Source organism: Physeter macrocephalus, chromosome 4 (genome assembly GCF_002837175.3).
Source record: "Physeter macrocephalus isolate SW-GA chromosome 4, ASM283717v5, whole genome shotgun sequence".
In the NCBI taxonomy this organism is placed as follows: domain Eukaryota; kingdom Metazoa; phylum Chordata; class Mammalia; order Artiodactyla; family Physeteridae; genus Physeter; species Physeter macrocephalus.
The window spans coordinates 39,943,998-40,063,120 of record NC_041217.1 but is presented as its reverse complement, the minus strand read 5'-3'; the positions used below and the strand labels follow the sequence as shown (position 1 = coordinate 40,063,120).

Here is a 119,123-nt window from a genome sequence, read left to right as displayed (position 1 = left end):
ATTTGTTTCTTTTCCCTTGCTGCTTTTAATATTTTTTCTTTGTATTTAATTTTTGATAGTTTGATTAATATGTGTCTTAGCATGTTTCTCCTTGGATTTATCCTGTATGGGACTCTCTGTGCTTCATGGACTTGATTGACTGTTTCCTTTCCCGTGTTTGGGAAGTTTTCAACTATAATCTCTTCAAATATTTTCTCAGTCCCTTTTTTTCTTCTTCGTCTTCTGGGACCCCTGTAATTCGAATGTTGGTGTATTTAGTGTTGTCCCAGAGGTCCCTGAGACTGTCATCAATTCTTTTCATTCTTTTTTCTTTATTCTGCTCTGCAGTAGTTATTTCCACTATTTTATCTTCCAGGTCACTTATGCATTCTTCTGCCTCAGTTATTCTGCTACTGATTCCTTCTAGAGAATTTTTAAATTCATTTATTGTGTTGTTCATTGTTGTTTGTTTGCTCTTTATTCTTCTAGGTCCTTGTTAAACATTTCTTGTATTTTCTCCATTTTATTTCCAAGTTTTTGGATCATCTTTACTATCATTACTCTGAATTCTTTTTCAGGTAGACTGCCTAATTCCTCTTCATTTGGTTGGTCTGGTGGGTTTTTACCTTGCTCCTTCATCTGCTGCATATTTCTCTGTCTTCTCATTTTGTTTAACTTACTGTGTTTGGGGTGTCCTTCTTGCAGGCTGCAGGTTCGTAGTTCCCGTTGTTTTTGGTATCTGCCCCCAGTGGGTGAGGTTGGTTCAGTGCCTTGTATAGGCTTCCTGGTGGAGGGGACTTGTGCCTGTGTTTTGGTGGGTGGGGCTGGATCTTGTCTCTCAGGTGGGCAGGGCCGTGTCTGGTGGTGTGTTTTGGGGTGTCTGTGAACTTCTTATGATTTTAGGCAGCCTTTCTGCTAATGGGTGGGGTTGTGTTCCTGTCTTACTAGTTGTTTGGCATGGGGCATCCAGCCCTGGAGCTTGCTAGCCATTGGGTGGAACTGGGCCTTAGAATTGAGACGGAGATCTCTGGGAGAGCTTTCGCTGATTGATATTACATGGGGCCGGGAGGTCTCTGGTGGTCCAGTGTCCTGAACTCAGCTTTCCTACCTCAGAGGCTCAGACCTGACACCAGGCTGGAGCACCAAGAGCCTGTCAACCACACAGCTCAGAAGAAAAGGGAGGAAAAAAAAAAGAAAAAAAATTAAAAAGAAAAATTATTAACATAAAATAATAATAATAGTTTTAAAAGAAAAGAAGAGAGCAACCAAACCAATAAACAAATCCACCAATGATAACATGTGCTAAAAACTAAACTAAGATAAACATAAATATCAGAAACAAATCAGTCGCAGACAGCAAACCCCAAGTCTACAGTTGCTCCTAAAGTCCACCGCCTCAGTTTTGGGAACATTCATTGTCTCTTCAGGTATTCCACAGATGCAGGGTACATCAAGTTGATTGTGGGGTTTAATCCACTGCTCCTGAGGCTGCACAGAGAAATTTCCCTTTCTCTTCTTTGTTCACACAGTTCCCAGGGTTCAGCTTTGGTTTGGGCCCCATCTCTGCGTATAGGTCGCCCTCAGGCATCTTTTGGGAAGTCTGAGGTCTTCTGTCAGCGTTCAGTAGGTGTTCTGTAGGAGTTGTTCCACATGGAGATGTATTTTTGATGTATTTGTGGGCAGGAAGTTGATCTCCACGTCTTACTCCTCTGCCATCTTGAAGGTCCCCCCAACTCTAGTAATCTTTGACGCTTTGTTTGCTTTTGTGGTGTGACAAGATGTTCTAGGCTCATCTTATATATTTGCTGCTTCAGACCCTTCTCCAAGGAAGCCTGATTTCTTTGGGGGGGATGGTGTATAGAGTTCATAATCTGATTGCTAGGGGTACTCATTCCTTCCAGGATGATCCATGTTTCTAGGCCTTGCTAGGCAGTGTGTGTGTGTGTGTGTGTGTGTGTGTGTGTGTGTGTATGTATGGTTGGATGTAACATAAAACATATGGAGTTCATCCTGATACTCCCAGTTCACAATCAGGACTACAAAATTTTAACTTGATCTCATCGAGCTTACATTTGTATCTTCTTGCAATAGGAAACTCGTGTTTTTCAGTAATATAAATATTATTACTCATTTGGTTTATCCCACAATACACATACAAAAGTCTCAGAATAACGACAACAATAATAATACCATAGCTTCGTCAATAATATGATTATGAAAACAGTTTAGTATTTTGGGGTGGGGGGAATGGTGCAGTTCTTTTTATTCTTAGGGTATATCCCTCCAAGGACATACAGTCAAATTACTGTGTTTTTTTGTTTGTTGTTTTTTTGTTGTTTTTTTTTTTGCTGTACGTGGGCCTCTGACTGCTGTGGCCTCTCCCGCTGCGGAGCACAGGCTCCGGACGCGCAGCCCAGCGGCCGTGGCTCATGGGTCCAGCCGCTCCGCGGCACGTGGGATCCTCCTGGACCGGGGCACGAACCCGTGGCCCCTGCATCGGCAGGTGGACTCTCAACCACTGTGCCACTAGGGAAGCCCTAAACTACTGTGTTTTAATTTCTCTACGTGTAGTTACGCCAACCATCTGGACATACAGACTCATTTGCTACACTTTCATTTTAGGAATTTCTTTCAAAAATATTGTTCCTTATAATTATGTCAAATATTTACATGTTCCAAAGCAAATCCACAAAACAAGGTATATTCAATATTCAATATCCCTGTTCCCTCCACCTCATTCCTCCCCCTCCCTATAAGTCCTTTAAATCTTATTTTATGCTTTATCCTTTTATTGTCTTTCAGAATATAAGCAAATACATATATATCTTTGCATTCATTCTCCCTTTCTTAAATAAATGGTGGCATATTAAGCACACTTTTTCCTGTCGTGTTTTTTTTCACTTGACAATAATCCTATAGGTCACAACTTGGGCATCATATAAGATATATTTCAAAAATATTCCTAGAACTGAGGCTACTGGGACAAAGAGTAAATGCATACTTATTTTGATAGATATTGCCACATTCCTCTCTACAAAGGTGGATGTGACCATTTTCTGCAGACACGTTTTAATGTTAAAGCAAATGATTAAGTGAGAAGATATGTTATCTGTAGTGAGAAAGGCTAAATGATTGCCCCAAAGGACCAGACCTGGGACTTGAACCCTTGAAATGCCAACTAATAGTCTAGTGGTCTGACCCACTGTCCTGTACCATCTCCCCATTTAACAGATAAAGAAAATGAGTCACATGTAGGGACGTGATCCATGCAAAATGATAAAACAAGCTAGGACCTAAAACCCATGTCTCCTGACACTAAAATTAGATCTCCTTTTAATGGGTAATTTATTTATGGTGAACTTGGTTTGATTATCTGTAGATGGGGAAGAAAAACATAATAGTTCTCCTAAGTAAAAAAATTAATGAGATAATTATGGGTAAATTCTCCCTTGGGTGTAGGAGAGATTCTTTGAGGAATAGCTTAACTCCTTCAGGTGACTAGGGATTCAGCAATTCGATTATGATGTCAGGCCACAATAATGATCTTATGAAGAGAGAGATGATCCCCCCTTCCCAAAGTCCAGCATGCTTAGGCACCTTGCAGAATCTGTCCCATTTCTTGCAGAGTGCTTTGAATTTCTGTGAACAAAGATGCTGTTATGCTATGTAAAACTGTCCAAATGGGTGTGGACAAAGATGTAATTTCCCAGTGAATGAACAAGCTGCAAAGCACAAAGCCTTTTCTTTTCCTTTCCTAAAGTGACCCTGGGGTTCTTCTTTGTGCTTGCTTTGTGACAGGTTGATTGACTTATGTGCAATTTGGGACGCTGGAGTGTTCCTTCCCGCTGCAGACTGGAAGGGAGCCCCCTCTGGTGTTACAGGAAGGAGGCTGAATGAGGCAGAGACGGTGAGTGGGGCTTGGGCCTGGGCCTGGGCCCCGTGTCTCAGGGGTAGGGTGGGAAGAAAGTCTCACCTCCTGCCCCTTCTCTTTGATGAGAGACATTTCAGGCCCCGGAATTTTCTGAGGGGACATCTCCTTCCTTCTCCCCAGAGTTGGCCACAGAGCCAGACCTCAAGGCTCTCCTAGGCCAGGAGGCTGACTTTGGGGAAGCATTTGTTCCTTTTTCTCCAGCAGATGCAGTGAGCCAGCATTAGCCCTGCCATTGTCCCGACTGTTCACTTCAATTGAAAAATTGGGAAACAGCTGTGTTTGTGGCCCTCACTCCCCCTTAGCCTGGCCTCCACAACCTGGGAGCCTCCTGAGTGACAGCCCCAGCATATGGGGGGCAGTCTGAGAACCCCTCCTCTGGGCGGAGCAGTGGGCCCTGGCAGATGGACAGCTGTCCAGGGCACTGTAAACAGCTGAAGCTGACATCACTGAAGCCACACCCTGTGTCCAGGGTCTGCATTGTTCCATTCTGGGGTAAAATTTCCTGCTGCTCCCAGCAACTCCTGTCTTAGACTCAAGGCAGGGCTGGCAGGGGAGTACATGCAAGAAATAAGGGCTACAAATTTGACCAAGGAGTAATTGGCATTGAATCACACGCTAGCAGCCTGGAGCCTTCTGGGCTGGCAGAGTCTGACCTGGAGGACTGAATAGAGAAAGGTTTCCCTGTTCTTGAGTGTGGGCATCTCAGCCTCATTGCTCCAACTCCCTTTTCAGATGGCTTCTGTTCTCCCAGAAAGAATTGGAGATTTGGGCTGGGAGGATGCAGGCAGGGAGGGAGTTGAAAGGTAGGAACAGATACGCTGATGACATGGATTCTGGCTGTCCTTGCTTTGTGACTGTAGGAAAGTTTCGAACCACTCTAGGTTTATACAGTAGGGATAATAATGAACATCTTGTTGTGAAGATTAAACATATAAAGAGCCCTGCACTGTGCCTGGCTTATACTAGATATTCAGTAAATGAAATTATTTGTCATATCAACAGCTGCTCAGATATACTTGTTTTATGAAGGCAGTTTCTGTGTGGGTTCTCTACGACTTGCCTTAGAACAGTGTCAGATTTCAGGGACCACCAGGGAAATCCATCTGACACAGGACTTTTTCACCTAAGTATTGAACTTTAACATACTGGCAGTAGCAGGGGCGGGGGGACACTATTCTTTTGGTTTGTATTTGGAGGACTCTGATTGCAAAAATAGTGTACAGGTTATTATAATGGGCCTGTAAATATATGCAAAACAGCATGGGAACAGATCCCTAGGTTTGTGCCAGAATCAGGGGTTAGTCCAGCTTTGTGGTCACTGTGGCCCCTCTCTTGGCACTTTTTCATGAACCCACCCTACTTTCTATCTCTGTGCCCCCTCCTAAGACCCCTCCACACTCCTCCCTGGGCACACACACTCTGGGTTGCCTAACCAGATCCCTGCCTAAGGAACCTGGGAGCCCCCCCACCTTCTCTGTTGACAGCAGTGTCACTACCCAGCAGCACATCTGACTGGCAGCCAGAGTCACACCCTGCTGCATCCTGCCTGATGCAGAGCAAACCTATTCTAGCTTGCACCTCTGGTCACTTCCAGTCTAATCCACGAGCCCTAAAATTGGAACCTAATATTGGTTCACTATATTTTTACAGTGCGTTCATTTACATTAGTTGTGTCATTTGACTTTCACGACAATTCTGTGATGTGGGCAAGGCTGGCGTCATCATTCGCATTTGATTGATGAGTACAATGAGGCTCAAGAAGTTACTTCTCCAACGTCCACAAAACGAACAGCAACAGAACTCATATTAGAACTCAGATGTCCTGGGGCTTCCCTAGTGGTGCAGTGGTTAAGAATCCGCCTGCCAATGCAGAAGACATGGGTTCGAGCCCTGGTCCGGGAAGATCCCACATGCCGTGGAGCAACTAAGCCCGTGCACCACAACTACTGGGCCTGCGCTCCAGAGCCCACGAGCCACAACTACTGAGCCTATGTGCTACAACTACTGAAGCCTAAGCACCTAGAGCCCGTGCTCCGCAACAACAGAAGCCACCGCAATGAGAAGCCCGCGCACCGCAACGAAGAGTAGCCCCTGCTCGCCGCAACTAGAGAAAGCCCTCACACAGCAACAAAGACCCAGCGCAGCCAAAAATAAATAAAATAAGTAATTTTTTTTTTAAAAAGGAAGAACTCAGATGTCCTGAACTGTGGGCCGTTTTTCTTGCTGGGACGCCACACTGCCTCCTCCAGTCTGAGGCACCCACACTTCAGGAAGTGTCAAAGGATCAGAGGACCTTCAGACACACAGGGAAACTTTTAACAGAAGAAGAAAAGAGTGCACACATGTGGCCACGTGAGGACCACTAAGCTCTGCGGGGGTCTGAGCCGGTTCTTTAAGGTGGTAACAGCCATCCTTGCCAGAATCAGCACTGGAGGACTCCCCAGCCGCCAGCGCTGTGCATTTTCCATTTAATCCTCTTCACATAACCCTGTGAAATAGGGCCCATTGTTACCCACATTTTACTGGTGACAGAAATACAGAAAGGTGGAGGAACCTGCTCAGAGCACCGCAGCTGAGAAAGCGGCAGCACCTGAATTCGAATATCCCAGCAGTTCTCCAGCTCTGGGACCCACACGCTTGACCATTTGGGCCTGGGGTTGCAAGGGTGTTTTCAGGGTGGTTTGGGGCTGCGGAGATGTTTCTGAGCAAGCCTCCGGCCAGGTTCCAGGTAAGAACCTGATTTTGTCTCTCCACTTGGGAAGCCTCAGAGGAACAAGTCCTCTGTCTCTCTGTCCTCCTTCCCTCCGGCTCTTCTCCTTTTGTTCTGGGCCACTGCCATCTGGAGCGGCCCCAGGCATCTGCTCCGCAGCACAGGTCTCCTCCCTCCCTCCTCCTCCTGCAGCCCCAGCGTGAGGCACCTTCCCACACAGACTAATCTCTCCCATCCCGTCTCTCCCCTGCCCCAGTGCTTCAGCCCCTGGGCCTCGCCAGGCACTCAGAGCAGACACCTGCCCTTTGATGCAAGGCAGAAGAACCACCCAGCTACCCCAGGCCTTCAGCTTCTCAAATGGAGTCATCTGGTTAATGGCACGCACACTCCTCAGCCCCTCTGCCTGTTGGTGAGAAGCTGGGCCCTCTCTCTCCAGAAACATTACAACAGGCTGTTGTGGCCAACGTGGGCTCAGGACACACCGCTGTGGGATGACTGGGGAAGGGCCGTGGAACTGCATTAGGAACTGTTTTGCCTCCGCACTCCCTGCCCCAGGACCAATTCCGGGCCCTGAGGCAGCATCCATGCTTAGCCACCTTCTCCTGGGCGCTGAGATCTGCAGGGCTAGGTGTGGAGCCACAGCTGGCGGCAGTGAAAGCTATTCCCCTCAGTAGCATGTGCTATCTACCTCGTTTCTGCTGAGGTGATGCAATCGCTTCTACACCCCTCTAGCCTTCCTTGCTGCCCGACTAAACCCACCTTTTTACTGGAGGCTGGGCTGTTGGGTTTGACACAGCATGTCACCCTGTGAGTTTCCGTTTCTAATGGGAGGATTATAGACTATAGCAAAGGGAGGCCCTTCTACAAGCAGGTGTGTGCGCTCACTCGGGCCATTAACACAAAGCTTTTCCCTACACCGCTGGAGCCAGTGGTGTCTTCGGTGTGAGCTTAATAGCCAGCACTTTGCACCAGACTTCTAGACAAATGGTGCATCTTATAATGCAGGAAACAACCTTCCCCTGTCTGTTCCACCTCCCCTCCTCCATGCGCCTGTGTTTTCACGTCTCCTCCAGCCTGTAGAAGCCTGCCAGGGTGGCAATTGGATCCAGACCAATGTCTGTGTTGGATGTGAATGCAGAGGGCTGGAGAGAGAGGAAGAAGAGATGCTGCACCCTCCTGCTGTCTTAGTCCTTTCCTCCCTGTGCCTCCTTATCATGTCAGACAGGAATCTTAAAAATGCAACCGGGGTTGTGCAATCCTTGGAATATCAGCAGCTAGACCAATATGGACGGCAGGATGGAAGCTTCAGAAGAACTGACCTGGCTCCATTGAGGTTGACTCCAGTCTGGTGCAGTTGATGTCATAGGTCATGGACCACTGGTGGAAGAAGCTGGCATGAACGAGGGCACGATTGGGGCCGTGCAGGGTGGTCTCCAGGAGTTTGAAGCACTTTGGTTAGGAGGCCAGGGTAAAGGCAGGAGAGAGGGCAGCGCAGAGCTGCTTTGGCTGGTCTGGAATCTTGCAGGAACCTCCCTTCTCTCTGGTCCACAGTAGACAACACTTGTGTAGATAACCATATGTTGGCTCTAAGAATGAATAATAACTCCTTGGCCACAGAGCTAACGTATGGTCATTAGCACAGGCATTGTGTACTTTGTACATCTACAAAATAGATCTGTAGGTTCGAAAGTCCAGCTTGTCCAAAGTCATGTAGCAAAGCATTGCACCAGCTGTAACTTGTGGGGAAATGACCAATAGTTTTTGAATGCTTAGTTTGGGCCAGGCCTTGTGTTAGATGCTATACATAAACATTAGCCCATTAATTCATTTAAAATGAATTAAATCAACTCAGTTAATAATCATCACAATAATCTTATAATAAGTAAGTGTATTATCCCGTTCAAAAACAAGAAAACTGAGGCTCTAAGAGAGAGAGTAAACAAATTGCTGAAGACCATGCAGCAGGTAAATGGCTGAGGTGGGATTGAAACTCAGGTGTGTGGCTCACAAGTCCATGCCCCTTCCATGTGCCAGAGGGATTATACTACGTCACTTACTCTTGAAGCTGCGTCTCAGAATCCATGTCTGGTGTGTTTCCCCTGGTCTGCATCTTCTTAGCTAGCCCTGTTCTGCTTTGAGCTGGTGCCCGCTTCTATGAAGATCACAGGAAAAAGGTAGAAGCCACTGCCCTCACCCTCAAGAAACTCACAGTCTGGTTAAGGGGCTGGAGGTCATCTCTCTTTCCCTCATCCCAAGCTTCTTCAATAGTCTTGCCTCCCCTCCCCGCCCCTTTTTTTCCCCCCCCCGCTTGAGCTCATCCTATGGTTTTCAAATGGCTTTAGAACCCTGGTATGTCGAAACTAGGCTTGGAATCCCAATAGAGGGTGGAGTAAGCAGCTTAACCTGAGTGACGTTTGAGCAGATGGGTCCAGATGGTAGCTCCTCAGGTGGACAGAGGCCCGGACTCTAAATGGACACCCCACTCAGGGAGCCTGGGAACGCATTGGTCAGTCACTAGAATGAGGAGCAGGGGTTTGAAAGAAAGGTGGCTAGGGGTTTGTACAGCTATCATCCTTTAGGAAAGCTTCCAAGACAGAGATTGAGGTTTCGGGCTATTCTTTCTGCAGCATTCCCTTTGTACAGCATTTTGCAGTTTACTGTGGAGATAGGGACTAGACAAACAGTGGCTTGTTCTGGGTGGCATCCAGGAACTTAGCCCTAGGTCTTTTTTTAAAAATCAATATTCAATATGTTAAAGTTAGGAATCCCCAAACCTAGTTTTTCTTAAACTTTTCATTTCAACTGACAAATTTTACAGTTCTCTTCATAAATCTCATAAATTTTAACAATCACTCGTTTGATTCCATTAATAAACTTAGTTAAATTCCTTTGGACATTTGAAACTGCATTTATAAGTTTAATCATTCATTTCCCTTTTTGAAGTATCACAGTTTTCTAACAAAGTCTTCCAAGTTCTTATGTAATTAATTTTTTTCTCATTGATATTTTAAATAACAACTTTATTGAGATATACTTCACATACCATACAATTCACCTATATTACATATACAACTCGTTAATCAACTACACTTCAATAAAAAATAAATTTAAAAAAAATATACAATGCACTGATTTTTAATATATTCACTGAGTTGGGCACCAATCACCATAATTAATTTTAGAACATTTTAATTACCTTCCACTTCCACCAAAAAAACCCATACCCATTATCAGTCACTCCTCTCCCCACCCCTGACCCTGGTCTTCCTCTAGCCTTAGGCAATCACTAATCTATTTCCCACTAATGTAGATTTGCCTATTCCAGACATTTCATATAAACGGAATGGTACAATATGTGGTCTTTTGTGTCTGGCTTCTTTTACTTAGCATGATGTTTTCAAGGTTCATCCATGTTGTAGCATGTGTCCATATGTCATTCCTTTTTTATGGCTGAATAATATTCCTTTATATATAGATATACCACATTTTACTTATTCATCATCAGTTGATGGACATTTAGGTTGTTTCAACTTTTTGGCTATGATCAGTTATGCTACTGTGAACATTCATGTTTAAGTTCTGATGTGGACATACATTTTTAGTTCTCTTTGGTATATACCCAGGAGTGGATTGCTGGGTCATGTGGTAATTCTGTGTTTCATGTTTTGAGGAACCCTAGGTCTTCTCATACTAAATCCAAGCCTCCCTTTCAGACCTTCTACCTTCAGTCTCTACCTTCTCTCCCACTCAGGTCCCTCCTTCTTACCCTTCCTAAATATTGGGCTGTACCCTTGGACACATAGGATTATGTCCATAGGATTATGATTACTTCCCCCTCCAGCCTTCCTCAGAGCCATTTCCCTTTACTAACAGGCCCAGGGGAGCCGGCTCTGCTATCGCGGGTGTCTTCTCCCCAACTTGGAGGTGGGTGGAGAGCTTCACAGCCCTCTCTCTTCTCCCTCCAGCTGTGAAGAAGATGTGTGTCTAATTGCTGTGAAACTTTCTCCCTGAAGGTAGAAAACAGGGAGATGAGTGTGAAGTTGGTTCTTAAGTTGTAGAGAGATGGGGGCTCTTCTTCTCCTTCTTGGAGGTGGCAGAATTTCTCCCCCCACCTAGGGTAGATTGTTTCCTGTGTCTTGGAGCTGATGTCTCCAAGGTGGAGGCTGTCTGCATATCCTACATGTTAACTTTTGTTCCCTTTGCAATTTGCTTTACCTGCTAATCTCTATAAGAAAACTGGTCAGAGCTCAGTTAACCCCGAGCAGGGGCAGTGAGTGGAGCCAGAATAAGGGAAATTCACAGATATCCACAAACCTTATTGAAGGCAGCCCCTGCACAGCGTGTCACATCAGCTAACAGGCAGCTATACTGACTACATTTAAAAGTCTTTTCCATTCCATGTATGTTTCCCAGTCCTGCCTCTTGGAGGATGAGCGAATAAGCAATAATAATGAGGAGAAAATGGACAGCCCCAAAGAATTTCAGAAAGCTGGCTTGGCTGGATTATAGCACCAGTGATACCCCTCCCAGTGTGCCCAGCAACTGCCGGCCTCTGCGGTCGGCTGTCCAGGGCTGGGCTGTGGACCCAGCTGCCTGTGTACTTTGGGCTCTCTTGCTATTCCAGGTTAAGATGTGTCAGGCTCCAGTTGGCCTGGGGTCAAAGAAACAGGGTAAGGCAGCAACCCCACGTCTTCCATATATCGGGTTGTATGTACAAGGATGTTCATTGTAGCATTGTGGTGATGGAGAAAAAATAAAGAAAAATAATCTAAAGGTCCACTGTAAGCAGATGGTTAAAAGATTTGTTGTAGATCCACACAAATCAGTTATGAAAAAGTATGCAGCAGATCTCTTATGTCCAAGCTCTGTTGACTTAGTGACTCAACCAGCTCTGCCCCCTCAGTGAGGTGCCTGCGCCTTTCCCCCTAGAAGGGGGGCACTTTCCTGGTGGGCGCAGCCTTCGTGTGGAGCCTGGCTGCCTGGTGGCTTTTGCACACCAAGGTGCCCTGCAAGTGCTTTGTGTCCCAGAGAGCCTGGAGTGAACACGAGAAATTCACTAGATATTTATGGTGGGCACCTCGAGGAAAAGGTCCCTTCCCCCTTTCTTCTTTTCCGACCCCTCCTTCCCTCACCCCCAACTTAATAAATAGCCAAGTGGTTCAGGTTTCAACCTATAGATTAGTTCTGGGTGTTGAGCAGGAAACAGCTGTTTTCAGCCAAATCCTTAATCCTAAACCCAGGTGTCCCCCTCCACCCCCTCCCGGCGGGAATCAGGGCCACCTGATACTGTTGTTCCCCTACCCTGCACTCCTGCTGAGACCCTGTTGGCCTCTGTGAACTTAGCCCAGGCAGGGAGAGGAGGGGCCAGACCTGCTGGTGCCCCTGCCACCAAGCGGAAGCCTATCAATGGTTAAACACACAGCCCCTCACTCCTCCCAGATCTCTCCCCCTGACCATGCAAGGGAGCCAAGCATGAAACACAGCCACCAAGCAGATGGAGACCACCCCCCTCCAACCCTGAGAAGGGAGGAGTGGGGAGGGGGCTTGAGTCCCATAACAAGGTGTCTTTAGTTGTTGGAAAATCCTAGAAGACAACTGGTTCAACCCCACACAGGGAGGAAGCGGGGTCTCCCCTCCTGGGCAGGGGGAGAGGCAGATCTAGAAGCAGGCTGGTGAGTGCTTTCTTAGGCTGTCAAGTCCTTGGGCCCGGGAGGGTTCAGTGTCGTTACAGCCCCATAAAGGGGAGGTGGGAGGATTGCGCGGGCAGAGAGACTTTGTAAAGATGCTGAGACTGCGGTCATTTCGTGGGCGGTGAAGGGGAGATGTGAGATATCAAGCTTCCGTGGGGCTTTCTCAAGAGGAAGGCAGGGAGCTCCCCCTGTGGTTCCCCGTCTTGTCTCGTCCTCTTCCAGAGATCCCTCTATCTTCCTTCTCCCTGCTTGGCGCTCTGTCTCTTTGGGACAGGCTGATGATCACTAATAGGGGGCATTTCCAGTTTCCTAGGAAACCCCTCTGGCCTTCAGATGCCTGTGAGTGGAGGGAGTGAGTGGGCTCGGGTCACCATCTGTTGCATGGTTCCTTCCTTGGCATGAGAGATGGAAGGGAGGAGGGGACCCGAGGTAGGAGGGGAAGCAGGGAGGAGGGTCCTCCACAGTGCCCAGGGCAACCCTCTGCTGAAGGTGACCTCAGAACCAGGGCAGCTAAGTGGAAGCGCTCGGGATGAGGACGCGGGGAGGCTGGGAATGGAGGTGATGGCCGTTCCGGGGTTAGTGCCTGGGGCGGCTGAATCCCAAGATTCTGAGAGTCTGTCTGTGCGTTGGAGAAAGCAGGGTGGCCTGACTGCGATCAGGCAGAAACCCTGAGAGGGAGTGGGGGAGGATTTCGGGCAAAAAGGAGATGAATATGTCTGCTGAGCAGGGACAGGATCTATCTACTTCATAGGATGCTTAATAGATATTATTATTAGGTTATTGCTGTTATTTTTATTACTCAGGCTTATACTGTAACAACAGTTTTTATCATTTGTGATTTAATCAAGGGTTTATAATATACTAATTCATTGATGGGATGCATATCTCTCAGTAATAGGAAATATCTGATAAGATGGCTGTTCACTCGCCCCACGAATATTTATTGTACTGTCTCACTACAAAGGGAGACAAAACATGGACTCTGACCTCAAGAAGTTCAGAGTCTGATGCAGGAGATGGATGTTGGAGCAACTATTCCCACAGGCAGGAGGAAATGACCCCTAGAACAGAGTGTGCTGGAGAGCACAGGGGAAATTGCAGCCCACTTTCAGTGGGAGAGTAGCGTCAGAATCGCGGAGAGGTTGCCACTGAGGGCCTTGCAGAGAGGTAAGGGGATAGCACTTCCAGCCTTTTCAGAGTGTGGCCAAAGGTCCAGAAAGCACCTGGCCGGTCTGGGGAGTGGTGTGAGGTCTGGGCTGGACCTGCGGGAGAGGAGGCTGAGAGGGGCGGGAGTCTGGTCACGGGCTTGCCTGATGCACAGAGTGTAGATTTTGTCTCTTAGGCCAGTTCCTCGACTGTTTTTTCTGCCAAAACAAACGTGATAGAGGACACACACTGGCTCTTTCTCTGTTCTTCAAGAAAGAAAACAGAAAGTGAGGGAAAATGTGATTATTATAGCAGTAACCTGAGCCACTCAGATTTATACTTATGTATAAATCATTTACAACTGTTCTTGGTTTGTACTGGGAACAGATTACTTGAGAAATTCCTTATATCCTAGTCCTGAGTTCCAGCTAAGAGGGCCTGCCTGCCTGTCTACAGGGAACCCCCCGGCCCAGTCTGGAATACTTCCGAGCTCTTTTCAGACCTCACACACACGGCCCTTCCTCACTTACTTTGATGTGCCTCTGTTTCCTCTTTTGTTTCAGCTCCTCTCTCTGATTTCTGAACAGGTTGCTTCTGGGCACCTATAGTAATAAACCCTGCTGCGTGTGTTTGTTTGTTTTTTTTAATCTAATGCAGAATGGCTGAGTTTTGCGTTGGCTCTGTCGGGCTTTTATTATCTCTCTGTTCCCCCACAATATCCTGTGGCAGTGACGTGTGAGTGTATTCCTTAGTTGGTTCTTGTAGTACTATTCTAGTCATTCCATTAGTTTATTCTAAGAGCTAGTTGCTGGCACGTGTGGCCTCTTAGCACTAATCTGTTGGTGTGCCGTATCCCCAGGCAGTAAGTATCCCCAGGCAGTAATTCGGGAGCACAGCCTCAGGCTACCTGCAGAGCTGTTTTGTTCACGACCCTGGGCATTTCTGACTGACCTTGGTTCCAATCTCATGATCTCCCTGAGCCGCAACCACTTCCAGACTTTTCCCCTTTCTTTATTCTTGATGCCAGTTATGTGTCATCCTAATCCAGTTTCCCAACCTAGAAACCTTGATGCCATCTTCCTTCTCGCCATCCACTACCAGTCGGTCATCAGATTCTAACCCTGCTGAGTCTAACCCAGAGACCATCCTCAAATCTCAGGGAGGCCTTGGAGGCCATCAAGCCATTCATCTGTCACACACACAGTCTCTTTCACACATGCCCAGGGGCACCTGTGGAATCTGGAATCTAGGAGAAGGCAGGTGGAGTGACGGGGAGAGGAGAAGTGGTCGAGAAACCTCACCACTGGGCTTTGCTCCCAGAGCAAGGAGGATGATTTAGGGCAGAGAGTGGGCTGCGGCTAAGCCCCAGACCAGCCAGCAGATGGATAGAACGATGGGCAGATCACAGGCCCTCTCTAGGACTTAGGCTTACCTGATAAAGGTCTGTGTGTAGTGGAGTCACGTGAACAGTGAAACAGCTTCCATCTGTACTGTGCTTCACATTCCTATGCATTATTCATGTGATTGTCACAGTGAGCATCTGCCGCAGGCAAAGCGGGAATATTTATTTCCATTTTTGAGATTTTAAAAAAGGCTTAGGGGCTTCGCTCATGGTGCAGTGGTTGAGAGTCCGCCTGCCGATGCAGGGGACACGGGTTCGCGCCCCGGTCCGGGAAGATCCCGCATGCTGCGGAGCGGCTGGGCCCGTGAGCCATGGCCGCTGAGCCTGCGCGTCCGGAGCCCGTGCTCCGCAACGGGAGAGGCCACAACAGTGAGAGGCCCGCGTACCGCAAAAAAAAAAAAAAAAAAAAAAGGGTTAGAAAACAAGTAATTTACAAAAGATAAGTGGCAGGACTGAGATCTTTACCTGGATCTTCCTTTCCATAAATATTTCCTGCCAGGGACCCTGCCAGACACTAGGAGCACAAAAATGATCAGGGCATTGTCTGAGCCTCACGAATTCCACAAAGAGGGGAGAAAGTGTAAGCCAGTGGTGAGCAACCTACAACCCTCAGGTCAATCCCAGCCCACGGCCTGTTTTGTAAATAAAGTTTTATTAGAACATAGCTATGCCCATCCGCTCACTTATTGTCTATGGCAGCCCTCACACTGTAATAGTAAAGTTCAGTACTTGTGACAGAGACCGTCGGTCTTACAAAGCCTAAAATATTTACTCTCTAGACATTTACAGAAAAGGTCTCCAACCCTTACTTTAATCACATAGTTTTGCCAGTGTGCTAAGGGCCTCAGAGAGGCCGGTTTAAGCTACAGTAGAGATGAGATGGACTCTCAGCTCTGCTTGGGGGTGGGGGGCACAGGCTAAGCACAAGGAATTCTTCACTGAGCAGAAGATGTCTGAGCAGTGAGGTCTTGAAGACTGAGTAGGAATTAATCACATGACAAGGAGGGAAGGCCTTTCCAGGCACAGGGGATGGCACAGGTAAAGTATGGAGGTTGTAAACGGTGTGGTATGCTTAGAAAATGGCACAGCATTCAGTAAGGAAGCATTTAGGGTTTGGGTGGGCTTGGAGAGGCCTCCAGGAACCTGATTTCAAAGAGCCTTACATGCTATGCTTGGGGGTTTGGATTTGATCTTATAGACTGGTGGGGAGAAATGGAAAGGTTTGCAGCAGAGCACTGACATGATCAGGTGGGGGTTTAGAAAAATCACTGTAATAGCAGCATGGGGAATGAATTGGAAGGAGACCAATTGGGAGGTTATTGCAGTGGTTCATGAGACATGATATTTATCAGAGGTAAACAGGTGGGAACATGCAGAAGGGAGGGGGAATGAGAGATACCAGGAAGGAGACAGTCCAAGGGCCTTGGTGCCTGGATGTGAGATGTGAGAAGAGGTGGGATTTAAGGGTGATTCCAGGTGTCTAGCTTGATGACTTAGGTGGGTACCGCCAACAAAGACAGGGAATAGAGATGGAGGGTCGGGACCCTGATGGAGACACTGAGGACATCAGGCAGAAGAGGATCCAGCAGTGTGATCCGTGCTGTCGCGGAGGTTAGAAGGCCCAGAGAGAAAACGAGGCCCCGGGGTGGTGTTTCAGAAGCCAAGGAGGAAAGGATGTTAGGAGGGATGGATGGGGTGGTTAACAAGTGTTAGTGCCTCCAAGAGGTCTGGCGAGATAAAGACTGAGAACGCTGGTTTTGGCTATCGGGAGGCCAATGGGAGGTCCAGACAGGAGAGTCCCAGGATGTCGTTGGATGAGGAGTGAATGGGAATAAAATAAGTAAAGGCAGAAGCCATTGACCACTGTTGAAAAAAAAAAAAAAACTTTTATGAGAAGAAATGGAAGGAAAAACTTCAGGTACATATAGGGAGTCTGTGAGATGCAGAGAATGATGTTATGGTTTTGTTATGAGAGACACTCATGAAGATGTTTCTCTGCTAAGGCAGGGAGCAAGTTGAGAAGAGTTTGGAAATTCAGGAGAGAGCAGATAGTTTTGGGGTTTTGTTTCCCCAATTTATTTATTTATTTTAAGATGGGGAAAAAAGCACTGATTATGACACCCTCCTGTGTCCCTCTTCACACACCCCATTAGCACGGGAGGGTTTCGGTGGGGAGGGGTGCTTTATCTCCTTGGTTTCCAGCACAGTACACACTTTGGCTACATTTTAAGGGCCTCAGGAGATGGAAATGACCTGAGTTTTCTTTCTTTCTTTTTTTTTTTAAATATCTTTATTGGAATATAATTGCTTTACATTGTTGTGTTAGTTTCTGCTGTACAACAAAGTGAATCAGCTATATGTTTACATATATCACCACATCCCCTCCATCTTGAGCCTCCCTCCCACCCTCCCTATCGCACCCCTCTAGGTGGTCACAAAGCATCTCCCTGTGCAACGCAGCAGCTTCCCACTAGCCAACCAATTGAGAGCAGAGGGTTGGGGCCGGGTCCAGGCAGAGGCAGGCAGGTAGGTGGAGGGAGGAATGCTTTTGTGTGTGTGTGTGTGTGTGTGTGTGTGTGTGTGGTACGCAGGCCTCTCACTGCTGTGGCCTCTCCCGTTGCAGAGCACAGGCTCCAAACGCGCAGGCTCAGCGGCCATGGCTCACGGGCCCAGCTGCTCCACAGCATGTGAGATCTTCCCGGACCGGGGCACGAACCCGTGTCCCCTGCATCAGCAGGCGGACTCTCAACCACCGCGCCACCAGGGAAGCCCAGGATTGCTTTTTTAATACAGAAAGTGGAGGTCACGGGAAGCTTATGTGTTCAACCAACATACTAGGGGCATTTCTGATTCTGATAGCACTGTCATTTCCAAGTGATAGAAAACTCAACTCCAGCTGGCTTAAAAATTCAAGAGAATTTTTAACATAAACACTCATGTAATTTAAAATCCCCAAGTAGGGCTTGCTTCAGGAAATGCTCAATCAGCGACTCAGTGACGCGCAGGATCAGGTCTTCCTGTGTCTTCTCTCTGCCTTCTGCAGTGTTGGAGTATCCTCACATTATGCTCGGAGAACCCCCTACTCCCACTCCCTGAAGCTCCATCCTCTCCCCTGATCTTGGACTGCCAGCTTCCAAAACTGAGACAGTGAATTTCCAGTCTGTGGTATTTTGTAATGGCAGTGCTAGCTGATGGACACAGGTACAGTGGATGGGAGGAAGAGAGCAAGGATGCTGGATAAACATCCAGTAAATGCCCACTAGGTTCTCTGTGTGCTCGACAGCCTCAAGGAATTCACTGGGGAGACAACAATCTACACCAAGACCTAGCACTCATTACAGCGAGTATATCCCAGAATTCTCTGAGAGCAAGGAGGATGAGGACTGCATCCAGCCTTGGTGGGATAGGGTGTTCCAGGGAAACCAACGAAGGCTTCCCAGAGGTGGTGTCACCTGCCCTGAGCCTGAGACATAACAGAAAGTTGAGTGAAAGAGCAGAAAAAGCAGACTAGGAAAAGAGAGTAATTTATGTAAAGTTAGTGTGAAAATAAATGCCACCCAAATGAGAACAAACAGAGGCTATTTATTTGGAGTGAGCTATAGCAAGGGAGTCAGCCACCATCACTTGCTTTGGCAGAGACTTAAAGGCAGAGAGGGGAGAGGACAGGTTTTTAGTGAAAGAAGGGGAAGGCTTCCTGTATGCTCGGACTGACATGGGCACCTGGAGGCGGGCTAAGTAGAAGCAGGCGTTCTATGTGATTGGTCTGAGAAGCATATTTGTCTTTCCCTGGCTGGTCTTGAGTTGGAAATACTGGTAAAAAATATCTGAAAGCCTGTAGTCACTGCCCGAGTCCTGACCACTCTGGGCTGTCTGCTTCAGAGGCTGTGGGCCAGTCTCCTGCTGTCGTAGATGGTGTGGCCGTCGTCTGTGCGGTCCTCTTTCAGTGGGTGGGTGAGCGAGCAAGGACTATTCATGAAACTAGGACTAATTCAGTATAAGTGGGGGTGAGTGGAGGAGCGGGGGATGAGACTGGGCAGGTATGCAAGGGCCTGATCAGGGAGGGCTTTCGAAGCACGTTTTATTTTAAGAGAGACATAAAGGACAGAAGCAGCTGGGGTGGGGATGGACACAGGTTGACCAGGGGTGTCAGGGATTGTGAGGCTGTCCCGAGAAGGCACCCCAGGCCGCAGTGAAGAAATGCTAGCCACGGGAAGCCAGACGGTTTCCAGTGCAGTGCTGCGGCCCCAACCTGGTGTGCTGTTCCTCACGCCTGCACCTGGCTGTTGCACTCACATGTTTTTGCCACTGGGCGCAGGGTTTCTGCATTTGGGAAGTTAGGCTGTTGCACAGGGGTTTTCAGTTCTTTGTTTCACTAACAGAATCCTTTCTTGAAACAAAACCTTATGCAAAAGCCCAGTGTAAAACAAGGACTGTGAAGCAGCTAGCCACCCACCCTCCCCCTCAGAGAGGGCCTGAGGCACCCCAGCTTCTCTGGACCCATCGTAAACACCCAGCACTAAAAGATTTTTGCAGAATTTTTCAGCTCTGCCCTCACCACCGGGAATACTTTGTGTGATGAAGTTTCTGGGTTTGGAAGCTGAGGGGCTGGCCTTGCCCCAGAGAGTGCAGCGCCTCCTACGAGGTCTCCCTGCTTCCAGTGTTGTCCATCTACATTCCACCCTCCACACAGCACAGTGGTCTTTACAAACAAATCCTATCGGGTCGGTTCACCACTTAGAACCCTACAATAGTTTCCTGACATGCTTAGAATATATTTTAATTCCTTACTTTGGCCTTCAGCCCTCTGGGAGTATACTCTTGTCTCCCTCTCCAACTATGACTTGTTCTGTTCTTCCCCACGTACCCTCCAAGCTCCAGTCACACCGGCTTCTTTCAGTTTCTTGCATGTCCCCATCTGCTTCCTGCCACAGGGCCTTTGCACAGGCAGTTCTCTCTGCCTGGAATGTTTTTCTGACCCATCTTTACAAGGTTGGCTCCTTATTGCTGTTTAGATCTTGGTCAAATGTCACATTTTCACAGAGGCCTTCCTTGACCATTCACTTTCTTTTATCACATTACCATCACTGTAGTCTCTTTTTTCTTTTCTTTAATAGACTTTATTTTTTAGAGCACTTTCAGATTCACAGCAAAATTGAGCAGAAGGTACAGAGATTTCCCATATGCCTCCTTCCCCCACACATGCACAGCCACCCCTGTGTCATCACCATTCCCACCAGAGTGGTACATTTGTTACAACTGATGAACCTACATTGACATGTCGTTATCACCCAAAGTCCATAGTTTGCAATAGGGTTTACTCCTGGTATTGTACATTCTATGAGTTTTGACAAATTATAATGATACCATTAGAGTATCATACAGAGTAGTTTCATTGCCCTAAAACTCCTCTGTGCTCCACCTACTCATCCCTCCAACCCCTGATCTTTTTATTGTCTCCATAGTTTTGCCTTTTCCAGAATGTTCCATAGTTAGAATCATACAGTAGGTAGCTTTTTCAGATTGGCTTCTTTCACTTACTAATAGGCATTTAAGTTTCTTCCGTATCTTTTCAAGGCTTGATAGCTCATTTGCTTTTAGTGCTAAACGTTCCATAGTTAGAATCATACAGTAGGTAGCTTTTTTTCAGATTGGCTTCTTTCACTTACTAATAGGCATTTAAGTTTCTTCCGTATCTTTTCAAGGCTTGATAGCTCATTTGCTTTTAGTGCTAAAAAAATATTCCATTGTCTGGATGGACCAGTTTATTTATCTGTTCACCTACTGAAGGACGACTTGGGTGCTTCCAAGTTTGGCAATTATGGAAAAGGCTACTGTAAACGTTGTGTGCAGGTCAGATTGTATTTCCTTCTTTGCACTTATTGCTGCCTGATTTTGTTGTTGTTGTTGCTGTTCAACATTTATTTCCTGTCTTCCCCACTGAGACGTAGGCTCTGCAAGGGTAGAGAAACCTCAGCTCTTGTCCCTGTATATTCTCTAGACTGGCGCCTGCCACCAGGTCTGGTAAGTGAACGAATGGCCGGCTGACTGCTGGCCAAAAGTCCAAGGCGGGTTGTGCTGCAGGGGCCGTGGTGCTGCCTACTGAGGCGTGTCTCCATGCAGCCTGTCTTTTCTCCCCATCATTTCAGATGTGTTGTGAACACCGGTGCAGCCTGCTCAAAATGGGGCTGCGGGAATGCGGGGAGCTCCTGATGGCAACAGCTTGTGGGAGCTGTGGGCCTCTCATCCATCTGCCAGGGACAGCTTGTGGAATCAACACCAGGGGCCCCCCAATCTGGGGAAAGAAAGCAAACCAGGACCCAGAAAAAAGGAAAAATAGAAAAACACACTGATTGCAGTTGGATAAGTAGTATTGCTCCTTGGAGCTGTTGCCGGTAGTGTCCTGGAGGTAGTTCAAAGCCCAATGGATAACAGTAGCTAACATTTCTTGAGCTTGTGCCCCCATGCTTTGTTAAGTGCTTTATATAGAATTTGGGGTATCAAGTCACAGTGGCAGCCCTCTGGAATAGGTGCTTCTATTATCTGCATTTTTCAGATGAGAAATACAAAGCTCCAAAGTTTCAGTACTTGCCTGTGATCCCCACCTTGTAAGTGGGGAGCGGCTTCAAACCCAGGTGGTTTTGCTGCATGGCCGATGCTCTTGAACTCAACCGAGAGAGGCTGTCATGTCTGCTGTCCCCACCAGTGGCTGATCATGACTCAACTCACGTGCACTTTCCTGGGCCCCATCTTAGATATTTTGAATTCAGATCTCCCACAGGGCTTTGCACATTTAAAGTCCGTGAAGCACCCCCATAACAGAGATAACAGAGGTTCTAAGGGCATTCAAATTAAAAAAATTTTTTTAATCTGCAGGCTTGATTTGACGCCCTACCTAGAAGTTTGAGGGTCCAGGGATTTGTGTATTTAAAGAGTACCCAGGTGATCCTGATAAGTATCCAGTTTCCTTCCTGCGGGGGCACATTGTCAGGGACACACCTGACCAAATGCCATATGGATTCTTTATGAAAAGCAGTGAGCTCAGCACATCACATGCAGAACACTTCATATTCAGGTGACTCTGTTCTCTTTTTTCTTTTCTTTTCTTTCTTCTTCTTTTTTTTTTTTTTTTTTGGCTTTTCTTTTCACACAGTGGATTGGGGTGCGGGCATCTCAGATACGCAAGAATTGAATTAATCATACTCTCTAGTTCATAGTACACCATCAGTCCACACAAGATTTCTCTTTTGGTTTTATTTATTTTTGTTCTTTTCCTCACTCCCCATGCAATAGGCCCCCCTTCAATGTATTTTATAGCCTTACAGTTCACCTCTTACCTGTTCGATTTGTTATAAAAGGATCCTTCAGATACATCATAGTGGTAGCATGTGTGGGTGGTGTGTTTCATTTTTCATGAATGGGTTTGTACGATGGCCGTGGATTATTCTTCCTTGCATCTCAGAGAAGCATCTGCCTCTCTGGAACTTCCTCCCATTTGATCCTTCTTTTGCCCCCCGTGGAGCTAAACAGAAAAATTCCATGCCCTCTTCCGACTTTCCAAGACAGTCACACCACCCCCTCTTCTGCAGCCTCTATCTGCCCTCTCAAGGATATGGGATTTTCCTTATTCCTCCACGGGATGCGCCATAGTTAGATAGCATTTCCCTTGAAGAGCCCTGACAACTCCACCCCCAAGCCCCGCCCCCAGCTGGATGGTATGCTTCTCCTCTCCTAGCGATAACATGCAATTTGTTTATTCATTTATTCTTTGATGGACATTTGGGCTCGTTCCACCTCTCAGCCTTTGTGAATGATGCTGCTATGAAGATGTATGTACATGTACATGAATCCCTGTTTTTAATTCTTTAGGACATATACCTAAGAGCAGAAATACGGGCTCATATGGTAATTCTTGGCTTAATTTTTTGAGGTACTGCCAAACTATACATTTCTTTTTTAAATTGCAACTTTGCTTAGGACCTGTCTTGCATATTGAGAGACAGGGAAGTTGGATGGAAAAACCCTGAGCTAGGAATCAGGAGACCTGGGTTCTTTCCCTAGCTTTGCCACTAACCTGCACAGTGACCTTGAGCACATCACTTCCCCTTTCTGGGCTCTTGTTTCCTCATCTGAGAAGTAAAGGGATTGCATAAAGCTAAATGCTCTTTAAATTATCTTCCTTTTTAAAGATTTTATTGGAAAAATTGGATTCCAGGAGAAGAGAGAGAATTGTCAAACAGCTAAATGTGATTATTTCTCTGTTCTTTTCCTACTGTGTTTTTAAATTGTGAGTTAAAGACACCCCAAATAATTGGACTTTCTTCTTGCCAATGTGTATCTAGTTAATGAATAGCTTCTGGCTTCCCGTTTCCACCAAGATTCCCAGAATAAGATATCCTTCTCTGTCCCATCACTTCCTACCACTTGGCAGCTCCTGAACAAAACATGGCGGTCATGGAGCCAAGACTGGAGCCATCCCCACTGTCCTCCTGGAAGGAAAGCTGAACCTCCCCCCGGTGCTGGTTCCCTCAGCACTAAGGTTTCAGTTGGATAACCTGAGTCTAGTCTTTGGAAATGCAGGAGCCATGGAGAGGCATAAGCAGACTCTTTCTGAGACAGTGTGAGGCTCATCTTAGAGAGGAGAAAGAACCAAAGACCTGCTGTGATGCCTTCCAGCCAGACAGTCCCCCCTTGGGAGATTTTCTACTTTCTTAACTCTCTTACAGCTGGATGGTTCCCTGGCCAGAGAGCAGTGCCTGTGTAGGGAGGGAATTTTGTCCTCCACTGATTGGAAGCCTTCACAGTTTGCTGCCCAGGTCCAAAGCATGTGTTCTCCTGCGCCGCCTGGTGGTTTTGTGGGAAAACAGGTTTAAAACATGTGATCCCAGTGGTTTATTATTTTATTTGCTCATTTTTCATCCATCCATCACATGGTTTTGAGTGCCTGCTATGTTTTAGGCACTATGCTGTATTCCAGGAATAACAAGACGAGGCACCTTCCCTTACAGTCCCTTCCTTTCTATAGGGGGTACAGACTAGTGACTTCTAGAGTGAATACAAAGTGACAAGTGCTATAATAGGGGGTCATGAGTGGTGTTCAGGCGCGCTGACAAGGGGGCACATAAGTCATACTTAGCATAGCCTAATGAGAGAAGGCAGGTGCAAAGAGTGTTCTAGACAAAAGTTAATCTGTGCAGAAGTCAGCACAACAGAGCATTATGCACTGAAAGACCTGGTAGAAGACCCATGTTGGCTGGAGCACAGAACACAAGGGAATGGTGATAAGAAATGACCTTGCAGACGGGGCTGCATCATGCAGGGCTTCTGAGCCATTTCACGGACTTCAGCTTCAACTTTGGAGCAGCAGTGAGCTAGTGAGTTTGGCTAGAGGAGTGGCGTATTTATACTTGCATTTGAGGAGTAAGCACTCTGGTTTTGGATGGAGAATGAACCAGAGAGGCAAGAGGAGAAGTGGGGAGAGACCACTTAGGGAGCTGTTGCAGTAATTGACGTGAAACAGTGGTGCCCAAAACCAAGGAGGAAGCAATGGGAAAGGAAACCAGTAGACGGAGTCCACAAATACACATGAGGTTGGAGGCTGGTATTGGGCCCAGCTTCCAGGAAAGAAATTGCTGAAATCTGAATCAGCATCCTCTAGTTTGCTCACATCCCGGCACAGGGCATGCCTTACACCCTCAGTCTGGAAACCTGGGAGACGGTGGGGTTGTACAGATGATAGAGGCTTTGTATTGCTGCCAAATTGTTTTAAACAATGTGTCCATTTGATAGATGCCTGTTGGTCCAGCAAAGCTGGAGGAATTGTGGGGAAACTGCCTCCCACTGTCCTCTTTGCTTTCTTTGGCCCCATAGTAGGTAGAACAGCAAAATGGACCAGTTTTTACAACTCCGTGTTTCCGAACCTCTGGCAGTTTTATAGCTCAGTATCTGAGCCTCAGCTGTAGGCCATTCTTGCTCTTCTCTCTCAGGACAAGGGGGAAAGGGTTTGTCTCTCAAGGACCTGTTCCAGGCTCCTTGGACAGCCATTTTTAACCCTTATCCCTGTAAGCCCTGGAATGATGTCTTGTGCTTGAGGATGTGAACATCGTGCTGTCATAAATGTTGCTTATTCTACCAACCTCCTGGAGCCTCCTGTCCTGGGCCCTCATCTCAGCACTGCCTTTATCTCTTAAGGAACAACATCAGGGACCACCACCAAATATTTAGCTGCACAAAGTATTTGCAGAAATCATTCATTTACAAAAAGTCTTTGGGGCAACCAAGTTTTCACTTACCAAACTTCTGGTCCACAGTGATGCCCCCTCCCCCTCTCTCTGGGTCAAAGGACAGCACTGTGATCTTGTCTCTGTGCTGCTACCCCAGACACACTCGGCCTTGGGCCCACTCATCACATGTGGTTCACAGAGGCTGTGAGATTGGTGCATTTCCTACTGGCTCAGTGCATGGCACCTTCTAGGTGCTGGACCTAGGGGCCAGTGTTTGTTTTCATGACTGTTCTGTGCTGAGTTGCCCTTCCTTCTAGAATACTGGCCCTCAACAGGGGCTGGTTTTGCCCTCCAGGGGACAGTTGTCAATGTCTAGAGATGTTTTTTGATTGGAGGCAGGAGTGAGCTCTACTGGCATCTAGTGGGTAGAGGCCAGGGATGCTGTTCAACCTCCTACAATACCCAAGACAGTTCCCCACACAAAGAATCGCTGGGTCCCAAAAGTCAATAGTGCAAGGGTAAGAAACCCTGTATTAGAACATAGGTCTATAACCAAGGGGACCCTTGAGTCCTCGAGGCCCTGTAGGATTGCTGGAGCAAACCAGGAGTTCAAGAAAAACTCACCTGTCATCACATTTCTTTCCACAGCTGAGCTCTGTCCGGGAGGCCCAGTTACAGCGGCTGGAGGCTGTGGGCCAGGGAGCAGGGAGCGAGGCCCAGTGCTCAGGATGGCCAGGCAGCAGCCACCGTCCTGGGTCCACACAACCTTCCTCTTCTGCCTGCTCAGCCTCAGCGGGGCCATCGAGATTCCTATGGATCGTGAGTCCTGCGCTGTCCTCTTTTGTTCTCCTGATTTGTGGCAGAGGAATTGGAGGGTAGGGAAGGTCAGGGGAGAGTGCAGACTATTCATAGAAGGTTCGGGACGGGGAAGCAGTGGCTTCTGGATTCAGAGCTGGGTTTCCCTCCGAAGAATCGATGCAGGTGGCCTCATATTTGGGAACCTGAGACCCTGAGTCGCGGCTCCGTCTCTCAGGGCCATGGCTGCGCTGATGGCTTCCTGGAGCCTGTTGAGTGGGACCAGAGCCGGCAGAGTTTGGAAGTCTGAGCGTCCCTGGGGAGTTCTTCTCTCCACACCCCTCCCTCAGCCTTCCGTCGTCTTGACTTACCTATCGAAGTGGAGTTTCCAGGGGCCGAGCGTGGTGGACAGCTCTTATTTGCCTTTCTCATATGTCCAGCTCCTCTTGGCTGAAGTGATGAGGAGGACAGATGGCCTGGGAGGGTTGAGAAGGAGATTACTTTTGCAAAAGACTGTGGCTAAATGAGACATTAGAATAGAGCCCCATTATAATGTCACCGTGGGAGAACCAGGCATGGATTCCTTCTGTTTGTTTTCAACTTTCCCATGGTAAAGTTGAAAAGTAAAATCCATGGCGTCTGTTTACCACGGTGGGGGAATTATTCGGCCATCAGGATCATAAAGTAAAGCATGAAATGCTGATCTAATAGCCATGTCTCCCCCAACCATATCCGGTGTTGCATTCGTAAATGGCCCATTGACTGGCAGCCATGCTCCTTGGCTCTGCATTTAGATGTGTACCACCTTTGCCACAATTCTGACCCTTCTGCCAGAAAGTCTGGGCATCCCAGTGCTATGATGTAGACATACCACCTCTGTCCCCTGTTCCCTGCTTCTAGGAATAGATGGGGCCCACGTGATGCCAGCGTTGACTTGGGCTCTCTCCAGGTGACAGGTGTCTGGGGAGGGGTGAGAGAGTGATATAGCCTCCAAGAAGTCCCCACTGAGCTGTCCAAAACCAGCCCCTGGGGCCTGGAATTAGCACAGCTTAGAGAAGAGTTGCAGGTATCTCTGCTCCCCGCCCCCCACTTCGCCAGTAATAGTTGCTCAGAGGAGTGGGTGCTTCTGGATGGAGAAGGCCAGGAGAGACTCTAAGTTGGACCCCGAGCAAGATGGACAAGGTCCCTACTGCCCTCCCTATGGCCCCAACGTGTGTATGTGTGTACGTGTGTGTGCGCGTGTGCGCTCGCACGCACGTACTTAGGGAGGGAGGGAGGGAGAGGGGAGTTGTAAAGGGGTCTGTTCCCATGGAGACCATCTGCACTGCTGGCTCAAGGATAGTTTCTCATTAACAGTCCCAGGCAGATAGTCTAATAAGAAGCATGATAAGGCCACGTCCTTGGAGGGGAGAGGGGCTGCAGAGGAAATTGCGTTACGAAGGAAGTGGTGAAGGCTCATTTCTCTTCTGCCGCTTCTTCTCACTTACTCACCTGCCACTTTGATCTCTGGGGCTGGTGGGTGAGGGGTTCCTGCAAGGTGAACCTGTAAACAGATGGCTTTGATGTCTGTGTTAGGAATCTGGAGTCCTAAAGCTCAGCCGTGCCCTGGGCAGGACCCCCGCAGTCAGTCTCTCCAGAGCAGCACCTGTGGGCCAGAGAGCTGCCAGGACCCTGAGGAGGGTCTGCAGGACCCCTTCCCATGTGTTCACGGGAACTCAGGTCCCTACTTGCTCAAGGTCACACAGCAAATGGGTGATGGACTCCTGGAAAGAACCCAGGCCTCTTGGATCCCCAGTCTGGCACAACATGCCGCACCCCTACCTCTGGTGATCTGCCCCCTTTTAGCTCCTCTTGGAGCCCCCATTCTTCTCCCTGGAATAGCAGCTGCTGTGTGCTTAATAGGGAGCTAGGAGCTTTCCAGGCATCATCTCCCATGATTGTCACAGCCAATCCATGAAGTAGGTATGATCCTTAGCTGACAGGTTAGAAATCTGAGGAGCAGAGAAACAAAGCTGTTTTCTCCTGCTCATAGTGGCAGGGCCAGTGTTTCTCTGAATGAAGAGGTGAGTCCTTCTGCAGAGCCACTCCCCGTGCCCTGGGCTGTGCACTGCTGCTGCCGCCGCTGGAGCCTGCCTCTCACGTACTGTGCCTCCCTGGTTGCTGCAGGCACAGTGGCCGTGGCGGCGACATCTCCAGACTGAGTCTACAAAAGCTGAATGCAAGACAAGAGCGAGGCAAGCCCTTCAGAGGATACCCAGTTGCCATGGGAAGAAGTCCTCTTCAGCCAGGATTTTCCCTCCCCCTGGGCCCAGGATAGACGCCCCCCAGATTATCTGAGCCCGTCCTTCCATCTCACCCTGGGCTGAGCCCCAGTGGAATGGGCTGGGGAAAGATCAGGCTCTCTCCCCTCCACCCCCAGCTTTATTGAGATATTATTGACATATATGTCAATTTAAGGTGTCCAACTCGATGATTTGATGCACATATACAGTAGGAAAGGGTCACCAGAATAGGGTGAGTTAACACATCCATCTCCTCACATAATTACCTTTTTGTGTGTGTGGTAATAACTTTGAAGATCTCTCATAACAACTTGCAAGTATATAGTACAGTACAGTTAATTGTAGTTGCCATGCTGTACATGAGATCCCCAGAACTTATCCATCTTGTAGCTGAAAGTTTGTGCCCCTTGGCCGGCATCTCCCTACTTCCCCCCCCAACCCCGGCCCCTGGCAACCACCATCCTACTCCCTATTTCTTTCAGTTTGATTTTTTTAGATTCTACACATAAGTGAGAACACACACTATTTGTCTTTCTCTGTCTGACTTATTTTCACTTAGCATAATGACCTCAGGGTCCATCCATGTTGTTGCAAAAGGCAGGAGAGGTATCTGCACCCCCATGTTCATGCAGCATTGCTCACAATAGCCAACGGGAACCACCTCAGATCAGGCACTCGTAACTTTCTCTGTGTGTTGGCTGGAAGGGACTGAGGGGCTCAGGCCAGAGGCTCCCCGGCCCGGTGTGCCGTCCACTCGCTTCCCCTTTGCGAGGGCATCGTCTGTGCCTTGAGGACCAGGGCGCTGCTTCTGCCCTGGGGAGCTTGGGTGCAGCAGGCTTCCTGGAATGGACCCCCTGGGCCAAGGCACAATCCCTCATTGAACACTCGGCCTCCCACTTCCACTGCTCTGCCAGCCGAGTCACATGGAGCCCAACTCTCACCACCCCGAGCAGAACAGCGTGACCTTTGGAAAAAGCAAAGGGTTGCCCCATCCGCCGGAGTGCTTTTGCCAGAAAAGTGAGACTGCTGGCAACTTGCCCCTACGTCTCCCTCCCCACATCAAAGAACTCGGCATTTTTCTCCTAGGAACCCACAGAGGAGGGCGCTGGGGTAGGAGAAACACTTCCTCCTCAGTGTCATCCCGGTATCGAGGCTGCAGGACACCTCAGCAAAGCACACACACACACACACACACACACACACACACACACACTCCATCCTCCAAGGGATGACTGCTTTGGTGGTAGATATCAGAGCCAGGGAAAGAAAAGTGGTTCATGACTAAAGAAACCTTGCAGACTGGGCAGGCATCTGCCTCACCCCCTGCAGAGACCATTGGAAGACTTTTCCTCCCCCTTGGAAGTCAAAAGAGCAAATTGATTCTCCACTTGACATTGTCATCCAGCAACTTCCATAGAAGGAGAAAAGGGCAGGTGGTGTGACATGGGGGGCAGGGGCGTTCCCGGGACTAGATGGGTCGCCTTTGTCCCTAGGCAGGCTGTCCTCGCTGTCTTCTCCCTGTGGTGGCATGTCCTCTGGGTTGATTGTGTCCCTGTAATAAACCCCTTGGTAGCACCATGGTGGCTGCAGATGTCATTACCTCTTTAGGCAAGTAGTTTCTCAGGAGGCCCCCGGCCTGACTTCAGTGTGGGGCTGGGGACAGCGTCCCGAGAGTCTCCCCTCCCCCAAGCTCCGTCCAAAGTGTCAAGGAGAACAGAGTGCCAGGACCCCACCAGACTAGCTCATCTCTCCGGCCAAGGATGGGTTTGCAAAAAGAGCTCTCCACCAGCGGTGGGAGAGCTGATTCTCATTCCTATTCTGCAACAAACTTCCTATGTGATCTTAACTGAGTGACTTCCCTTCCAAGAACCTGAGATTCCCTGGGCAACGTCTAGGGCTGTTTCCGTTGAACTGGCCTTTATATAAAAGAGGCTTGAAGCCCATGTGGGCAAAGCAGATCCTTTGTCAGGCTTTCCATCCAGGGTGAGGCCAGAGCCCTCACATGGATAGGAGGACCCAAGAGACGTGAACTGTGTCTTGAGATGAAGAAACCAGGGGCCTGGGCTGGTTGTCAAAGGAGTGGGTCAGGTGTCAGCCCTGCTGCTCCTGACAATGGTCCCTTCCCCCCACCTCCCCCTCCCTGCCCAGCCCCACTGATTTTCCAGAATTACCTTTCTTGGGCCGTGGCAGGAAAATCATAGATGGGTGAAGATGCTGCAGTGGAGAGCTCCACAGAGCTTGTGTTCAGAAACCACAGATTTCTGCTGTTCCCCTGGACTTTTCTTTTCCTTTTTGTTTCCTGCCAGGGCTGCCCCAGGCACATGGTAAAGCAGATAACATTTCTCTTCAGTGCCCGAACAGGCCACACAACCCTGGCCCAATGAAAGAATTATTGTGAACCTCTCCATAAGCCTTACTCTCAACACTTTCACTTCCTGATAGCATGTGTAGCAGGGCCCTCACCCCTGCTACCCTCCATCTCCCCTCTCTGTCTACCTTCTCTCTCGTGGCTCCTCTTGCATCTCTTAGTCCTGTCTTAACTCTGCCTTCTCCAGGCCACCCCCTCTCTGAGCCCCTAAACTCCTATTGCATATCTCACTGCGGTCAAGTCAGAAAGCTTTGAGGTCACCATGGCTCAGCCTTGCCCCAGGAAGCGATCACTCGGAAAAGGTCAGCTCACAACACTGGCAGTGTCTGACATCCCCACCAGCATGAACTAAGAATGGCATACAGTAATATAATCATGTAATACATATATTGTATAATCGTAAGGGAAAAAGTTATAGCAACTCATGTTCTCTTTTCTGCAGACAAATTTTAGCCAAGCCCTTCTCCCCCCAAAGAGTATACCCTCTAAAACCTCTGAAACCTTGCTGTTCAAAGTGTGGTCCACAGACGACCAGCACCAGCATCACCTGGCTGCTTGTCGTCAAAAATGCAGAAGCTCAGACCCCGCTCAGCCCTACTGAGTCAGAACCTGCATTTTAACCAGACCCCCCTGCAAGGTGATTCTCGTGCTTCTCAAAGTGTGAGAAGCCCAGACCCCAAACCTGCGCACACCTGTACATGAGCACATGCACATCTCAGGTGAGCGCCGGGGAAAATTTGTACCACCCGCCTCTTTACCCTCTTTGTAAAAAGCACAGAAAGGAGTGGTGGGCTCTGCTTCATCCCCAGCGTTTTTCAGAAGCAGAGTTTCCATAGAACAATGTACTTCTGCCATGAGCAGACGACGATAATTCATCCGTCCCTCGAGTTTTCCAAAGGATGGCAAAGGAGGAGACCATGAGGAGAGAAGGTGCTTTCAGGTGTGAAAGAGAAGAAGGTGTAGAGGGAGGAGTGAGACCTGTGGACCTGGCTGGGCCCTCGGGCTTCACCCTGTAGCGGTGGTTCAGATCCACTCCTTCCCTGGCGCCCCCAGCCTCAGCCTCGCACTCTTGGCTAAGGAACCTGCTTTTCTCGGGGGCATCTGGAGATGACAGGCTGCATCTTCGGACCCCAGCCTCTTTTGAGCAACATTGCCACACCTGACGGGAGACATGCCTGGAGGCGTCATCATTTGGTCAGAAGGTGGCCATTCTGCTTGACTGCGCAGTCTGGTCTCCTGGGGGAGGCATCACCTTCTCCGTGAAGCACTTGCCGGGTCCGTCCCCACCCCTGCTTGGCTATTCACGGAGTTCCGCAGCTGGGAGGAGACAGCCCGCACACTGCCCTCCCCGGGCCTGCCTCGCCCTCTCCCTGTATGCTGGGGTGTGAGGCCGCCTGGGCCATCAGTCGCGTCCGACCACAGATAACCGATAACCGTTGTCTTCTTTTCTCCCCCTCACGATGCTAACCCATCGGGAACTAACAGCAAGCATTCAGAATGAGCGTAAGTCCCCTGGGCGCCCATCTGCACTTGTGCCTCTGGGAGTTAGGAGGGCAGCAAGGAGGGGGCGGGGGAAAGGCCGGGGAGGAGATCCCTGGAGAACTCTGGAGTCCGGGACTGGGAGTGAGAGGAGCTGGCTCTTTAGCTGCAGACAGGTAAGTCCCTGGGAGGGCTTCTGGGGACCGAAGCGTCTTTCAGCTCCAGCCTCACCACAGTTTGGCCAACTGTTGATCCTCCAGGGCTCAGAAGGTTCTGGAAATGGCCGCTAGGTTCTGGAAATCGAGCAGCTTCTGGCTCCTTTATTCATTCAACAAACGTTTGTCGAGAACTGTTGTACGCTAGGCATTGTACTAAGCACTGGAGTACCGGCATGAGTAAAACAAAAGCCTGGCCTTCAGTCTCTCACAAAGATATTATGAGATCTTAAAGGGATTCTTCTTATGCTTAGTCCGTGACACACACCCCCTTTCCTGCAGCCCCGTTTAAGGAGCTGGGTCTCTAGAATGGGGCACTCACTGTTCCCCCCCCCGCTTGCCTGCCTGTCTGTGTGGCTCCTGAAGCTCTTCATTTCAGCCGCTCCCCAAGGGCAGGTCCCTGCAGCCCTGACTGCCTACTGTGTGTGCTGTTGCAGTGTCCCAGCCCCCAACCATCACCAAGCAGTCGGTGAAGGACCACATCGTGGATCCCCGTGATAACATCTTGATTGAGTGTGAAGCAAAAGGGAACCCTCCCCCCAGGTGAGTGTTCTGGCAGGTAAATCCAAGCTGGGTGGAGGGAAAGGGGCCTGCGAAGAGGGCATTTAAACCGTCCCCTTCCCCCTGGGTCTGATGATAGTTGAAGCAGCTGAGAAATTAAATGTATCCGTTCAAAAAATGTCCGTTAGGCACCCACAAGGTAGAAGGTACAATTTGGAGAGCCAGGGAATTTAGCTGATGGGGACACTGGGGGCGAGAAGACTTAACCGGCTTAAGTTCACACCGAAAAAGCCAGGACTAGGTATGAAGTTTTCCGACTTTGAGTAAAACATTTTTCCCACTGCCTGTGTTCCCAGCATCCACCCCATGCTTAGGTTCTAGGAAGTTCCTCTTCAAGCTAACTTGAGTCTTTCATCCTGAGCTCGTCTCTGCTTACTTATGTGCACATCAGGACCACATGAGATGTCAGCAGACACGAGCTGCAAGCCTGCTGTGCCAGGCTCTGTGTTAGATGTTCCTCACACCGTCTGTTCAACCGCCTCACTGCCCTTTGGGGAAGGACTCATGTCCTGGTGAAGAGGCAGTAAAATGGAGGCACAGAGATGTGAAGTACCTAATCCCAGGCCTCTGACTGCCCAGGCCAGGTTCGTTTCTACCAAGCGATAAGGACGCGCTACGCGTCCACCATCTTCTAAACAGCATCCACAGGCTGGCGCTTTCAGGAGCCTCATGCTGGATTCAGACCCAGACGTGACAGGCCCCCACGTAGAGTGTGTGTGTCAGCAGGAGAAACGAGGCGAGTGGAGCCTGCCTCAGGTGTGTGGCATTCTGCTTCTGCCTCCCTCCCCGGGTGTGCCTGAGATGGTCTGGCCCAGAGCTGTGAGCCCGGGAGCAAGCAGGGCCTCTCTTGCCCATGACGGGAGAAGCAGGAGTCACCCTGAAAAGTCAGGCAGGGCACTGGTGACCTTGCTTCTGAGGTTTGGTCTTTCTTCCACGGTCCTTTGCAGGGACGATGACTCTGAGACACTGAGCAGCCACTATTGCTCCTGCTTCTTTTACTTATGTCCTGGGCAGCTGCAGACACACGTCCCCCCAGGAGAAGCAGAGGGGTGTTCTAGTCTCTCCGCCCCGGGGCTCAGTTTTAGTAAGGCTGCCCTTTCTTTCAAAATTGCTCCTCCCGAAATGTACAGCCACCGTTTTATAACCTACATCCACTGAGCGGCGGCATAGATAACCTGGGCCATTTCGATGATCAGATAAAGACACAGGAGGAGCAGGGCTGGCTCCCTGATGTGTTCGGGTCCGGGTGGAATAAGAATTTGGGTTTGCATTCCTAGTCGGAGGTTGGGAATGCTTGGGGGTGGAAGTAGCAGCTGACTCTGGATTTTAAAAAATCAAAATTGCTGCCTACTCCTCTAAAGGGCACAATCCCCCAGGGGCTACTTGGTATCTATCACTTAGAGCCATGACTCCCAGCCTGGGTTGGGTAAAACTACTGATGTCAGGGACCTGCCCCAGAGGTTCAGCTGGGTGGGACCCGGGTCCCGGCATTTTATCAGGCATCCTAGCAGGTCCTGCTAACTCGGCCCGGGCTGGGACCCACTGGTCTGGAGGAGCAGTTATGGGCCTGAGTCAGGGTCTAGGGCCCCGAGATTCTGACCTGGAGCTCGGAGCCCGGAGCCCACCCTGCTGCTCTTTGTTGTCCCTGACACCCCCCTCCAACCCACCCCCTTCATTGTCCGCAGCTTCCACTGGACTCGCAACAGTAGGTTCTTCAACATCGCCAAGGACCCCCGGGTGTCGATGAGGAGGAGGTCTGGTACCCTGGTGATCGACTTCCGCAGCGGCGGGCGGCCAGAGGAGTATGAGGGAGAATACCAGTGCTTTGCCCGCAACAAGTTTGGCACGGCCCTGTCCAATAGGATCCGCCTGCAGGTGTCCAGTGAGTGCATGGGGCGGGCCCAGGACGCCCTGCTTCTGGGTCAGTGGAGGGCAGGGCATGGAGGGTCATTCCAGAAGGGTTGCCCCACCCTTGTCCTGCAGGTACCTTGGTGCCCCACGTGTCCTGCTTGCTTGTCTGCCTCTGAGCAGGGGTTCACCTCCCCCAACTCAAAAAAGATTCCTTGGAAATGAAGTTTCCAAACCGGTCGTGAACAACTTCACTGGCCACTCCGGGCACAGGGCGGGGAAGGAGAAGAGCCTTTAAAGATGTGCATCCATTCAGTCAGATGAAATAGGCCTCTCCCGCCTCTCAAGGGCTGCGCCTCGCTTGGACTCACAGGCCCCGTTCCTCTCTCATGCCTCCCTTGTTCTCCCATTTCCTCCTCTCTTTGCCCTCCTTGCGTGCCAGCCTCTAATCCTGCTCCTTGCCCCAGCCCAGCCATCACCCTCATCGCATCCTCCTTTGTCTGTTTCTCCCTAGAATCTCCTCTGTGGCCCAAGGAGAACCTAGACCCTGTCGTTGTTCAAGAAGGTGCTCCCTTGACGCTCCAGTGCAACCCCCCACCCGGACTTCCGTCCCCAGTCATCTTCTGGATGAGCAGCTGTAAGTCTTGGGGGCCTGGTGTTTTATTTCTCTTTTAATCTTAGGGAGTGTTAAATGGGGAGGGGTCTTCCCAAGGCTAGACGACCTTGACTTGTGAGAAGCAGATAGAAGGTGGCCATGTGGCACAGAACACTGGCTCTGCAGAGAGAGGTTGCTAGGGCTCACTTTTTAGCCTTGGTGCTATTAGCTGTGTGATCTTGAGCAAGCTGCTTAACATCTCTGGGCCTCAGTTTCCTCCCCTGGAAGAAATAGGGCTGGTCATCGTACTTATCTAATAGAATTATTGTAAGGATAAATGAGTTAATACATCCAAAGTGCTTAGAACAGGGCCAGACACACAATAAGTGCTCAGTAATACTTGTGAGGATGAAGAAGAGGAAGAGCAAAAGGAAGGGGGCGGAGGAGAAACTGGTTTTCAGTCGGCCCGTTGAAGGCAGGTTGAAACCAAGCCTCCTCTTTCAGTCTTTGGTGCATCTGGCTTTACTCCGATTCACTCTTCTTGTAGGACAGAAGCGGGATTCAGGAATGAAACTTCTGATAAAGGAGTGATGGGGAGACAGGATGTTTGGAGTCGGGGACAGAGTACATCATTCAGAGCTTGTCCTGGCTCAGTTTTGGACAGAGGCTCACTTAACTGCTCTGGACCGATGTTTATTCCCGTGTTTTCAGTCAGATAAAGGGAGGGGACATTATGAAGATGGATAGAAGACTGCTATCTATCTGAGCATCACCCTGGCTTCCTTCCTCCCTCCCTTCCTGAATACCTCCCATCCCCTCCTTCCCCTCCTCCTTCCCTATCTATCCATCCTTTCATCAATCTATAGATACTCCTCCCTATCACCCATCATTCTCTCCATCCCTGAATTCTTTTTTTTTTTTTTTAATATTTTATTTATTCATTTATTTATTTGGCTGCCCCGGCTCTTAGTTGCGGCACGTGGGATCTTCTTTGCCACGTGCGGGATCTTCCTTGCGGCACGCGAACTCTTGGTTGCGGCATGTGGGCTCTAGTTTCCTGACCAGGGATCGAACCTGGGTCCCCTGCACCGGGAGTGTGGAGTCCTAGCCTCTGGACCACCAGGGAAGTCCCCATCTCTGAATTCTTATTAGCCTGCTTCCGAAAGAGGCTGCTTTTTCAGTTGTTTTGCGAGGTGAGGATGGCTTTGTGCTCAATCATTGTCCCTGCCTTGCCTCATCACCGTGAGTATATGTGGGCCACAGGCCGGAGGGTTGGTTTGTTAGCTAACAGTTCAGACCCTCCTCTCATCCCCTGCATCACACCAAGTTGTGTCCATGCTACCTCCTGAGCAAATCTCATGGCCCTCCTCTTTCCATCCTCTCTAGCATCTACCCAGCACAGGCCACCGTCAGCTTTTCCCTGGGTTAGAGTAATCATCCGTACCTGGCCTCCCCTGTCTTTCTAAAAATGTAAAACTGATTCATTCATGCCCAGAGTCCTTCACTGCCTCCTCATCACTTCCCATAAAGTCCAGACTCCTTTCCCTGGCACACAGCTCCTGATATGGTCCCCTCTGACTCTCCAGCCCTTCCCCTACCCCCTGCCTCTCCCCACCCCCACTCCCCTGCTCAGGCTGTGGATTCTTACCTTTAGCACACGCTGTTCCTGCTGCTTAGCAACCACTTAGGTCCTTTCTCTTCTGCCTGGTAAATGTCATGCAGCCTGCAAGTGTCAGCTCAAACCCCAGAATGGACTGGGTGCTCCTTCTCTCAGCTCAACCCCTTCTTATCTGGGGCTTCCCACGCACCACACTGCATTGCATTTATCTGCTGTCTCTTCTGCTAGACCGAAGGTGCTTTGAGGGTACGAACTGTCTTTCTTATTTGTCTCTCAACAGTGCCTAGCACAGTGCCTGACGCCTACAGTAAATCTTTGGTAAATGAATTGAAAAGCTCACCAGCCCATCATTGGAAAGTTGGCATCATTAATCTTTAAGAAATGCTTTAAGAAATGGTGACTTAAAAAAAAAAAAAGAAATGGTGACTTGATAGATAAACAACAAGGTCCTACTGTATAGCACAGGGAACTATATTCAATACCTTATAATAACCTATAACGGAAAAAGAATCTGACAAAGTATTTATATGTATATATATATATATATATACATATAAATAAACTGAATCACTTTGCTGTATACCTGAAAGTAGCACAATATTGTAACATAAATAAATAAATAAAATAGAACCACTTTTCAAGAGAAAAAAAAAAAGAAATGGTGACTTGAGAGACAATCATCAGGGATAAGAAGGAGATACCTATGAGTAGTCAGCCTTATTCAGTATATTTTTATAAATCTAACAGCCTAGAAAGCTGATCATTTGAGTTTACAGATGCAGTGCTTGAAAGAAATGTAGATTATGTTGTCAGCATTCTCGACCACTCCTATGATGTCATTCATTCTAAAAAGCACACATTTTCGTATTTCAACATCTCTAAAATTGGAAGGTGTCCTAAAATTGTTGGTATGCATCATTGATTGGTATACATCTTACAATTATAATGGGTGGTGCTTTTTTCTTTCTTGGGGATGAGTAGACGTTTAAAAAATAAAACAGGTGAACTTGACTCCCAGTTTGGAGAGCATCTGTGAAGGATTGTGTTTCCTCCCTCTGGCCTCGGAGCCAGTCAGATCTCTTGTGGCACGAACAGGAGATAGAAAAGCATGGTCGCGGAGCATATGAGCGTGGTAGGCAGGCAGGTCTGAATCGAAATCCTACTCCCCTCTCACTGCTTTTGTGACCCAGATCATGTTAAATCCTCTGCTTTCTTTTCCTTAAAATGGGAATAAGCCCTGCCTCAGAGCTGAAAGGATTAAATCAAATACTGTCAAGCTCCCGGCCCCCACCTGGCCCTCTGTAGGTGCTCAACTGCCAGAACTATGATGATTTTTATGACGGTTATCGTTACTGCTAACGTCCCACTGTACCTCTGCTTTCTTGTAGCCATGGAGCCCATCACCCAAGACAAACGTGTCTCCCAGGGCCATAACGGAGACCTGTATTTCTCTAATGTGATGCTGCAGGACATGCAGACGGACTACAGCTGCAATGCCCGCTTCCACTTCACCCACACCATCCAGCAGAAGAACCCATTCAACCTCAAAGTCCTTACCAGTAAGTGCAGGCCCCTGCCCGGGGCTGGGAGCTGGGGGCCGGGAGGCAGCAGCCCGCTGAGCCCAAGCGGCCCCTGGCACCTGGGTCTGGGAAGAGCCTTGTCCCCAATCTTGACCTAGAAATCCTTGCAGCTCATTGTGCCTGGGTGGCTTCAGCTGCTCTTCAGCCACGTGTCTTGATTCTGGAGCCTTGAGTTAAACTTGGTCCTACTCCACACCAGCGCTTCTCAAATTTTGGTGGAATCAGAATCACCTGGCAGACTTGGCCCCCGTACCTAAGCCTATAGCCCTCTCCTGCCTGGCAGTCCGGGGCCTCTTTGGTCTACATTAGTTCTCCAGGTGTTTTGGGACACACCACAGTTTGATAAGCACTACTATAAGTGGTCATCCACCATCGCTCTCATGCAGCCAGCTTGATTATTTCTAGTTCTTGTTTGGTTATCTTTATTGCTAGCATAAAGCAATAGTTTGGAATATCCGAATTAGTGAGTACAGCAAAATGAATTGTGTTTGATTCTGTAATAAGTATATGCTGGACCACGTGGAGTCGCTGTGTTTAAAAGTTGCAGGTTTATCTTTTAGTTTTATTTGTTTTCATTTTAATTCCCTGATTCTGTTTGGCTGGTACCAGAGTGAATCTGCATTTCCTGACCCATTTTAGCATTGTGACCCTCCACCAGGAGAGAAAGAAGACAGTCAGGTCGGAGAGACACTTTTTTTGCCAGGTGCCAGCCGGCCTGGAGCTTTGGCTGCAAAGTCCTCAGCCTGCTCAGGACATTGAAAGTGGCTGTGTTGGTTTATACCATGGATTTGTAACTTGCCTTCTGTAGAAAAGCCCCCCAAAGACCTTCGTCTGTCTGACACAGCTATGAGTGTTGTTTTCAATGCCACGGGCAGAGGCAGTTGTGGGGGAGGCCGGGCAGAGGGCCCCACGTGGGTGCTGGCAGTTTCCACAGGTCAAAGGAAAGAGGCTGAGCCCTGGCTCCCCGGAGCGCCCCCCGGAAGTGGGTGGGTGGTTGACGATGCCACCTGGGTGGGTGCAGGAGGCGGGGGAGAGGGGCAGGTGAGCTCGCCCCTTGGTCAGAACAGGTGGGCTCTTCTCTCGCCACCAGTCCCTGCCGGTGATGGGAACCCCTGGTGCTGAGAGTCAGCCCTGCCCCACACTCCGTCTCCACCGCAGCACAGAGGGGGACCCACAAGAAGCAGCGGCCCTCCTGTTCCCCTTCTCCTGTTGTGGGCCTTTTCTTTCTTCCTTTCTCTTCATGTTCTTCCCTTTTCTTTTTCACTTCCTTCTTCACTGTTTCGCCTCCTTCTTTCTTTCTCTCTTCTTTTCCCCTCCCATCTTTCTCTCTTTGAACCCCGTTTCACCCTCCTCTAATTCTCCCCCTCCTGCCTGTACAGCTCCCCACACACTGCTCTGAGTTGCCCGTGCTCTGGTAGCCAACACGATGGCCAGCAACCCAGGGACAAGCCCCCCTTGTTCCTGGCAGGGTCGCCCAGCTCCGATCCACTTGCTACCTGTTCCCTGGTTTTCTTATTCTGGACCCAGGCCCAGAGAGGACCCCTGCAAAGAAAGTTGGGTTGTCTGAGGTGTCGCCTCAGTGCAGGGGCGGTCGCCTGCCAGCTGGCTGAGCTGGGGAGGACAGTGTGGTCTGCCCAGGACCTCAGAGGGGCCTCCGGAGCCAGGACAGAGCAGGCAGCCTTGGGCGGTGGGAGAGACAGGAATATCAAGAGCAAGATGCTCCCTGGATAGCCTTCAGTGCCATCACCTTGAAATCTGCCTGCTGTTTGGGGACTGAGTCAGGTGACCATCCGCAGTCCTGAGCAGAGGCCCCCACTGTTAGACGGGGTAGAAGCAGGGAGATAGAGTTGGGGAAGAGCCTTCCTCAGTAGAATTAAGCAGCTGGAGATTTCAACAACATTTACAAGTTGAACTTTCCAGAAACATCCTTTTCCCTACCAGAGGAGGTAAGGGATGTTTGTTTCTGCTTCATTTCTGGGTCCCCTACTCCACTGAAATCGCTTTCCCCCAAATGCTGAGAAACCCCCTGGGTGATGGGAACAGAACCCTGTCGGCTTCCTGGAGTTCTCCCAAGGGCAGCTTTGGCTGGGAGCAAGTTCTGGGCATCCGAGCCAGCCCAGAATTGGGCACAGTTGCTTAAAATAACTCAGTTGTGCTCTCTCTGCTTTCCTGCCTGGAAAGGACACAAGCTTTTTCTTGTACCTTCAGAACCAGGTCTGGGGGTGGGAGACAAAACAGACAAGTTGGGACAGCTTCAAAGACTGTTCTCACCAGGGGTTTCTTTCACAGTCTGCCCATTGGGGAAGAAATACATCTCATCACAGCCCAGTTTTTATTACCTGCATTAAAGGAAAGAGAGAAAGGGATCTAATACCAAATACTGGGCAATATAAAATCATTTTAAAATTTTGTTTTGGGATGCAGTCAAAGACAAACAGTGAAGTCGGAGTAACAAAGAGATGCCTGTCCCACTTCGTCCACACCACACAGGCACCGGGCGCCTCCTGGGGACGAGAGGCAGCCGTGGCGAGGGAGGAGGGGTGGCCCTGAGGTGGACAGTGGAGCGCTAACCCTGCTTCCTTCTAATGTCTGTCGTCTCAGGGACCTTCTTAAAGGAGTCAGAGAGTCTCCCTAAATCCCTCAGATGTGCTCCAGAATTCACAAACCAAGAGGTCAATCCTGAGCTTGGTCACTTCTGTTTCACCTGGTGGCACTGGGACATGAAGCAAGGGCCCTTTCACCTGTGTGTGCCCTGTCCTCCCCAGGAGGGGAACGTTACCACCCAAGGCCAGTTGCTGGCCCTCCTGCCCCTTTGCCACCCTGTCTCTTCTTTCCACTGCAGATCAGTTCCCACCTTTAGCTCCAGATAAACCCAAGCCAACCTCCCAAACACAGGCTAGGTCTTTTACAACTCGCTCCATTTTAAAGGATGGTTCGGAATAATGAAACTCCTTCTAGCAGGTGTTAAGCAAATTTGGGATGCAGCGCGCAGTGCGGGTCCCAGAAAAGAGCTCGCGTTGCCTCCCTGGCATGAGTTGTAACAGGATTTGATCTGTCTTCAAATATGCAAATGTTCTGGCAGCACCTCTCCCCCCTCAGGCAGTTGGGCTGGGTCCAGGCTTCTCAGGGCCGTCTGCTTGGCTTCCAGTCGGCTGTTCCACTCCCCACCCCCTGTTGGTACCGTCAAAACTTGAACCCAGTAGCTGGAAGGGGACAGTGACAGGAGAATGAAAATCTACTTAAGGATGTTGGCATGATTGTGCCCTACTCCAGAATGTCTTTTTCACTGAGGATGAAATGCCCATAGGTTTTCATTACCTAACAATGGAGCCCACTGATCTTGTTCCTTAAGGAATGGCTTCATCCCAAGCTAGTCTAGAGAGCTCTGAACCTCCATCTTAGTCAGCAGGCCTTTCCCTGTTCTAAGTGTAGAACTCACAGCTCACACTCTCTCCCCTGGCCCAGCCTGCCTTTCTGATCCTAAAATCTGAACCTCGGCCTGGCTGTCCCCACCTCCCTGGACCACTCCTCACCTCCTCAGAAGGAGGCCTTTCTGCCAACAGACACATCTTGGAGACCAGGGCGGTGCCCACCTGGACAGGTTGGGGAGTGTTTGTCGCTGGTCAGCACATGATTGCTGGGCACTGCCAAGGGTCTCTGTGTCCCACTCTGTTGATGGTCTGTTTCTCTCTGTCTTCTCCCCTCATTTACCTCCCACCCCTTGCAAGTTAACTTCTGCTCAGGTAGGGTTTTGCTCTTGCCCCAGGGCTCACTAACACTCCTTTCTCTTCAGCGACCCCAGGAGCTGGCCTGATCCAGAGTCCTGGGAACTGAGGATTTTGGTGGGAAAGAGTTGTTCCAATTGCTACCGGGATACCACTAATTCTTATCTCATTTGTTTGAAAATCTAGTAGGACCAAGCCATTAAAGGTCAAGCCTAATTTCTTTATTAAAAAAGAAACATTATTGCCTTCTTTTGCAGGATTTAACCTTTTCTTCCCTTTCGGGGGCTGTTTTGTGTTGCTTGTTCTTCACCAAGCATATTTCCTTTCCAAATATGCTGTGTGTTTCCTTTGCAAAAGACCACTGGTGCTCCCTGGTTGTTTTGTGGCTTTGCATTTCTGTTGTTCTCTCCCGTTTATGCCTCCATGACCTCTCCGTGGTCCCTGTTTGCTCACCCTCTTTTGTTTATTGCAGACCACCCCTATAATGACTCGTCCTTAAGAAACCACCCTGACATGTACAGTGGTGAGTCGCCGTGGTAACCTTGGGAGTAACCTTGCCGGTCCTAACCCCAGTTTGCCTAACTTGACTGATACCATGCCATTAACTCATGCTGGGTGCCAAGTCTGACAGTTGGCCAGGTCAGGATACCAAGGCGCCATCTCCAGAGCGCTGCTCACGGGGAGGAAGGTGGCCAGCGTGGGAGGGGAGGTGCGATCTCTTCAAATGTGCCAGCCCCCAGTCTGTGTTCTGGACAAGTTGGTCAAGCCAGGGTAGGACTTCAAAAGAGCTTCTTGGAGGGTTCAGTAGAAACTTAGGAATCAGTGGTGGGTGGATGGAGAATACCTGAGGATAGGGAGTTCCCACAGTCAGGAGGAAAGGGGAGGTCTCGTTTCTATCAGTGGTTTGAAGAACACAGAAAGCTTTGTAGTGTGTTGCTTAGCTAGCTCTTAAGTGTCTGGATATGAATTGCCTGCGTTGGGCTCTAGCCTTAGTTACTGGGGGTACCATTTCACAGGTCCCATATCCCTTTAAAATCCATCTGGGAGATAGGAGGAAGAGTCTAGCTCTGAGGTCTCTTTCAAGGTAAGTATAAAAGAAGTTGGACCATCCACTGCCATCTATCACCTGGGTCTCTTCCCTCCTGTGGGAGTGCATGCAAATCCAATGCTCATCCACCCACACATTTGCAAGTCATGGAACAATTTCCATGAGGCATATTTCTAACTCATCACACAACTGGTTGCTCAGGCTGATTAGTAGAGTAATTGGCTGTTTCCACACCTGAGCTACCCCCAGCCATGGCTCAAGAATGTCTTGTTTTCCTTGAGCAGCCAGAGAGGAATCATCATTTGCTGGCTCTGGAGAGGCAGCTGGCTCCCATCATCAGTTATGCCTCGGAAGCTGAGGCTGCAGGTCCCCTGGGGGGTCATTGTGGGCTCCGATAGATAGGAAGGGTCTGTATTGTGATGTGCTAATATAAACAATGATGGGTGTCTGGAGTGGGGAATGGGAAGGAGTGAGAGCCAGCGAGAGTGGCAAAGGCTTTAACTTGGCACCGAGCAACCAGAGCCACGCTGAGATCCTGCCAACGAGATTTACTGCCCGAGGAAGCAGGGGACCTTTGTTGGATTCGGGGCATTGTTTGTTTTCAAAATAATGGGGCCAACCACCATTGTGTCAAGAGCCCCAGAGCATTGGTATGGAATGTGCCTTTTTCTCAGTTGGACTCCGGGTACTCTGTTATGGAAGTATTCTTAAAGCTGGAGTCTGTCAAAGCCAGAAGGTCTCTTAGAGGCCATCTGGTCCAAGCTCCTTGCTTTATATAAGATAAACCACTGAGGGGGACATGCCTATAGAGTTGTTTTAGCAATTATATAAGTTTAAGTGATTCCAGCCATTTAAACCAGTTTGTGACCAGTGGTAGATATTATTGTAACTAAATAAGTAGGAGTTATAAGAATCATCCAGGGCTATGAAACCAAGCAAAACTCGCAAGAGCTCAGAAGAAGCTCATCTCCTCAATCCAAGGTAGAGTGGGGCTGACCAAGTATGACCCCAGCTGGAAAGGGTATAAAGTCAAAGTGAGGTACATGTTGAACAAAGGACAGCTAACTTGAATGCTTCTAGAAAGAAACAGAAAGTGAAAAGAAAGGAAAGAAGATAAGGTCCTTCCTGAGTTCAGGGAGCTGGACAGAGAGACACAGTATGATGAACAGTACCCAGTACACCTCTGAACTGGGCTTTGAAGTATGCCCCTTTTGTAACAGTAGGGCCAGCCCATAGCTATACTTTGTCCTAGTGATCTCTCTAGTGGTTTGGTATCCTCTGAACATATGCCAGATGCCCCCTGACCTGCTAAGTAGCAGGGGGAAGCTGGTCTGAAAATTGTAACTTGCCACTTAGGATTCGTCCAGGAAAGGAGAAAGGAAGATAAGGATGTGTGCTGTGAGGCAGACTGCCTTGAATTAAACCCTGCCTCCAGGACATACCATTGAGTGACCTTGGGCCAGTCATTTAGTGTGTCAGACCTTTAATCTCCTTATCTGCAAAATGGGTGTATTACCTGCCCCAAAGGATTGTTGTGAAGATTAAACGGGATAATGTGCTTATGTTCCTAGTGTGGTGTCAGACACAGCAATGATTAATAAATGTTACCATTATTGGTGTTAAAGGCTTAGTGTTGACTGTATCAAGTACAATTGTTCTTTGCTTCTAAAATTAAGAGGGACATGGAGAACTTGAAGAGAAGCTTAGGGGAGAGAGGCAGGCACAATTATGGGAAGAAAGTACTACGGAGGGAGAAATTTTAGGGCAGGCTGGCTTTTCAGAAAGCTTTTCAGATTCTCAGCTATGCTGAGAACTGGATAAGAAAAAAAGCTCCAACTACAGCATGAGGGATTTGGGTTAGATTTATGGAAGAGATTTCCTGGCAGTAGAAGGTATCAAATTTACTAGACAAAGAGTTTTTCTTGTCTTCTGGGGTTGTTTTGTCAGCCGTTTCTAGAGCCAGAGAGGTGGTGAGATGTCAGGGATCCAGGCCCATGAGTTCTCAGTTCTGAGAATCACAAGCAGCTAAAGGTAGGATCCAGCCGCCCCTAAAAGCTGTTTGTGGATTTCAGATACATCTGATTCATTGAACTCTCTTCTGCTAACACACAGTACTTGACAGAGGGGGAGCAACTCGGGTTTTCAGCAATTTTGACCCGTACTTTTGCAGGAGACAATTGAGGCATTTTTCATTGGCTCTTTAAAGCCAAGGTGGTTGAGGCAGAGGCATCTCCTGACGTCCCCCTGCTGACCAGATTTCCATGGAAACTGATGAGCCTGCTCTTGTACCACAGCTTGTGAGAACAGGAGAGGATGGAATGCCCTTGGCCTAGAGGTCAGATGGGCCTGCATGGGAAGCTCTTCCTGAAGCCTCACAGATGTGAGCTTTAGCATCTGGATTCTGAGATGATCAGCTATTAGGTCCAGCCCTGAAGATTTGGGAGAGTCAGTGAAGCGTCATCAAGCTGGAGAGGCTGGGATCCCCACCTCTGAGAAGGTGGTGGGATCCTATGATGCCCTAAAAACTCTGTCATCTTCCGCCATATAGAGTCTCATAGAGTAATCAGTCGGCTTTGTCTCCACCCCTCCTTCTGGGTCTACGACTCCAGGGAAAGAAATGAGCTACCCTCCCTTTGGAGCAGTGGCTCCCAAAACCACCAGCTGGATTATCCTTTGTAAATTTTCCTGCAAATCCCTTTCACGTAAGACCACATTTTTTCCACGATCTCCCCTCGGGGTCCAGCTTTCTCATCCCTTCATGATACCATGTGTCACCCTGCCTCCTCTTCGAGCTTTCTGTGGCTTTAAGAATCCAGCTGAGATGTCTTTGGAGCCTCTTAATTTCCAGCCCAGCTTCTATTTTTCCAGTTTGGGCCTGACTTTATTTAATAGCCATCGAGGAGAGATAGAATCTCAGCTGAGATGGTAAGAACAATATTTGAGAAAAACATCATGGAAGAGTTTCACCAGAGCAGCTCATTAAGACAAAAATATCTTTCTCCTTTACCTCTTTTGACCTTGAATTTTGGTATTCTTTGGTTTGAGTACGAAAAATCTTCCCAAAGCTGACTGTCAGAAGTAGGAACAAGTAGGGTATCCATCTTTAAAGAGAGAGGCAATATAGAACAGATGCTAGAACACAAGCTTTGACCCCAGATGGTCCACAATCCAAAATATAACTGGCTTGTGACCTTGGCAAGTCTGTTCACTCCGTTGAGCCTCAGTTTCCTCTGTGGAAAATGGGAGTAATAACCCCCAAGTTTGCTGTGAGGATCGAACGTGATGATGGTGATGGAGCTGGAGCCGAGCCCCAGCGCTTGGCCCATAGTAAACGGCCAAGTGGCGGCCCTGATTATTACCTCTGCCTTTAGGATGTTCTTCCCTGTAGTTTTGAACTTTGGCTCATTTCCCAGTAGCTTCTCCTCCTTTGGAACAACTCTGTGGCTGCTAGCCCACATCCTACAAATGAAGTATTGCTGTAACCTTTTTATAGTCACAGCTGCAGTGTGTCAAGGCAGCCACAGCAGGCCTCGGTGTTCATTTCCCCCTTTCCTGTACTTAATGCTTTGCTGGGCATGTGTACTTGCAGGGCTGCACACTGTGGTGTGAATTAAATGTCCACAGGGTCACAAATTGGTTTCTGCAGGTTTTGTTCCCATGCGGAAGGAGTATGCCCACTGAGCTTCCACGTAACCCCACGGTTCCCAGCTCTCCCAGATTCACTAAACCGGCACCAGAGCCTCCTGCCATCAAATCTTCTCCTCATGGTGCCCCTGACCTTGTGTTGTCTGACCGTTTGGGTGATTCCGGGATGATGGGTGGGAGGTAGCTGCTGCTTTGGTATCAGGCTCCTTCGGTACTGAGAGCTGGACGCTCTGAGTTATAGATGGTAACCAATTAACCACATAATGGATTAACCCCTCAGTAGCCACTGTTGTATATGTGTGTGCTGGTGGGGCAGATGAGCATATCTACAGAGAGAGAGAGAGACGTACAGGGGGTAAATTGTTGCCTTCTTTTTTATTCTCTTCTCCTCTTGAATTTATTCACATCCCACAAACACTTACTGAACCCTCGATATGTGCCATATATGGTGCCAGTAGCCTAACTACCTCCACGTTTCATCAGTCCTTTCCTTGACAAAAGGATACAATAGATGGCAACTCGACGAAACGCACTCCCCTGATGGCTGCTGGAGAGAAGCTGGGCGCCCCTAGGACAGGAGCCCCGCTGTTCCAGCCAGCCATTAGCTAGCTCAGTTAAGTCCAGCAATGTCACAGATACAGAGTTCTCCCCTGCCACTCTGTCCTCAGCAGCCAGTAACAATACCTGACTCCTGCCGGGAAGAATGCCTTGCTCTCCCTCCTGGCAGCCCTGCCTCCCCTCCAGCTCTCACCTCTCCAGCTGAGTTGAAGACCCATGAAACCCATGGGTAGGCCCAGCTTATATTTATATTTTTAACTCTTCTTGTTTGCAGTCATACACCTTTTGAGCAGGGCTGACTGCTCCCGTTTCCCTTTGCTTTGTGGTTCCTGGTTGCAAAATCCTTGCTCTTCTCCGTCCCATCTTATCCGCTTCCATAGAACTGTGCTCTGAGGGAGAGGTGAGGCTGAGGTAAGGTGGGGTCCACTGCGCTGGGGTGTCCCCAGACTTGCATGACCCCTTCCACAGGGAAATAGCCACCCTGACAGCGTCGCTCTCTGTGAGCCATCTGGCTTCCAAAAGCTGTGTGCATGTCATTGATTCCAGACCCCGTGGCTGCTCCAGCCTAGTTGAATTGCAGATTGCCTCCTCCATCTTGGCTGCCCCTTGCCTCTCACCCCTCCCCCAGTCTCTCACATCCAATTAACACCCTCCTCCCCAGCCCCCTTCCAGAGTCATTAGTGAAGAAGCAGAATGGTCTTGGCCCCAAGGTGATTTCCTGTCATCTCTGTTCATTAATTCTCTCCATGTCTTTGCTAAACCATTAATAATACTCCCTGCGTCTCTGACTGTTCATCTGAGTCTCTGTGGCTTCATCCCAGCTCCTTGTCTCCAGGGTCCCAAAGAGCAGGTTATCCTGTGGCCCCAAGATGTTCCTTCTCTTTCTTCCACTGCTGCTGAGATGGCCTCCCTGGGGGCCACCGTGCTGGCCTCTGGATCCCAGCACGAGATGCTCGGGGAGTAGACTACTCGCTGCTCAGGCAACTCCTCCCCCGTTCCAGGGCCAGAGAGGCTTACTGAACTGGGAGGGAAGCTGTGCTCCTCTTGGCAGATCCTGTCAGAACGTAGAGCTGCTCACACACATGTGCTGGTGGGGCCGAGGAGCCCTGCGCTTCCTAACACACCTCTCTTAATGATGTCCCGGCCCTTGGGGTGGTCTCAGCGGGGAGGGTCTGGGGCTTGGTGCCTCTGAGGGTTAGGGGGTAAGCAGGAGGGCATGATAACCTTTCTCTCTAGCCCGACAGCTCTGTCCTAGCTAGGTCAGCCCTCTGGGCAATAGGCTCACGAGAGCTTGTTCCGTCCTGTTTCAGCCCGAGGAGTTGCAGAAAGAACACCCAGCTTCATGTATCCCCAGGGCACTGCAAGCAGTCAGATGGTGCTGCGTGGCATGGACCTCCTGCTGGAGTGCATCGCCTCCGGGGTGTACGTACAGTTTGCACCCCGACTTCTGGCCACCCTCCAGGAGGCTGGGCTGGGGGTTTGTGCATGCTCTGTTCTTGCCACATTTTGGGGTGTTGGGGGGGCGGTGTGGCGGTGCAAAAAGAGAGGCGAACAGCTCCTAGTGAGGACGATGCAAATCATAGCCATCTCCATCCCAATGGCCGCCTCTCTTTTTTAGATAGTGAGGAAAGGAGGTGACTAAGCTTCCTGTATGTGTGTTAGACCCTCTTGTGACCTTAGATAAGTCCCTCAGTCGCCCTGTGGCTGAGCATCCCGTCTGCATAGGAGGCATCAGCTCTCAGAGGACATGCATCCTCCTGAGCCCGAGTACACTTTAAGGACACCTGGGTGTCCCGGGCTCCATACAATAATAGCAGAGCCACATTTAGTGATAAGTCCCTGTTTCTCGCCTGGTCCCTCTTAGCCCAACGCCAGACATCGCCTGGTACAAGAAAGGTGGGGACCTCCCATCTGACAAGGCCAAGTTGGAGAACTTTAACAAGGCCCTGCGTATCACCAACGTGTCCGAGGAAGACTCTGGGGAGTATTTCTGCCTGGCCTCCAACAAGATGGGCAGCATCCGGCACACGATCTCGGTGAGAGTAAAGGGTACGTTGTGTGTATTTCTCATTACGATGATTTTGCCAGCCCTACACTCCATGGCCACCCTTCCCTCTCAGGGTGGTTGGGGGGCAGGGTGAGTGGGGAAAACGTCCAACACGCTGATTAGTGGCAATAGTGTCCTGCAGGAATGGTGTCACCCCCGGGTGTGTGTGTGTGTGTGTGTGTGTGTGTGTGTAAAAGGGCAGGGGGAAAGAGGGAGGTGTTAAGGGAGGGAATCTGCCCTGACCATTGCCCAGCTCCTCTGTGCCTGGGGCTCCCTCAGCAGGTGCACTTTCTCCTGTGGCCTATTTGGATCACCCAGAACCTTTCTGTCTTTCGTTTCGCAGTCCTGTTCACGGCGTGTTGTCTTAGGCCTGTGCTGTCTGCGTACTTGTATGTGGTTCTCTTTTAAAAATGGGGAGTCATCATGGCCCAAATTACTTTTCAAAAAATCGCTTCCCTCCCCCCAAAGCATAGATGGGCCCCCTGAGCTGTTGTAGGCAACAGAGCACGTGCCTTTGTGGGTCCCAGCCACGGGTAGGGGACGGGGGATGCACTAGTCACTTCTCAGTCTGAATGGTGGGCTGAATGGATGATCGGGGTGATGAGGTCTGAAACCACAGTGCCAGAACTTTCCTAGTACACGCTCAGGTTGACCTGTGACCTTGGTTTCAGCACCACGCTCGAACCAGGGGCTCTTAACCTTTATTGGGGTTTCAAGATCTTTGGGACTCTGATCCAAAGGACCCTCTTCTCCAAAAAATCCATATCCACATATTCACAAAAATTGCCAGAAAATTGGAAGGGGTGGCCAGCTAAGAGCGTCTGCTCTAACCGAAGCTTAGTGTCTAAAAGAATGAATATCAGGCCTTGCCTAAATGGTCTGATCCTGCAGCAACAACAGCAGGAATCCAGAGGGCCAACCCCTGCTACTTTACCACCCTCCCTGGCTCATGCCCTCGGGTGCACACCACGAGTGCCTGGGGAGCTCTCAACGCATCGGCCGCCCAGTCGTCCCCCGAGGATTCTGACTTAGTAGGTCGAAGATGGGCCCTGGCACCCATGTTTATTAACAGCTCTTCAGGGAGCCCCAGTTTAGAACTCTTGTTCTGCGAACTTGAAATAAATCAGTCAGCATCTGTAGTGCCAGGCTGACCAAAGGCAGCCTAGACTGTCACCCGATCAGGATGAGCCCTGGCAGGCGGCAGGGGCCTGGGGCTGGCACTCGGGGGCTCCTGCCTTCCTAGAGGGGGCCCATTGGTTCCTTCTGGCTGTTCCTGTCACCTGACACCCCTACCTATGCCTGTCCTTGTCTTCCAGCTGCTCCCTACTGGCTGGACGAACCCAAGAACCTTATCCTGGCTCCTGGCGAGGACGGGAGACTGGTGTGTCGAGCCAATGGGAACCCCAAGCCCACCGTCCAGTGGATGGTGAATGGGGAACCTTTGCAATGTGAGTAACGCACCGTTCTCCCGCCTGTGCCTCTGCTCTCTCTCCTGCCAGAGGATCCAGCTCCCCATCCCTGTGGGCCAGCCCTGCTGCAGCAGAAGTGAGGGAGTAGCCCATCTCTTTGGACATCTCAGGAGGCAGGAAACCTGCTTCATTTGTGTTTGAGGGAGAACAGAAGGCCTGTGGTTATGTTCCCATGTTTAGGGGATTTCCGCTCCCTGGGGTTTTTCATAAATTTCTGCTTTCTGCCCTTTGCAGCGACAGAGCCCAGTTCAAGGGCTGGAGACCTCACCCTGTATCTCCTGAGAGTATAGGCCCTGAGTGATGGCTGGGGCTCAGGAGGTAGAGGAGAGCTTGGTAACTCATTTCCATCGTTTACCCAAGTCCCTCTCTCTGCCGAGGGTAAAATAAGAGGCAGGGGTATGCGACAACATGAAAGATATGGTCAGAAATGAGGGAAAACTTCCCTATGAGAGCAGAGGTGCACAGTTCAGTTACTGAGCGCGCACAGACGTCAGGAAGAGTTAGTCCTACCCAGATACCGGAGTGGGTGACTCCAGGGATCCTTCCAGCCAGAGGTCATATTCACTCCAGTTGCATTTACTTTTTTTTTTTTTTTTTTGCGGTACGCGGGCGTCTCACCGTTGTTGCCTCTCCCATTGCGGAGCACAGGCTCCAGACGCGCAGGCTCAGCAGCCGTGGCTCACGGGCCCGGCCGCTCCGCGGCATGTGGGATCTTCCCGGACCGGGGCACGAACCCGTGTCCCCTGCATCAGCCGGCGGACTCTCAACCACTGCGCCACCAGGGAAGCCCCAGTTGCATTTACTTTTTAAGTGTCCTGTCCTTACTTTCTCTAAGGGGTCAGAGGAAATGCAAACAATGTTATCAACCCGATGGGGCAAAAAATAGATGGCGAGACCTCAGAGCCTAACTCACAAGCAACAGCTGATAGAAACAGGTGGAGAGGCAGGGAGACAGGTAGAGGAGAATGCACCTTTCTGGACATTTATTGTGTGCCAGGCACTGTTCATTCCTCTTAGCTCTTTAACCTCAAACATTAAAGGTGAGGAAATGAGGCTCTGATGGTGCAGGGAGTTGCCCGAGGTCACATGGCTAGTGAGTGGGGAAGCTGTGGGCTGCTGTGACAGTGCAATATGCCTCCCCTGTCTAGTACTGAGCATCTAGTTATCCCAGGAAATATCCTGCCTCTGGATACGAGTGACACACGGACACGGCCTGCCCTCTGCGACCTTCTCCTTGTCCTGGTAGCAGTTTGGGGACAAAGCAAACAAAGGCTCTAAACTTCACAGCGCCATTAAATAAATGCAAAGTTCAGGATTTAGAGCTGAGCCTTGGCCCAGGGAAAGGTCCCCCGTCACTCAAGGGAGTGACCGGGAGGAAAGCTGGTCTGTGGGAGTTGCCAGGCAAGGAGACTTAAAGTTGCTGGCATCGGCTTCCTTTGTGCTTTTTTGCTGAGTGGAGACTCCGGAAGGATGATAAGGATGCTGGCCTCGGCTTTGTTCACCTGCTGATTCCCTAGTTCCGGGCTCAGACTTGCTGTCTGTGGGGTGGAGCCCATGGGGCCAGACCCTGGGTTCTTCTCTGCCGACTTCTGTGGTAGGTCTGAGTGATCCTGGATGAGTTCCTAGATCACGCAAACCAAGTCATCTGGCCCAGTCCCGAAATCTTACAGAGGAAAGGCACCTTCTGGTGGTGAAAGATGAGAAAATTAGGGATTCTTTATACTTCTAAAAAAAACTTTTATTTGCACAGCGCATTATCTCATTACCATTCTCTTATCTTAACCTTCCTCAGAGTAGGGGAAAGATGGGAGTAATGCTTCCGCATTTGACAGATGAAGGAAGTGAGGCCCAGAGGAGTTATTGATTTGCCCTGGGTCTTAGAGTGATAACGGGGACAGGTGTGAGACCCCACGGCCACTCCCCAGCCTCTGCTCTCTGCATCCCCAGCCAAACTGCAGCAGGGATTGTCCTCTCAGTGTCGTGCACTCGTCTTGGGAAGATCAGGTAGCTTTTGGCAAATACAGGGACTCATTCAGCTTTCAGCAGGCATCGACTTCCTGATTTAACTTTGTGAATGTCTGCAGAGTGCTCTGCTCAGAGGATGGGAAGGTGGTAGGTCCCATCTAGTTGGATATTGCTTTATCCTTTTCAAAACCCATTTGAGTATATGCACATGGAATTAAAATAATAACAACGATAATAATCAGTATGTGCTGGGCCCTCTGCTAATGACATGCAGAGAATCTCCGGTCATCCTCATAAGAGCCCCACGAGGTGATATGTTATCCCCATTCAGTTGACAAGGAGACTGAAGTGCAGAGCCATTGAATAGCGCCGGCAGGCAGTGTGGTTAGAATTCAAACCCCTCCTGCTTCCAAAGCTTACGCTGTCAACCACAGCTGCCCAGCTGCTGTGTAGGTTTGACCGGGATTCCTATTCCCATTGGATGGATTGAGAAATAAACTCCAGGGGGCTCAGTGATGGACCCAGGCCACACAGCTAGGCAGTGGTGGGCCGGAAGCTGGGTCTGAGCTGGCCCAGTGCTACTGCCTCCACGGCACCCCAGTCCTACCAGGGAGTCCTGGCCAGAGTCCCAAGTGCCCTTTGCCCTGCCCTCCCTCTTTCTCACAAGGAGTGTCTTTTCCGACTGTAGCGGCACCACCCAACCCAAACCGTGAGGTGGCCGGGGACACCATCATCTTCCGGGACACCCAGATCAGCAGCAGGGCCGTGTACCAGTGCAACACCTCCAACGAGCACGGCTACCTGCTGGCCAACGCCTTCGTCAGCGTGCTGGGTGAGTGCACCCCTCCCTCCGCTCGCCTGCCTGGACCTTGCTCACCTCATGGGCACACTTTCTTCTCCGGTGATTGGCCAGGCTGGTGGGGTATGAGGGCGGCAGGAAGGGGGAAGCACGGAGACCCAGAATGACATTTGCAGGGAGGATGGAGGACTTAAAGTCCATAGAGCTGGGTGTGCAGACAGAGTTCATTCCATGCGAAAAGCCAGTCTCAGTCTCCTTCCTCCCCTGATGAGAGGAGGGGCCGTCTCGCCTCCTTGGTGTGTCCATGTTGACTCTCCCTGGGTCTCCATGGTCTCGGTGGGGAACAGTCCTGAATATGTCCGCAGCATTCCCAGAGCAGACAGAGGACAGTGGGCAGGTGCAGCTAGGAGAAGCCTTGGGGCTGTGGAGGGGCAGGTATAGAAGCTGCTGGAAAATTGGGGGGAAACCCTTTGCAAAAGCTGGACTGGAGGTAGGGTAGGTGAAGGACAAATGGATAAGTTTCCTCCTTCCTCACCTAATCCTCAGAGGCTTCTTAAAGGAGGGAGGTTGATGGGGGAAGGTACACTGGTGCTGAGAAAGCTGCTGGGAGGAGAAGGAACAGAGAGATAAGACTGGTCCACAAAGAGGAAGAGGAAGACTCCCCACCCAAGGTCAGTTCTCTGGGAATTGCAGACGTGCCGCCTCGGATGCTGTCACCCCGGAACCAGCTCATGAGGGTGATCCTGTACAACCGGACGCGGCTGGACTGCCCGTTCTTTGGGTCTCCCATCCCCACACTCCGATGGTAAGTTCCAGGAGACCAGGCCTTCCCCACAGGGTCATCTGTCTCGCCTTTCTCATTCCATCTGGCCCATGAGAGGTATTCAGCATAGTCCTGGGAGCCTTAAAGGGTTGAAGCTAGGAGGAGTTGGCAGATCAGCTGGGTCAACCCTCTTACTGTGCAAAGGAAGAAACCGAGGCCCAGAGGCTTGCCAAGGCCACCCAGTGGTCGGAGGCAAGACCCACAAGGCTCGGGGCCCCTCCCGCTCCCCGGGCTGGTCCTTTCTCAGTATATGCTGTGTGTCCCGCTGCTCTGTTGTGAGGTTTAAGAATGGGCAAGGAAGCAACCTGGATGGTGGCAACTACCATGTCTACGAGAACGGCAGTCTGGAAATCAAGATGATCCGCAAAGAGGACCAAGGCATCTACACCTGTGTTGCCACCAACATCCTGGGCAAAGCTGAGAACCAGGTCCGCCTGGAGGTCAAAGGTAAAGGAGAGAGTTGCTAGGTAGAGGGAGGGGTGGGGAAGGCAAGGAAGCCATCTCCTCACAGTTACCCATGTGTGTCACTCACTTTGAAAATGTGCCACACCTAACGTTTAATACCTAGTGGGACCTCCCTCCAGGTCTGTGTGTCCTCTCCGTGGAAGTTTCGTGGCCAGGGCCTCTGGCTGGCCTGGTGTTGCGAGCACCGAGTCGTTACCAGCCTGGTCCAAATAGACTTAGGCAGGGACGCCTGTTACCCACACCAGCTCCCCACTACCACCCCAGAAAATATGTCCTATGTTCCTGAGCCGGAGAGAAAGGATTTGGGGATTGGCTAGTGTTTGGGATCCCCCATACCAGGTGCCCCCTACCATTCATGTAACCGAATCCTATTTCTGCCACTTGCGTGGTCCATCTAACCTGGAGGTCATGCATGTCACACTGTGTGTCCACACGGGCGTGGGGTGGCAGAGACGAGCTCCGGGGGCTTCCCCACAGACCCCACCAGGATCTACCGGATGCCTGAGGACCAGGTCGCCAAAAGGGGCACCACGGTGCAGCTGGAGTGTCGCGTGAAGCACGACCCCTCCCTGAAGCTCACAGTCTCCTGGCTGAAGGATGATGAGCCCCTCTACATCGGGAACAGGTTTCTGCTTGTCCCTCCTCTCTTCCGGCTGCTCCTCTGGGGCGTTTTCTTTTCCCTTGCTCTTGGGCATGCATTGAAGAACACGGGGAACCTGTGTCATGTGTGTCACTGGGGAACTGCTGAGGAGGGCGTGACAGCCTCCGCGACTCCCTTCACATCAGGCGAGACCCCCCTTCCACGGCAGCTCCCCCTCTCCCCGTCAGGGCTCTGCTTCCCTCTCCTCCTCCTCCCTCCCTCTTCTCCTCTCCTTCCCACTCCTCCTGTCTTCACTTCTCTCCCTCTCTCCCCTCACTTCTTCTCTCGTCCTCCTCCCTGTATTTTGATCCTTTCCCTTCCTCCTTTTCACAGCCAGGACTCCCTCCCCATCCTCTCAGTCCTGCCTGCAGTGCTCCTGTTCTCCAGCAGGGGGCAAGCTTGGCTGAGCAGACGCTAGCCCTTGTGGTTAATGGGGCTCCCCGCCCTTAATGCACCTGGGACCGTTTACCAGGCCCAGGCCTGCCCCATCCATCCTTCATCCCAGATTCGGATTTAATTGGAGTGGAGGGAGGGCCCAGGCATAGATAGTGTCTAAAAGTCCCCCCAGGTGTTTGTAATGTGCAGCTAGGGTTAAGAACGGCTGATCCGAGCCTCCCCTCAGGACTCTTTGTCCGTCTCGGGGCAGGCTGAGCATCGGTACCAGCTGTTTCCAGTGATGATCTGGTTTTCTGCAGGGGCGTAGCCTGCGGGTGGGTGCAGGCATTCTGGCCCTCAGCGATGCCCTGCTCTTTGGTGCCCTCCTCCCTCTATGGGAGACAGTGCAGAGGAGCCCGGGGCACCTGGGCTGAGCCTGGGCATCAATCCGGGCTGAAGACAGAGCTGGAAGTACGGGAAGACCTGCCTTTTGGGGGTGGGCCTAACTGTTCCCTAATGTGGGAGGGGAGCACAGCACAGGAAAGGCACAGAGAGCAGACCCAGTGTGGGAACTGAGGACAGTGAATATGGGTCGGGGCCGCTTTGGCTCCACCTACTTTCCTGTCCCCTCCAGCAAGCACCGTAAGTGCTCAAGGTGACAGGAAGACCCTGCCTCTCTCGAAGCACTGAGGTGGAGCCTCACGTCCCCTAGGAGGGGCTGCGGCTGCCCAGCCCAGACTACAGCGCCGCCTCCTCCCTTCTGACCCACCGTCCCCACTTCAGGGAGAAAGCAGCCGGGCAGTGCCCAGCACTCCTGCTGCCTGCCCCCTCCACTGTCACCCTACTCGCCTTCCTCCCAACCCCTCCCCTGTACCTTTGCAGGATGAAGAAGGAAGAGGACTCCCTGACCATCTTTGGCGTGGCCGAGCGGGACCAGGGTAGCTACACGTGCGTTGCCAGCACCGAGCTGGACCAAGACCTGGCCAAGGCCTACCTGACCGTGCTAGGTAACTGCCGCTGCCCACGCTGGCACTGATCCCCACCCCCTACTTCCCGAGGCCAGAGAAGCGGAGGACGGTTCCAAGGGCAGAGCCTGTGGTCAGCGAGCCAGCCAGGCCTGGTGATCCTCCGGCCTTCTGGTTTAAGGGTTAGGAAGCTGCTCCTTTCAGAACAAGCCGTGCTGGATGCCTTACCTCCTGAATGGAATCGTTAACTTGCCCAAATCCTCACCTGAAGGGTGCCTGAAGGAGAGAGGGAATGGACAGGGGGTTCTCATTGTGATCATTTTTACCAACTTTACAGCTAACTCTAAACCACTAAGTCAATTAAAACGATCCATCCTTGAAGCAAGACTGAACTTTGTGTTTGTCCTTCCAACACCCTCTGCTGGCCTTCCTCTCTGCACCCCTTTCCTGATGGGATTTCACAGGGTGCTGTGCATTTCAGATGATCCTGTCTTGTCCTGCCCTCGTGTCCAGGCCAGACTGTAAATACTTAGCCATCCCAGACCTGGGGACGTAGCCTCTCCCGTCCGGGGAAGCAAATCCCCTCCTCATCTCTGCTGTCTCCGGGCCCCCTATTGCCATAACTCTCAGTGCACTCCTGTCCCTCGGCAGTGTCCCTGCATGGTCACAGGGAACAGTGGGCCCAGGCACAGTGCTAGCATTGGGACAGGAAGGACCCAGGGTGTCTACCCCCAGCTGTGGAGGGAGCCCAGGAAGGCCTTTGTGAGGGTGGGGCACTCTCCATGGAAGTGGGGGCGGGGTGAAGCTGTGCAGGGGCAGCTGTTCAAGCCTTGGCTGCCTATTCCCATCCTTCAAGAGCACCTTTATCCCCGGATAACCTGCTAACCTGGATAACCCATCTTACCTTTGCAGCTGATCAGGCCACTCCAACTAACCGTTTGGCTGCCCTGCCCAAAGGTAATTCATACTAATCCCGGGGACCGTCGCCAAGCACTCGAGGTGTCGGGAGGGAGGAGTCTAGGAGGAGGAAGGCACTGCCGGACGGGAGTGCTGTGTACAGGCAAGGGGCGGCCTGCCCCGCTCCCTGCCAAATCTGACTCCTCTCAGGAGGCCCGCGTCACCTACCTTAGCCCATCACAGCCCGACTCCCGGCTTCCTGCTCCTTTCACGGACTGAGCTCCGACGTCCGGCTGTCGCTCCCCGCATCCCCAGTCCCTCACCTCTGGCCACGCCCACCACTCCCTTGGGGTGGCCTGTTCGCTTCCCCCAGCTTAACCTCTGAAGGGTATTCAGTCAGGAAACCCACTTGCTTTGAGTTACCTGTAGGCCCATCTTTTTTGCAGCCTTTCACATCTGCTGTACACCCATTTCCAATCCACACACATTCGTGTGCAACACACATGAATGTGGGCTCCAGTGACTCACCTCCCAGATCCTTCCAGTAACCAGCCAAAATGTGGAAATAGCTGGTTCAAGGAGCCAGGATAGGAGAAAAAAATCACGCCTACCCTCACCAGTCAGTGGCCAGATGGCTTTATCCCCAGGCCAGGAGGGCACTTACACACACTTAGGAAATCCAGTGAGACTGGAGCCCCAAAAAGGTGCTGCCCCCACCCTTGTTAGGGCCTCTGTCCTGCTGTCCATCACTGAAACTTCTAGACTGAGTCCCTGTCTCCTCCCTGGCCTGGTCCTCCATCTTTGTCCCCTCTATTCCCTTAACTGGTCTGCCCTGCTCAGCTCTCCAAACACCCCCCCGGGCTCCTGCCCCCTCAGAGCCTCGGCACACTGAGTAGAAGATAATTATGAGAAAATGAGACAAAATCCCAGACTTCTTCACCAGTTTTCCTAAAGGTTGTGAACATGGGTCTAATGCAAAGGGCAGCATTTCCCAAGTGCTTGCACTCCGAGAACATCCCCAGCAATGGGGTGGGTTGGCCCCAGCTCTCCCTGTGCCCTGCATTCCTTGATATTTTGGGGGTGGTGGTGGTGGAATTTGGGGTTCTCTCTTTGTTCTTCCTTGAACCCTGAGGGAAGGGGGCGGTCCCTGTGCTGACCCTCCGGCACAGGCTGGGGTTGGTTCCTGCGGTGGTGACCTCAGCCTGTCAAGAGTCCTGTCCGTGGGACAGTGTTCAGGGCTGAGGCCAGCACAGGGACGGGCCGGCTCTAACTCGGGAGGCCTGTGTGGTGTCTTCTCCCTCTGCTGCCAGGACGGCCAGACCGACCCCGGGACCTGGAGCTCACCGACCTGGCCGAGAGGAGCGTGAGACTGACCTGGATCCCGGGGGACGATAACAACAGCCCCATCACAGGTCAGCCGGGGCCCTGCGCTACTGTCCAGAAAAGAGGGACGGCAGCCCGGAAGCCAGAGGCCTGGCCCTGGTTTCTGGTCCCACTTCGGCCTCACTTGGCGTGTGCCCTGGCCTGTTGACAGAACGCGTGGAGGCCTTGGTTTCCCTTTCTGGGTTTTGGGAAGAATACCTGTGCCTTTGTCTACCCAAGGGAGATTATAAAGACGAATGGAAACCACGAAGGAGCGCTCTTGAGAAAGAACTCACTAACTCAGCTCCCCAAACAGCCCTGTCTTCCTTGCCCCCTCAGACTACGTTGTCCAGTTTGAAGAGGACCAGTTCCAGCCAGGGGTCTGGCATGACCATTCCAAGTTCCCAGGCAGTGTCAACTCAGCCGTCCTCCAGCTGTCCCCCTATGTCAACTACCAGTTCCGGGTCATTGCCATCAATGAGGTGGGCAGCAGCCATCCCAGCCTCCCGTCTGAGCGCTACCGAACCAGCGGAGCACGTGAGTGCTTGAGGGCTAACGGGAGGTGCTGAAGCCAGGTACCCCAAGTTCAAACTGAGTTCCCCCGGTCCCCGGCCACATGAATTTGGGCAAGTTACTTAACCTCTCCAAGGCTCAGCTTCCTCATCTGTGAAACAGAGAATAATAACACCATCTCCGTCATGGGGCTGCTGTGAGGATTACGTTTGAAAATGGGATTCGGGTTCTTACCGTGATGTGCACATAGCAAGCACACAATAAAAGTTAACTGTCATTTTTATTATTACTAATATTATGAATAATTCCTGATGCTCTGCTTTAAAGGGAAGAGCTATGGCAAAGATTTGCAGTAGAAATATATAATCTGGGGTTGCACCAGGTTTCTTAACACGCTTGGGTAATGAAATGTTTAGATTTCTAAAATCATGCTGGTTCATTGAGGGTGGAGATGCTCCCAAAAAATGTTGAATGCCAGGGTAAACCAGTCTGGTATTAAACATACTTAGTGGATAATCCACAAAGGGGATAATCCACATTGAGTTGGCTGTACTGATCATCTAAAGTGTGGAAAGCCTTATGATAAATGCTGTCTGGTAAGGGATTAAAATTCAAAGGAAATTATCCCTGCTTTGGGGGGTTTAAATCTTAGCTAGGAAGGCACATCATCCGTATGAGAAGGTGGCAGAGCAAGTTCAGTTGCTTATGGGACAGGGTGTGTGGAGAGATGCTGAGAAAAGACAGAGCGTAGAAGGGGCCAGTCAGGTTGGGGGAGAGAGGTTGCTTACCGCGCCCCGGTAATGCACAGACTGGACTTGAACTTTGCATCCATTTGGATTCCAGCCCCTGAGTCCAACCCCTCTGATGTGAAGGGAGAGGGGACCAGAAAGAACAACATGGAGATCACGTGGACGGTAAGAGCCCCTTGCAGCCCATCCATGATGGGCTTCCTTGCCTCGCAGCCTGGGAGCCCTCGCCCTTTACACCCCTGTGACTCCAAGGCCGCAGGGTGGCTCAGACTACCTGTCTGGTGCGGGGGCTGCTCGTCTCTGCATTGAGCATCCAGAAACCAAACAGGAGAATGTCTAAGAGCAACATTTAAGACAGGAGACAGGAGCAGAGATGACCAAGGAACAGAGACTGTCAGTCTGGCAAAATCAGAGAGAGTCCTGCAGGATCAATGGGCTTCTTCAGAAGAGGGAGAAATTTAGATTAGTCTGTAGGAAAGATTTAGCCCAAACACCAGTACCTCGCTTTGGTGCGTTCTGGGGGCCCATCCCTGGAGATTGCTGGGAGTGGGGAGAGACCAGCCTCTGAGTGGCCCTCCAGGGCCAGCCACCTGTAAGTCCAGGATGGACAAGGTGACTCAAAAGACGTCCTCCGGGCCAGGATTGAAAAAGCTCATCTTCATCTCAGCTCACTGACCACATTTTCCAAACCAAAACTGGGATATGTGGCCTCAAAACGACTTTTTTCCAAACCCCTTCCAAGTCTAAGAGATGCACATTCAGCCACCGAAATATCAACATTTTTGTGCTGTTGACATGAGTAATGGAAACAGGGAGATACAGAGTTTGGAATCACGACCATCCCTGTCCTCGGAGAGCCTGGTTTCACAGCAGCCTTGGCAACTGGGCTGAGCCCAGACTTAAGACGCCGGGGCTCATCTTGCAGGACCTTGCAACGGTCGGTTCTTGGTCTACGGCTCTGTATTCCAGGCTCCCGGGGGAGTGCTTCCTGGACCAGGCCCCTAGGGAACAAAAACAGAGTTCTGCACGCTCCCGGCTCCGGCCTTTTGGGAAGGACAGGGCAGACATGCAAGGATTAAGTAGGACTGAAATCTGGAATTGTGAGTTCATTGGCAGCAGGCATGCTGTGGCTGAACCAAACTCACCCCTTTCTGACTTTGGGGTCATTATGTCACTGTCCATATTTTGTTTTCTGGTTGCTCCATCACAGGAAAGAGTCCTGTCGACAATAAAGCTTTCGCTCCCTGTGCACCTGCCGGGGGGGCTGCCTGTGGAATCAGAGGGACTGGGGCTTGGGTGGAGAATCTGCACGCTGCTGGCTTCACAGGACTCCAGGCTCTGGGGGGACTCAGAGTGGGGGCCGTGGTGTCCCCAGCTCTGCCACGGGGGGAGCTGGCCGCTGTTGGGCAGTTGGGGGCAGGGTGCCTGGCACAGAAAGAGTGCGAGCCGTGGGTGGCCCGGGCTCCTCGCCTGCACCCTCTCCACTCCTGCCATCTCTCTCCCTGCTCAGCCGATGAACGCCACCTCCGCCTTTGGCCCCAACCTGCGCTACATCGTCAAGTGGCGGCGGAGAGAGACCCGAGAGACCTGGAACAATGTCACTGTGTGGGGCTCCCGCTATGTGGTGGGGCAGACCCCCGTCTACGTGCCCTATGAGATCCGAGTCCAGGCAGAAAATGACTTTGGGAAGGGCCCTGAACCAGACACTGTCATCGGTTACTCCGGAGAAGATTGTGAGTACCCTCCCCTGTCCCCACCCAGGACCCTGACGGCTGGGCTGCACAGGCCACCCTCACAGACCAGGAACCTCAGGGTGGGTCGGGGGTCTTCCGAGAGCATCCTGGGAGGACAGCCAGTTCCCAGGGAAGAGAAATCCCCTACAGTGACCTAGAGCAGACAGGCCCCAGGTAATGCCGGGAGCGGAGATGGTATCATCCGAACACTAGCTAGTATTCTTGAACGTCGTCACCTAGTCCAGTACTCTCACTTTATCAGCATGAAAACTGAGGCCCTGCAAGGGAAACCCCTGCCGGTATTGCACAATAGCAAATGTCAGGCTTGAAAACAGAACCCAGGCCTTCTGACCTACCTCACTGCCAGGGCTTGCTAGCACCACGGACCGTCCGTCCCAACGGGCCGTAATTAGACGCCTCCACCGGAAGCAGGGCCACAGGCCAGACTCCTCCCTGGGCTCCCCAGGGGGATCCTTGAGGGAGCAAGGTCCACAGAGCCCCAGACTGGAATGCCCCAGACCAGGCACTGCAACATTCCCAGTGTTGCTCTTAGCCCTTGGAATTGAACATAAAAAGAGAAGTTCTTTGGAGGCCGTCACTGGGTAAATCAACACAGTTCTGGACATATATGTAGAAGTATGTGCCTGGCTTTCCAGATGGCGGTAGCCTCTCTGCCCCCAGCACATCAATCCTGTAGGCTTCTGAGCAAGGCAGGAGGGTCGGTGACGCCCCTCCTGGTCAGGGCAATCCATGTCCTGGTGTGTCTGGGTCTGATCCAAGAAGAAATCATGTAGGTGGATGAGGTGACCAGAAGGAAGGGAGTGGGGAGAGTCTTGCGGAGGAGCAGAGCCACAAGGGCCAATGCTGGGGTCAGGAGTAGGGCCAGTGGGGTTCATAACGGTGAGATGGGAGTAAGTGAGGGTTGGGCACTTCCCTGGAAGTGATTATGTATTGGACCCACTTGGGAGATAAGTAGAGGGGATCAGCAGGCCCTCCGTCCGTCCCACTCCTCACCTCCGTGGTGGCAGACACTTCCGGACAGAAGACGGTAGGGGCTACTGGAGGGTAAGTATGGAAAAGGCAGCATCTAGCCATGGACTTCACGGACCACCTCACAGTTTCCATCGCATCCGTGTACCCCTGCGGCAGCTGCTTTAGAGAGGATGGGGCACAACTGCTTTTGCAGCAGAGTAGAGGAAACGGGGGTGAGAACCAGTGGCCCTCCCTTTGCAAGTAGTCACAGGATCAGAATCTTTTCCTGAACTTGGTTAGGGTGTCTTTAGTCTGTAGGTAACGTTTCCTGCAGGGCCCTGGCAGGAAATAAATGCCACTCCAAGGGGACTATTTCTGATGCGAGGACAGGGTTAAGAGGGACAACAGCAAGGTACAGCAAACCAGCTGGAGGGCCAGCAACAGCAGGATGCTGTTATTGCCACTCTGGCCCTGAGGGGCTGGCGGCGGACGAGTCACCATGGCCAGCGAGGGCTGCCCATGGCCGGCGAGGGCTGCCCTCGTGTAGAAGAGGGCACCACTGTCATCCTGCCTCCCCGCAAAGAGGCAGCCAGGGGAATAGATACCGTGTTCCCTCCCCTGCCCTGGGAGTCTCTGTTGGTACCTCCTGTTGGGCAGACCCATCTGGAAGCCTGAGAATAGGGGAGCCCCGCTGACACGGTCCAGAGAGGACAAGCCTCCCGGGACCCGAAGCGGCGTGGGGAATGGGATGGAGGGACAGACAGAGACTCTGTGTGAAGGTTGCACATGATTGCCCTCTAAATGTGTAGGCGGAGCCCTACACCTGTGCTGCTGCCCTTTTGTCCTGAGCCTCCCCACACTGTCCCAAGTCCAGGCTGGTGGAGGAGGCACGGCCCCTGCCCTCAGGGAGTACCCAGTGTCCAGAGTGGGCTGGAGGTGCAGGCCAGCAGAGAACAAGTCGGAGGGGACTCTGGAGTCGGGGGCCCAGCCCCGCCTGCATAACCAGCTCTCTGTCCCAACACATTGCAGATCCCAGGGCTGCACCCACTGATGTTAAAATCCGAGTCCTGAACAGCACAGCCATCAGCCTTCAGTGGAACCGCGTCTACTCCGACACGGTCCAGGGCCAGCTCAGAGAGTACCGAGTGAGGAAGCCAGCTCCAAGCCCTGTCTAACCACCCAGCTCGCTAACCGGGGCGAGGGGGTAGCAGATGCGGGCCATAAGATATTTGGAAGGGGTCCCTTGGGATAACTGTTGGATCCAGAGTTGGTTCAAGAAGATGATGTCTAGGGTTAGCTGTTCAAAAATATACCCAGAAAAAATATATATACACCCAGGTGTGTCCTGCACCGGGTATGCCGAGAGATTCTGCTCAGCAGAAAATCATGTGAAGGGTGTTGGGTTTGGGTTGACCATACGTGGCACATTATGCTTGTAATACCTGTGTGTGGACACATGTATCTTCAGAAGCAGTGTTGAGGTACCGCTGAGCTACACCCCTCCCCTCTCCTAATGGCCCCCGCTGGGCTGCTTGCCTCACCCAGTCTGATTTCATGAAGCCCCAACTAACCGGAAGAGCCACTAGAAGGGTACAAACCCTTCCCTGTTGTCACAGCCAACTCCGATTATCAAGGCCCTTGGCTTCCCCTGGCCACCTCTTCCATCCCTGACGCCTCTCTCTTTGAAAGGGAAGGGAGAGAAAACCCAGGGTATGCAAGGCTCTCCCTGATGAGTAGCTCTTTTTTAAAGTTCCTGGGGAGGCTGTAGCCCCGGGGTAACACAGGCTTAGGGGTCATCGAGAGTTGGCTGATGGACAGTTGGGGGCACACCGAGGGAGTCAGTCTCTTCTCGGGAAATGGATTTGGTAGGTAGGGGAAGGAAGGCAAGGTGATATATACGCTTAAATGAGCTCTTCCCCAGCTTGCACCCTTAACCTACTTGCCTAGAGATTTTTTTGGCTAAAGCTCCCTTTGGGTCCCCCTCTTAAGTCTGGACTTCCTCCTTACCTTGCCCCTGGAGGCCCCGGGTGATGCTCGTGTGACAGCTGACCTGGGGCTTCTCCTCCACTGCTCATCAGACCCCGTGTCTCAGACTCTCTCGACTGTACCTGTGACACTACCGCCTTGCACAGGCCGTCCCATCCCATCCAAGCTCTAGCCACCCCACAGCCTGGTCTCCCATTGGCTTGGACATGTCACTATCCTAAAGATCTTTGAACAGTATTAAAAGGAACCATTTGACTTCAGTGGGTTAAATCAACCCTTTCTTATATTCAGACTTCCGGGGGTAACCTGCTGCTTTTCAACTCCTGCCCGCTGCCAATCTAAACCATACTAAATCTAACTCAAGGTGATGCGGTCTTTGAGCACAGAAAAGAGCTTTCCGTGCCTGGACCCTTGGCTCAAATTTGTGGTTCTGGCACGGACTCCCTGAGCAACCTATTCCCAGCTTGGAAAGAAGTCTCAAGACGGAGCCGCTCAGCTGTAAGTTTGGCTGACTTGCCTGTTCCCCAGAGAGGCGACATGGCTCAGAAAATGATTGAAACCAAAAACTCTTATTTTGTTTGACATCAATTCCCACTCACTAGAGGCTAATGAATGGGGACTGTCAGGACACCCCCAGCCCGCTGTGGGCCGGACGAGGTCATTGGGGATTCGGAGCCTGTGGCCAGCAAAGGGAACACCGGTCACCACGAGCGCCACCACTAACAACTAACCTGGCTCTGCCTGGCCGAACCCTTACCGGCCTGCCTCTGTCCTGAAGGCCTACTACTGGAGGGAGAGCAGCTTGCTGAAGAGCCTGTGGGTGTCTCAGAAGAGGCAGCAAGCCGGCTTCCCCGGCGAACGCCTCCGTGGCGTGGTGTCCCGCCTCTTCCCCTACAGTAACTACAAGCTGGAGATGGTTGTGGTCAATGGGCGAGGCGATGGGCCTCGCAGTGAAACCAAGGAGTTCACCACCCCGGAAGGAGGTAGGTCCGGCCGCAGCTCCCTGGGTAGGGCAGGACGAGGGTGGCGCGGCCAGGTGGCCCTGAACGGCTCCAGCGTGGCTCGGCCTGGACCGCACAAATTGACCTCTGCCTGACCTCAAGGAGGGATGCCCTGCGAGCTGAGCAGCTCCGGCCGTGCTCATGGAGCACCGTCACCAAGGCGGCCGCCCTGACGGGAGATCGTATGTCAAGATGAGACTGTGCTGGCTGCTGACATGATTCCAGACGGGATGTGCACACGGACTCCCGAGGGCACTGCGGGAGCCGGGGCTGCCTGCCTACCACCTCCTGAGGGAGCTCAGGCACCTTGACCCCAAGAGGCACCTGGTTGGTTTACCATACCCGAGGACCTTCACTCTTATTACACCACTGTAGTCAAGAGACTGCCCGGCAGTGGGCGCCCCGGTCCTGGGAGGCAGACACCTGCCGAGGTCCCGGCGCACATCCTGTTCCCGCCAGTCCTCTTGAACCAGCTGGGCAGTGGCTTTGCCCTCTTCTGTTTCTCCTTTCTCCTTTCTTAACTATTATTTTCCCCATTCTTCTTCTCTTCCTCCTTTGTCCTCTCCCCTGTTCTCCCCTCTTGTTTCTTTATTCCTGTCTCCCCTCCTCGTCTGGTTTTCGTTACCAGCCTCTCCCCATTGCCATGCTCTTGGCACCATCCACATGCTCCGTCATGGGTTTCTCTCTCTTCACCCCTGAACCCGGCATTCTCAGCCCAGAGGCCAGGGCCTGATGCTTGGAGCCAGTGGTGAGAATCCTTGTCTGAGGATTGGGAGCTGCAGCCTCTATTACCAAACGGCTCCAACTGGTTCCCTGCCTGGGAATGACTGCCCAACTTGGAGGTTTCTTGACAGGATCAGAGCCTAACGTGTGTTGAATCCAGGGTAGTTGCTAAAGGAGAACTTGACTGACTTCTTCCCCATGTAAACCGAGTCTGAGCCATGCTTGTCCTAGACGTGGGGAAACGCCATCCTGGATGGGGCGATGGGCGCTGGCCACCTTGTAGTTCTCTGGGTTCTGGCTTAACAGTGATCCAGCACGGGGGTTGCCCAGAGGTCAATGCCTTCATACTTGTGCTTTGTTTTTCTGTGTTTTCTTCATCTTGCCCGCCCCTCTTCTCTCCCCCATCTCCCCCACTCTCTCCTCCTTCCCCAAGTACCCAGTGCCCCCAGGCGTTTCCGAGTCCGGCAGCCCAACCTGGAGACAATCAACCTGGAATGGGATCATCCAGAACACCCCAATGGGATCCTGATTGGATATACTCTCAAATACGTGGCCTGTACGTTCTGCCCTTCTTTCTCTTGCATAACCTGAGAATCAGAAACCCCATTCTCAACACTTTTCCTAAGGAATCAAGGTAGAAAGCCTATGGGTACAGAGGTCATTGTGGAGGGTTAGAGGGGCCAGGGAAGAAGTTTCCTGTAGGGTTAGTGGAGGCAAGTGAGACCCAATCCCTGCTCTTCTGACACAGCCCCTCCTGCAGGGAGCTTCCAGTCGGCCCAGTGAGACAAAGGGGACTTCTGGTTTGATGAGGGATTCAACACCTGCCCTCAGGAATCTTTGAGTCTCTAACACCTGCAAGTCTAGAAGTTTCCTTACCTGATGGACCTTCCATCCGATGGGGCAGATAGTACGTGCATGGGAATCCACACGACACTGACACTCGGGGACACCTTAATAAGATGCCATTTATGGTAAGGCAGCTGTATGTAGAGCTGCCATGGAATTTGGAGTGGCTCAGTCAGGAGCCTGGGTCTGGACGACCTCGCCTAAAGAGTTCAGCATCACCAGGCAGGGACAGGAGTGTCATTCATTTGAAAAACTTTAAGTCTTCTAAAGTGGGTGACGTTGTGCCTCAATGCGAAGCTCAAAGGACAGGTATTGTGCTGTTAAGGATTTTAATAGCCAACTGTGTGCTTGTATGTGGTTCTGAATCCATCTCTGGACCTGACCTTCCCCCTTTGAGGTATTTGACAAAGGAGGCCTTTTACAAAGGAGGCATTAACAACGAAAAGCTCTAGTGGTTTTGCCCTAGTTCTGTTTGAAAGGAAAAAAGGAACTTCAAGTTCTGTCTTTGTTGAAAAGGCTTGAGGATTAAAAATTGAATCTTTCAGGATCAGCCACATAACTTTGCATTGAGCTGGCGATAATGAGATCAGTGAAAAAGTGTTACCCTGGTGCGTCCTCAAAGAGCCGGAAAGGAGTTCTTGCAACGCCCTCGGCCTTTGAATCATCTCCCTCCCCTGAGTCCTTAAGATCACGGGCAGGTTCCACGGGTTCCCTTCCCAGCAGAGTCGGGAAGGCTTCGTCCTTCCAGCTGCAGATTATATAACCCATCATGGTCAATGTTGCTAAAGTTCAATTCCACTTACCTGTCTCTCCCCAGTTAATGGAACCAAAGTAGGAAAGCAGATAGTGGAAAACTTCTCTCCCAATCAGACCAAGTTCACGATGCAAAGAGCAGACCCCGTGTCGCGCTACCGCTTTTCCCTCAGTGCCAGGACGCAGGTGGGCTCTGGGGAAGCAGTCACAGAGGAGTCACCAGCACCCCCGAATGAAGGTAGGTGCACTGCGGCAGCCTCGGGGGCGAATGGTCCCAGGGAATTCAGATGCCTAGAGAAACACGCACTGGGCCTCTGGCCGCCCGGCCTCCTGGGATGGAGAGGCTGCAGGCCCTCGAGCCCTCCAGAGGAGGGAGCCACCCTGTGTGCTGAGAGGTAGGTACCGGCGATGTATCTGGAAAGCACATCCTCTTACTGTTGCAGTCAGACCTGGATCCCGACTTGGCCTTGACTTGCTCAGCTACTTAACATCTGTCATCTTTCCTTCTGGTGGGGGAATAGGGAAGAGAGTGTGAAGCGTAGCTGAGTTGAGGGGATGAGAGAAAGCGTGCTGGAGGTAAATGTGCTCACGAACTCCAAAGAGCAGTGAAGACGCTCGCCTAGTGAGGGAGGCAGCAGTACCATGGAGACCGCCCCGTGAGGGCTCTGGGGGTGCCCCTTCTTCTCTCGAGGGTGCGTGGCGCCGAGAAGAGGGGGGAACAGCTGTGACTGAAGCTTTTCGCCGGGACCATGAGTAGAGCAGGAGGTGTAGTCCCTCCTTGCAACCTGAATTGAGGGAGTTGTCAGGCCGAGGAGAGGAAAGGGGGTTTGGAAACAGCCATTTGCCAAACCAGCTCCACAGAGAGCACCTGAGTTCCTCTCCTGGGTTCTGGCATCTAGCAGCGTCGCACCCCGCCCCAGAGCTGCGCCTGCCTGAGAACTCCACTAGAGGGGGCTCCAGGCCCATCTGCACACGTTCTGGCTTCCAGGAACCTCTCGGGCAGGCGAGCCTCTAGAAGCCTCGATATTGGCAGATCCCCTATGACAGCGGGTGGAGGCTCTGCCTCTCCAGAGGTGCCATGGTCTCTTCAAAGGCCATTTCTTGAGCACCCACAACATGAGGTGCCAGACGCTGTACCCAAAACAAGGGATATAAAGCTAATAAGCTCACACAGTCTAGAAGGAGGGACATCCACAGGAATATCTCATTGTCATTCACCATGAGCTGTGTATGTTTAGATGGCAGAAGTGCAGTGGCTGTGCAGGGGAGGGGGCTTGATTCTACAAGGGAAGACTTCAAAGAAGGGGTGATGTGATTAGGAATCCTTGAAGCTGACAACAGGTTATCCTGTCTAGTGCTTTCCCCAGAAGGCTGAGGTCCGGTGGCCTGACCCTGGCCTGATTGGACCTCCTGAGCACCCGTACCCTCAACCCAGGAGAGGAGCAGTGCTTCCAGGCCCCGCTTCCCTGGCCAGCAGGCCAGCACTGAAGCAGAGAGGAGAGGGGGCAGGCAGAATGTAGAGAAAGGCTGACAGTGCTTTGTCTCTACCTCTCTGCTCTTGTAAACCAGGAGGGAGCTACACAATAAGCTCCCCTCCTAGTGCACCCTTCCAATCTCCTGGGGACTTGGGCAATTTATTAGCGCTGGGGGACTTTGGGTAAGTGGTTAATATATGCCTATTACCAAAGGCCAGGCCAGGGATGATGCACTTTCTTGATTACTTAATTCTGTACGGAGATACATAAAGAGAGCCTCTTCTCCCTTCCCATCTCCCCCCGCCCATTACAGAACATCAGATAAACAAAGCCCCGTTGCCCTGCCCCAGTGACCACCCCAGGGAAGGATCTTCAGCTCCAGAGGACAAGAGAACAAAGAGAGACTTTCTTCTCAACCTAGGGGTTTGCGGCAAATTCAGGAATTCCTTTTAGGGCTCTCAGTCCCCAGTTGAGTGTCTTACTTCATACAATACAGCGGGGCAGCAGGACAGCAGGACAGTGGCTCCGGGCTCCAGTCCATCACATGCCCCAGCCTTCCGAGGCTGAGCTGGTGTGGGGAGCGTTCAGCCAAATGCTCTCCCCCTCACCCCCCGCCCCACCCCAGCACTATTCAACGCCTGCCCTTGGGGATGAAGGAGCCATCCTTTTGACAGGCGTTGATGTCCTCCTAAACCACCTGTGCCCTATGCCCTCAATTCCTGGCGTCACTGAGGGTTACCCAGACTCCTTCACCGCAGCCCAGCTAGGAAAGGACACACCCTTCGAGAAAGACCTGGGAACATAGCACTCGAGGTGGACTGTTTCTGCTGCCACCTCTTAGACGTCCTTGAGTAGAGGCAGAAGCGAGTATACTAGAAAGGTTTCCAAGACCCAGGAAAGTTTTCCGTAGGAACGTGCCAGACCCCAGTGGAGTTGAACATGATCCCCGAGCACCAGGTGGCATCCTCAGGGCCATGACCAGCACTTGGCCACACCGTCTGGGTCAGATTTGAGCCAGAACCTTCTCTGTCCTGTGATTGCTTGTCTTGTGGTTTCACCTGTGCTGTTTTCTCTTCCCTCTCGTTCTTTCGCCCTCTCCCTCTCTGGCTATCTTGGGCGCTGTGTTCTGAAGCTGCTCCAACCGCAGGTACCGTACCAACAGCGGAGGTAATGGGCATGGCGTGGGGCAAAATTCAGGTGGAGTCCCGCCCAGCCAGAGCGGAGAAGGAGGGAGAGGCTTGGGGTGAAAGCATGTTCCGGACTCGCCCTTTCAGTGGTTGGGAAGCCAGACTCTCCAGGAGGATGTATGCGGAGGATGGGACCAGAGGAGATCAAACACATTCTCCTCCCTTCGCTAGAGAGGGAGGTTGGCTTCGAAGGGGCCCCACATGCATAGGCTGCAGACCTGTTCTCTGGAGCTGCAGCTTTCTCTGAAGCTGAGTGATTACGTCCCCTGAGCCACCTGGGGCCTTGCCCAGGCTTGACATCTCAGAGCGCAGAGAAAGGGTCCACAGCCTTTGGGTGGCCAGCTGCACCCTAGAAGGAGTGGGGGCAGCTGGCTCCTGTCTCCTGGTCAGGCTGCCATGCCCTGAAAGGGTGGCCTGTGGGTGAGCACGCCGTGCATGCTGGCCGTGCATGCTGCATGGGGCCTGGCACCAGCTCTGCCATCCACCATGGCTTCTAGTCAGTGAGAACGAGTCTGCATGTCCCAGGATGGGGCCAGGTGCCCCAGGACCTGGAGTCTCAGTGGACGCCATGTGCCGATTGCCCACTCACCCCTCAGAAACCCAGCTTCTCGGAGTCTTGGGTGTCAAGAACAGTCTCCACTCTTGGGGTCTGGGAGGTGGACGCACAGTGAGGAGTTGGACAGGCAAGTCTGGAGCAGGAGATGACCTGCTAGCCAAGGTCCTTGTCTCAGGTCCTCATGTTGTGGGCTTGAGGAACATCACCCGCAAAGGCCGGTCCTCAAGCTGGAGGAACTAGGCAGGGGCCCCAGGGTGCCTTCCGCTGCCCTCCTTTGAGGCAGAACCAAGGCTATAGGGCAAGGGTTTGCCAGAGCCTTCTCAGGCCCTAGGCAGCAGGCAGAGCCGAGAGCCAGGTGAGGAACTGGAGGGTTGGCTTAGGAAGAGGACGCCACCTTTTACGCGGTTTGGTTCCCCCTCCACCTTCACTCATTTACCGCCCCCCCCGCCCTGCCCTTTTAGGTTGATTCTGTTTCTGTTGCGCACCCTGCTTCCTTTGTTTGCGTTTGCTCTACCAGTCAGATCTGGGTGGTGCGCTGCCATCATCCTTCCCACCCCCAGGCCTCTCCGTGCCCCGCCCCCAAATAACCCAGGCCTGCAGGGGCCAGTGCCTCCCCACCTCTGCTGGGATGTGAGGCAGAGAGGTGTCCTGGGCCTGGAGACCGGGAGAAAGCCATGCTTGCAGTCTGGGAGTGGCCCTAACTTCCTGATTCAAGTTTGCATAAGGGTTTCCCCTGGGACTATTATAGCAGGTGCTCAGGGCAGCCGAAGCGACTTAGCGGAGATGGAAGGGGAGATGCAGGGAGGGTACCACATGCATCACCTAGAAGCTCTCCGGTCAAGCAGCTTGCAGTCCACCTTCCCCATTCTGGCACCCAGGACCCAAAGCAAGTGGATCTGGTCGCGGGGAGTATGCTTTGCTCAGTGGGCATCCGTTTCAGTCTGTGCTGCCCCTCTCGTGTGTGGCAGGTATGAGGGGGATGGATGTCATTCCAAACACCCCACTTCCTACTTCTCGTTTAGGAAAGATCCAAACTCACCCTGGTGTGCAGAGGGTGCCAGGGCCTCTGTCCGTCGGTCAGATGTGTTTCCTAGGCTCCAGCTTCCGTGTGACATGGTGGTAGAGGCACAACGCGCATCTTGGTAAATGAGCCGTGCTGGTAACATCAGCTGTTCCCAGGCTTAAATGCATAAGAACCTCCTGCACAATCTGCAGGTGCGAAGTGATGGCGCTCAGGTTCTATCACTGGTGACGTGGGCCTGGAGTCCAGCCCACTGCTCCCTTCCCTCTCGTCTTCTCCGAACGTGGACATTTTCCCCCCCAGACTGATCTGTTCCTATCTCACCCGGTAAAGATAATCCCTCTCATGCACCCATATCTGCAGTCTCTTAGGGTTGCTGCCCATCTGTCCTGGCCATCTGTGATTTGGCCAGGGTAGTCCGTGCACCAGGGGGACATTTTTGGACTGAACCCTCCACCTTGGAATGTCTGGAAACTGCTGTCCTTGTCTTTGACTCGGCTCAGATCTGCCGGTGTTCGGTGGGCAGCTCCAGGGCAACGAAAAATGAGTAAGAGACATGTTGTCTTAATTTTCTCCATCTCCTGCGTGGTGTCGCCCAAAACTCTGGTGGAAAACCCTTGGCCGTAGCTGGGGTGCCTTCCAGTGTGCATTAGGTAACCCGTTAGGTTGACACTGCCTTCAGGTGGGGGTCCTGTGCTTGCAGCTCCAGGCCCACTGTGGCTCCCCATTACTCTTGGTCGCCAGGCTGGTGGTCTCCACTGGGCAGTGACCAGGGTGGTTCTGCAGCCCACAGTCCCTGCTGTGGCTGAAGATGACACCCTAGCCCAGCAACGAGTCTGTCCAGCCTGTGTGCCACTCTGACTATAAGCCCCGCTTCTGGGCCTTATTCCCCGTTTATCTGCTACCCCTACCCCGCCCCGGGGGTTGAAATCACCTGAATCCCCTTAGACCTGAGCGCTGGACAGTTTCCCATGGAAAACCTGCCCTCCCCTCCCCCCTATAACAACTCACTCACCTGACTCTTCTGTCCCTTCCCTCAGAGCCTTGCCTTCTTTGCCTCTTGCCCTCCCAGTCTCTCTGGCCCTGTCCAACCCTGGGACAATAGACACAGCTAATGAGTAGGCCAGAGAGGATGCTGATTTACCAGCTGTGACCTCAGCCAGCCAAGGTGCCTTCTCCGCTGTGCCTCCAGTGCTGGGGACCCTCTGGGAGGACGCCTGGGAAGTGCCTCCTTTCCTCCCACTCCCTTCTGGTCCCCTCTCTCGCTAATACCTGATTGTTGCTGCTGAGCTGAAGGATAAGCATCTAGGTAGCCATCATCAAAGAAAACCCTTCCTCCCGTCACGCTTGGCAGATGGAGGGGAGGAGAGTGTGGAAGCATCCTCAGTCATTGCTCATTCTTGTCTCTGCCCAGCAGGGCCCAGGAAGAAACTCGCTCTAGCCTAGCCTCTCTCAGCATCTCTGTTTCCAGGGCTGCTCGCTGGAGCGCCCAGGGAAGCGTGTGGGCCTGGCTGTAGGCCCTGTGTGAGGGTGAGCGTGCGTACCTGCTTGTATGAGGACCAGGGCCCACGTGAGAGTGTGAATAGCTTCCGGGGGCTGGGAAATGCAGCACCACCGCGCACATAGGAAGGGAAGCCCGCGTCTCTGCACTGCACAGAGTGGAATGATTTATCTTTAAAGGCATTTTCAGCTTTTTGATGACGCCTTTTAAATAGAGCAGAGGGGAACCTTGTGAACACTGCACTTGCAAGAAATTATTAGAAAATACATTATTGATAAGGAGCCAAAGCAGAGCAGTCCTATCCAGATGGACAAAAATAGCTTCTCAGCGTTCCTTCCAGCAGCTCAGAACAGCAGGAAAAGCCCATGTGTGTTCCATGGCCATGGGAGCTGCCAGGCATCAGGCCTGAGAGGGAGCTCACCTTTGCCTTGTGGATCTCTCAGGCCCGTGTGTGTGTGTGTGTGTGTGTGTGTGTGTGTGTGTGTGTGTGTGTGTGTGTCTTGGTGGGTGGGATAGGCGAATTCCCTCAGGCTGAGCTCTTATAGCACTGAGCTTCCAGCATCAGGCCTGAGAGGGAGCTCACCTTTGCCTTGTGGATCTCTCAGGCCCGTGTGTGTGTGTGTGTGTGTGTGTGTGTGTGTGTGTGTGTGTGTGTGTGTGTGTGTGTGTGTGTGTGTGTGTGTGTGTGTGTGTGTGTCTTGGTGGGTGGGATAGGCGAATTCCCTCAGGCTGAGCTCTTATAGCACTGAGCTTGCATTCCAGGCCTGGGGCCACCTTGGACTGAAATACATCCTTGAATACTGACTGAGAGGGAGAGTTTTTCCCACCGCACGTTCCCCTCCCCGCCCCCACCCCCATGTCTGTGAGTTGACTCGGGTTTGGGGAATATAGCGCCGTCTGCCTTGACCTTGTCCAGGAATCTCTGGAATGCATGGGGCATAGTCAGCGGCCCAGTGTGGCTTCTGTGGTCAGCACCCTCAGGCCCAGTAATGCCTCTGATCTTACAAATAGGGAAGTGACTGGGATCCCAGGAACAGTCCCTCCTTCTCTATGGGGGACTTGGACTCTATGGAGTCCCGGGGGAATGAAAGGGCTTTTGTTGGTCAGGCTCTTGTTGAGAAGACTTAGGATCTCTCGATGCTTTCTTGAGAAAGGCTTTCTGGCAATTTTCTCTCTGGTTCCCTCCCTGCCCTGGCTCCCTTCTGGAGAGTGGGGATAGTATTTTCCTGATCTTCTGCAGGTTTGAGATAAGGTAGGATATCACTCTTCCTTGAAAGTTAGAGTTACCTACTTATGTCTTAACATCACTGCCTTCTGCCCCATCAGCAGCGATACTAGACAGTAGGCTGTGGTCAGATCACAGGAGCTAGTGGGCAAGGAGGAGAGGCAGCTCTGTCTCTCTCTGATTTGCCCATCATTCTTCTCATACCCTACGCTTTAGCAATACCGGAACTCAAGAGTAATAGGCCAGCCCTTTGTTAGTGTCCACAACCCTTCTGTAGAAGGAAAGACGGTCTATGGAAATGTTGTCATGATAGACTTAGCCCCTTAGGGCTGACCAACGACAAAGGGTAGCTTTGGATGGGAGATGAGGAAGTAAGAGGTAGTGCAGATTTGAACTTCTCTGAAGATTTATGCAAAAGAGCAGCCCAGCCCGTGCCTCACTCGTGTCCTGGGGATTTCTGCATCTACTGTGGGCTGGGAACATGGTGCTGCTGAGAGCAGGCCACACTGTGAGTCTAACAGTGCCCTTTTCCCACATTCTAGTCAAAGGGAAAGGGCTTCGGGGGCGCAGACCCCAGATGTCCTAGAGAGAAAGGCAGTTACTACAAGTCAGGGTGGATTGGGGTAATCTGAGCAGAGAAGAAGGGAGGAGAGGCCAGGGAATGAGCAAGAGCTGAGAGCCTGGGGAGGGGGTGGCGGTGGAGGCAGGAAAGACGAACCAAGGTGCAAGTCTTGCCCACGGAGTGGGGATCGTTCTCTCTCTGTCACTGGGTTTGGGTGGTAGCAGAACTCAAGCAGGCAGGAGAGGGGGTGATTTTGGAGTGAATGGTTGGGCATGGCAGGCTTCCCGGTGCTCCTGCAGGACAGGGCCCCGCAACCTGCCCACCTCCAAGGCCGGGGCTCCAGGCCCGGACCCAAGTGGTGCTGCTTGGTCTGTGCTGGGTGGTGTCTGACCTGGGACTCCACGTCATCCCTGGGGTCTGAGTGGTTTGGTATGTGTCCCGTCTTCATCACCGCCCTTGGCTGTGTGCATGCTGGTGCTTTGAGCCACACAGACCATGAGAAGAAAATGAAACACACAGGCTTCATTCTCTTCCCTTGCCATGGTCCTGTTCTCTTTCACGGCGACCCGTCCGACCCAGTCCGTCCTGCTCGGGGAGGTTTCTGGTCACTAAGCGCCATCTCTTCTGCGGGCTGCCTGCCTTGCACGTGGGGCCGTGTGTCCAGGCTGGGGACGGCCACACCGACCAGACTTGGCTGTTTTACATTTCCCCCTTAGCTCCTCCCACGTCGCCCCCGACCACGGTGGGTGTGACGGGCACGGCGGGCAGTACTGATGCCACTGCCGCTGCTGCCACCACCGAAGCCACAACAGTCCCCACCATCCCAGCTGTCGCACCCTCCACCATCGCCACCACCACCGTCGCCACAACTACTACAGCCACTGCCGCCGCCACCACCACGGAGAGTCCTCCCACCACCACCAGGACTAAGATTCCAGAATCCGGTACTGCCCACATCATCCGTGCTCCCGTCCCCCACCCACAGGCTTCCCCAGATAGGAGGGGGTCTGAGATGGTGCTGGTCAACACCTCCCTTTGTTTCTGCTTTGGAAGCACAGGAGACGGGATTCTCAGTCCGGTGGCCTAGAGGCACAGAGCACCCGCCCCTAGGGTGGCCTCCACTGCTCAGAGCCCCTGTCCTATAACCTCGGATCCCTGTTCTTTAACAGAGGGCCCCCAGGCCCCAGACTGTAGGGCTGCCTCCAACCACATGCTGCGGGATCAGCTGAGGGCCGAGCACTCCAGAAGGGGGAGAGTGGGGAAGGAAAGGGCCTGACACTGGCCAACCAGCCTGAGAAGGCTTCCTGTCTCCGCCATGATGCCCCAGCCTTGCAGCAGAGGGCTGAGGAGTGGCGAGTGGCCAGCCACGCCAGGCAGCTCTGTCCCCAGAACCCTGCGCCTCCCTTGCACCTCTCCCCGAAAGGCGCACTTACAGACTCTTCTAGTCAGAGCTTCCAGGAAATGGTATTACCAAGGAGTCCTGTAATGCCAGAGAGTGCTCTGTGGCTCTCCGCACTCATATTCCCCACGCCCCCAGATATACACACGGAGGGAAAATCGCAGCCTCTCTAGGGGCCCGTGGTAAGAATCGATCCCAGGGCTGGCCTGCTGAGCCCAGAGAATGTGCTGTTCCTGCATCACGCAGCCAGGCCAGGAAGCTCTGTTCTTCCAGCATGAGGAGTCCCCCTCGGGAATCCAGCAGTACTTCTAAGAACTGACATCAAATACTCTTTATTACCACGGAGGGAAGGGCCTCTAGCTTGTGGAGCCCACAGGCCAGCTGTAAAGTCAGCACGAAGCATCCAGAACCCTCCTCCAGCAGCTGTAGAATTGTAGGCCCCCTCTGTTTCCTGGGCAAGTCCCTTCGCCTTCCGAGGCCTCGCTGTCACCCATCCCACCCCTCTTCTCTCAGCACTTGAATGAGGATAGAGGCTTAATGCATGTGTGAGTATCTTCTTCAATCCAATTACATGGAGTTGTGTGAGCCATAAGGGGAGACACGTGATACGTAGCTGACATTATGCTCCTCAGACCTTGAAAACACTGATTTGCTTTAAAGCTGCAATAACGAGAATTTAAACAGCATGCTCTGTAGGGAAAAGTTGGCTGAGAGAAACCTGCTAGGCTCTGAGAAGCTGCCACTGGCAGTTTGGTGATGGGTGTTCTTTGGGTCCACAGTGAGGCTTCTTTTGCATTCAGGTGGGCCTCCGTGCCCCACTTTAATGCTCCGAGTTCACAGAAGAGATGTACCAACAATGAAGACAGGGAGTGGGTCATGCTCCTTCTGGAAGGATTGGCCTCGCTGCCACAGAGGACTAGCCTGTGGACTCTCACATCCCAACTGCTAACTGAGCCTGAGATGCTGCGGGGGCCTGGCCACACTCTGACCTTATCCTTAGAGCTCAGGGGCTCCCCTCAACATCCTCATCTCCCTCAACACAGCAGAGTGGCTCTGTTGTCCAGGATTTTCAAAATGAAAGTTCATCTTTATCGTGTCTTACAACTTAGGACAAAATGTTTCCTAAGTTTACTTCTTTGGGTGGTGAAATGGGACTTTTTCTTTGTCCTTAACTTGTCTTTTTCAGATTTCAAGGGATACGCCTTAAGTTTCACATCCCAGGAGCTGACAGGACAATCCATGCTTCCCCTCACTTCTTCCTCCTGTTTTTATAGTAATTGATAGCTTTCCTTCTTGGCGTCTTTCTTTGAGCTTTTCTGTTCTTTAGTGATCGTCATCTTGGTCTCTCTAGATGGCAGTGCGTTCTTCCAGCTCCCACCTCTAAATCATTTTGGTTTCCCATTGCTTGACCTTATCTAATAGTGCCCCAATCTCCATTACCTTTAGGACAGTCAGATTTGAGCCAGGGTTGTATTGGTGGTCAGACTGTCTAAACCCAAATTCTTTAGCTATTTCCAGGGCCCAGGGCTGAGGAGGAAAAATCTCAAGTCCTCAGATCATAACTGATCATAATTCATTCCCACTAGAAAGAGCCATGAGATTCTAAGGAGCTGGGATTTGGGCTGAGTTAAAGCAGCCAATACAGCAGAAACCTTTGGCAGATCAGTAAAGAAGGCTGCCTTCTGCCTTCCCCACAGAGAATGCCTCGTGCCATCAATGGAATCTCTTTCTAAAATGAATCATATTCACCTGGGGCAACTGACAACTGACAAGGTTGTAGTAGAGAAGGTGCTTCTTTGAAGTGGAGACCAGGAGATCTTTTATCACTTCCCCAGCCCTGCAGACTCAGTCACATGTCAAATAGATAATGAATAAATGCATCACCAATGTACTCTATTCATTTCTTTTTGACAGGTGAGTCGGTGACAGTGCCCCCTTGCATGCTAATAAAATATAGAGGAGCCACACTTGTAAAGTCTTTGAAATATAAGGCTTCATGCTAGTATTCCACTATTAAATCTTTGCTGGGAAATGGGGTAATCAGACCACTGGGTTGCTTGAAAAATGATTACGTTTGAAGATTAGTGCCATTCTCCTGTCCACAGGCTGTGGTTTCAGACAGGGTGATGGCTTTGATAAAGTAGCTCCCAGCTCATAGGAACTAGATAATTAATGTCTTCTGTGTTACATAGAGATCAGGCCTCAAAGATACAGTGCTGAGAAGGCAACAGAGCAGGATTCTTCTGGTATCTGGACCACTGAACGCTGGGTGTCAAGAAGGAGTTATCTTCTCTGGTCCCCTCTAGCCCATGAAAGGGAGAGGAAGGATTCGTACTGTCTCTGCTTGGGGCCCTGGGGTTTTAGGCCCCAAGTCCCCTTAGAGAATCTGAGGCCATTTTTCAATAATTCAGCATCCTGTTGACCAAGAATGACCCCAGGGGCTCCTCAGACCAGAGTCACCCTTGTAGGTTGCCATTCTCCACCTCCAGTTTCAGGATCCCATTAAGGCTTTCCCCTGTTTGGTCCTGTCCTTTCTGCAGATCTCATCATGACTCTCGAGTGGCTTTTCAAGATACCCTCTCTCCTTCCCGTAGAATGTCTATAGTTGAGGGGAAAGAGGCTGGCACACCTCTCCCGCCACGTCTGCATCCTAGCTAATGAGGCTTTTCACTGGCCCCTTTCGCTGCACTGTTCAAATCCACGACAAGGGACCTAAAAAGGGAATAAACCCAGGTTAGGGCCTCCAATGGCCTGGATCAAACCCACTCTTTCATTCCTACTCCCACCTACGTGGACGCATAGTTTCCGGCTCTCCCTCACATACGGGTCCTCCTGACTGTACTTGCTCATACCTAGCCTGGCTACCAAGGCTGCAGCTTGGAGCTCTGTCGGGCCCTGTGCACAGCCACTTCCTACTCTACCCTTTCCTAGCTGCCCGTGTGTGTGTGTGTGTGTGTGTGTGTGTGTGTGTGTGTGTGTGTGTGTGTCTACACTGCTGCCTCCCTCCTCACCACTAACTCCTCTTCTAACCCCCCCACCAGCCCCCGATGAGCAATCCATCTGGAACGTCACAGTGCTCCCCAACAGTAAATGGGCCAACATCACCTGGAAGCACAATTTCGGGCCCGGAACTGACTTTGTGGTTGAGTACATCGACAGTAAGCATTCTGTGCGGGTGGCGGAGATGCCATTCAAAAGATCCCACGTGCTCCCCCAGGCTCAGGGAGGCCTTCCAGCCGCTTCATTGTGGCTTAATGAAGTCGACATGTGCTCAGGCGGCAGCGAGGTAGGAAGAGCAGACTCGAGGAGGAGGAAGGGGTTTCTGCGGCCGTTAGTGAAGGTCCAGGGGTGCCTTGCGGTGGGGGCGGCCTGGGTGAGGGGCCCTTCGTCCATTTCCTGCCCAGGATGAGGGTTCTGGTGGCCCCCAGATGAGCCAGATCTCACCTTTGCTTGGATCTCCTTAATTCAGGATCCAGATTCTCAGCTGTCTCCCCTAGACAGGCTGGGCCAGTCCAGACATGGGGTTCAACTGTGCTTTGCTCACAGAGGGACACTAGCTGCTCACAGGTCAGAGACACCATCCAGGGTCACTCGTCTCAGCTGGTGGCTTGAGCTGAGCTGTTCATTCTTTACTGGATCTTGGGAGCAAGCGTCCAGATTTGTGAGGCTGTAAAGTGTGGTCAGGCTATCTGCCTTCTCTGAGTGAAGGCCCCTGTTCCTGAGGGCTCAGACCCACCGTGCTGGCCTCTTTGGCTTGTGCTGGAAATCCACCCGAAGCTCTTTGAGGGAGAACAAAGCCAACTCTTAGTTCTCTGCGGTTGGAGAGATAGTCACATCCACAGAATCCAGAATTCCTAGTTTGGTCCGTACTTTTTCAGACACCCAGGCACTCGCTTCTCCTGATGTGTGAATTCACCACGCAGCGAGGAATGAGAGGGGAAACCAGGAGTGAGAGCTGAGAAGCAGAGGCCGTCTCACCTCCGGTTACCGTGAGGGATGCTGACTGGCTCTCTGACCCTCTCCAGGATAACGGAGCGCTGGCTGACACCCTGAGAGCTTAAGGAAGCAGGTCATGATGCGCTAAGTGCTTAAGACTGGGGTGAGGACAGAAAACTTTAGGAGAGGGAACAGTGTCCTAGGCTGCAGGGCCACTGTGTAGGCGAGTCAGCATGTGGGCAAGCTGGTGGAGCTGCCCGGTGACCTCCAGGTCTGCAAGACAGCCTGGCCCCTTCCCCCACCCTCCATGCTTCTACCTTTGACAGGTGCCCAGGAGCCTAAGCACTGCCTCTCCAGTTCCTCGTGCCCAGCCTTAGGCTGACTGAGGTTTCTGTTCCCCAGGCAACCATACGAAAAAAACTGTCCCTGTTAAGGCCCAGGCCCAGCCCATACAGCTGACAGACCTCTATCCCGGTATGACATACACGTTGCGAGTTTATTCCCGGGACAACGAGGGCATCAGCAGTACCGTCATCACCTTTATGACCAGTACAGGTGAGAGGGGATCTGGCCTGGCCGTCCCCTACAAGCATGGGGCATGTTGTTCTCATTGTCGGCTTCCTGCTTGTCTCTTCTCCTCGGAAAGAAGACTCATCCTTCCATTCCTCACCTTGCATGACGTGGCTCGGCTCTTCTTATCTGTCAGTCTGCAGCTCCCAGGAAGACAAAACGAGCCGAAAGTGCATGCCGGTAGATAGGAAACCATGCTTCTGACCCTGTGGGGATGAGTGGGACGTCAGAGGGGAACGGAGGCGCTGTAGAATGAGGGCCGGGGAGACCACCTGGCCTCCACTGTGCTTGAACCACAAGGGCTTGGTGTATTTGCAGACATGGTCCCTGTGTGTGGGTCTGGGGGCAGTGTGTCCTGGAGGCACAGGGGCTTCTCGCACGTGGGGTTAGGCGATAGGCCATCCCAGGGTCTTGACCCCAGAATCCTCCCAGGAACCAAACCAAGGATCAGCATGTATGTCACTGCCCTGCCACAGCCATCTGTTGTTTAAAAATTCGAAAGCGTGTTACACAAGTTGTTTTGGTTTAATTTTGCCCCGAGTTTGTCGTGGCTTAAAAGTAGTTGACCTTTGGTCGTACTGGGGAGGGGAAGAAGCTTTCTAATCCTAAAAGAGCTCTGGATCTATCAGGGCTGTGGATAGAGAAGCTTCTTCACTTGTACCAACTGGGGCTCAGTAAAGGGTACAAGGTTCACAAATCTCTCTGTTGGTCAGGGAGGCTGGCAGTCTGGAGACCGTGAGGACACTTGCTTGTCTGTCTGTGTGTCTCTTTAAAATCAGCCAGGCAGACTAGCCAAGTGGCCAGTTTGCTAAGCCCTGGGGTAAGGATGAGTGTGGGGGAAGAGACTGAGAGAGGAAAGCACCACTCCCTTCCTCAAGGCACATCCTAATCAGATGCAGGTTACTAGGCACAGGATAAAGGAAAAAACACACAATGGTTTATATGAACTTCTGAATGTGGACTTAAGTATGTATTGCTCTCCCTGTGCCTGGCTTGACGAGGCTGATCTTGGTAGCTTGCATCTTGAGAGTCACTGCCCATGTGTATAAGGGCCTCACTCCACCCCTTCTATCTAGCCTGGTGCCTCCTGGTCTGGGTGTCCCGGCCTCCTCCCTGTGTCTCTGCCTGTCCTGTGTTCCCGTGCCATCGAGACTCGGGGAGTCTGAGAGTCCGGCTGCCTGCTTGAGGCTAACCAGGCCAACTCAGGCAGGATGTCTGTGAGAAGCCAGGTCATCCTGGGAGCCAGGCCAGGGGAATGGACAGTTGACCAAGCAGAGCAGGTGGCTGGACTCTGTCTGACCCAGTCGGGGTCCCAAGCTGTTGCTCACCAGTGGGTGCGTTTGATTTTGCTCATTACAAACGAGTCCAGCACAGAGGCAGAAAGCAACGATGAGATTTGAGGATAGCGTTCCATCCTAGGGATTGTAGCAAAAGCCAGCTCAGCCTGCTTTCAGACTTTGACTTCTCTCAGAGCTGAGCCCTGGGACTGTGGGTGAGGGTTAGGGAGAAAGAGCCAGAGCAAAAAGGACCAGCCCTTGCCCTGGGGTATGTCCCAATCTGCTTTGAGATATGAAACTTGAAATACAGAAAAATAATAATAATGATTGATAATACACTTCTGAATATTGACTCAGGTGTTCATTTCTCTTGTCCTGTGGTTGCTATGGAGAAACTGATCCCATAACTTGCTTTCAGAGTGATTGAGGCCTTCAGCACTTGCATGTTTTCCCAGTTCCTCCCAGTGCAAGCTGGAGAGGGCAGGTATGACCCTCACCCTGAGTACATACTGCTCACTTACCTCACTGGCTGGCTGGAAATGACTATGTGCAAACCACACAGAGAAGGAAAATATTTCCACTTTCTGAAGTTCATGTGTGGCTGTGAGTGTGTGTTCAGATCCTTTGAAAACACACAAAGGAGTGGCTGGACTCCAGAGTCAAGTTCACACAATCTCCCAGGTCCCTGTGTCTCATCAACATAAGTTTGTGATCATCTCTGGGCCCAACCACTAGTCATTTAGGCAGCCACAGGCCATCACTGTAGTCTGTAGACTCCAACATGCTACAGTGGTTCAGGAAGGAAATGGAAGAAAACCACAAGGAATGCTAACAAGCTCCCTGACTCTCACCAGAAAGATCCCACATGGCAAGTTAATCACCTTCTTGAAGCTTTTGAAGCCAAAGAGACCCGAGGGACCACAAACACATAACCCTGGACTCCAGGAGGCCTGCCAGCTCTCACATCCTGGGGCGGGTGGGATGGGGGGCTGACGGGGGCCAGCGAGACAGACAGCAAACTGCCTTAGACCTCAGGAACTCCAGGAGGAGGGACATTAGGGGACCTACTTGTATTTGGCCTCTTTCTGCTGTGTTTGGGAGAAACCCAGGATGGAGCGAGGTGAAGATGGAAAGGTGTAAAATGATGCTTAAGCGAGAGCAGGCAAGCTAAACTGCATTTGAAGAAAGCCCATCCCTGTTATACTTGTTCATCTGCCCTATTTCTGGAATATAATTTTTTTGCTGACTTCGAGTGACTGGGCTGTCTCCAATGGCCAAACCAATTTCCTCCTGATTAGAGTTAGGAGTTATGGGAACTGTCTGCCTTGCAGATGAATTGCCCATTTCTGAGCAGGATTGTAGGGTGTGGTGTGGAAGGCACACAAAATATGGCCTCTAGGCCAGAGTAAGAGTTATTAGGACCTGTGTGTACCCAATGAACGGGTGCTGTTCTGGCTTCCGTTAGCTACAGCGAAGGTGGTGAGTGTAAATATACGCTGGTCTTGGGATGTTGCTATTACTGTGTCCATTAGGAATCTGGAAACTTGTTGAATGGATCGATTAAGAGTGGTGTTAGCAGACAAATGTAACTGCCCTGAAGCCTTGCAAAAACGCCTTATTCCTCTCAGAGTCTGTGTGTGGGGTCACATTGTGAGTGAGATCATGTCCTAAATTTCTTTTGGTTCTTGAGAAACTAAGTCATTTTGATGGGGTCTGGTTGAGCCCACCTTACCCCAGATCCCACTGGGTTTTTGGTTTCTTTGTCAGTTTTTGTGTATCATTGACACTGATTAGTTTTAGGCGTACAACATAATGATTTGATCTATGTATATACTGCAAAATGATTATCACTCTAGGTTTAGTTAACATCCATCACCAAACATAGTTACAAAATCTACTTGGTTTTGAACAGCCTTCTGTGTCCAAACTTCACAGAAATTTCTTTGATCTTTTCAGTGAGGACTGAAGGTAACATTTGAACTTTACACGGTGCTGTCAGGAATGGAAAGCTACATTTAATTTGTAAATTGCCCATATGGCCACTTTCCCTGGAATTGTGACTTTCTCTCCCAAGAGAAAGGAGTCTCATGGGAGACGGCTATCAGCAAGATGGTGGAGCAAACAGGTCACTGCAGACTTTCAGACCAACTTCTCTGCAAAAGGTGGTGACCACCATCCAAACACAAGTTGAAGTGACTCCTTCATCTCAGTGCCCAGGTGGCACATGGTCAAGCCAATACCCATGTGACCCTCCAGCTGGTATCAGGAAAAAATGAAAGAGATACCCCAGGTTAACCATAGTATATTAGGATTAAATTGGTCATTAATCAATAAGTAGTCAATGACTGCTTGTTAGGTGGCCAGCATCATGCTAAGTATGAGGGGGCCCAAGGAATCCACTTTCCTCAAGCCTTAACAGTATTATTGGACATCAGAACGCAGGAAACAGAGCAATTAAATGTTACATCGTGCAGAGTAAATAGGGGTGAAGAGGGAGTTCAGAGATTGGTGTGAGCTGGAGGAATGGGAGATTCAGGAAGGAGGGGGTACAATGTGGAAAGGTGGAGGGCAAGAAGGGGGGCAGTCCAGGCTCTCTGGGGCAGGATGGGGAGGATGCAGGGAGGGGCAGACCAGAGCACCTGGCATGATGGAAGTGTTCTGGGAACATGATAACATGACGTGTCGTTGTATCCTTGGGACCTGATGGACACTGGGGTGAGGGGACTCCTTTAGAATGGGGCAGTGACGTGCATATGAGAGACATTTCGGAAGGAGTAAAATGATAGCCCTTAGAGATGAGTCGTGAAGCCACTGGCAGAAGCAGCGGGGCAGGAAGCGGGCAGAGGGGACCACCCAAGGAGATGTCAGGAGCAAGCCCTGGGCTTACAGTGTGGAACCAGCTGGAAGGACAATGAGAGATGAAAAAAGGATCACCAGTTGGAAAGGCAGGACTGGAGGGCAGGTGAGAGTACGAGTCAAGGGTGTCGAGGTGAGTCTGGGAAAGATGCCCTCAGTGATGGTGGATGAGTACTGAGTACAGAGGGGCTCGAGGTTAGCGTCTTGGGGACAGAGAAAGGAGTTGGCAGGAACTGGAGATGATGGAGGATTAAAGAGTTTACCTATAAGAGGATAGTGCATGCACTAGAGCCAAAAAGTCTGCCAGGTTCCTCAAGGGTTTTTTGTTTTAAGATACAAGGAGCTTCAACGTGCTTAACAGCAGAAGGGAGGAGACAGCACAGAGGAAGAAATTGAAAATGCTAGAGTTTTCAGAGATCCTTACAGGATTGAGCCACCAAGGAGGTGAGGCATTGGGTCCCTTCAGAGGGGAGAGAGGAGAGCCCTACTGGACACAGAAGGAAGGGACAGTCATGGAGGCTGTGAGGTTTCAGTGGTCTCCAGAGCGGAGCAGGTGAGCTCGACACCGAGACACTGACTCAGAGAGAGGGTCACATGGGGGCAGCGAGAGGGGGAGGGGGAGCAGTTGGGAGGGGCAGTGAGAAAGGAGTGGAAGGGTGGCCAAGCTGCAGAGAAGGTCCAGTTGAAGTATGACTTAGTGAGTCTGTGAGGGGCCTGGGTCTTCATCTTCCTCCAGCAAAGCTCAGGGCAAGCACAAAAAGATGCAGTAATTGCCAAGGGGACCCACAGCTGGCGATTGAGTCGCGTGCTGGAATGGGTGATGCAGAAGGGAGGGCAGCGTGGAGTTTGAGGGAAGCAGAGACCCCATCAGACCAAGAGGATGAGTGGACTGAGCGAAGGGAAGGAAGTCAGGAAGCAGATGTGAATCAAGTGCCTCGATGTTCCAGGCTGTGTCCCAGAACTGGGGACACGACAGTAACCCTGACAGTCCCTCCTTCTAGGAGCTTACTTTCCGGGTGGAGAGATGAGAGTGGAGTAGTGAAGAGCACAGACTCAAGCTGTGACGGCCAGGGGTCACAGCTCAGCTCTACCACTTACCAGCTCTGGGCCCCTAAGCAAATCACTAACCTCAGTGCCTCAGTTTCCCCACCTGTGAAATAGGGGTAATAGTAAAAATCCACCTTATGGGGTTGTTGTGAGGATTAAATTAGATAATCATGGGAAAGCACTTGGAGTCATGCCAGCCCATAGGAAGTGCTTATAGGTGTAAACCGTTAGTAGTAGTAAGATAGCAAATGGTTATAAGTGCTATGAAGAGGATAAATTCGAGCCCTCAGATAGAGAGTGGCTGGGTGGGGCAGAGGGCTTTTGCCTTAGCTGGGAAGTTCCAGGAAGGCCTTTCTGAAGAGATGAGCTTTGCTGAGGCAGCCATCTGAAAAAAAGAGCAGCAGATGCAAAGGCCCTGAGGCAGGAGTGGGAGTGGCCAGTGTGGCTGGAGTGTCCAGGGTGGTGGGAGATTGGACTGATGGAGCCCAGCAGCTCAGGATAAGGAATGGACGGTTTTTCCTAACAGTAATGAGAAGCATTGGAGGTTGAAGCGAGGAAGTGATCTGATCCTGCATGGGGTTTAGGAAGACCTCTCTGACCCTGTGCAGGAAATGGCCTTCGGAAGCAGGAGTGGAAGCAGGGATGGGACTTGCCCCACAGCGTACCTGGATCAGGGTAGTCACAGCCATGTTCCCATGGGACTCAGCTGCTTTCCATCCCGGGCTGCCTGGGCAGCCAGAGCACAGAGAGCGTGGAAGGTCTTGTTCATCAGTCTTCATTGTTTATTGAGACCCATCTTGGTGCAATGCCCTTGGCTAGATGCTGAGAACGCTATAAAGACAGTTTCTCTGCCCAAGAAGAGCAAAGGGTGGACTGCACCCAGATACGTGCCCCACAAAATGGTGTGTGATGCAGACCCTAGAGTACGGCACGGGCCCAGGGTCCATCCTCTGTGCCTGGGCTTTTCTCCGAGGAGGCCCTGAGCTTCGGCTCTGGCTGCGTGGCTCTCAGCACTCCTGATGTTGTCTGGCTCTCCCAGAGGCCACTCCACTCGCTCTGCTGGCCCCAGGGTTACCCAGGGTCTGTTCTGCCCCTGTGATCCTTCCTGTCCTCCACGTCGTGGTTTCCATGGAAGGCTGCTTCTTTTGTTCTCCAGTCCATAGAAAGGAAGAGGGCAAGTGACTCCTACCCACCCCACCCCTTCTGATCTCTAACCTTAGCCGTTGGTCCTCCAGGACACCATCAGATCTGCTTCTGGTCTCCAGGCCCGCCCATCTGCCCCTCGCGTCATGAAGGTGCCTGCCCACTTTGAGACAGGTCTCCACATGTCCAGGCAGGGACAGCGAGGGGCCCACCGTCACAGGGGTCTCCACGTATGGAAGTGGTCTGGAAGCGGCAGCGTGGGGTGTGCTGAAGGCACAGCCCTGGCCCTAACCTCGCCACCGGCCCATCTGGGCTACCCACACAGGGACTGTCTTTGCTGACAGGGAGCCCACAGTGCAGCTGGGGAGACACGAGGAAGCACAGGGCATCCTGGAACTGTACCCCACCTGCGACCCACTGCCGGGAAGCCCGATTGGCTCCAGGGCCGCACTGGTGGGACAGGCCGCTGCTCTGTGCCTGTGCAGGCCTGCGAAGGCCTTCTTCCAGGGGTTTTGCCATGTGACCACTGGCCTTGCTCCCTGACGGGTGGCGTGCGGGCTCAGCCCTGTGGCTCATTCGTGGGAAGTCATAGTCAATCCCTGGCCTTCCCTCATTCCCCACCAGGCTGTGCCCAGCCATCGGGTTTGCAAGAATGCCATGCCTCAGCCTTAGGAGACTTCCCTTCCTAAAGGGCCTGTTCAGCCTTCCGCTGCTGATTCTGCACCCTGTACCCCTTTCCTGTGCCTCTTTTCTGACCTTTTGACCTTGACTTTTAAATTATTTTCTCTTTGTCCCTGTAGTAGGGTTGGGTAGTTTGGGCCAGAGAGCTGCTGGGTGGTACCGTTAGGCTGCAGGAGGGACCTGGACATGAAATAACTGAAGTTCTCCCCTCCCTTCCCCCTCCTCCCCTCCTCCCCCCCGTGAATCATTCACCACGTGTTTGCTTCTGCCCCGCCCCCGCCCCCCACCAGCCTACACCAACAACCAGGCGGACATCGCCACCCAGGGCTGGTTCATTGGGCTCATGTGTGCCGTCGCCCTCCTGGTACTGATCCTGCTCATCGTCTGTTTCATCAAGAGGAGTCGAGGCGGCAAGTACCCAGGTGAGATGTGTCAAAGGAGTGGGCTTGGGGGACAGGGCCAGCAGGCTTTCCTGCGAGTCACCAGGTCCCCTGCCAGGTCCAGGCGGCTCCGTCCCCTCAGTGAGCACAGCCCTTGCCAAGCTTGGACGTACAGTCCTCTTGCCTGTTCTGTGCATCTTAGAGTTGCCAGAAAGCACTTGAGTTAATTAAGTTCGCCTGAGGTGGGGGGATGGGGCAGGCCAGGCAGCCAGAGAGGAGATGGAAAGAACCCTGGCTCCCGTTAAGAATGACCTTCCCTCCCCTTGACTCACCACCCATCTGCTCAGTAATTGGCTTTTTTCAGCCTGAATCTCATTAGGATCCTATGTCCCAGTGAAGTGGGAAGGAGAGATGCATTTTCTGTAACCGTAAGAGAGAGACCGGAGTGGAGAGAGGTCTGGATGGAAGAAGCACATGCATGAGAGAGGCCGCAGAGCTGGGCTCTCAGCATGGCTGGGTTGAAATCACAGATACACCAACAGGGGGTCAGTTGCTCCTACATGAGGAGCAGGCAGAGGCTGAGGGGTGGGTTGCACTGAGAGGGACCCCCAGTCCTTAAAGGGCTTTGAGCTTTTCTTGAGCCCCAGAGCAGTATTTCTCTTCTGTGGCCTGAGGATCCTCCCGCCCAGACAAACCAAGGTCAAGGACAAGGACTTCTGGCTTTTTTGTTTCTGGAAATATTGACTGTTTTTCAAACAGGGATGAGAAAGCCATCTGTCTGTGATGGAGTGGGTAGGGTGACAGGAGACAGGATAATGGATGACCCTGAGAGTGAAAATCTGGCTGGACTGCACAATGAAGTTGCTCCCTGCCCCCAAAGCTATCGCCAGACACACCCCATGCTCCCCAAGTGCCGGCTTCTGCGTATCTCTGTGAACACATCCTCCTCCACGATCCCCTAAAACTCAACTCAAAGAGAGAGGAGATTCTGTTTATTTTCTTCCCCTGGCCCGTGTGCCCTCAGACCCTAGGATTCTAAAGAGTTATGCCTCTCCTTCAAGTCAGGGAGGGCAGGAAATTATACCTCTTCATTGGTGAATGATGTTTTCTTTCACTTTGTTGTGCTGTGTTGGGGCTGGTTTTCTTCTGTAAGACAGAACGGCAGAGTTAGGAGAAGGGCAGCCTTTCTGAGCTTACCCTCTGTTCCAGGTGGAACTGATGCACCTGAGAACTGATCAGATAAACTCTGAGCCTTCCTCTGCCCGTTCCAGAAAGTTCTTCTTACAGCTAATCTCCTTTCCTCCAGCTCCAAGGGAAGCCCCCCGTCCATTAGGAAGATGAGTGAACCAGGAGCCTTGAGGCCAGGGCTCCAGTCTCCACCTTAAACTTTGTTTAGTTGCTAATTAGTTACGTGACATCTTCAAGGCCTCAGCTTCCCTCCCCTAAAATAGGGGTGATTATCCTGCCTCGTACCTCAGAAAGAAACGAAGTCCCTCACCTCAGTGTCTGCTGTGTGCCAGGCTCTGTGCTGGGTGCTAAGGATACTAGAAGGAGAGGTGAACTCTCCCTCAAGGACAGTGCAGCTGGCATAGTAGGAGGATCACAGCACGCTGACGCATCACAGAGGAGATGTGGAAAGAGGGAGTCGCACAAACAAGTGAGGTCACAGTTAAGAGAGCACTTTCCATTCCAGAGGTGTGTGTGGCGTGTCCTATCTGCCCAGGGCACTCTCTTAGGAGCTTTGAAGAAACACACAGTCCCCACCCTGGAGAAAAGAACTGGCATTCTGTTACAGGCAAAATAAATGTGCACAAATCATTATAACACTGAGCCAGATTAAGAAAGGTGTCAAGGAATTCCCTGGTGGTCCAGTGGTTAGGACTCGGCACTTCCACTGCAGGGGGCATGGGTTCGATCCCTGGTCAGGGAACTAAGATCTAGTATGCCACGTGCCGCAGCCAAAAAAAAAAGAAAATAAGAAAGGTGCCAAGGATCACATCCATTTGGTGTTTGGAGAAGACCTCATGGAGCGGTGGTGGGGAGCTGGGTGGGGGGAGATTTCAGTTGTCAGTGGAGATGTAAGAAAAGCCCCAGTGACGGGGAGGAGGAAGCAGAATTCACTTGGCACCTGATCAACTGTGGGAGGCAAGAACAAGGGGGGCATGGATGGGGCCTTGTTAAGAGGGAGAGTCATAGAACCCAGAGGCAGCTTCTTTGGCTGTACTTCGGGACCCCGCAGAGCAGGAACTCGCTCAGTCATCACGTCTGTGTCTTTGCTTCCCTTACTGACCAAGTGCGAGAAAAGAAGGATGTTCCCCTTGGCCCTGAAGACCCCAAGGAAGAGGATGGCTCCTTTGATTACAGGTGCGCGATCTCCTTGACTCCTGTTCACACAGAGCACCCCTTGTCAGGTGGGTTCTCCTCACCCGCCCGGAGGCAGCCCCCTTCCCTCAGAGCTGCTCAGCTGGGCTGAGATGCTACTGCACGGATGTCCTCTCCCATCAGGCTGTCACCTCCGCCTCTGTGACAGCACCCCCCATCCCCCCGGGGACGGGGAGCACACCGCCCAACACACTTACACTCATTCGATGAACAGCATTTCATTCATTCAACTGCACAACTCAGATTTATTGCATTCTTTGTATGTGTGTTTCCACCTTTTCGCTCTGAAAGCACACCCAGGCCCCCGTTGCTGTGAAATGAGCTCTGCTCTCAGCTTCCTCTCTGCCTACACCCCACCTTAACTCTGAAGATGATGACCTGGGGAAGTTGTATTGTCTTTAAAACTCAACTAGGTGAGGGATGAAGGGGGCGTGGGGAGGTGTTCTAGGCCTTTTCCTCAGGAACTAGAATGAGTTCTCTGGGCTGCAGCTTGGAATAGGCCTTGGAGAGGCATTTGGTCCAGTGCCTGTGTCCCAGATGAGAAGACCAAGGCCCAGGCTGGGAAGTGACCTGGAAGATTCCTGTACTCTCCACTCAGTGAGCTAGTGCAGAACTGGAGAGCCCTGGGGCCCAACGTCCAGCTACCAGCGTCCAGCTACTGCCACTGTCCTATGCCCACGTTCCCTCTCAGATCTGGATGGGCATTTGTATCTGGTTTAACAAAAGTTGTAATCTGTCCATTTTATTGGCAAGTATGCTTTGAGTAAAGGAATGGTGCAGGGTGAGCCCTGGAGGCCTTGTTCCCAGGCCAAGTGCAAAGGGAGGAAATGTTCGGATTGGAGCCCTCCTTCCCCACCCCCACCAAGTCACTATCTGGGGCCAGGTCACCCCATCCTCCTCTGACCTCTCCTTATCCTATCTTGGGCCTCCGCCACTCTACCCATCAGCAGCCTCTCAAACAGGATCAGATCAATGGGCGGCAGAGCCTCTGCCCACACAGGAGCCCGCCTGGCGGCTTATAGACCATGTCTATGCATCCAATTCACGCATCCGCAGGAGCCTCCCAAAGAACAAGCACGAGAGACCCCTCCCCAGGCTGTCCTCAGCACCGTTGGTGGGGCCCAGCTTCCCCATGGGCCAGGAGCTATCCTCTGGCCGTCAGTTCCAAAGGCCCTGGGCCTTCTCTCCCCAGGCCCTCAATGCAGCGTGAGGAAGGGTGAGGACCTCCTCAAATACAGGGCCAGGTAACCTGCGCTATGAGAAGCCACTTCCTCAGGTACCTCTCCTCCACCAGACACCAAAGCTGTTGGGCGAAAACACCTGCCTCCTCACCACCCCAACCCCCTGACCCACCGACACTGAGGCTGGATACACATATACTGGTGCACGCACGCACAGGCTTCCACACCATGTGTACACATGTACACATGTGTACACATGGTGTGTGTGGGTGTACACCCACATGTACACACACACGCGCACACACATACACACCCCTTGGCTTCGGCTCTGGGGGCGGCATCCATCCTAGAGCCCCCACTTGGATGAGTCCAAGAGTCCGAAACTGGGAAAGGGGAGAAATTAATACATTAGAGGGAAAACCAAGTTTCTGGGCAGGACAGGCTGCGGGGCTGGCTCACCCTGCTCGTCTGGGACCTCGCTGCCCAAGCACCTCTCTGGTGTGTCTCTCTCTGCTTCTCTCTCCCTTGTCTGTCCACCTGGGCCTCAAAGGTCTCCTGGAAGGTAGGCTAACAGGTGGCTGGACCAGGGGGCCCCAGTCATTGGGTTTCTTTCAGGCTTCCCTTAGGAGAGGTCTGTGCTTTCCAGACCTAGATCCTCTTCCCTCACAAGAACCTGACACACTAAGGACCCCTCCCACCCCCACTGGGCCACCCTCCTGTTCAGTGATTGCATTTTAGCTTGGGGGCCTGAAATTCCCGAGAACCACATAGACACAATCGTCACTCCCCTGCAGGGGGAGTGGAAGGCCCTGGGGAGAGGGTGCCTGTGAAAAAGACTGGCAAGTGGGGTAAGGAGCCTGGTCATTAGCCAGGTAACCAGGTAACCAGCCTGGTCATTGCTGGTTCTCAAAACGTGAATTCCACCCCCTGAACAAATACAGCTTAACCCCAGACACCCACTTCCCTCACTCAGCTGCCTCTCCCACAGCACTGCCGTCAGAACAGTTAAGCAGGGTAACGGGCCGCATTCACTCAGTTCGTGGGGGCAGTGGGCTAATAGGCTTCCATCTCCTGACACCTAGCTGCTCTGGCTCGCGGCCCTCCCCCGACAGCTGTCTTTGACCAGCGCTGCGGTTAGAAGTGAGAACTCACTGCCCACTCTAATGGCAACTCAGCCCGTGGTTTGCCACAAGCCCAGGAAGGGCTAAGTGTGGCCTGGGGCAGGGGAGTGGGGGTGGGGGGCGTCTGCTCAGACTGCCTGGCACCGCTGTGGTCCTGCCTGCCGGGACCCAGATGCCCACTGCTGGTCCGGCTGGCCCCCTGCCGGGACCTCGTCTCTCCTCTGAAGTGCAGCCAGCTGCACCTGGTCCCCGCCTCTGAGCCTGAAAGAGCCAGGGGAAGGGATGTAGTGCCTGAGCAGATGCCGGCCCACTCGGGGTATCTCACTTCCTGGGGGCACAGCAGGCACCCCAGTGGGTAGATGCCACTTTAACTACCAGCTCTCAGAGGGGGGCTGAGCTGGATCCTCTCTGAGCCTTGCTGGTTTTGTCTCAAGTTGCTGGCCCCTCCTGTCTCATTTGCACGCCCCTCCCTCCTCCCTCCATCACTTGCTAGCCCTGAAACAACAGCATCTGTTTGTGGATAAACCAGAGCTGAGAGGAACACCACCAAGACAGAGAAGGGGAAAGGCAGGGAGAGGTTTGTCCCTTTAAGGCCCAGACCCTTGCTTTTTGTCAAGGGCAGAGTCTTTCCAGAGACAGTCACAGATCACAGAGAGTCAAAGCTAGTTGAACCCTCTTGATGGAGGGACTAAGGCCCACTGAGAAGGAAGGGCTTTCCCAAGGCCACAGAACCACACAGTGACACACATGAGACCAGAACTCCAAGTCCTTGACTACCCTTCTTTGACCCTTCCTGTCCCCCTGGTCTGCAAGCGGCTGGCTCTGCCTCACCATGGGCTAGCGTCCTCTGCCTGCTTCCACCCCGGAGAGCGACCCAGCTTCCCGGAGAGGACCCCAGACCTGGCGTCCAGGAGTGTGGGTCCATCCCAGCTCTGCACCAGCTTGCCCCTCGCCTGGGAGATGATGCCGTCCTCTCTAGGCCTCAGCTTCCCTTCTGCAGAACTGGCCGGACAGGGAGGGGAGTGAGGGCTGGTCTGGGTCATCCCTGAGGGCCCGTCCTCTCTGAGCTGTGTGGTACGCATGCCTGGCGAGAGGCTGGAGGCCTTCTTCCGCCCGGCCTGGGTTTGGGCTGTGCTGGCTGGGCCAGCCCTGACTCTCTGTCCTCTGTCCATCCAGTGACGAGGACAACAAGCCCCTGCAGGGCAGCCAGACGTCCCTGGATGGCACCATCAAGCAGCAGGAGAGCGATGACAGCCTGGTGGACTACGGCGAGGGCGGCGAGGGACAGTTCAATGAGGACGGCTCCTTCATCGGCCAGTACACAGTCAAAAAGGACAAGGAAGAGACAGAGGGCAACGAAAGCTCAGAGGCCACTTCTCCTGTCAACGCCATCTATTCTCTGGCCTAACAGAGCCCCCCAGGCACAGCCACTACTTTGCAAGTAGAAGGAGGGGAGAGGGGGAGACGAGCCACTGCAGACCGACCACAAAGCCGCCACCACCTTCAGGGACAAGGGTACAACATGGGAGTCTGCCAAGCTGTGAGGACCAGTGACCACCCAGCCAACCGCAAGCCCCCTCCCGATGACCCCCCCCGGGGTGCCACCGGTGGGCGAGCTGGAGCCATGGCTAAGCTCAGCTGGAGGGATCCCAGGTCCCAGCCACCCCCCAGCCTCTACCCACACTGCCTGCCCTTGATCTCAACACACACACTCACCAGTTTCCGTTGGTTACGATACTTACTCATTGTCTTTATTTTTGCTTTTTGGGTCTTCTCCTCCAGACCCAACATCTCCATTTTCTTTTCCTTTTGAAGAAATGTCCTTGGAAAAAAAGAAAGAATAGGTGGATTCTCCCCCAGGAAACTGCAAAGATAGGCAAAAAAAGGACTGATCCGTAAACGAACATATAGAAAAGCTATAGTATTCAAACCGCGGCTGGGCCAATGTATTTCCGAAGGATGCCTTTCTCGCCAGATGCCTCCCCTGGCCCCCAACCCATCCACCTCAGCCTTGTCCGTTGCTGAGCTGGGCTTGGCTCCTTTCTGGAAAATGACAGTATTTTTGGCAGGGAGAGGGTAAGCAGGCCTCCTTGCCTTGCTCTGGTTCAGTTGGGAGGTGGGTTTACCTCTTGCTCCTCTCTCTTACCCTGCCCCTTCCTCTGGAGTGTCTGAGACAAAAGCTGCACTGACTGAAGGAGTTTAAGGAACAGGAGTGGAAAGGACTTCAGCTCCAGTGACTGTGTACCTCAAGCAGAGGAAAACCAGGCGTCTGTCCCTAGGGAGCTGTGCCCACCTCGAGAGAGAAGGAAAGGGCTAGGTTTGGACTTCCTTCTTCCCCATCAGTGAAACTCAGGATGTGGGAGAGAGGACCACACCCACTGCATCCAGAGTAGAGGGTGCCTCCCACCTGGTCAGGGTCTGTGCTGCTGCCCTCCAGGAGATGGACCCCCGCGATGTGTAGGCTGTGCTGGTGCGCTTGGGGGTGGAAAGCACTGCTCCCCCTTTCGTCTGTAGCAGATAGCAGCTCCTGTATGATGTTGAAACTGGTGTTTTATGGCGTGTGGATGGGGCCCTGCTGCCCCCAAGACTGAGCCAGTGTGTCCTTTCCTTAAGGGTATTTACCTATCAGGAGACCCCGCCCCCCGCCGCAGGAACGCGGCACTAACAGTGCTGTAAAGCCTGGCCTGGGAGTGCTCTTTGTATGCCTTATGCAGCTCTCACCTGTCCCTGCAGTTCCCAGGTTCCCAGCCCCTCCCTGCAAGCCTTGAAGCCTCCAGTGACATCTGTCTCAAGGAGAATGGGGCGGCCTATGCAAGCGTCACAGCAGAACCAGAAGCAGCCACTCAAAATGTGCCCTGCAGCCCTTTGGCCCCAGATGGAGACACTCGCAGACCTGCAGTTCTCTGAGACCCAAGGCACTGCCTTCATGCTCCCCACCTATTCCATTTTGAAACCAAAGGTACCTAGCCTCAGAGAGAGAAAGAGAGAGATCTAGAGCCCAAGAGTAACCCTTCAGCTGTTGCTGCAGCTAAAGTCGGTTTCAGGAGGGTGAAGCTGACCCCCAGGAGTGGACCACCTGCCACAGACAGAGCCTCTGACTGGAGCCTCCAGCTTCTTGCCAGGTGACCTGGTCAGGAGCAGGGCTGTGTCCTTCAGAGACATTATTAAAGCATCGTTTGCCACGTGTTTAAGCCGCAAAGGTATTAGCAATGCTTGCATCACTTAATAATCAGTCAGTTGAAGGTTAAGCCCATAGGCACACCTACTCTTGTCTGCAGGTGAGAAAATGTAGCCCAGAGTTGAGCCAGTTATATTGTCTGAACCTGAGCGAGCAACTGTCCTTTGGCCCACGCCGTAGCCAGGTGTGCTGCCCGGAAGCCTGGGGGGGCAGCTCTCTCATGATAGGGGACAGGGTGAATAGTGGGGGGCTAGGGAGCCAGCTCAGGGGTCCCCTCCCCTGGCTTTCCTCCTCCACCTGCCTGGATACTGCTGGGCATTCCTGTAGCCTAGGGAATGTCAGGGAAGTGTGCCTGGGAGCTGAATTAAAGGACCAGCCTTTCCAGAAAACACTCTGGATCTGAGCAGAGCAGTCAGTCTCTCAGGCCCTCATTCCGTATTGCAGGGTCCGCACTAGTAAACTCATTGCACCGGAAGTAAGCTCTTTGGGCAGGATGGACCGTAAGATGTCACGCCCGTCCCCCTGCCTCAGGGAAGTCCTCCACACAACTGATGATGGGGGAAGCGCTGACAGTCGAGGACCTGCGTCTTGGGACAGAGTGGCATTGGTTGGGGGCACTCTGAGTGCTTAAGCCGCCAGTGGCTCCAGGCTCAAAGGGAAGAGCTTTGGAGGGGGAGCTTGGTCCGGAAGGCTGGGCAGGACGGGGGCAGTCCTGCTTCCTGAGCCTCTCTTCTCTGCCCACTGGGCCAAGTTGCTGAACTTGTCTGTATTTTGGTGCCTCTGTCTCCCCTAGTCAGTCCCTCCTTTGAAAACCCGTCCCCACTGAGGGGCATGGGCCCAGCTAAAGGAGCGGGGAGGCCAGTGTCTGGGGAGGGCACCACTGCAGGGCCGGGGGACAGCTGCCTCTCACCTTGCCTGGGTCGTGGTGAATGGGACCCTTCTTTTCTTACCTTGCTTTTGGGGAGATGGTTGTTTCAGCTGAAAACTAGCCTCTTCCCTCATCCGTTGCCTTTGCCCTGAGGGGTCGGAGGCATTTGGTCTACCCCCTTCCCGGCAGGTCCCAAGGTCTTGGTCCCAAGGTCCGAGAGATTGCTCACCCTGCAAGGGGACCGCAGCCTGGGCCCAGACAGTGCTTTCGTGGTTTCCGTGCACGCAGTTAGCCCTGGAAAAGGGGTGGGAACAGACCCACAGATGTCTGTGGCTTTTCCAGCTGCTGGACTGCCTCCCTGCACACAGCCGGCAGCCACACCGGCGCACTCACAGCAGACCTAGGCCCCTTTGCAGGGCGGCACTTTCGGGGGAACAGTCCAGATTACGACCTTGTCTTGAAGAGGATGAGTCCATAGCCAGGCCCGCTGGAGATGAAATGTGAAGGGCTGTGTGGGGTGCAGTGCACAACTCAGGGCAGGGGAAGGAGGCTGCCCACGCTGGGCCCCACTTGGGCAATTCTTGGAGGCAAAACCAAGAGAGACAGAGCCTGATCCGAAGGAGAGCGAATTTTGCCCAGGAACAGCACAGGCAGCAGCTTTTTAAGGCTCCTGGGGCTCTTTGCAGTATCAGAGCCAAGTCACAGAGCATCCCAAACAGCCCGTGTGGCAGGAGCCTTGAGGATTTCACACACTCTTGCCTCAGTCTTTGCAAGGCTGCTCCACTAACACGCTGAAAAGGGGAGGCTTCCTGGGCTCTCAGCTGGTGGGGCTGGTGTCAGGAATCACTTCTCAGCGGGAGGGCACAGAGCACACTCCCCGCCCGTGATACCTCCGTCACCACTGCAGCAGCCCCTGCCACACACACACACACACACACACAAGCCCGTGTTGTAATTCGTTCCACCCAGCTAGGTCCACTGGAAAGAAATGACCCCGTGGATCCTGGTTGACCTTTACATGGTGGCTTAAGAGTAGCATATAGGGAGATCCCTGATTAAAATAGAAAATCAGAGGAGTCCAACGAATGAAACAAAGAGTTTGAAGTGTCAGGAGGACACTCAGTGCCCCAGGCAGCCCCTCCTTGAAACCAGGCAGGGGCCACCCCATGGGAGTTCAAGCCAACCTTGAGGCTGTCCCCAGCCTGCCCAGCCCAAGCCAGGGCAGTGCCCTTTCCTTCCCTCCCCTGCTAAGAACGGGTTCTGAGAAGGAACAGAGGGAAAGGAGGACAGCTGTCCAGGGAAGCCACCAGACCCCACCACCCAGTGTCTCAAGCCACACCCCAAACCAGTGCCCCTCTAGCAGTACATTAGTATTAAATGGATGTTTTGTAATGATAAGGATGGAAGCGAAATAGGTACAAAGCTGTCTAGCTTAAGACAGGGTCAGATTTCAGCATGCAGAGGGGATCACAGAGCTGATCTGGTTGAAAGTACTCATCATAAGCTAAAATCCAGGGAGGTAAAGGGACTTGCCCAAGGTCACACAGCTAGTAAATCAAGGTGAGGTAGGGCTTGAGCTCATGCCTCCTGACTCCTTGTTCAGTGTCCTTTCATCTCACTGCAGCTGCCGCCTTGGGAACAGCGGTGTTACTTAAGATCTGGCCTGCTGGTTCACTGTCTCCCACGTCTCTTTCCACTTCTCCCACATCCCCATACACCTCCGCAAATGAAATCAGCGGATATTTCTGAGTCCCAGATCAGCCAGTCTGTGCCAGCCCGTGGTGAACCAGCCGTGCTGTTAAGGGGAGACCCAAGCCAGGAGAAGAGAGTGACGAGCTGAGTGGTGTTTGTCACCATGAAGCCTAGCGTATCCCCTAGGGTGGTGTCTCTCGCTTCGTAACGCATCGGGGCCCCAGCATACTGTGTCCCTCGGAAGAGCGGGTGTGGAGGGTGCTGTCCCCTCCACCCCTGGCCGCAGGGTGCCCGGGGCAGCAGGGCCCATGGAAGCGCCACCCCCGGGATCTGCTGGGCTGGAGGTCAGCTCGTGTAGAGACTTCAGTGAAGCAATAAATACAAAAATCTGGGAGAAGAAATCCAGAATTTTGTGCACTTCTCTGTTTCTTTTTCAAAAAGGATGCAGATCAGGTGACCCTGCCCTGCTCTCCTTTCTTATTCCCGAATTCAACGTCCTCGGTCCGTGTTGTCCCTCTGACCAGCTCCCAGCTCTTTGCCAACCTCACATCCTCCTGCACTGAGCATCAGTTGGCTGTGGCGTGGCCGCCTTCTGTCCTGGTCCCACCCTCACCCATGCTGGGCCCTGGAGGACCTCTTGCCCTTCACCTCCCTTCAACACACACATTTTCCAGTTTGTTCTTTTCCTTGGGGAAATCGTTTCCGAATGTCTCCATCCCTTCCCACCTACCCACACACCCACCTACCCACACACCCACCTACCCACACACCCACAAATTGGTCTGATCTTTTCTTCCATTGGTTAAATATTTAACTCACCATGGCACACCTTGTTTTAACGCCTCTCACATCGTGTTCTTTCCTTTTTGCGAGTTGTTTTGCATTAACCAACGTTGTCAGTGACAGATGCATATCTGAGGGTGTCACGCTCGACCTTCAGCAGGGAAGGCTTCTGGGTCGTGAGGACCATCTAATATGTGGACTTATAAACGACTGCATGAGCAATGAAAAGGCCAAATTATTCAGAATTTTTTTTGAATCACTGTAAAAAAAAAACTGATTTCTTTTGTATAGAGAACACTAAACGTATAATAAAAGTTGTTCAAAATGGACTCTGGCCATGTAATTTGTTCATTTTCCTTAGTGGGTAGAAGAGGGATGTCCGGGGATTAATGACAGAAATGAATCATGGGGTTTTTCATGGGCACCAGACAGCATACCCAGAAATTCCGCGATACCAGCCCCCATCTTGAAGTTGTTCTTATCTTGGAAAACTCACTGGCACAGTTAATGTTTTCAACGTAGAACGAGTGGTGTAGGAATGTGCTCCGCCATGGAGACACCCCTGATTCAACGCAACTGACGTGTGCTTGTGCACAACCACCCGTTAAGAAGTGGCGTGGTAGGATGTTGGGAGAAGGAAAGGAATGTGCAGTGAAGCTCTGTCTCCTAGCCGCTCCTCCTTTGCAGCCCTGCCTGCCCTGAGATGTGAGAACACTGGCATATGCCCTGCCTTGTGCCTGACACAGAACAGACATTTCATATCATTGGAAGGATGAATAAAACTGCTTACAACAAACCAAAACCCCCTCTTAATAGACTCAAAGGAATCTCAATCAACAAGCAAGTAGAGAAGGGAAGGAAACAGAGCGGGCTGTGTTGGTTAGGGACACCGCTCAAGTGTCACCACGCCGCCTTTCTTGATACTTTGGCCTGTAGTTGTGCACATTCCCGCTGAGGAGTGGCTCAAGACCATCACCCAGGCAGCGTGAGGTTGCACCCAGACACTGTAAGCCCCCTCCCTTTCCTCAGGGTAGTGTGGGGAGTAGAGTGGTTCTGCTCGTATAGAAAGATAACTAGTGGTTTATAGGCAGCAATGGGAAATAAGGGCAAAAAGATTCCCCTGCAAATGTAGACCCAAATCTCTCGGACAAAGAACCGCAAAGTAACTATCCAAGCCACCTGTGTTTATTCTTCCTTCAGAAAAGATCGTTGACTTGAGGGGTTATTTCTTCATTAGATTAAAATAAGACCTTATTTCCAGGTCTGGCTCCTTCTGAATAACTCGTTGGGTTTATCACACACCACCTCTGAACCTCCCTATGCGCTTGTTGGAATATGAGAAAGACCTTATCATTCTCAAGTTCACAGATTGTCTCAGAAATTCGCTCCTTGTGTCCGCTTGCAGTGTCCCTCCATTAGTCCAAGGCCTCGTCCCGAATTGACAGTGTCCTTGCCTCCTGTGTTGCCCACTCCCCCTTGAAACTGTAGCCAAAAGCGTCCTCTAAAATACAAATCTGATCATGTCACTCCTTTACTGGAAAACTTCAAGTTTGCTACAATAACCTTGTTTGCTATACTAACCTCGTTTGCTATAATAGGATAAAATCTAAACTCCGTGGTTTGACACGTTAGACCTCACATCTGCAGCCTCATTTTTTTTTTTTTTTTTTTTTACTACTCCTCACATATACCCTAAATTCTAGCCATTTCAAGCTATTTCCAGCTCCCCTGACATGCAATGATTTCTCAGACGTCTCAAATTCGGAAATTCAATTGAGCTCAAAAAGCACCTATTAATAACCTACTCTGGGCCAATTAATGACATAAAGTAAGTAGGATAGAGTTCCAGTCCTCAGGAAATTCAGACTGTCATGGGCGGCAGTCAGGTAACAAAAGCAATGTGATAGTGTCCAGGACAGCGGGCTCAACAACTGTGGGTTCAACAAATGAATTATGGCCCAAAGGTGAGTCCGCTTGGAATATTCTCCTCTCAACCTCCCAGATCCCCCTCCCTCTGGATAATTCATAATCCCTGGAGTTGATGCTCACAACCAAGCCTTGTAAGTCCCGATTCCAGGCTCTCACACCTCTCTAATCACCTTTCTCCTTACAGATCAATTTTGGGCTCCTGTAAGGCAGGCTGTGGCCTCCGTGCTGGGTCACACTTTTTTTTTTTTTTTTTTTTTTTTTTTGTGTTACGCGCGCCTCTCGCTGCTGCGGCCTCTCCCATTGCGGAGCACAGGCTCCGGACGCGCAGGCTCAGCGGCCATGGCTCATGGGCCCAGCCGCTGGCTCACGGGCCCAGCCGCTCCGCGGCATGTGGTATCTTCCCGGACCGGGGCACGAACCCGCGTCCCCTGCATCGGCAGGCGGACTCTCAACCACTGCGCCACCAGGGAAGCCCTGGGTCACACATCTTTAACAGGAAGTGCAGGTGACACTTTCTCAGGAAGTCCTCCCTGATCCTGATATGACCTCACAAGTACACACATACACACACACACATCAGCACGGTCTGGTTGAGATCCCCTCGCTATGCCCCCAAGAACACCTATTTTATATCTCTCACTGGGGCTTGTCATACGACATTTATTGTCTGTTTCTTTCACTAAATTGTGACCATCCTAAGTGTAAGAGACCATTTTTTCACCTCTGTATCCACAGGCCAGTCTGGCACAGAGCAAGGACAAAATGAAAGAATATGAGTGAATAAGTGGATGAATGAATGACAGAGACAGCTTGTGGCTTTGAAGGAAAGCAGTGGCCAGGTGAATTCGAGACTTTTGTGTCATCCTCTTTGGATATTTGGATTTTGGACTTGGATATGACATTTGGGGGGTCCACTGGCCCATTTTTAGAGCAGGAGCCCCCTCTCAAGGGGACAGGAGTGGAGAGATGAAGCGACTACCTTATTCGAAGAACATCGACCTCAATTTAACTGAGGCCAAACAAAGAGAGGCCCGCCTCCCTTCAGAGCCCCGGGAACCCCCAGAATATCTGTCATCCCTCATCCCTGTCTTCTGAAGGCTGCGCCTCCCAGCCCATTAGAAATGCTAATCTCCAGCGTGGAGTTGGATTAACTGACCCAGTGGGAGGGGACAAGTCATCTTCCAGTCTTTATTAAGAGTGAAGGCTATACCCGCTCTTGCCCAGCTGCCCCCAAAGGGATGGAATCTGAGGATTCGTTATGGTTCGTCTCATCAAGGCAGCCTCTACCGCTCAACACCATATTAGATGGATGCGGGTGGGGGAGGGCCCATTTCAGCCACCCTCTCCCCACTTAATGCATCAGAGCCCATTTGTTTGATGTTGGTTCCTGCTGGAGCACGGACCAGGCAGTGGGCCTCAGAGCAATTTGGAGCCACAGCTGTGGCTCAGCGGCCCGGCTCCCCACCCCCACTCCCACCCCCATCCCCAGAACTTGCTGCTGATTAGCCCCAGGCCCCACGATAGAGAAGCACAGCTTTGTGTAGACAGGGAACAGTCTGGCAGGGTCCACAAACAGACCGTCAGTCCTGTCTCAGGCTCCGCAGGAACTCATCTTACCCACCCTAAACAGGAACTCTGACCCCTCAGGCTCAAGTAAGAGACCACAGCAGAGGGCGAGCTGTGGCTGGAGGGCAGGGGAGTAGTTCACTCTGAAACAGACAGACAAAATTACTTAGTATATATTTAAAATCACAGTTGTCCTCTAACAGGGCTGAATCCTTTTAAATGGAGGGTCCAGGACTGGTCTGGGTAGGGAGTTTGCAGATAGCAGCAAGAGAATCCCACATAACAGAGGGGAGAGATTTGAGAACTCTGGAGCAATCCAGGGCAAAAGGCAGCTGAGGCGCAGAGACAGGCAAAAGGAAGATTAGAGTAGTGGTTTCCAAGTCTGGTCCCTAGACCAGCAGCGTCCGAAGCACCAGGGAATTTATTAAAATGCAGATTCTTGGGCCCCACCCTGATCTACTGTCTCAGAAACTCTGAAATCTGTGTTTTAACAAACCCTCTAGGTGATTCTGAGGCAGACTGAAGTTTGAGGACCCCTAGACTAGAGGGCCACAATGAGAAGGCTGGGATCCCTGGGATGTGGCCCTACCTGGTGCCCCCAAACTGTCAGTCAAATCTACCCAATTGATGAATTAGCTTCGTGTGAGTAGACGTTTTACAAAAACTAGCAAAGTTGGTGAATTCTACATCCAAATTGACGCAGGATGAAGCAGAGACCACAGGAGAATGTGGAGGTCAGAGCACAAGACCTCAGGAATTAGCAAAAATTATGGGAGAGACTTTGACTCCCACAGACCGTGGAATTGGCAGGCAACTAAGCCATTTATATGTAGATGTCAAAGAGGCAAGAGGGCACCAGCTGGTATTTGGCTCACCGTGCATTTACATTAAGTGACTTAGGAGAAGAGTAACTAATAATGTTGACGCCGGCCAACTGTGCAAAGCAGAGGGCTGTGCACTTTATGCAAATGTTCTCTTAACCTCACACCAGCCCTCTGAGGCAGGTAGCTTTATATCCTGTTACTCATGAGGAAACTGTGGCTCCACATGGCTGAATAACTTGCCCAAAGTAGGTGACAAAGCCAGAACCAGCTGTCAGGTCCGTCTGACTCTGAAACTTCAGCTTTCTCTGCTACACTTGGGTATGAATGGGCATCATTGTGAAGAGTCAGCCCTGGCCACGTGCTTCAAAGCCTCCGTGCCAGAGCAGCCCCTGCCAGCTCTTCATAGGACCCGGCAACGGTTTATCCCTTCCTGCTCTGCACTGCTGTAGCAGGACATGTGGGCTCCTGACTCCACCCCAAGAGAGCCCAGGAGAGCTCAGGAGAGGGTTGGGGTGCCATGCAGTCGCTGGTCATGTGATGAGGGGCAGAGAAGCCATGGGTGCTCATCCTTCTGCAAGTTGGCCTTGAGTACCAAGAAAGAGCCAGGGCTCGGCAGACAGGGCAGTAAGGTCCTAGTTGTGCGACCTTGGGCAAGTTACCTAACCTTGCTTTCCTCAGCTTCTTCATCTATAAAACAGGGGTTATAATTGTAGCTACCTTTTAGGTTGTTGTAAGGGTCAAATTAGTTAAAATATGAGAAATGCCTGATGCATAGTAAGCCCTATATAATAATTTGTTAAATTTAGATAAATGAATGAATCCCCTTCTTCTGCCTTCTAGAATGTTCACCCTGACCTTGACTCCTTCCTTCAAAAGTCCTTCCCATCCTTCCAGCCAGGCTCAAACCCCTCCTTTCGTAAGTACCTTGACCCACAGGTCTGTCTCTCTCCAAGGAGCTTCTCTTGAACTTCCTGCCTCCCCTTCCCCTTGGCCTTCAGCATAAGTGCCCAACTTGTCCCCCCTCTGTCTGGCCAGTCTACAGGCCTCTGGAGGGCAGGACCAGCAACTCATGACTCTGTACCTTTGTGGTACCTCATGCACAGTGGGTGATCCACTGATCTTTAGGGCCCAATGGTGCCCGCAGGGTAAGCAGGCCCTCCTTGTATTCAAGCTGTCTGCATTACTGTATTTACTGCCCAGCTACCGGTTTAGATTGTGGGGCATCAGCTGGGTTGGGGGTGAGGGGGTGGGAAGGGTGGGGTGAAAGGGAACGGCAGCAGGCAGTTTTTGTCTTCCTAAAAGCAAGTCTACCACGTTCCAAGAGGTGGGATGTAAGGGCCAGTGATGAGTATTGAGAGCTAGAGGTTCATTCTACAGCCCCATTAATTAATTTTCCCAGAGTCCCCTAAGTGCTCTTGTCTCCCTTGAACGCCTAGGAACCCACTCTCATTTATCGGAAAGGACTGTCCATCTTTCACCTCCCTCCCTCCTGCCCCTTCTAGCTCCAGCCTGGATGTTAGGACACAGCACAACCCTCCACCCACCAGACAACCCACGTGGCAAAAGAGGATGAGGCTAGATGTCTGGAAGGCCTGGGTTTGTCCCAAGGGAGAATGACCACAGGACCGACCTCAGCCAATGTCCCCTCGATGAGCTCTCACAGCCCTGGTCCAGATGCAGTTGGATATAGTTACCTCCCTGGGGTCAGTGCCCTTGAGATTTAGGAGCCCAATGCCCAAGCTCGGCACAGGAGAAACCACCTCTTCTAGGCCACAGGTATAAGACTCAGGGCTCCTTTCTGCTCAACACTGACACACCTCTCCCCAGGGAAGGGGAGTTTGGCAAAGACCATCATTGATGCAATCAGCTCTTAGGTCCAGAGAAGCTAAAATCTGCCATCCTTCTCCCTCCCGAGGCCCAGCAACAACCTCCATGGGAAAGAAAAAAAACAAAAAGTCCTTCTTCCTGAACCACGTGGGCGTCCTTCCCAAGTTTTCCTCAGGGCTGTGCCCTGGTGTGGCTGAGGTAGTCAAGGCCACAGGCTAACTGCAGGGGATAGAATATGGGCCGGACTGGGTGTGCACAGGGGCCATTGGGGCAGTCTTTAGTTGGCAGGGTCCTTGGAGTCACCCCAGCCCCTCTCAGTTATGTGCATGCGGCTTGGACCCACAGAATGTGAGGGCTGGGGTGAGTCCTGGTCCGTCCCCTCATCCCATGGATTCCCCACATCAAACGCTAAATCCAAATTTGGCTCTGCCACACCCCCAGTGAATGCCCTGCCCTTGCCTTCCACATTAGCTAAGGCCTCCTTGGGGAAAGCAGGCTCACATTTCAAATTATGGCCAACCAGACTGCATTTGAAAAGGCTGAAGGTTTTTCAAGGGGAAAAAAATATATCTATCTATATATATCTATATATAAACATAAATAGACTCATTCTACAGACATGTAGAAATAGTTTGGGATTTTCAGCTGCCCTAGACTCCCCCTGGCCCTCTATCTCCCACCAAAGCAGACAGCTGGGAGCTGTGCTGAGTTTGGGAAAGGTGGGGGCAGAAGAGACAATATGATAATTCTCAGGAAACTCGTCTTATCCTAAACTGAGGAATATGTAGGTATAACCTTCATTCCCAGGAGGAGGAAGGCCCCAGACTAGGGCAGAGCCTCTTCACCCCTTTCCTCCCACCCCCAGCACTCCCAACATCCACCCCTTTCCATTTCTGATTGTCCAGCCCCTCTTCAGAGCTGTCAGACACACTCTCACGGGTCCATCAGTGGCTTTTAACGGAGCCCCCGGCTTTCATCCTATTAGTGAGGCCGGGAGTAATTACGACTTCATTAGCCAAATAGGTTCTTGGTTCAGAGACCCCCCGCCACAGAACAAAATACACACCCGCTTCCCTCCATCTGAAGTCCGTCCCCTGGGGTGCCAGCTAACAATGTAGCAGGCTCCAGGGAAACAGGGAAGAGGGAAGAAGCCAGGGACGGCTGGCCAATGGGGAGGAGGCCGACAGCCCCCCCTCCTCCGGGGCGCATCTGTCAGCTGGCTGACCCCCCGGAGAGATTTTTGACAAGGAAAGGGATGGCACTCCAGCAAATGAGGAGCATGACCCCTTGCATCTGTCTGCTACCCCTTGCCCTCTGGCCCTGCTTGCCTCCCAGTCATGACTGGCCATCGGTTGATGGGCAGTTCACTTCCCCGATGGACAGACGGGGCAACTGCCTCCTCTCGGGGGCTCCCTGGCCAATGGCCAGGGGCCTCCAGAGAGTTGGAGTCCCCAGATCCCCCACCCCCAGTCTCCCATCTATACTTCAGCTGCTGCAGCTCCAGGAACAAGGAAGCAGAGGGTGTGCCAGGCAAGGACAAAGCTGTGCCCCAGGACCATCTGTCCGGGGACCTTTGGCCAGGCCTGGCCACCAGAGCAGGCAGGCAGGCAGGTCCCTGACACCTGAGAGAGATTCCACCGCTCCCCTGTCACTTGTCTGACATCCCAATGTTAGAAAGTTTTCTGGGGATGGATGGACCTAGAGAATATCATACTAAGTGAAGTCAGAGAAAGACAAATATGATGTGATATCACTTATATGTGGAAGCTAAAAAATAATACAAATGAAGCTATTTACAAAACAGAAACAGACGCATAGACATAGAAAACAAACTTACGGTTACCAAAGGGGAAGTGTGGGGAGGGATAAAATCAGGAGTATGGGATTAACAGATACACACTGCTATATACGAAATAGATAAACAGCAAGGATTTACTGTATAGCACAGGGAACTATATTCAATATCTTATAATAACCTATAATGGAAAATACTCTGGAATATATATATATATATATATATATATATATGAAACTAACACAATATTGTACACCTGAAACTGACACAATATTGTAAATCAGCTATACTTCAATTTTTTAAAAAAGAACAAAAAAAGAAAGAAGGAGCTTTCTTTGGGTCTAAATTAGCTCCCCATTGCAATTAAAACCATCCCCACTTAGGAAATTGCTTATCGTCCTTCTCTTTTCCTGTTCTTTTAATAGGTTTAGAAGCATGGAGTCTAATCCTCCTGCCTCTAAGCTGGACCCAGCGAACCTGCTCTAGTCTGACCCTTCCTCAGTTACTCCCAGCCGCATGGTTTCAGTCACAGTCCCCTCCCCGTCCCAGGTAAGCATCCAGGATGAGGCCACACCAGCTCCGGCCACTCCTGCTGCCCCACTCTCTACCAGGAGAAAGTGCAGGCTCCCTGCACACCCTCAGCCACATGCCTCTTTGTCCATGAAGCTTCCAGAGAGCGCTGTCTGCTGCTTCTGGGGGCTTTGCAAGTAACAGCTGGTGAATTCTCATTCCTGCTGAGGGCCTCTCTGTTTGGATCCTCAGCGGGCCAGACACCGTCTGCTGAGGCTGGACCCAGAGACAGGAGGAGAGATGAGATGACCTCCAAACAGCCCTGCCACTTACCAGACTCCAAGCTACGTGTACCCTGGCCCTGAATCTGACCTGACCCTGTTCTGTCCCCAGGCCCCACCCTCTGCCTCAGCCCTCCCTCTCCCTAATCCCAATCCACAAGCAGCCCAGAAGCCAGGCAGGAGGACCCCTGCTCTGTGCCCTTCCAAGGAAAGGGAGTCCCCAGAGGCCAGCCCAGCTGTACACACTGTGCTGCTGCTTGTGTTCCCTGAAAGCAACTGTCCTTTTGTTAATTTTGCAATTTCCCAAAGTGCCAGGAGCATCTCATCTGACAGTCACAGCATCTGTTCTTCTCACTCTCCAGAAGGCTGGGTGGGAGCAGCGCCAGCCCCTTCCCGGGGGCTCCTCCTGCCTCACGGTCCTTCTGCCAATTTGGACACCCTGATCACCTGGTCCCCTGGGAGCACCTCCAGTTCCTCTACATCCCTGGTCCTGGCACCCCTCCCTACGACCTCAGCTGGCAGCCTCGATAACCATCTCCCCTTCTGAAACCAAGTTCACTTGCCCAAGCAGGTAGGCCTCTGTCCTGTTCCTTAGGGGGCTCTAGGGGAAGAGGCTATTCTTTCATTGGAGGCCCACCCAGACCCCTAACAGGTACAGGAGACTCAGGGGGCCAAGAAGAAAGCTGGCCTGCCCACTGCCCCCTTCCCTATACACACCGTCCTTGGACTGCTCAGTTCCAGGGCAGTGGAAGTTCCGGTTGGGCCCTCAATCCAGAAGACCTACCAGGAATCTGGCCTGCCCTGTCCTGAGCTTCCGCACAGGGTTTCCCAACGTCGGCACTGCTGACGTTTGGGGCTATAGGTAATTCTTAGTTGTGTGGCTGCCCAATGCTTAATAGGCTATTGAGCGGCACCCCTGACCTCTACCCCCTAGATGCCTAACACACATTCCATCCCACCCCCCTCCACACACACACACCCGTCGTGATAATGAAAAATATCTCCAGACATCGCCAAATGTCCCCTGGTTGAGAACCACTGAGCTAAGGCGAGAAAGAAAACTGACACCTGAGCATCAGTGACTGACACCCCCCACGTTTCTGATTCCCAGGCTCCAGGTGACAAAGGGATGGCTCACACTAGGCATTGGCAAACATTTTCTGTAAAGGGCCAGAGAGTAAATAATTTCCGCTTTGCAGACCGTATAGCCTCTGTGGCAACTCTTCCACTGCCAGTGCAGCCTGAAAGTGGCCAGAAATACGCAAATGAACAATTCCAATAAATCTTTATTTATGAACGTTGAAATTTGAATTTCATATTCTTCTTTTGTCAAGTGTCACAAAACTTTTTTCTTTTTTTTTCCCCAACTATTTGAAACTTTGAAACACACCCAAGGATCTCAGAGGGATCACAACACCAGGACATCCAGGTTGGGGAGCGAGGTAGCCAAACGTGGCCCAGCATGCTCTCCTCTGCCCCATCCTGAACCCCAGAGTAGAATGGATGACCCACTAATCAAGCCATTATAACAAATATATATTGAGCACCAGATACTATGCTGAGGGTACAAAGGTATAAGACACAGGGTGAGACACCCCATCCCCATACAGATTAGTGAGAGTGTTGCCTATGAAGTGACAAGGACGCTGAAGAGGGCCACCTAGTGCCCGAGAGGGTGGGGGCAGATTGGGCTTCCTGGAGGTGGGACCTCTGGGCCAATCCTTGAGAGCGAGGAGGACTTAGCCAGGTATACCTCAGGGAGAAAGATAACCATTTCGAACAAGGAACAACACTAAAAGAGTGAAATGAGAGAGTCCAGCCACTTCCAAAAAGGGCAGGCAGGTCAATATGCCTTGAGTGAGCTGGGGAGATGCAAGACAAGGGCTGAGCTAAAGAGGGGACAGATGACAATAGCCCGTGTGTCACAGGAAGGAGCCTGCCATCAACCTGGAGGCGAGAGAAGCTGAAGAATTTTTAGCAGGAGAGTGGCATGATCTGATTTGCATTTTCGGAAGCTCCCTCCCACTGCAGTCTGGAGGGTGAATGCGAGGGGCCAAGACTGGAAACCGAAAGCCTGCGAGGACAGGTGGTAAGAATTCAGGTGAAAACCGGTGAGGGTCAGAGCTAAGACTGGGAGGGAGGCTGGGGGGGCGGGCGGGCCATGTATAGGAGAGGCCCTTGGGAGGCAAAGTGGGAGGCCTGAGTGGTTGGCAAGACACAGGAGTGAGGGTGAGGGAGGGAGAAGTCACAGAGGATGTGAAGGTCAGGGGGGTGCCATTCATGGGACAGGGAACCCAGGAGGAGAAGCAGGTGGACAGGGCAAAGAGAGATGTATCAACCAGGGTTCTCCCAAGAAACAAAACAAGTAAGATGTGTGTGCACAGGTGCATGTGTATGTACATATAGACACACATACACACACACACACACACACACACATGATTTATTTCAAGGGACTGACTTACATAATTGCGGGGGCTGGCAAGTCTGTTTTCTGTAGGCAAGCTGGCAGGCTGGAAACTCTGGTAAGAGCTGATGCTGCAGTTTGAGGGCAGAATTTCTTCTTCCTCAGGAAAACCTCAGTTGTGCTTTTCAGGCCCTTCAACTGACTGGATGAAGCCCTCGCACATTATGGAGGGTAACCTCTTTACTTAAAGTCAACTGATGGTGGATGTCAACCACATCTACAAAATACCTTCTCAGCAACACCTAGATCAGTGTTTGGTTAGACAACTGGGTACTGTAGCCTAGCCAAGTTGACACAAAAACTGACCATCATGGGGGTGGGGACAGGGGGTTCGTCCCACCTAGAGATGTGAGAGGCCCATAGGCACCCAAGTGAAGACTTCTGGCTGGCCGACGCAGGTCTGAGCCCAAGGATCCTTCCAGGTCCCTGTCACTTCTCCTCTGACAGTGCCTGACTAGCCCGGGTCCCCACCTCCAGGTCTGCGTCTGCTCTAGGCCTTCCACCCTCCCCGCCACCCCAAAGTGAACTTCCCAAAGCATACATCTCAGCCTGTCTCTTGCCGGCTCAGACCCCTCTGACCGCCCCCACTGCTCTCAGATAAAGCCCCTGCAGGGCTCATAAGGCTCCTCGGGGACTGACCGCAGCCTACTCCTCCGGCCTCACCTGTTCCTTGTTCCTTCAACTCCAGACATGCTGACCAACTCCCGCCCCAAACTCACTCACTGCTCTGCCGTGCTACCGCCGGGAACCACGCCCTCCTTGCCCCTCCCAGCCCATGCCTCATACAGCTGACCTATCTGGTGAGCTCAGAGTCTTCCTTCAGGACTCAATTAAAATGTTTTCTCTGTTCCTGAGCCTCACTAGGCCAAGGCAGGTACCCCTCCATGATACTTTGTGCAAGCCTGGATTACAGCACTCACCGGAATGTATTTTGATGATTTTTCGTGTCATCTCACCATCACACTGTGAGCTCAAGGGTTCATACTATGTGTTATTCTCCTCAGTGTCCCCAGCACTCAGTACGGTGCTTGGTACAAGAGGTACTCGATATTTGCTTGTTAAACGGATGGATGGATGAAAGGACGGATGTGGCTGGGTGCGTGATACAACAGTTTTCTAACAACTTCTGGCTATCACTGACTGGGCACTTCTCTTGTTCCAGGCACTGTGCTAGGAACTTTAAGTTCAGAATCAGTCCAGGTTCTTGGTTGCAGGCAGCAGAAGCAGACTTTGGCCGTCATAAGCAGAAAGGAAATTCACCAGAAGGTTATCAGATGGATCACAGAATCAGAGGAGGCTACAGAAGCCAACTCAGAAACGGACAGAAACTGAGGGAGGCTAGCTAGCAGAGACACATGGAGGTCACATCTCAGGAACAGCCTGATCAGGATGCCACCGCTGACGTCGCCCACACTGGACACTCCCTCCAAGGGTGCCAGAACCTTGAGATGCCCACTGCCCCCTCCGCTGCTGTCCAACATGTGTACCTCACCTCGTGTGATCCACACAGCCCTTTGAGGCAGGTAATCTCACCTCCATGTTACAGACAAGGAAGCTGAGACTTAGAGAAGCCTAAGGTCGCCAGCCAATCAATAGAGTGGGCTGGGGTTGGACTCAATAGCTGTCAGATGCCAAAGCCCGTTGCCGTCCACTCCGCTCTGCACTGTCTCCTTCAAGGAGCACCACCCACCGTTCTTATATACATGCAGTTCCCTGGACAGTGCTACACAGCAGCCCTGAAATTCCAATGTGCTAGCTTTTTTGTAACTGTGTATTTGGGGTATGTTTTTGGCCCTGACAACGTCAGCACAAGAAGGCTGAGTAGAGAGAGGGTCTGTGCCCTGACGTGGGCTGATTGAAGCTGTTTCCAGGAGGTTATACCTCAGCCATCCAGGGATGCTGGAAAACAAGGGCCTGGCCTGAGGCTCAGGGAGGCCTGCAGAATCTGGCCAAGGACTCCTAGTGTCCTCACCTGCCCCTTCCGGCTCCCGTGCTCCCAGGCTGCCCATTAGCCACCCAGGGCAGGCTTTGACAAGAACACTCAGAGGACCCTGCTTGGCAGCCCCGCCACATCCAGGGTCACAGTTTGGCTTTGCCAGAAGATTCCCCCACCAAGGATGTCCTCCTCAGACCCAGATGTCCTGGAGAGGCAGGGAACCCAAGCACCCAATTCTAGTCCCAGCTCCACCTCCACCGCTCTGTGACCTTGGCCCAACCTTTCTGGGCTTCAGTTTCCCTATGACTCAATCCTTTCTCTGCTGCCCCTGCCCTCCCACCCTCCCACCTCCCACACTGGCCAAATTGTTCATAAAAAAAGATCTCGGGGTTCTTTGAGCTCTTCGGAGAGACCACATAAATGCAGGGCATTATTAGCACCATTACTATTAAATATTAATAATGACATTAGCATTGTCTATTATAAGCCTGAAAGGAAGCTCCAGGAGCCCTGGGTTGAAACGGCTAAGAGAATAATTAGGCCCCTCCGGGCCGCAGACCCCTTCAGGCCCTCAAGCAAAATTAGGAAGGCAAATGTGGATGGAGTAGTGAGATTTCCAGCCCCCAGGGGGCTCAGTTCAACTTGGCTCTTCCTAGACCTGCACAGATCATGAGATTTCCAGTCCCCAACACCCCCATGCCAGGAATGCATTCCCCACCTCAGCTCTGTCCATCCAGGCCCAATTCAAGATGCACCCCACCCCACCCCCACTGATGGAAACCTTCACCCACCTCCTAGCTCCCTCTCTCCCCCAACCTGAACTGTCACAGCGGTTGTTCTCCACCATTCATTCACCAGTCAACAAATAGTTATTTGAGTCTCTACTAGGCACCAGTCACTATGTTAAGCCCGGGGCGGGGGCGGGGGAAGAGACATTAATGAGATAAGCTCTGTCTTCAGAGACTGCAGTCGAGGGAATTATAACCAGTATTTTGCATGGCACTTGTTCATACAAAAACTGCTTTTAAAATCATGTTTTATCCACATGTCCTCACAACTATTCTAAGTAGGAATAGGATTATTCCCATTTTACTGATGAGGAACTGGATTCTCAGAGCAATGAAGTGTCCTTCCGTGACCTGCTATTGTCATCCAGCTGGGAGTGACAGAGCAGAGCCCAGCTCTCTTGAATGTGAATCCAGAGCCACCCAACCCTCAAAGTGGAGAAGGGCTCAGCCTCATAGGTGCCCACCCTCATTACAGATGGGGAAGCTGAACCCTAAAAGGGTTCAAAGGGAAGTAGTGACATTTATTGAGCACCTACTATGTGCTTAATTCAAAGATCACACCAACTCACCGAGGTTTGTGTCTTAATCCCCATTTTCCGAATGGGGAACCTGGGGCTCTGAGGAGGTAAGTGGCTTGCCCAGGGCCACGCAGCCCAGAAGTAGCAGGACTATGTGTCAAGCTGGTCCGGTTTCAGAGCTTTGCCCAACCTGCCTGTCACTCTTCCCCAAAGCTGTGGATGGACCGTCCTGTTACCACCGTCAGACTGCTTCCAGAAAGGTTACAGGCACACTGAAGGCAGACCATGTCCTGTGGCTCTCAAATCCCCCACTGTTCTAGGCAGACACACGGCTGCATAAACACATAAACACTCCTGGGAGCTCTAGAAAAGGTCTGAAGCCTGAGGTAAAGAGGCTGGCGGGGAGGAGGGGCCAGGAAAGGCTATGTGGGGCTTGGCATTGACGAGGGAGGAGATCAACACCGTCAGGGCCCTGGGGCCTGGCAAGGTCTCAGCTCCTCTCCGCTGGTCCCCTGGGGCTGGCCCGAAGCCCCTCCTTGACCACTGGAGATCCACTGGTAGGGCCTCCGGAGGAAGGAGCAGATGGTCTGGGCAGGGTTGGGTGGCCCTCAGGATGCCTTCTGGGACCCCCCGCTCTGGGATCACCACATGCTTACAGGCAGATCAGTGACTCGTTAGATGAGCTGCCTGATCATCTTCGGATGGCCCTTCTCTGCCCCATCTGGACATCTATGGAAACTCAACTTGGAGATGAGGTGTCCCGCTCTAGACAACAGGGAGATACACTGATTAGTCACAGAAAGGAGAGGGGTCCCTTACAGTCAACCGTGCTGAGGATTCTGGGATCTGACAGGCACCAAAAAAGAGTGAACTGTCCTGTCCCCTGCTTTGCCCACCTGAGAAGGGCAGGTGATGGGGGGCTGGAGCCAGACCAGCAGTCTCTGCTTCTCCACTTGTTTACTTTGAGCAGGTTCCTTAATCTCTCTGAGCCTCATCTGTAAAGTGAGCATAATAATAACAACACATATCCCCTTGGGTGGATAATTCAGGTAAAGCACTTAGTACAGTTCCTGGCACATTGGAGACACTCAAGTTATTATTAATAATTTGTACAATAATTAATAATATCATTATAAAATATTTTTGTCATTATCGAACTAATGGAACCACAAGCAAAACTCAGTCTGGGGCTTCCCTGGTGGCGCAGTGGTTGAGAGTCCGCCTGCCGATGCCGGGGACACAGGTTCGTGCCCCGGTCCGGGAAGATGCCACATGCCGCGGAGAGGCTGGGCCCGTGAGCCACGGCCGCTGAGCCTGCGCGTCCGGAGCCTGTGCTCCGCAACGGGAGAGGCCACAGTGGTGAGAGGCCCACGTACCGCAGACAACGTCAGCACAAGAAGGCTGAGTAGAGAGAGGGTCTGTGCCCTGACGTGGGCTGATTGAAGCTGTTTCCAGGAGGTTATACCTCAGCCATCCAGGGATGCTGGAAAACAAGGGCCTGGCCTGAGGCTCAGGGAGGCCTGCAGAATCTGGCCAAGGACTCCTAGTGTCCTCACCTGCCCCTTCCGGCTCCCGTGCTCCCAGGCTGCCCATTAGCCACCCAGGGCAGGCTTTGACAAGAACACTCAGAGGACCCTGCTTGGCAGCCCCGCCACATCCAGGGTCACAGTTTGGCTTTGCCAGAAGATTCCCCCACCAAGGATGTCCTCCTCAGACCCAGATGTCCTGGAGAGGCAGGGAACCCAAGCACCCAATTCTAGTCCCAGCTCCACCTCCACCGCTCTGTGACCTTGGCCCAACCTTTCTGGGCTTCAGTTTCCCTATGACTCAATCCTTTCTCTGCTGCCCCTGCCCTCCCACCCTCCCACCTCCCACACTGGCCAAATTGTTCATAAAAAAAGATCTCGGGGTTCTTTGAGCTCTTCGGAGAGACCACATAAATGCAGGGCATTATTAGCACCATTACTATTAAATATTAATAATGACATTAGCATTGTCTATTATAAGCCTGAAAGGAAGCTCCAGGAGCCCTGGGTTGAAACGGCTAAGAGAATAATTAGGCCCCTCCGGGCCGCAGACCCCTTCAGGCCCTCAAGCAAAATTAGGAAGGCAAATGTGGATGGAGTAGTGAGATTTCCAGCCCCCAGGGGGCTCAGTTCAACTTGGCTCTTCCTAGACCTGCACAGATCATGAGATTTCCAGTCCCCAACACCCCCATGCCAGGAATGCATTCCCCACCTCAGCTCTGTCCATCCAGGCCCAATTCAAGATGCACCCCACCCCACCCCCACTGATGGAAACCTTCACCCACCTCCTAGCTCCCTCTCTCCCCCAACCTGAACTGTCACAGCGGTTGTTCTCCACCATTCATTCACCAGTCAACAAATAGTTATTTGAGTCTCTACTAGGCACCAGTCACTATGTTAAGCCCGGGGCGGGGGCGGGGGAAGAGACATTAATGAGATAAGCTCTGTCTTCAGAGACTGCAGTCGAGGGAATTATAACCAGTATTTTGCATGGCACTTGTTCATACAAAAACTGCTTTTAAAATCATGTTTTATCCACATGTCCTTACAACTATTCTAAGTAGGAATAGGATTATTCCCATTTTACTGATGAGGAACTGGATTCTCAGAGCAATGAAGTGTCCTTCCGTGACCTGCTATTGTCATCCAGCTGGGAGTGACAGAGCAGAGCCCAGCTCTCTTGAATGTGAATCCAGAGCCACCCAACCCTCAAAGTGGAGAAGGGCTCAGCCTCATAGGTGCCCACCCTCATTACAGATGGGGAAGCTGAACCCTAAAAGGGTTCAAAGGGAAGTAGTGACATTTATTGAGCACCTACTATGTGCTTAATTCAAAGATCACACCAACTCACCGAGGTTTGTGTCTTAATCCCCATTTTCCGAATGGGGAACCTGGGGCTCTGAGGAGGTAAGTGGCTTGCCCAGGGCCACGCAGCCCAGAAGTAGCAGGACTATGTGTCAAGCTGGTCCGGTTTCAGAGCTTTGCCCAACCTGCCTGTCACTCTTCCCCAAAGCTGTGGATGGACCGTCCTGTTACCACCGTCAGACTGCTTCCAGAAAGGTTACAGGCACACTGAAGGCAGACCATGTCCTGTGGCTCTCAAATCCCCCACTGTTCTAGGCAGACACACGGCTGCATAAACACATAAACACTCCTGGGAGCTCTAGAAAAGGTCTGAAGCCTGAGGTAAAGAGGCTGGCGGGGAGGAGGGGCCAGGAAAGGCTATGTGGGGCTTGGCATTGACGAGGGAGGAGATCAACACCGTCAGGGCCCTGGGGCCTGGCAAGGTCTCAGCTCCTCTCCGCTGGTCCCCTGGGGCTGGCCCGAAGCCCCTCCTTGACCACTGGAGATCCACTGGTAGGGCCTCCGGAGGAAGGAGCAGATGGTCTGGGCAGGGTTGGGTGGCCCTCAGGATGCCTTCTGGGACCCCCCGCTCTGGGATCACCACATGCTTACAGGCAGATCAGTGACTCGTTAGATGAGCTGCCTGATCATCTTCGGATGGCCCTTCTCTGCCCCATCTGGACATCTATGGAAACTCAACTTGGAGATGAGGTGTCCCGCTCTAGACAACAGGGAGATACACTGATTAGTCACAGAAAGGAGAGGGGTCCCTTACAGTCAACCGTGCTGAGGATTCTGGGATCTGACAGGCACCAAAAAAGAGTGAACTGTCCTGTCCCCTGCTTTGCCCACCTGAGAAGGGCAGGTGATGGGGGGCTGGAGCCAGACCAGCAGTCTCTGCTTCTCCACTTGTTTACTTTGAGCAGGTTCCTTCATCTCTCTGAGCCTCATCTGTAAAGTGAGCATAATAATAACAACACATATCCCCTTGGGTGGATAATTCAGGTAAAGCACTTAGTACAGTTCCTGGCACATTGGAGACACTCAAGTTATTATTAATAATTTGTACAATAATTAATAATATCATTATAAAATATTTTTGTCATTATCGAACTAATGGAACCACAAGCAAAACTCAGTCTGGGGCTTCCCTGGTGGCGCAGTGGTTGAGAGTCCGCCTGCCGATGCCGGGGACACAGGTTCGTGCCCCGGTCCGGGAAGATGCCACATGCCGCGGAGAGGCTGGGCCCGTGAGCCACGGAAGCTGAACCTGCGCGTCCGGAGCCTGTGCTCCGCAACGGGAGAGGCCACAG

The 119,123-nt window shown here is 51.9% G+C and overlaps 1 protein-coding gene across 6 annotated transcripts; it reads left to right on the top strand.

Annotated features, from left to right (window-relative positions):
* The first annotated feature begins 25,806 nt into the window (after nucleotides 1-25,806).
* Nucleotides 25,807-95,404, top strand: NFASC (neurofascin). 6 transcript variants are annotated; one of them, XM_055083932.1, is made up of 30 exons: nucleotides 25,807-25,897; nucleotides 32,009-32,026; nucleotides 32,655-32,760; nucleotides 34,464-34,660; nucleotides 35,141-35,263; nucleotides 38,228-38,398; nucleotides 48,706-48,817; nucleotides 49,260-49,444; nucleotides 50,759-50,890; nucleotides 53,565-53,708; nucleotides 54,369-54,480; nucleotides 54,779-54,945; nucleotides 55,441-55,588; nucleotides 56,861-56,985; nucleotides 57,856-57,900; nucleotides 59,151-59,252; nucleotides 59,542-59,739; nucleotides 60,559-60,629; nucleotides 61,975-62,197; nucleotides 64,199-64,314; nucleotides 65,934-66,138; nucleotides 67,313-67,435; nucleotides 68,543-68,716; nucleotides 71,086-71,100; nucleotides 76,722-76,949; nucleotides 80,446-80,562; nucleotides 81,743-81,895; nucleotides 89,205-89,336; nucleotides 91,589-91,658; nucleotides 95,155-95,404. In XM_055083932.1, the coding sequence occupies exons 1-30, from the start codon at nucleotides 25,807-25,809 to the stop codon at nucleotides 95,384-95,386; spliced, it is 4,035 nt and encodes a 1,344-aa protein (XP_054939907.1). In that variant the 3' UTR covers nucleotides 95,387-95,404. The 6 variants fall into 6 exon arrangements, with proteins under 6 accessions (XP_054939907.1, XP_007130877.2, XP_007130880.2 ...); XM_007130815.3 differs by lacking the exons at nucleotides 64,199-64,314; nucleotides 65,934-66,138; XM_007130818.3 differs by lacking the exons at nucleotides 32,009-32,026; nucleotides 57,856-57,900; nucleotides 76,722-76,949; nucleotides 80,446-80,562; nucleotides 81,743-81,895 and adding an exon at nucleotides 42,617-42,667.
* The last annotated feature ends 23,719 nt before the right edge of the window (nucleotides 95,405-119,123 follow it).

Coding starts and splice junctions, on each gene's coding strand:
- NFASC (XM_055083932.1), top strand. CDS start 25,807: ATGGCCAGGCAGCAGCCACCGTCCTGGGTCCACACAACCTTCCTCTTC. Junction 60,630..61,974: donor ACATGGAGATCACGTGGACG/GTAAGAGCCCCT, acceptor CTCCCTGCTCAG/CCGATGAACGCCACCTCCGC. Junction 80,563..81,742: donor TGTGGTTGAGTACATCGACA/GTAAGCATTCTG, acceptor TCTGTTCCCCAG/GCAACCATACGAAAAAAACT.